The sequence below is a fragment of the Bufo gargarizans genome, chromosome 4 (genome assembly GCF_014858855.1).
Source record: "Bufo gargarizans isolate SCDJY-AF-19 chromosome 4, ASM1485885v1, whole genome shotgun sequence".
NCBI lineage: Eukaryota > Metazoa > Chordata > Amphibia > Anura > Bufonidae > Bufo > Bufo gargarizans.
In genome coordinates, this window is record NC_058083.1 from 401,162,065 (window position 1) to 401,306,243 (window position 144,179).

The following is a 144,179-nucleotide window of genomic DNA, read 5'->3' on the forward strand; positions in this document are numbered from 1 at the left end:
CGGTACTGACCAGCACCCCCACCGCCAGCCGGTACTGACCAGCACCCCCACCGCCAGCCGGTACTGACCAGCACCCCCACCGCCAGCCGGTACTGACCAGCACCCCCACCGCCAGCCGGTACTGACCAGCACCCCCACCGCCAGCCGGTACTGACCAGCACCCCCACCGCCAGCCGGTACTGACCAGCACCCCCACCGCCAGCCGGTACTGACCAGCACCCCCACCGCCAGCCGGTACTGACCAGCACCCCCACCGCCAGCCGGTACTGACCAGCACCCCCACCGCCAGCCGGTACTGACCAGCACCCCCACCGCCAGCCGGTACTGACCAGCACCCCCACCGCCAGCCGGTACTGACCAGCACCCCCACCGCCAGCCGGTACTGACCAGCACCCCCACCGCCAGCCGGTACTGACCAGCACCCCCACCGCCAGCCGGTACTGACCAGCACCCCCACCGCCAGCCGGTACTGACCAGCACCCCCACCGCCAGCCGGTACTGACCAGCACCGCTACCCTCAGTCGGTACTCACCAGCACCCCCATCCTCAGTCAGTACCCGCCACCACTCCTACCATCAGTCAGTACCTGCCACCACTCCTACCATCAGTCAGTATTCACTACGTGTAATGGCGACTATTAGTGTTGAGTGAACTTGTGTTTTCAAGTTCGGAGTACAAGGTTTGGGTTATCTAAGAATTCCTTTATAGATTCCACTACCACGGACCATATAAGTTATGGTCCATGGTAGCGGAATCCATAACGGAATTCTTAGATAACCCAAACCTTGTACTCCGAACTTAAAACCACAAGTTCGCTCAACACTAGCGACTATAGCTGGAGTAGTGTTCTGCAGTTTTTAAACTTATGGTCCAGGAGGACAGTGTAACATGGAGACTGTACTAATGTCTGTGTGTTTGGTGCAATTAACCTGCGGCTTTGATTCGGTCTCTGGTAAATGTTGTGGCGTCAATAAAAAGGCCTAATTAGGCGCAGATGAGATTAGATGACAAGTGAGCCACCATATGTGAGCAAGTATACGGTGACTGATGGAGAAGGGGATTGATTACATGCACACAAGTCCATGTTGCGTTTCGCCCACATGTTTTTTGAAGGATCCAACAAAAGCTTCTATTGTAGATTCTGTCAAAATATGGGACAGGATAGCACAGCATGCTGCGTTGCCGCAGATGAGGGGGACCAGAAGGATAATATGTTAATTCATAGACTTTATTATACAGAACTACTACGCATTTCAGAGACTGCAGCATCTCTTTCGTATAAGGTACCATATTTTTGCCCTATAAGACGCACTTTTACCCCCCCCCCCCCCAAAGTGGGTGGAAAATGTCAGTGTGTCTTATGGGGTGAATACTAATGAACGCTTCTATTATGGGAAAGCGCTCATTAGTACAGGAGGACTGGGAAGCAGTCAATGCAGCGCTCTCCGAGCTCTATAATCACAGATTGCTGGTCCTCGGGTGCTGGCTGTGCTGTGACTGCGCACTGCGTGAGGACGTTGGTGCGCTGTGACCTTATGCTGTGCGTGTCAGGTCTCAGCACAGCTTGCGGCAGGAAGAAGAGAGCTGTATGAGGTAAGTTGATATTTTTATTTTATTTGCTCTAAACATGGGGTTCTGATCTAAGGTCTGGGGGTCCTTCACATTACTGGTCTAATATGAGGTCTGAATGGGAGGGGTTTATGCATATTGGGGCTCTTACCTGAGGTCTGGTGGTCATTCAAATTGGAGGTTTGAATGGGGGGGGGTCTGATCTGAGGTCTGATTGGGGCTCTGACCTGAGGTCTAATGAAAAATATTTTTTTTCTTATTCTCCTCTAAAACCTAGTTGCGTCTTATAGGGCAAAAAATACGGTAGATAATCCTCAGTCAGTACTTGCTAACCCATACCCTCAGTCAGTACATAAAATACCCCATACTTCATAAGAGTATAGGTAATTACAGAATATCTGATGTTTCACTGAACCCATGAACCGTTTCAATAATCCGCTGCTATTAATCTGTACAGTTGCAAATTTAGCAGTAAGAGTTAAATCTGATGTGAGATCATTGATCTCCACACTATCTCAGTGAGCTCAATGTGCGTCTGCCTGGTATTGATACCATGGGGCACATTTACTAAAGTGTTTGTGCCTGTTTTTAGTCTAAAAAAGGCTGTTTTAGGCTACATGCACACGAACGTTAGGGCTCCGTGCCCGTGCTGTGGATCGCAAATTGCAGTCCGCAATGCACAGGCACAGACCGTGGGGCAGCCGCATGCGGATTGCTGACCCATTCACTTGAATGGGGTCTGTGATCCGCATCCGACGGTCCGCACCGCAAAAAATTAGTGCATGCGCTACTTTTTTGCAGTGCGGAGTAGGGCTGCAGCTAACGATTATTTGAATAATCGATTAGTTGCCGATTAATTTCTACGATTAATCGATTAATCGGGAAAAACGACAAAATTACAAAACAGAGAGGTTTATATGATCTTACTTGAAAAATTATGTTCAAAGGCCATATTAAAACAAATTGTGGACGACACTATTATGGGGGATCTGTGGACGACACTATTATGGGGGATCTGTGGACGACACTATTATGGGGGATCTGTGGACGACACTATTATGGGGGATCTGTGGACGACACTATTATGGGGGATCTGTGGACGACACTATTATGGGGGATCTGTGGACGACACTATTATGGGGGATCTGTGGACGACACTATTATGGGGGATCTGTGGACGACACTATTATGGGGGATCTGTGGACGACACTATTATGGGGGATCTGTGGACGACACTATTATGGGGGATCTGTGGACGACACTTATGGGGGATCTGTGGACGACACTTATGGGGGATCTGTGGACGGCGTAGTTATGGAGAGGGGGATCTGTGGACGGCGTAGTTATGGAGAGGGGGATATGTGCACTGTTATGGGCATAACAGTGCACAGATCCCCCTTCCCATAGCAGTGCCATACACAGACCCCCCCTCCTCCCCATAGCAGTGCTATACACAGACCCCCCCTTCCCATAGCAGTGCCATAGACAGATCCCCCCCTTCCCCCTACCCCCTACCAGCCCCGGCCCCGATGCTTGCATCTTTATTTTACCTTTTTACAATGACGCTCCCGCTCCTGTAACAGCCAGGCAGAGCGGACGGCGGCGTAACGTCACTCAATCACGTGACGCGCCCGCTCCGCCCACTTCATGAATGAAGGAGGCGGAGCAGGCGTGTCACGTGAGTGAGTGACGTTACGCCGCCGTCCGCTCTGCCTGGCTGTTAGAGGAGCGGGAGCGTCATTGTAAAAAGGTAAAATAAAGATGCAGCGACCGCCCGCCCGCCCGAATAGCAACGAATCGGCGATTATTCGATAACTGGATTCGTCGACAACGAATCCAGTTATCGAATATAATCGATTACATCGATTAATCGTTGCAGCCCTAGTGCGGAGGCACGGCCAGAAACACCACGGAAGCACTCCGTAGTGCTTCGGTGGGGTTCCGATCCGTGCCTTCGTTCTGCATCTCCGTGATTGCAGACCCAGTCAAGTTGTATGCGGGTCACAATACGGCCACGGGGGGCACATGGTCGTGTGCATGTAGCCTTAGGGCTCATGCGCACAAACGTTTTTTTGCGTTATGTATACGGAACCATTCATTTCAATGGGTCCTCAAAAGATGCGGACAGCACTCTGTGTGCTAAACGTGAAAAAATGTAGAAGCAGCACCTTACGTCTCAAGATAATGCGTTGATCAATGCAGCAGCCTAGCCGTAGGCCCTTGATCCATCAGGCCTTGGAATACGTGTATAAGAAAGGATGGCTCCGGCAGCATGTAGCAGTATCAAAAAACTTCTTTATTTGTACCTCCAGACACAAATGGCAACGTTTCGACTGTTCACCAGTCTTTGTCAAGCCTAATAACATCAGTGTTGGTAGGCATATAAATACCCCCCATAATAAAAAACACGCCCCACATTACATCAGCAAAGCTAATCATTGTAATGGAATAAATCTGTACAAATTGTTACTTACTGAAGCCGGCATGGCCTCCATCCTCAACATGTGCACCACAGCGTGTTGTTTTCTCCACTGCGCAGCCGCGGCTCACCGGCTACACATGCCGGAAGTGTCATCAGTCACCATGGCTACGGCCGGAACTGACGTCCCCAACCAATAGGCAGCCAGAAGGAAGCACTGTCGTCATCCTCAGCGCGACGCTCACGTGACACCCCACATGGTGCGCACAACCGTGCGTCAATCTCATGGGTCACATGGGTGGCGCAGCCATTGGAGATACAGTACAAGTACCGGAGCCATGGTAACCCCAGACGCCGTGTCCTGCGCAACCTGGCCTAAAGTAATGTGCATGATCCATATGATAACATGAACCCAATCAATGCACATAGGTGGCTGAATGAATATTGTCAGATCAAAATCACAATGATGATCGCCACATTCTCCCTAGCTGATGCACATATCCAACGGAGGTGGAGACCATATCCAGCTTCGCATATCACAATCGTTATGTGTAGTGCATTTTCCAAAATAACACCCATCAGACAATACAAGGCATTATATCATACAATTATAGCAATCTCTATGTTAGGGATGTTGTATCACTTATAAAAAATTAATTGTGAACAATTAATTAATGATGTCCCTATACTGAAGAGGACTATCAAACGACCCACATCAGTCGATGGATGTAACGTTAAACTCTAAATTTAACCCATAAGGTTGAAGGGATCTGAGGGTATGGATCCACTTAAGCTCCTTTTTCCTCAGAATCACCTTCCTGTCACCACCCCTTCTCAGATACCCAACGCTGTCAATTACTCGAAATCTTAGTTGATTAATAGCATGTTTACAATCAATAAAGTGCTTGGCAACCGGTTTGTCAATGGCTCCTGTTCTGATAGTGCTCTTATGCTTATTAATTCTTTCCCTCAGTTCCATTGTGGTTTCACCCACATATATAAGGCTACATGGACACTGTATCATGTAAACCACGTCTGTGGATTTGCATGTAAAGTGTCCCTTGATCTTAAACCGTTTGCCACTATAGGGATGAGTAAAACCATCACCTCTCATGATGCAACTGCAGTTGCAGCAGGAGAGGCAAGGGAAATTACCATTCCTAAGTGGTGCCAGTCTTTTCTGTTTGTCTAGATCCTTACCCCCTATGTCCGCTTTAACTAGTCTGTCACGTAAGTTACGGGTCCGTTTATATGCCATCATAGGGGGGACAGAAAACTCTTTGACTGTTGGCAATCCTTTCTGAAGGATCTGCCAATCCTGACGTAAGATGGCAGCAATATTGCGGCTGTCACCCCCAAAGATGGACACAAAAGGGATACGGGCAGTCTCTTGTTTCGGTGGTTTTCTCACCAATGTAGATCCACGATTCATGGATATAATCCTATGTTTGGTGCGGTTGATCAACTGGTTAGGGTAGCCTCTTTTTGCAAATTTCATGCACATCTCATCTATTCTGTAATCAAACTGGGTATCATCGGATACGATCCGACGTACCCTGAGGAGTTGGCTCCACGGAAGAGAATTCACCATGGTCTGAGGGTGATTACTATCATACATAAGTAGGGTGTTCCTATCTGTGGGTTTCTGGAATAGATCAGTGCGGATCCTTCCATTGTGCACCTGAACCCGGACGTCGAGGAACTGCAGCTCACGGGCAGATTGCATCATGGTGAACTGCAGGTCCCGGACCCCAGAGTTCAGGTGCACATGGAAATCCTCCAGTTCAGGTATAGTGCCTGTCCAGATCAGGAAAATGTCGTCGATGTAGCGCCACCAGCACAGAACCCTCTCAAAAAATGTGGAGCGATATACAAGCCGATCCTCGACCTCCGCCATGAAGATGTTAGCGTAGGTAGGGGCCATATTGGACCCCATCACCACACCACGCTTTTGTTGGTAGAAGGTGTCCCCAAAGAGAAAGTAATTTCTCCTCAGGACCACCTCCAGGAGGGCGAGGATCAACCGGCATGCCCCAGGAGAGAGCTCTGTGCTGGCAAGGGCCACACCGACGACACTTAAACCATAAGAGTGGTCGATGGATGTGTACAACGATACAACATCAAAACTTACAAGTAAAAATTTCTCAGGCAAAACTAGTGCGTTCAGCTTGGTCAGGAAATGGCCAGTATCCCTGATATAGGAGGGGGCCGTGGTCGCATGGATCCGCAATACCCTATCCAAAAAAATGGATATGGGATTGAAGATGGAGCCCCTGCCCGACACAATGGGTCGGCCAGGAGGATCCATTAAACTCTTATGGATCTTTGGTAGAACATATATTACAGGGGTAATCGGGTGGCTGACATGTAAAAAATTATATAGTTCATCATCGATGACTCCTTGACTAAGTGCCTCATCCAATAATACCCCTATAACACATGCTATATCAAACTTCGGATCCTTGTTCAATATCTCATAGACATCAACGTCCCCTACCTGTCGTATGATCTCATTAATATATTTACAGGTATCCATAACGACCACGGCACCCCCCTTGTCAGCTGGTTTGATGGTTAATTTTTTATTCCGTTCCAGCTCAGACAAAGCCCGTCTCTCAACATGGGACAGATTATGCCTGAACTGGTCAGTGCTGTCCTCCCTCAATTGGTCAATTCGTTTCCTGACAAAGCTGATATATGTTTCGACCACATGGTTATTTTGCGGCGGCGAGAAATGACTTTTGTTACGTAGGTCAAAATCTTTACACATAAGTGTATCAGTGGATACTATTGGTTGACACTTGGATGTATCAATGTCTCTCATTGAGAAAAAGGCTTTCAGCCTAAGACGTCTAAAGAACTTTTGTAGGTCCAGTTCGAGTTCGAACCAATCACGTGGGGTAGTAGGGCAAAATGTGGTGCACATGTTGAGGATGGAGGCCATGCCGGCTTCAGTAAGTAACAATTTGTACAGATTTATTCCATTACAATGATTAGCTTTGTTGATGTAATGTGGGGCGTGTTTTTTATTATGGGGGGTATTTATATGCCTACCAACACTGATGTTATTAGGCTTGACAAAGACTGGTGAACAGTCGAAACGTTGCCATTTGTGTCTGGAGGTACAAATAAAGAAGTTTTTTGATACTGCTACATGCTGCCGGAGCCATCCTTTCTTATACACGTATTCCAAGGCCTGATGGATCAAGGGCCTACGGCTAGGCTGCTGCATTGATCAACGCATTATCTTGAGACCGTAAGGTGCTGCTTCTACATTTTTTCACGTTTATCTATTGTTGATCCGGGAGGCGTGCACCAGGGGGTTGAAAATCGTGGAGTTATATACACCATGGAGGGTCCCCCAGGTCCAAATAAGAACATGGATACCTCGTCAAGACACATGTATGTTTATACTGATGAGGACATTCAGCGACTCATTAATGTCGATGGAGGTGATGTAACCTTTTTAAGTTCCCCCTCGGTTGATATCTTGAAACGTAAAGCTGAACAAGATCTGAAGAGATTAAATACCATGGAGTTACATCTAATAACTCTGAGAGAGTATTATAAACAGCAAAGAATACCAAGGGGCCTTAGATCTAATCTTCGCCCGAATTTATTTCCTACTAATGGCGACTTTTGCAAAGCTTTTGAAGCAATAAATAATCAATACTCTTTCGAGTTGATGCTACTTAATATAGATTTTCTACAGAAAGAAGTCGACAACCTGAAGCTAATTACAACCGGTTTGGAAACCCAGATTCGGGACCTGATGAGTGGCGAGGAGTTTACAACCTACAAAGAAAAGATGACTCAACATGTTATGCGACATAAATCCGAGGTTGAACACATTAAAAGGGATAAGTGGCACAGAGACTTGGATGATTACCAATCTGGCAAAGTATATAATTGGCAAACGTCTCAATCACAAAGATTCAACAGACGGAGACGTGGGAAACGCTTTGATCAAGGCAAGTTTGGCTTCAGCACTGGTGAGTCCGATTCTGCTGATGAGTCAGGTGCGTCCAATAATTTTTTAGGCCATGGCCGAAAAAGAGGCGAGGGCGATACAGACGGGGTGGTAGGAGACACCATCGATCCAGCAAGGGCCCTTCCCCCTATCCCCATGGAAGCCTCCTCCCATCCACAGGGGAGGATAACGAGACGCGGGCTACGGAAATGAACTTGGTTGTGAATATTTCATCCTTACATCTGGATGATATACAAACCAAGGTATTGAGCCGGGGCCTGACATTTTGCCCTACTACCCCACGTGATTGGTTCGAACTCGAACTGGACCTACAAAAGTTCTTTAGACGTCTTAGGCTGAAAGCCTTTTTCTCAATGAGAGACATTGATACATCCAAGTGTCAACCAATAGTATCCACTGATACACTTATGTGTAAAGATTTTGACCTACGTAACAAAAGTCATTTCTCGCCGCCGCAAAATAACCATGTGGTCGAAACATATATCAGCTTTGTCAGGAAACGAATTGACCAATTGAGGGAGGACAGCACTGACCAGTTCAGGCATAATCTGTCCCATGTTGAGAGACGGGCTTTGTCTGAGCTGGAACGGAATAAAAAATTAACCATCAAACCAGCTGACAAGGGGGGTGCCGTGGTCGTTATGGATACCTGTAAATATATTAATGAGATCATACGACAGGTAGGGGACGTTGATGTCTATGAGATATTGAACAAGGATCCGAAGTTTGATATAGCATGTGTTATAGGGGTATTATTGGATGAGGCACTTAGTCAAGGAGTCATCGATGATGAACTATATAATTTTTTACATGTCAGCCACCCGATTACCCCTGTAATATATGTTCTACCAAAGATCCATAAGAGTTTAATGGATCCTCCTGGCCGACCCATTGTGTCGGGCAGGGGCTCCATCTTCAATCCCATATCCATTTTTTTGGATAGGGTATTGCGGATCCATGCGACCACGGCCCCCTCCTATATCAGGGATACTGGCCATTTCCTGACCAAGCTGAACGCACTAGTTTTGCCTGAGAAATTTTTACTTGTAAGTTTTGATGTTGTATCGTTGTACACATCCATCGACCACTCTTATGGTTTAAGTGTCGTCGGTGTGGCCCTTGCCAGCACAGAGCTCTCTCCTGGGGCATGCCGGTTGATCCTCGCCCTCCTGGAGGTGGTCCTGAGGAGAAATTACTTTCTCTTTGGGGACACCTTCTACCAACAAAAGCGTGGTGTGGCGATGGGGTCCAATATGGCCCCTACCTACGCTAACATCTTCATGGCGGAGGTCGAGGATCGGCTTGTATATCGCTCCACATTTTTTGAGAGGGTTCTGTGCTGGTGGCGCTACATCGACGACATTTTCCTGATCTGGACAGGCACTATACCTGAACTGGAGGATTTCCATGTGCACCTGAACTCTGGGGTCCGGGACCTGCAGTTCACCATGATGCAATCTGCCCGTGAGCTGCAGTTCCTCGACGTCCGGGTTCAGGTGCACAATGGAAGGATCCGCACTGATCTATTCCAGAAACCCACAGATAGGAACACCCTACTTATGTATGATAGTAATCACCCTCAGACCATGGTGAATTCTCTTCCGTGGAGCCAACTCCTCAGGGTACGTCGGATCGTATCCGATGATACCCAGTTTGATTACAGAATAGATGAGATGTGCATGAAATTTGCAAAAAGAGGCTACCCTAACCAGTTGATCAACCGCACCAAACATAGGATTATATCCATGAATCGTGGATCTACATTGGTGAGAAAACCACCGAAACAAGAGACTGCCCGTATCCCTTTTGTGTCCATCTTTGGGGGTGACAGCCGCAATATTGCTGCCATCTTACGTCAGGATTGGCAGATCCTTCAGAAAGGATTGCCAACAGTCAAAGAGTTTTCTGTCCCCCCTATGATGGCATATAAACGGACCCGTAACTTACGTGACAGACTAGTTAAAGCGGACATAGGGGGTAAGGATCTAGACAAACAGAAAAGACTGGCACCACTTAGGAATGGTAATTTCCCTTGCCTCTCCTGCTGCAACTGCAGTTGCATCATGAGAGGTGATGGTTTTACTCATCCCTATAGTGGCAAACGGTTTAAGATCAAGGGACACTTTACATGCAAATCCACAGACGTGGTTTACATGATACAGTGTCCATGTAGCCTTATATATGTGGGTGAAACCACAATGGAACTGAGGGAAAGAATTAATAAGCATAAGAGCACTATCAGAACAGGAGCCATTGACAAACCGGTTGCCAAGCACTTTATTGATTGTAAACATGCTATTAATCAACTAAGATTTCGAGTAATTGACAGCGTTGGGTATCTGAGAAGGGGTGGTGACAGGAAGGTGATTCTGAGGAAAAAGGAGCTTAAGTGGATCCATACCCTCAGATCCCTTCAACCTTATGGGTTAAATTTAGAGTTTAACGTTACATCCATCGACTGATGTGGGTCGTTTGATAGTCCTCTTCAGTATAGGGACTAGGGCTGCAACGATTAATCGATGTAATCGATTATATTCGATAACTGGATTCGTTGTCGACGAATCCAGTTATCGAATAATCGCCGATTCGTTGCTATTCGGGCGGGCGGGCGGTCGCTGCATCTTTATTTTACCTTTTTACAATGACGCTCCCGCTCCTGTAACAGCCAGGCAGAGCGGACGGCGGCGTAACGTCACTCACTCACGTGACACGCCTGCTCCGCCTCCTTCATTCATGAAGTAGGCGGAGCGGGCGCGTCACGTGATTGAGTGACGTTACGCCGCCGTCCGCTCTGCCTGGCTGTTACAGGAGCGGGAGCGTCATTGTAAAAAGGTAAAATAAAGATGCAAGCATCGGGGCCGGGGCTGTTAGGGGGTAGGGGGTAGGGGGGATCTGTCTATGGCACTGCTATGGGAAGGGGGATCTGTCTATGGCACTGCTATGGGGAGGGGGGAGGATCTGTCTATGGCACTGCTATGGGGAGGGGGGTCTGTGTATAGCACTGCTATGGGGAGGAGGGGGGGTCTGTGTATGGCACTGCTATGGGAAGGGGGATCTGTGCACTGTTATGCCCATAACAGTGCACATATCCCCCTCTCCATAACTACGCCGTCCACAGATCCCCCTCTCCATAACTGCGCCACCCACAGATCCCCCTCTCCATAACTGCGCCACCCACAGATCCCCCTCTCCATAACTGCGCCACCCACAGATCCCCCTCTCCATAACTACGCCGTCCACAGATCCCCCTCTCCATAACTGCGCCACCCACAGATCCCCCATAATAGTGTGGTCCACAGATCCCCCATAATAGTGTGGTCCACAGATCCCCCATAATAGTGTGGTCCACAGATCCCCCATAATAGTGTGGTCCACAGATCCCCCATAATAGTGTCGCCCACAGATCCCCCATAATAGTGTCGCCCACAGATCCCCCATAATAGTGTCGCCCACAGATCCCCCATAATAGTGTCGCCCACAGATCCCCCATAATAGTGTCGCCCACAGATCCCCCATAATAGTGTCGCCCACAGATCCCCCATAATAGTGTCGCCCACAGATCCCCCATAATAGTGTCGCCCACAGATCCCCCATAATAGTGTCGCCCACAGATCCCCCATAATAGTGTCGCCCACAGATCCCCCATAATAGTGTCGCCCACAGATCCCCCATAATAGTGTCGCCCACAGATCCCCCATAATAGTGTCGCCCACAGATCCCCCATAATAGTGTCGCCCACAGATCCCCCATAAGTGTCGCCCACAGATCCCCCATAAGTGTCGCCCACAGATCCCCCATAAGTGTCGCCCACAGATCCCCCATAAGTGTCGCCCACAGATCCCCCATAAGTGTCGCCCACAGATCCCCCATAAGTGTCGCCCACAGATCCCCCATAAGTGTCGCCCACAGATCCCCCATAAGTGTCGCCCACAGATCCCCCATAAGTGTCGCCCACAGATCCCCCATAAGTGTCGCCCACAGATCCCCCATAAGTGTCGCCCACAGATCCCCCATAAGTGTCGCCCACAGATCCCCCATAAGTGTCGCCCACAGATCCCCCATAAGTGTCGCCCACAGATCCCCCATAAGTGTCGCCCACAGATCCCCCATAATAGTGTCGCCCACAGATCCCCCATAATAGTGTCGCCCACAATTTGTTTTAATATGGCCTTTGAACATAATTTTTCAAGTAAGATCATATAAACCTCTGTTTTGTAATTTTGTCGTTTTTCCCGATTAATCGATTAATCGAAGAAATTAATCGGCAACTAATCGATTATTCAAATAATCGTTAGCTGCAGCCCTAATAGGGACATCATTAATTAATTGTTCACAATTAATTTTTTATAAGTGATACAACATCCCTAACATAGAGATTGCTATAATTGTATGATATAATGCCTTGTATTGTCTGATGGGTGTTATTTTGGAAAATGCACTACACATAACGATTGTGATATGCGAAGCTGGATATGGTCTCCACCTCCGTTGGATATGTGCATCAGCTAGGGAGAATGTGGCGATCATCATTGTGATTTTGATCTGACAATATTCATTCAGCCACCTATGTGCATTGATTGGGTTCATGTTATCATATGGATCATGCACATTACTTTAGGCCAGGTTGCGCAGGACACGGCGTCTGGGGTTACCATGGCTCCGGTACTTGTACTGTATCTCCAATGGCTGCGCCACCCATGTGACCCATGAGATTGACGCACGGTTGTGCGCACCATGTGGGGTGTCACGTGAGCGTCGCGCTGAGGATGACGACAGTGCTTCCTTCTGGCTGCCTATTGGTTGGGGACGTCAGTTCCGGCCGTAGCCATGGTGACTGATGACACTTCCGGCATGTGTAGCCGGTGAGCCGCGGCTGCGCAGTGGAGAAAACAACACGCTGTGGTGCACATGTTGAGGATGGAGGCCATGCCGGCTTCAGTAAGTAACAATTTGTACAGATTTATTCCATTACAATGATTAGCTTTGTTGATGTAATGTGGGGCGTGTTTTTTATTATGGGGGGTATTTATATGCCTACCAACACTGATGTTATTAGGCTTGACAAAGACTGGTGAACAGTCGAAACGTTGCCATTTGTGTCTGGAGGTACAAATAAAGAAGTTTTTTGATACTGCTACATGCTGCCGGAGCCATCCTTTCTTATACAAGCACTCTGTGTGCTGTCCGCATCCGTTGCTCCGTTCCGTGGCCCCGCAAAAATTATGAGGCATGTCCTATTCTTGTCCATTTTGAGGACAAGAATAGGCATTTCTATAATGGGCCTCCTGTTCCGTTCCACAAATTGCGGAAGGCTCACGGGCGGTATCCATTTTTTGCAGATCCTCAATTTGCGGACTGCAAAAAACATCACGGTGGTGTGAACGAGCCCTAAGGGCTTGTTAACACGACCGTGCCTTGTTTTGCGGTCCGCAAATTGCTGATCTGCAAAACATGGATGCCGCCCGTGTGCCTTCCGCAATTTGCGGAACAGAACGGACGACCCTTTATAGAAATGCCTATTCTTGTCCGCAAAACGGACAATAATAGGACATGACATAATTTTTGCGGGGCCACGGAACGGAGCAACGGATGCGGACAGCACACAGAGTGCTGTCCGCATATTTTGCGGCCCCATTGAAGTGAATGGGTCCACACCCAAGCCTCAAAAGATGCGGCTCGGATGTGGAACCAAACCACAGTAGTGTGAATGAGCCCTAATAAAAATACGTCTAGTCTAATAATTTATTAATAGCTGTGCGACTTTTAATAAATACTCAGCAAAAGAAAGACAGACGAATGAGATACACCAGTCTAATTTTATGGCCCAAAACAGGCTAGCTTAATAAATGGGCCCCACTGTGTTTTAATGACTCAGGCTCCTGAAAAGCAGTTTTCTCACATTACTTTAGAAGTTTGGGGCTAGGTGACTTTTTATAATCTGATGGTCGGGATCTTACTGTAAAGTGTAGGTCCACTTTATAACACTTTTAGGGCTCATTCAGATGACCGTTTGAATGGGTCCGCTTCCCATTCATTTCAATGGGGCTGCAAAAGATGCGGACAGCACACTGTGTGCTATCCGCATCCGTAGTTCCGTTCAGCGGCCCAGCAAAAAATATATTTTATATTTCTGTTCTCATAGCAGTATAAGGACTTATTTTTTGTGGAATAATTTGTACTTTCTAATGGCAGCATTTAATATTGCATGTGAAGTAGCGGGGAATAAACAAGTTATTAACATGAACGTCTAGTTCAGGCTCATTACTTACAAGTAACGCCTTCCTCGATCTCCGTCCGGAGGAGACGTGCCTGCCCACCGTAAAGAAGCCTTGTTGTAAGACGGCTAAGTATAGGACAGGTTCTATAATTGCGGACAGCACACAGATGATATCAGTGTGATGTCCATTTTATTTATTTTTTTGTGGACCCATACAGGCCAAAAATACAGACATGTGCATGAGGCCTGAGGATGGGGCTAGACCTAGAAATTTTGTTGCAAGATCCTTGTGATCTCTAGAATAGCGCGACAATCCGTACTCGTAGGGATAAATGACATCTCCTGTGTATTGCAAAATGCTAATTATTTATGTGTGATCTTTTCTTTAATTATGACATGTTGGGGTTTGGTCACAATGTTAGAAAGTGTCCCATGGGGAAACATGGAAGTGTTGTGGTATTAATGTCCCTTCCGTGACACAGTGCCCTGCAGACGAGCGATCCGGGGTCTTAGCAAACGCCTCCTTTTCGGCTTGCACTACGCTGAGACTGTGCTGGAGTGATAAATTGCTCTAGCAAACTCTAGGTGTAGCCCTAGCTTTAGGCCTCATGCGCACAACCGTATTTTTGGTGGAATTTTGGAGGATTGCACACAGACCCATTCACTTCCATGGGGCCGCAAAAATGCGGACAACACAGGGATGTCATCTGCATGCTGTCCACTTCCATGTGGCCATGCCGCAAATGATAGAGCGTGTGCTTTTCGAGTCTGTTTTGCTGACCAGGATAGGCATTTCAACAATGTGGCCCACGGAAAGTGCGGGATACACACGGCCAGTGTCCGCAATTTGATGTGTGCATTTGAAACTACACCCATATTCAGTAGCCAAAGGGCTCATGCACATGAACGTATTTTCTTTCCGCTTCTGTTCCGTTTTTTTTTTTTTTTTGCGGACCGTATGCGGAACCATTCACTTCAATGGTGCTGTAGAAAATACTGAAGTTACTACGTCTGCATTCCGTTTCCGTTTGTCCGCATGGTTATTCCGCAAAAAAGTAGCGCACGTCGTATTAGGCCTCTTGCACACGACCGTATAGCTTTTTCAGTATTTTGTTGTCCGCAAAAAACGGATTTGTGTGCATTTAGTTTTTTGCGGAACGGAACAGCTGGCCCTTGATAAAACAGTACTATCCTTGTCCTTTATGCGGACAATAATAGGACATGTTCTATCTTTGAACGGAAATACGGAAACCATACGGAGTACCATCCGTTTTTTTTCCAAACCATTGAAATGAATTATTTCAATTAGTCTGTATACGGAACGCAAAAAATGGAACGTAAATAGAAAAAAAAAACGTTTGTGTGCAAGAGGCCTTATTGTCCGCAAATCACAATCCGAGGTCCCATTAAATTCAATGGGTCCGCAAAAAATATGGAACGCACACGGAACACATCCGTATTTTGCGGATCCATACTGTAGAAAGGCTATGCCCAGCCCATATTGCTCATGTGTTTGGTGATTAATAAGTTACTGTTTCTGTATACGATCCGCAAAAAAACAGATCAAATCCGGAAACCATACGGATATGTTTTGTGCAATAACTGAACGGAAGAGGACTTAAATCAGAGAAAAAAAACCCTCAGATATTGAACAATGGATCCGTTAAAAAACGGACCGCAAAACAACAACGGTCATGTGCATGAGCTCAAAGTCTGTAGCATTTTTCTGATAAAACTGAGGTATTGCAATTTAAGTGGTCATTGTTTTCCAGGGTTGTCAGGTTTTGGGTGGGTTCTTACCCTTGCTAGACATGGTGCCACTACTCACCATCAACCTCTTTATTGTCAACAGGTGAAATTTAACAGCAAGCTTTTCAAGGGTGTGCTAGCACTTGAATTGGCCGGCGTCATTGGGGCGTACCTGCTGTACTTCAGAATGGATTCAAGCCAAGGTCAAGTTCTTACAGCTCTGCACCATTTTACAGATGGATATCCCACACCTGCCTGTGCAGGTCCTATTTAATGGGGATTTCTAGTTTTGTGGCATATTCATGTGACAAAATTGCTTGAAGGTTGTGACATCTCCAGTGCCGTGGTATAATAATGACCTATCCTCAGGTCATTAATGTTTGAAGGGATCATGGCACACGTGCGTGCATGGCATCCTCGTCAATGCTTAACTGTACACCATAAGTGCCACGACCCCTTAAAACAACTGATTGATGGGGTCGCCGGTGGTTTGGAACCACGCTAATCTGATATTGATGACCTATTCTGATAAAGCATGGTCAAGGCTATAAAGGGTCATCTTCCCCAAGCCCTATTACGTGCTGTTCTACGTGAATAGTGCTGCTGCCCCTGACTCTGGATCACTGATATATAATGTTCATATCCCCCTGCTCTGAAATTCATTGAGAGGACGCGTGAGTATCCTGGACGCATTTCTGAGGTAATTCATCAAACTGGTGTAAAGTAGAACTGGCTTAGTTGCCCATAGCAACCAGATTCCTCCCTTCATTTTCCAAAGGAACTGTCAAAAATGAAAGGTGTCAACTAAGCCAGTTCTACTTTACACCAGTTTGATAAATGGCCCCATAAATGCATCCAGAATGAGTCTCTCAATATATTCCGGGTACACCAGTTTGATAAATGAGCCCAAAAATGCGTCCAGGATGAGTCTCAATATATTCCAGTGAACATGAGTGAGCATGGGCATATACAGTACAGACCAAAAGTTTGGACACACCTTCTCATTTACCTTCTTTATAAGGCAAGAAATCCCACTTATTAAACCTGACAGGGCACACCTGTGAAGTGAAAACCATTTCAGGTGACTACCTCTTGAAGCTCATCAAGAGAATGCCAAGAGTGTGCAAAGCAGTAATCAAAGCAAACGGTGGCTACTTTGAAGAACCTAGAATATGACATATTTTCAGTTGTTTCACACTTTTTTGTTATGTATACAATTCCACATGTGTTAATTCTAAGTTTTGATGCCTTCAGTGTTAATCTACAATTTTTATAGTCATGAAAATAAAGAAAACTCTTTTAATGAGAAGGTGTGTCCAAACTTTTGGTCTGTACTGTACATCAGTGATCTGGAGTTGGGGGCAACAGTACTATTCATGTAGTACTGCACTTATTAGGGCTTGGGGACTGGACAGGTACTCTTTAAACTAGTTACACTGCCTGGTAGGGTTAACCTCCTCCCGTCACACTAACGCCGAAAGGCGTCAATGCTGCGGCGCTCCCAGGTCACACTAACGCCGATTGGCGTCATCTCGCGTGAGCCGAGATTTCCTGTGAACGCGCGCTCACAGGAGCGCGCGTTCACAGGATTGCGCAGTTCACAAGTTCATCTGCAGCCTGCCGGCCGCGATCATTGGCTGGCAGGCTGTGGATTTTTGAATCGTCCAATGAAATGGTTATGTCAGACGCTATTTTGAAAATAGCGTCTGATATAACTCCTGCCTGGTCCTCTGGTGGTCCCTTTTGCTTGGATCGACCACCAGAGGACACAGGCAGCTCTGTAAGTAGCATCAAATCACCACACTACACATTAGATATTACCCTGTCATTTATTTAACCCCTTATTTAGCACCTGATCGCCCATATTAGACTCCCTGATCACCCTGATCACCCCCTTATCCACCCCCCTGTCATTGATCACCCCCCCGTTAGGGTCCCTTATCACCGCCAGGTAGTTAGCTACTTGCTAGGTAGTTTAGCGCCCAGCCCACCACACCGCAGTCACTGATTAGTCGCTGATTAGCGTCATCGCTGTCACTAATCAGCACTAGTACTATATAGTATCTGTAAGTGATCAATACTGATCGCAATCAGATCTATATAAGTACATTAGGGTCACCTTAGGTTCTACAAAAGACGAAGTGTTCGCCCGATCAGGCCTGATCTTGTGCGCACACTTGCGTTCAGTCCGCCCCACCGCAGTGACAGAATTTTTTTTTTTCTGATCACTGCAAAAACCGTAAAATCGCTGCGCCGCTATAAAAGATCACTTTTGAGCTTTTTGGATCTTTATTAGCGATCGCAGCTTTACTTCGCAAGCACTCCTTTTTACTAGGTAGGTTTGCTCTTTTTCCTGGGTAGTCTCAGAGGAATACCCCCTAAATTTAGTGAACCCAAAATGTCAAACAAGGGGTATTCCGCTGAAGAGGCCTACAGGATTCTGACCGTGATGGATGAAAGCGATGGGGACGCCTTATCCGCTGAATCCAGTGGTTCAGAATATGAACCTGTAGACAGCAGTGGCACTCTAACGGCTAGTGAGGATGACGAGGTAGAGGTCCCTGCTACGGCCAGACGTACCCGATCCCATGTAAGAGTTCTGCCTACCCTGCATGATGATCCTCATTTGCAGCAGAGTGGTGCTAGCGCTGATCTTGTTTATGGTGCGGCATACACCAGCAGCGCAGCACAGCCTGGACCTTCTACCAGCACTGCCGTAGTCCCTGGTGAAGTGGCGAGCACCAGAAGGGCAGTTCCAGCTGGTACGGTGGCACGTGCAATAACTCCCCCGTCGCAGCCACCGCGTTCACAGGCCCGTAGAACCCTTAGTCTCCCAGAGGTGCTGGCAAATCCTAATTGGCAATCCCCTGATTCCGCCGCACCCGTATTGCCCCCTTTCACCGCCCAGTCTGGAGTTCGCGTGGAGACGGCTCATTTAGGATCGGCCCTTCAGTTTTTTGAGCTGTTCTTCACCACGGATCTCTATGACCTAGTTGTGGCTGAAACCAACCGCTACGCCACACAGTTTATTACCGCCAATCCGGAAAGCTACTATGCCCAGCCTTTCCGGTGGAAACCAGTCACTGTTTCCGAGTTTAAATTTTTTTTGGGCCTTATCCTCAGCATGGGTCTAACAAAGGGCTTTATGCATTTCGCGGACAATAGCACCTGTCATCCAAGAGGCCACCCTGCTTATGACCGGCTCCACAAAATTCGGCCCCTCATAGACCATTTGTCATCCAGATTTGCAGATGCGTATACCCCTAATCAAAACATCTGCATAGACGAGTCCCTAGTACATTTTACCGGGCGCCTTGGCATAAAACAGTACATCCCCAGCAAGCGCGCCCGGTATGGGGTCAAACTGTATAAGCTCTGTGAAAGGGCCACAGGCTATACATATCGTTTTAGGGTCTATGAGGGAAAAGACTCAAAACTGGAGCCGGTCGGATGTCCTGACTACCTGGGGAGCAGTGGCAAGATTGTCTGGGACTTGGTGTCACCCTTATTCCACAAGGGGTACCACTTATACGTGGACAATTTTTACTCAAGCGTGGCCCTCTTTCGGCACTTACATATAGTCGGAATTCAATGCTGTGGTACCGCGCGACCTAGTCGCCGGGGCTTTCCCCAACGGCTCGTTAGTACCCGACCTGCACGGGGGGAGAGGGCTGCCTTGTGTGACCAAGAACTGCTCGCGGTGAAGTGGAGGGACAAGAGGGACGTTTACCTTCTGTCCACCATTCACGCAGACACGACTGTACAAATTGAAAGGGCAACTGGTGTCATTGTGAAACCCCTCTCTGTCCACGACTATAACCTTCACATGGGAGGGGTGGACTTCAATGACCAGATGTTGGCTCCCTATTTAGTTTCCCGCAGAACCAGACGCTGGTATAAGAAGGTGTCTGTTTATTTGATCCAATTGGCGATGTACAATAGTTTTGTTCTCTACAGTAAGGCTGGGAGAACAGGATCCTTCCTAAAATTCCAGGAAGAGATCATTTCGGAAATCCTGTATCCAGGAGGGTCCGTGCCCCAAGGCCCTGATGTAGTGAGCCGGCTACATGGCAGACACTTCCCATCTGTCTATCCTGGTACCCCAACTCAACGTTCCACAAGAAAAAGATGTCGTGTCTGTAGCAGGGGTGGAATAAGGCGTGACACCACCTTTTTTTGTCCTGACTGTCCTGACCAGCCTGCCCTATGCATAGGGGAGTGTTTCCGCAAGTTCCACACTCAGGTACACTATTAGCATAGGGATTGCGTACACAGGACAGGCACACAGGGGTCTTAGGGCCCTTTCACACAGAGCTGCCACAAACCTCTCCTTTCACCTGGGACAAAGTGCATAATGCACTTCGCCACATGTTTGGGCGATTTGCGCTTTGCACATTGTCCCATGGGGAAGGAGAGGTTTGTCCTATAAAGGTAAAAAAAAAGAAAAAATCACCGGTAAGCAAAAAAGTTATTGTTCTGTTTCAAAAGTTTAGAAAAGTTAATGTTCTCTAAAGTTAATGTTAATAAAAATTATTGCGTTGCGGCCTGGTTTTTTCTTTTTTGTTTTTTTGTTTTTTTACCTTCCAGGTGGACCAAGCGATCAAGCAGCTGCAGCACTGATGTGCATTCTGACAGAAGCATTGCGCTGCTGTCAGATTACACGCAAGTCGGTGTATGCGGCGCTGCAAGACGAGATTTCTACTCTGCAGTAACAGATACGTTTGCCGAAGCATACGAGCTGAGGAGGAGGCGGCGTTCCTATGCTTTGGCAAACACTTTGTATGTAAAAAAAAAATAAAAAATCCCGGCAATGATTTATTCATCCACATCGATTGATGTGAATGGAGAAATCTGGTTTGCCAGGGCATACGAGCTAAGTGGGTATGGATGTAGGGCGGAGCTCCTATGTCCTGGCAGACGCCTTTCCCCTCCATTTTTTTTTTTTGGCAGAGATTTTTTCATGCACATTGATCGATGCGAATGAAGAAATCTGTGCCGTTCATTTTTTTCTTTCAGCCCAGAGGCTGAACGGAAAAAAAAATCTCATTACCTGTATGCTCAATATAAGGAGAATAGCAGAAACTCCTAATGCTGGCCATACATGTAATGATTGCGGAGACCCTCAAATGCCAGGGCAGTACAAACACCCCACAACTGACCCCATTTTGGAAAGAAGACACCCCAAGGTATTCGCTGAGGAGCATATTGAGTCCATGAAAGATTTAAATTTTTGTCCCAAGTTAGCGGAAAGTGAGACTTTGTGAGAAAAAAAAAATCAATTTTTGCTAAATTATGCCCAAAAATTTTTTTTCTATGAACTCGCCAGGCCCCTCATTGAATACCTTGGGGTGTCTTCTTTCCAAAGTGGGGTCACATGTGGGGTATTTATACTGCCCTGGCTTTTTAGGGGCCCTAAAGAGCCAGAAGAAGTCTGGGATCCAAATGTCTAAAAATGCCCTCCTAAAAGGAATTTGGGCCGCTTTGCGCATCTAGGCTGCAAAAAAGTGTCACACATCTGGTATCGCCGTACTCAGGAGAAGTTGCGGAATGTGTTTTGGGGTGTTATTTTACATATACCCATGCTGGGTGAGAGAAATATCTTGGTCAAATGCCAACTTTGTATAAAACAAATGGGAAAAGTTGTCTTTTGCCAAGATATTTCTCTCACCCAGCATGGTTATATGTAAAATGGCACCCTAAAACACATTCCCCAACTTCTCCTGAGTACGGCGATACCAGATGTGTGACACTTTTTTGCAGCCAAGGTGGCCAAAGGGGCACATATTCCAAAGTGCACCTTTCGGATTTCGCAGGCCATTTTTTACACATTTTGATTGCAAAGTACTTCTCACACATTTGGGCCCCTAAATTGCCAGGACAGTATAACTACGCCACAAGTGACCCCATTTTGGAAAGAAGACACCCCAAAGTATTCCATGAGGGGCATGGCGAGTTCCTAGAATGTTTTATTTTTTGTCGCAAGTTAGTGGAATATGAGACTTTGAAAGAAAAGAAAAAAAATCATCATTTTCCGCTAACTTGTGACAAAAAATAAAAAATTCTAGGAACTCGCCGTGCCCTCACGGAATACCTTGGGGTGTCTTCTTTCCAAAATGGGGTCACTTGTGGCGTAGTTATACTGCCCTGGCAATTTAGGGGCCCAAATGTGTAAGAAGTACCTTCCAATCAAAATGTGTAAAAAATGACCGGTGAAATCCGAAAGGTGCTCTTTGGAATATGTGCCCCTTTGCCCACCTTGGCTGCAAAAAAGTGTCACACATCTGGTATCGCCGTACTCAGGAGAAGTTGGGGAATGTGTTTTGGGGTGTCATTTTACATATACCCATGCTGGGTGAGAGAAATATCTTGGCAAAAGACAACTTTTCCCATTTGTTTTATACAAAGTTGGCATTTGACCAAGATATTTCTCTCACCCAGCATGGGTATATGTAAAATAACACCCCAAAACACATTCCGCAACTTCTCCTGAGTACGGCGATACCAGATGTGTGACACTTTTTTGCAGCCAAGGTGGGCAAAGGGGCACATATTCCAAAGAGCACCTTTCGGATTTCACCGGTCATTTTTTACACATTTTGATTGGAAGGTACTTCTTACACATTTGGGCCCCTAAATTGCCAGGGCAGTATAACTACGCCACAAGTGACCCCATTTTGGAAATAAGACACCCCAAGGTATTCCGTGAGGGGCATGGCGAGTTCCTAGAATTTTTTATTTTTTGTCGCAAGTTAGTGGAATATGAGACATAGTAAGAAAAAAAAAAATTAAAACAAATTCATCTTTTTCTGCTAACTTGTGACAAAAAATAAAAAGTTCTATGAACTCACTATGCCCATCAGCGAATACCTTACGGTGTCTACTTTCCGAAATGGGGTCATTTGTGGGGTTTTTCTACTGTCTGGCCATTGTAGAACCTCAGGAATCATGACAGGTGCTCAGAAAGTCAGAGCTGCTTCAAAAAGCGGAAATTCACATTTTTGTACCATAGTTTGTAAACGCTATAACTTTGACCCAAACCATTTTTTTTTTTACCCAAACATTTTTTTTTTATTAAAGACATGTAGAACAATAAATTTAGTGAAAAATGTATATATGGATGTTTTTTTTTTGCAAAATTTTACAACTGAAAGTGAAAAATGTCATTTTTTTGCAAAAAAATCGTTAAATTTCGATTAATAACAAAAAAAGTAAAAATGTCAGCAGCAATGAAATACCACCAAATGAAAGCTCTATTAGTGAGAAGAAAAGGAGGTAAAATTAATTTGGGTGGTAAGTTGCATGACCGAGCAATAAACCGCTAAAGTTGTGGAGTGCCGATTTGTAAAAAAAGGGCCTGGTCACTAGGGGGGTATAAACCTGTGGTCCTTAAGTGGTTAATACTGCTGATTTGTAATGATCCCGTCTTTCCAAGAAAAAAGTTTTATCCTTTATGCAAATAAGGGCCTCAGTGCACCAAGGGGCGGGGCCACCCCTTCTGTTCTCCTTAGCCTTTCAATGCTGTCCATGGCCCTTGGTGCGCTAAATACCTCATTTGCATAAATACCATTTTTTTCTTGGGGATGCCATAACCGATTTTTACAATTGGGTGTCATTTTAATCAGCAGGGTCGACCCTTCAGGTGCTCTTTAAAAGTAGACTGTATATAGCCCAACTATGTATTGGCTACAGAAGAGCAGATGCACTCTGTAAGAATTCTCTGGTGCTGTGCCATCAATAATGCTATATATGAAGCCGCGAACTACCATCAATCACACTGGTGCCACCATTTTGACTGCTGTCCTTACTGTGGCATGCTGTATCTGCTTTATACCAGATATAATGGGACCTGTCAGCCAGAGTCCCATTGTTGACTCATTGTTACATAGAACATTATTATTTAGAACCGCTTGGGGACTGATTTTACTTTTGAGGGCCAATTTTCTTTTGTGAACCTTGGAGTAGTGTTGGTAGGTCGGACACTCCTAGATAGATTCATCACTAAATTAAGTCTTCTCCATTTGGCGTACAGGTTTTTGCCGTAGTTTGTTGGTGTCTCACTACCTAAGGCCTCTTGCGCACACCCGTGTTTTTTTTTTTTTTGTTTTTTTTTTTCGTTTACGTTCTGTTTTTGCGTACCGTATACGGAACCATTCATTTCAATGGATCCGCAAAAAAACAAAACAAACCAAAGGTACTCCGTACATCTTCCGTTTCAGTTTTTCCGTTCCGTTCAAAGATAGAACATGTCCTATTATTGTCCGCATAACGGACAAGGATAGTACTGTTCTATCAGGGGCCAGCTCCTTCCGTTCCGCAAAAAATGGAATGCACACGGACGTCATCGATATTTTTTTGCGGACTGCAAAATACTGAAAAAGCCATATGGTCATGTGAAAGAGGCCTAATGTACCTCATCAGCAGTCCAAAGGATTTTGTGTTCTGTGATTAAACTCTGCCGTGTTTTTATGGGTTTTTTCTTGAGATTACAGATTTGATGCCATCTCCTGCAGATGTAAGGTCTCATGCACACGAACTTTTTTTTCTTTCCGTGTCCGTTCCGTGTCTTTTTTTTTGCACACTATATTTTAATGGGTCAGTTTCTGTATGTTCGTATTTCCGTTCCACAAAAAATAGAACATGTCCTATTATTGTCCTCATTACAGACAAGTATAGTACTGTTCTATCAGGGACCAGCTGTTCCATTCCTCAAAATACGGAATGCACATGGACGTCATCTGTATTTTTTGCGGACTGCAAAATACATAGTCGTGTGCATGAGGCCTAACAGTAAGAATATAAGTTGATATAAGTGCTATATGACTGAACTAATGTCTTCATGTTCTCGTGGTAGGGACAAGTAGTAGGAGTCTTCGTACGTTTTCCTTCTAATTAATCTTGTGCTCGCTTTCCATCAGATTTCCGGCATACAATGAACAGGAGATTTCCCTCAGTTTTAGAAGGTAATAATGAATTATCATTTCTTCTGAAGTATTATCCAGTAAATATAAATCTATTTGGATATCTAATACTTGTACTTCGTCTTATAAGGAACTGTAGGTGACCCTGAGCTTAAAGGGGTTGGCCACTATATCAGTACTCTACACAGCATTGTTGGAGGCAGAGTAAAAAAAAAAATTCCAAATATACTTTGTTTAAAAAAAATCTGTCTGGTAATCTTTTTATTTACCCTTCTAATTTCAGGATGGCCGGCGGCAGCGCTGCTGATCCTACTCCCACCCCGATCTGTTTTAGGATGGCCGAGCGGTTAGCAGCAGAGTGTCAGCTATAATATACAACTCACACTCTACTTGAAACGGCTGACATTGGTGTTGGCACCGATGTCGGCCGTTTAACCCCTTCCATGCTGTGGTCCATAGGGACCACTGTATGTAAGGGGTTAAGAGATGGAGGGAGCTCCCTCCCTCTCCCATCTGGCTGCTGCTGCTGTGCTGTGGCAGTGGCAAGATGCTTGATAGGTTAACAGAGGGAGGGAGCTCCCCTATGGGGCGCTGCGCTGCTGTGGCAGTGTCCCGATGGTTACCACAGGCATCCGGTTTGCCTTGGTATAGCTGATCAGGCTCCTGCTAAAGGCAGGAGCCTGATCAGGCTTAGGCCTCTTGCACATGTCCGTGTGTGCCCTGTGGCCGTGCTGCGCCCCGCAATGCACAAAGACCAATGGTGGGGCAGCCGCAGTGGATCGCCTTGACCCATAAAGGGTAATATCGAATGATCCAAAAATCATATGTACCCGAAAAATGGTACCAATAAAAACATCAACGCTTCCAGCAAAAAATGACCCCATGCACAAGATGATTGGTAGAAAAAAATAAGAAAGTATAGTTTAGAAAATGGTGACACAGAAAAAACAAGATTTGTTTTGTTTGGCCAGGGATGTCATGTAACCACTCCTCGGAAGATGCTTGCTGTGATGCATGCTGGGATTCTTACTTTCACTTTGAAGCTGCTCGGCCCACACAGCCGATAGGAGAATGCTGTGCTGAACACATTGGAAAAATTATATGTACACAGTATATCTGTATATCTCTCATGATACAAATACCTTGTGGCTTTAGTTATTATCTGGGACCCTTTATTTTTATTTTTTATGCGTATGGTAGCCAACCCCTTTAATTTAGTTCATCAGTCAATGGGAAATAATAAACTTTGAGGGACGAATTTGGCTGCAGAAAATCTGCATTAGATACATGTGGATGTAAAATCCATGCATGTCAATTTCTGTACAGATTCCACATAGATCTTTTTTTAAAAGGAGCGGCGCCCAGACATACTACGAAGTGCAGGGGGACCCCTGGGCGGCGTTCTGCCCGCTTTGCTGCTGTAAAAGTGGGGGCTTTTTTTTTACCACAGTGCCAGGAAAACCTTCTGCACATATTTGTGGATGTACCCAAAGGTGCTGCACAGGATTAGATACATATGGTTGCTTTCTTTCAGAAAATGTGCCACATCCATGGGTGGTGCCTGGTATTACAGTTCAGCACCATTGAATTGTGGACAGATGTGTCTGTGTTTTTCTAGTTTAGGACAGCACCTTTAAAGGCAGTATTCCCATATAGGACACTTATGGCATTTCCACATGATCTCCCTCTGGGATCTATTCCTATCTCCAAAACAGGGTCCTGTCACACCTGGATGGGAACGGAGAGAAGACCGCGCATGCGCAGCTCTCTCAGTTAATTCACTGCATTAAGTCACGCTGTATGATAGATTTGGCGCTTCCTAGACATGACAATTTCACACTAGTATTTTGCACAAAAATGTTGGTGGATTTTAAAACTCTGTGCTCCTTTTTAACAAACTGTTCAAAACTGTCTAATGAGGCACCAAAATTGTCTAAAATAAATCTGATGTAAGGTCTATGCCAGGTTTTTAGTGCCAATGGGGTGAGAATTCTAGTGCATTTAGCTTAGTAAATCACATTAACCACATTGTAATATGATAGAACTGAAATCTGGCACTTGTAACAGATGTTATTAATGTTTATACTCTGGTTTGTTAACAGTTTACTATAAATCTAATGAATGGGCTGGCATACATGGAATCCGGGAGCGAGATGCACTTGCCTGGGAGACAAGGAAGAACTGGTAAATTTCATACCTATCTACCCTGTATATAGTCCCCGGTTTTGTCATTTGTGATAAAGAATAATTTTGGATGCTGCTCAGGAACTGAGGTAGGTAGCCACATGCTGATTATTCCCATTGAATGGAGTGAATCTGCTGCACATTAAAGTGCAAATTTGCAATAGAATTCAGACTGTAAGACTCCAATTTAAAATGCTGAATTTCTGTGTTGTATTTTTTAGCCTGAAAAACCCATTGTTTGAACATACCCTAAGCTATTATTATTTTACATTCTGTTATTGAGATGGTGGTTTTACAGTATAGATATTGTGGACCTGTCATGCTCTGTGCCCGCTGCCATTCTGCTATCTGGGCCAGGCACGAGTGCCGCATCAATCACATAGCTTCTGCCTGGGGCCAGCTGCCAGACTCCTGTGTTCCATGCTGCCTAGCTGCTAGGTCTCCTCGTGTGTGTGTGTGTGTATTAGTTTCTAATGAGCTAATCAACTCTCCTATATATGCTAGGCTGTTTGTTCCACCATTTGCCTGTGCAATCTCTTAGATCTTCCTCAGGTCTTTTCTAGCTTGCTAGAACCTGCACAATAACTAGAATCCATTTGTCTGCCTGTGTACCGACTTCTGTCTCTCTGCTGCTTGACCTGACCCATGCCTGTTCACCGTACTGACCCGGAGCCGCGTGCCCTGAATTTTGGACTGGTTTAGGCTAGTTTCACACTAGCATTCGGCTGTCCGCTCGTGAGCTCCGTTTGAAGGGGCTCACGAGCGGACCCGAACGCTTCCGTCCAGCCCTGATGCAGTCTGAATGGATGCGGATCCGCTCAGAATGCATCAGTCTGGCGGCGTTCAGCCTCCGCTCCGCTCAGCAGGCGGACACCTGAACGCTGCTTGCAGCGTTCGAGTGTCCGCCTGGCCGTGCGGATCCGTCCAGACTTACAATGTAAGTCAATGGGGACGGATCCGTTTGAAGATGCCACAATATGGCTCAATCTTCAAACGGATCCGTCCCCCATTGACTTTCAATGTAAAAGTCTGGACGGATCCGCACGGCCAGGCGGACACTCGAACGCTGCAAGCAGCGTTCAGGTGTCCGCCTGCTGAGCGGAGCGGAGGCTGAACGCCGCCAGACTGATGCATTCTGAGCGGATCCGCATCCATTCAGACTGCATCAGGGCTGGACGGAAGCGTTCGGGTCCGCTCGTGAGCCCCTTCAAACGGAGCTCACGAGCGGACAGCCGAATGCTAGTGTGAAACTAGCCTAAACCAGTCCAAAATTCAGGGCACGCGGCTCAGGCTAATTTCACACTTAGCTTTTTTTTGCCAATATAATGCAGACGGATCCGTTCTGAACGGAGCCACCGTCTGCATTAATATGATCGGATCGGATCCGTTCAGAACGGATCCGATCGAACGCTAGTGTGAAAGTAGCCTTACTGATTTGCACAAACTCTGCCTGTCTATGAGTATTGCCTGGTCCCTTGGTGCTTTGCTCTTGTGTCTCTGACTCCCGTGGGTTAGCAGCCAACCACTCCGATTGGTTGGCACAGTGGATCCACACAGCCATAATAGGACCATTTATTTGGATTAAAAATTCTGATATTTTTGGTTTATCTTACATGTAGCTAAGTGGTAGAAAAAATGTTCAATTTACATATATATGTATTTTTTCTTTTCTGCAGACATGCACCACCAAACCATCTAATATCTGCACGGACATCAAAATACATATCCTGCAGAGATTTATCTTCTTTGGCGTTTCACCTCATGGACTCTATCGTGAACCTGGAAGTTGTTGCTATTGTAAAGATATAATTGAGATTTCCAATTGTAATCATCAAGATCTGGAAGATAGTTATTGTATCAGGCCGAAGTGGCATTTTTGTAAATTACATTATTTTTAACATGCGTCTATGGATTTTTCTATTTAGCTGATGTTCTTCTGTACCCCTTGTATGGGAAATGGAAATGCAGCTCTCAATCATTAGCAGGTCTCAATGCAACCTTATCCACACAGGACAGTATTCAATTGAAAAAGTCCAAAACACTTCAGGGTACATTTATCAAACTGGTGTAAAGTAGAACTAGCTCAGTTGCCCATAGCAACCAATCAGATTCCACCTTTCATTTTGGACAGCTCCTTTGGAAAATGAAAGGAGGACTCTGGTTGCTATGGGCAACTAAGCCAGTTCTACTTTACACCAGTTTGATAAATGACCCCCTTCATTTCTGCTCATTGTCCCAACATGAATGCATAGATATCTGAATACATTTCTTTAAAGCCTCATGCACATAATCGTATCCATTTTGTGATCCGCAAAATACGAATACCGTCCATGCGCATGCCGCATTTTTCTACTAGAACTGGCTATTTATGTCCGCAAAACAGACAGAATAGGCCATGTCCTGTAATTTGCGGAACAGCCACATGGATTTGAACAGCCCACAGAAGACATCTTTTTTTTTGTGAACCCATAGAAATTAATAGGTCTGTGTGCGATCCGCAAAAAAAAAATGCGTATCGGACGTGGACCAAAATTACAGTAGTGTGCATGAGGCCTAAGTTATTGCCAGTGGCTGTAAATATAGGTCCTAACTTGCTGATTGATTAGGCCGAGTTGATACACACCATGGCTGTTGTATGCGCCGAATCTCTATTAGCGGGTGGTGCACATGCTCTTCTACATGTGACAGCTGCGCTTTATAAACCCAGACTTTAGATGTGTTTAGAAATTTATTTTGATGGGTTTTTTTTGTGATGCTCCCGCCCTCTTTATATTATTCCAATAGATTTTCGGTTAGGTAATGAGACAAGAATCAGCAATAGTCGCAAGCAGCATTTTCTCCATAAGAACCTTAGAGGTGTGACGAGTGACACGGTAGACAAAAACATCTCTATCTGTTGTCAGGACCAGTGTGGGTCCTAGCATCTATACCCTATTCTTTGTGGTTATAATACATCCTATTGACATATCCATAAAACATTTTCATGGCAAAAGCAATTTAAGAATTAAAGTACACAGATACCTTCGACCTCAGGCAGGTTCTGCACGATAGGTAAATCAAGACTTAGGCCTGTTTCACACGAGCGGATGCCGTGCGTGACATCCGCTCCGTGAATGAAGGCTAAGACCCGATGCGGACAGCAGAAGCACGGAGCAGTAACATGACTGATAATGCTCCGTGCCTCTCTGGGACCTCTTTACTACGAAATCACAGTGAGATAAAGTTGTCACTGTGATTTCGTAGTAAAGAGATCACAGAGTGGCACAGAACATTATCAATCATGTTACTGCTCCGTGCTTCTGCAGTCCGCATCGGGTCTTGACCTTCATTCACGGAGCGGATGTCACGCACGGCATCCGCTCGTATGAAACAGCCCTTAGGCCTCTTGCACACGAACGTTATGCATCCGTTACATTTGGGGCCGCGATTTAGGGTCCCCAATGCACAGGCAACTTGAATGGGTTCGTGATCCGTCCAAAAAAGTTCTATTTTTTGCGGTGCGGAAGCACTCTGTAGTACTTCCGATCACATCTCAGTGATTACGGACCCATTCACTTGAATTCATCCGTGATGCGGGGTGCACACGGCCAGTGCCCGTGCAAATCGGCCACACGATGTTCATGTGCAAGAGAACTTAACAAAATGCCGCTACTTTCAGTTAATCCAGGTTCACTGTTCAAGTGATACCAATGCACATACACGTCACCTATGTACAAGAGGTTGGTCTTCAAAATAACTGGTAGACTGGAGTGCTCATAGGGCTTGTTACATTGATGTGGGGGGGTCTAATTCCAGTGCACACATGAATAGGCTGCTTTAGTATGTGTGTTTGCCATTTACAGAGTTTGTAAGTAAGAGTCTTGTTCCAATAGGTAAATGGGGGCGCACAGGGTCATTATGCCCTCAGAAAACATAGAAATGCCAACACCTTTCTGGAGCGTGGATTAGTGGGAGCTCTGTTTGCATAGAAATATGGGCGTAACTGCTTGTGGTACTTGTGCCTCTTCACCTTATGACCTCTATTTTCTATTGATTGGCCATTTTTTTCATTTTTCCAATCTATGAGAAATGGATTTTCAAGTATCTGGATAGAGTCTTAAGGTTCTTTTAGACAGGATGATACAGCTGCAGATTGTTGGGAAGGAATCGTTCCTTTCCGACAATCGCCTGGTTGTCAGCGGAGGTGACCACTGTATTTACATGTAGCAATCTCCTCCACAATATCTGGAGGAGCTATAGCTAATGCCATCGCTCTTCCCCATGCTGACTCACTGTACGATCTGCTGCTGGCAAACAACGATTTGTGTGTCTGTATGATTGATCTATTACCCGTTGAACTAGCGTTTTGATCACTCATCGGGTAATCGGCCGTACTTTTACGCCACCAGATAGTCACTAACGAGCATTCCTTTGAACGCGCGTTAGCGATTATTTTGCAGATTCTCTGCCCGTCTAAAGGGCCCTTTAGACCAGTGCAGTTTATTTGCTTACATATCGTGTTTTACAAAGAGTTTTTACCATGAATTCTGAGATAAACTTAACAGAGTCTAAATGAATAATGCGTTTACTAAGAGCTTATTCACACCGTGTTTTGCGGTCCGTAAATTGCGGATTCGCAAAACACTGATGCCGCCCGTGTGCCTTCCGCATGTTGCGGTACAGAAGGGACGGCCCATTATAGAAATGCGTTTTCTTGTCCGCAAAACAGACAAGAATAGGACATGACTTAAAATTTTTGCGGGGCCACGGAACGCAGCAACGGATGCAGACAGCACATGGAGTCCGCATCTTTTACGGCCCCATTGAAAGGAATATGTTCGCACCCAAGCCGCTAAAAACGCTCCTCGGATGCGGAACCAAACCACGGTCATGTGAATGAGTTCTAACAGTGATAAAGACATAAACGGACAAATCACGTACATAGTAAAAACAATCATCTGTATTCACTGGGCAGGGTCTTGTTGCTCATCATGGTGGTTCACAGGCCTATAGTGAACACCCAGTCATGGTGGAATACAAGAGAGGGAGTCTCGGACATCCTTCCTTACAGATGCTTCATTGGTGCTTAAAACTTAGTTACATGCACTCAAGTTTATACAATTGTGTTCAAAATGATTCAACCCCCACTGAAATTGAGTGTTTTGGCCAGTTTGACATTGATTTTGATCATTTCAGTCATCTTGTTTACAATTAAATCAAAGAGGCACTTGTAAGTCAGACAAATATAACATAACATTGATAATGAAATAACCACAAATGTCTTTTCTGTGCTCACATCATTATCAGTTTTATTCAACCCCCAAGTGACATTCAATCTTAGTACAACATCCTTTTCCAGTTATAACAGCTTTTAAACGTGAAGCATAGCTTGACACAAGTGTCTTGCAGCGATCTACGGGTATCTTCGCCCATTCTTCATGGGCAAAGGCCTCCAGTTCAGTCACATTCTTAGGCTTGCGTGCTGCAACTGCTTTCTTTAAGTCCGACCAGAGGTTCTCAATTGGATTTAAGTCTGGTGACTGAGATGGCCACTTCAAAATGTTCCAGCCTTTAACCTGCAACCATGCTCTAGTGGACTTGGAGGTATGCTTGGGATCATTGTCCTGTTGAAAGGTCCAACGTCTCCCAAGCCTCAGGTTTGTGACGGACTGCATCACATTTTCATCCAATATCTCCTGGTACTGAACAGAATTCATGGTACCTTGCACACTCTGAAGCTTCCCTGTACCCGTAGAAGCAAAACAGCCCCAAAGCATGATTGACCCCCCGCCATGCTTCACAGTAGGCAAGGTGTTCTTTTCTTCATAGGCCTTGTTCTTCCTCCTCCAAATCATAGTGTTGATCCATGGTCCCAAACGCTTCTAATTTTGTTTCATCAATCCACAGAACACTATCCCAAAACTTTTGTGGTTTGTCCACATGACTTTTGGCATACTGCAGTTGACTCTTCTTATTCTTTGGAGACAGCAAGGGGGTGTGCCTGGGAGTTCCAGCATGGAGGCCTTCATTACGCAGTGTGCGCCTTATTGTCTGAGCTGAAACTTCAGTACCCACATCTGACATCTTTTTTCCGTTCCTCAGCAGTCACACGGGGACTTTACTACACTTTGCGCTTCAGGTAGCGCACAGCAGTCAAAGTCAGCATCTTCTTTCTGCCACGACCAGGTAGCGTTTCAACAGTGCCCTTTGCCTTGAATTTGCGAATGATGCTTCCTATGGTGTCTCTTGGTATGTTTAACATCTTTGCAATCTTCTTATAGCCATTGCCCTTCCTGTGAAGAGAAATCACCTCTTCTCTTGTCTTCCTGGACCATTCTCTTGACTTCACCATGTTTGTAAATACACCAGTAAATGTCTAGAAGGAGCTGAGTATCACAGTCCTTTTAAATCTGCCTAATAATTGGTGCTTATTATGCTTGATTGCTGATCCTTGACATCCACAGGTGTTTTCAATACCTGATCGAAAACACTTGAATGAACCTCTGTTCTTAAGAGTGGTAGTCTTTAAGGGGTTGAATAATTGTGTCAATGAAGAAATCACAAAAAAAACATTTAATACTGTATTACAAAAACAAATGATGTCATTTTAGTTGCATTTGGTTCTTTAAAAAGTACTTGTAAGATTTCATTCTGAACACAATTACAAATGTACACTAAATTCCCTAAAACCCTTTACAGCATTGGGGGTTGAAAATTTTTTAACACAACTGTACCTTTTAGCAACTCCTCAGTATGTCCAGTGTGCAAAACGCATGTCCCTGATATAATCACTCAGTAATGCAATCTACCATATACAGTACAGACCAAAAGTCTGTCCAACCAATTACCTTCAAAAGTCACATAGTGAAATGATGTCCACCTGTGTGCAATCTAAGTGTCACATGATCTGTCATTACATATACACCTTTTTTGAAAAGCCCCAGAGGCTGCAACACCTAAGCAAGAGGGGGGTGAATAGTTATGCACATTGACTTTTTCTGTTATTTTGTCCTATTTGTTGTTTGCTTAAAAAAAAAAAAAAAATCTTCAAAGTTGTCGGCATGTCCTGTAAATTAACAGATGCAAATCCTCAAACAATCCATGTTAATTCCAGGTTGTGAGGCACCAAAATAAGCAAAAACTCAAGGGGGGTGAATACTTTTGCAAGGCACAGTATAACCAGCTCAGAGTAAAATAAATGCTTACTGGATAAAAATCCATCGACTGGTGTACAGTCATTAAACAATATCCTTTATGTGCTTCAAACAGGAAGATTTACAAACCCAAGACAAGTAGGTAGGTAGACACTTCCTCAGCTTTGTCGGATAAGGCTACTTTCGCATCTGCGTTTCCCTTTCCGCTATTGAGATCCGCCATAGGGTCTCAATAGCAGGGGAAAATGCTTCAGTTTTGTCCCCATTCATTGTCAATGGGGACACAACTGAACTGAAGGGAACGGAGTGCACCAGAATGCATTGCGTTCCCATGACGCACACAAAAGCGCTACAAGCAGCGTTTTTTAGTGCGTCCTGGGATGCGGAGCAAAGTGGATCCGTCATGACTCCCAATGTAAGCCAATGGAGACGGATCCGTTTTCTAGGACAAAATAGAAAACAGATCTGTCATCCATTGACTTACAATGGTTTTAGAGACTGATCTGTCATGGCTATTTTAGAGATAATACAACTGGATCCATTCATAACAGATGCAGACGGTTGTATTGTCATGATGGAAGCGTTTTTGCTGATCCATGACGGATCTAGGAAAACCGCAGATGTGAAAGAAGCCTAAGGAAGCCACTGAGGTTCATATATTCCTGTGTTAAGTGCCATCTTCTTTCTTTAAATATGCACACGTGACACACACTTTTGCTTTATTTAGGATGGACTTTTATTAATTAATTTGCGATAAAAATGTATCATGATATTTATTACATCACACCTCATTCAAATTAGTAATGTAACTTTTTAGAAATATTATACAATAGATACAGTTTTACAACAAAATCCCAAGTCTGAGGACACGGCTCTCTGTACCTTTCATTATAACATAGTAATCTACCATTATACTAGAGGTTTTTGAGTTTTCTGTGGAGTTTAATTTATAGCATGATACACTTGGCTTGCCATACTGTATACAAATGGTAACACCATGACTGATCATAGCAGTATAGCTTATATGTTCTTTACTTCTGGAGTAAAGAAGGTAGTGAAGACACCACAGTTTCAGGTATATGCCAAGGAGATATAGTACTTGGTAGATGAAAATTAATCTGTACTACTAAGTATAGAACAAGTACTACAGAACATTTGGATCTACAAATTTGCAATTGCACTTTATAGATTTGTCAGCTTTAACCAAAGACCACTGAAGATCTACAGAAAGGGAATGCTTATATGGGGTTTCTGAAGGAGCACAGCTTGGACTCACCTCTGGGAACGTCATTAAGGCGCAGGGATCGTTGTTAGGATTAAGATCAGTAAAGTATGGTGCTACTGCCCAAAGCCTGGTATTTAGAATATTTGGACATTAGAGGTTGAACACAGAGCCATTCATAAATTAGGTTTAACTATTCCAATGCCTGAACAACATTCTCAGTGGTGACCTCAGGATGTGAACAGTCAGGAACACCATATAAGCACCCCCAACTGTACAGGTTCTGTTGTATACACAAGTATACAGCATTTCATGAGGGTATTTCTCCTATGGTCTGAGACTCACCTACATCCTAAAACACCAACAACCTTCCAAAGGTTGGAAGGATTTTACTATAGGAATTGTGCACGCAAGTATACTATAGTTCAGAGCAGGTGCTGTATACTCAGAGCCAAGGATGGTATCTCTTCTGTTTTCACAGGATGGGATCCAAACCCATAGGCCTCTTTCACACGACCGTTTATTTTTTATTTTCTTCCGTTTACGGGACTTTTTTGTGTTCCGTATACGGAACCATTCATTTCAATGGTTCGGCAAAAAAAACGGAATGTACTCCATATGCATTCCGTTGAAAGATAGAACATGTCCTATTATTGCCCACAAATCACGTTCCGTGTTTCCATTCAAGTCAATCGGTCTGCAAAAAACAGAACACATACGGAAATGCATCCGTATGTCTTCCGTATCCGTTTCGTTTTTGCGGAACCATCTATTGAAAATTTTATGCCCAGCCCAATTTTTTCTATGTAATTACTGTATACTGTATATGCCATACGGAAAAACTGAACAGAAACGGAAAAAAAAAAAAAACGGAACAGATCAGTGAAAAATGGACCGCAAAACACTGAAAAAGCCATACGGTTGTGTGAAAGAGGCCATACTTGGCTTTAAAACACAAGGTCCATGCACTGAACCATAACACGCTTGTGTGCACGAGCCCATAGACTTTTTTTGTCTAGCTTGCAAATGATGAAGTGTGATCAAATAAGCAGTACTTCCTTTTGTTCAATGCTGAATTCCTAAGAAGTCGCACTTCAATCCTCAATATCTGTAGGCACAGTTAAGCCCACTATCGGGACCATCTGAAAAGGAATCTGTGACCAGCGACCTCCCTATTCAATTATTTGCATAGACACATAGCTGCTGTTCACCGTATTAGGGCCCCTGCACACGACCTTATGCCCTCCGAGACATACGGTCCGTGAGCGGGCCATATGTCCTGGAGCGGCATTGATCGTGCGCACGGGAGCACACAACATCATAGATTACAATGATCATATGAGTGCGGGACAATAGTCCCGCAGATGACCCGACGTGCACATCGTCATTGTAATCTATAATGCTGTGCGCTCCCCTGCACACGATCAATGTCTCTCTGGGACATATGGCCCGCTCATGGACCGTATGTCTCGGAGGGCATACGGTAGTGTGCAAGGGCCCTCAAAGTGATTTTTTGCTTTTGGAGGCTCCATTACAGAGTTCTTATACCTTTTCTTAATGTGCAAATTAGGTGCAATAAGGGAGTCACCTGCTGTCATTACATCCTCCCTCACTGCTTTAATGGACAGGACGCCGCCATGGCAAAGCAGCGAGGGAACAGCTGGCCACAGTAAGGATTGGAATTTGGGTGCAATGAGAGCAATGGTGATGCCGTCATTGCACCAAACGCCTAATTTATATTATTAGGAAAAAATTATAAACCCGGGAACACAGCCTTGGATCAACAAAAGAAACACAATGTTTTAATCAGGTGAAGAACAACTATGGGGCAGATTTATCAGACTGGCATTTTATGCCAGTCTTTGAAATCTCCTGCACTGCTGGAGGATGTGACTAATTCATGGCAAGGCACAGGCCTAGTCATAAATTAGGTGCATCCTACAGCTGTCTGTGCACCAGAATGAAATGTACAGCAGCCCAGAGCTTCCATGGACTTCTGTCTTCATTGACGAAGATAAATAAGGTGGACCAGTTGGCCCCACCCAATCCCGTCTTTGTCACGCCCCCTCAGAAAGTCACAAGGGTGGGGCACAGATGCCAACTGCAACAATATTTGTCGCAAGGGGCATTTACAAAGTTACAAACACAAGGTTTTCATACCAAAATAGAGGTGCAGAGAGATGATAGATCGCCCCCTGTGTCTATGGAAACAGTTGGATAGGGAGGTCACTGGTGATAGATGATCTAGCAAATGGGTCTTTTCTCACAAAGTGGTCATCTCCACTGCATGTAGTGACTGCTATTCATGCAAACATTTCAGCTCAATATTTCAAGTACAATTAGCAAACAGACAAACCAGAATACAGAAGGTACAGATAATACAAATCCATAGTTTTCAAGAGCCGTGACAAAGGAACTATCCTTTGAAACTACTTTCCTGCATCAGCGCTCTTTCTCATACCCTCCTTGGCATGCAATACTATATAGTGGCAATTCATCAGAGAATACTATAAATTAAATACGATTAACATTGTCCTCCGTATATAAAATGTTGCCCATATAAAAACTTTTAATCATATTGGTTTCTAAGTTTGACAATGAAAAAGTGGAATTTTTGTTGGTTTTAATATGTGTTTGTGTAGGTTGGCTCACAATGGACATTTATCATCTATACACAAGACAGGTGACAAATACCTGTCATTAGGGGCCCCCCTACAATTATTAGAAAACTAGTCCGGAGCCCCCCGTTCCTCCTCACTGCATGATGGCAGTGAAGATGAGTTTGAGTGGAGTGGCAGTTGAACGTCCTTGATGCCGCTCAATGTCTATGAAGCTGAGCACCGTCTTGGATGTCTCTGTCAACCACACATGTTTTGAATGTGGCAGCAGTGCAATGTGTGAGCAACTCTCCACTGAAACTTCTCACTGCTGTCATGTAATGAGGAGAAACAGGGGGCTTGGAGTCCCGTTCTAGAGATTATGAGTGTCTAATTGGTAGGGGTACCAGTGATCAGACATTTGTCATTTAACCTGTGGATAGGCAATAAATATCCAACTCTTTTAAATGATACATGTCATAAAAGCCCAAAAGATCATGAGTTAAAGGGGTTGTCTCACTTCAGCAAACGGCATTTATAATGTAGACAAAGTTAATATAAGGCACTTACTAATGTATTGTGATTGTCCATATTGCCTCCTTTGCTGGCTTCACTCATTTTTACATCACATTATACACTGCTTGTTTCCATGGTTTACGACCACCCTGCAGTTCAGCAGTGGTGGTCGTGCTTAAACGCTATAGGAAAAAGCAACGGCCTATGTACGCTCCCGCTGTCCCAGCCACCAGTGAGGCCTACAATTTTTCCTATAGCGTGCAAGCACGGTCATCGCTGATGGATTGCAAAGTGGTCGTAACCATGGAAACAAGCAGCGTATAATATGATGGAAAAATGAATCCAGCCAGTAAAGGAAGCAATATGGACCATCACAGTACATTAGTAAGTGCCTGGTATTAACTTTCTCTACATGATAAATGCCATTTGCTGAAGTGAGAAAGTCTATGAACTCAAACTACCAACAATTCCCAGAATTAAAAAGTTTACATATACAATAAATCAGAATAAAAAGCAGCACAACTTTCCAAACACAAGCCATTAGTTATCTTTTCTGATCCTGTGTTACAGCCTCTGCTATAACTACTAGCCCTGAGAGATGAAAAAACTGTCAATCATCATCCACAGGTGGGGGCAGCGTGCTTCATCAGACTCATTTCTCTCTCAGCAGTAGCATGCACAGCAGAGTTTAGCAGGTCAGTTCTCTAAAAGTGCTTAAAGGGGTTGTCCAGTTTCTGAAAGCGGTGCGTTCTCTTCACTGTTCACCTGCTCACCATCAACATTGCAGCAGCAGCAAGCAGGGGTAATCACAGCTCCTCTGTCACGTTCACTTGAATGGGAAAGACCAGTTGTTGCTACACCCCAATCCCATTCAAGTGAGCAGGACAGAGGAGCTGTAATTACACTGCTTGCTGCTGCTGCAATGTTGATGGTGAGCAGGTAAACAGTGAAGAGAATGCACTGCGTTCTGTCCAAACAGCTGTGCTGGAAGTCAGACCCCCGCTGATCTAATACTGATGACGTATCATGAGGATAGGTCATCAATATCAGATTGTCACAGTGTGAAATTAGCCGGTCTGTCAGTACACTATGCTGCTTCAGTAAGGGCACCATGTGGGAGCTGACAAGCTCCCTTTAAGCAGACAGACTGTCTACAGGCTTGTCAGCAGTTGTCATTAACAACCAGCAGAACTGTGAAGGAGGTCTGGACTAGAATACAGGCAGCAGATAAGAATCTGTAAACAATAGTTCATCAAATTTATATAGAAAGTTACTATTTATTTATATCTAAATAAAAAATCTGATACAACAAAAGGCCAAATTAAAGGGGTTGTCTGGTTCCATGATATTGATGACCTATCCTTAGGGTAAGTCATCAATATTAGATCGGTCCTCTGACCCCCAGCAATCCCGCCAATCAGCCGTTTAAAGGGGCTACAAAGCTGAGTCCTCTAGAACCTCTGAGTCACTGTCTAGAACCTAGATTGTAGCGGCAGTGTAAATACAACCTCCCCCTGTAAATTACCCTGCACTGCCACGACAAGCTACATGGCGTGTAGATAAAAGAGGATGCACTGCTTGCACCTGTCCCTTCAAACAGCTGATTGGTGAAGGTGCTGGGTAGGGATGAGCAAATCTACTTCGGATGAAACATCCGAAGTCAATTCACATAAAACTTTGTTTCTATACTGTACAGAGCAAGCACTCCATACCGTATTAGAATGTATTGACTCCAATGAGCCAAAGTTATTACTTCGTGAAGTCTTGCGAGACTTTGCATAATAACTTCAGAAATACCACTTGGAACCGAACCAGAGTTCGGGAAATGTTTTTCTTACAGTATAAGTCAATTTCTGAAGTTATTATGCAAAATCTTGTGAGACTTTGCAAAGTAATAACTTCGGCTCATTGGAGCCAATACATTCTAATACTGTACGGAGCGCTCGCTCCGTAAAGTATTGAAACAAAGTTTTATGCAAATTGCCTTCGGATGTTTCATCCGAAGTCGATTTGCTCATCCCTAGTACTGGGAATTGGACACCCACTGATCTGATATTGATAACCTATACTGAGGACAGGTCATCAATGTCATGAAATTGGACAACCACTATAAAATGAAAATTTTATGTGGAAACATTGTAGATTTAGGTGACAGTTAATGATGGCATACACATTAGATGAACGTTGGCCAAATCCAATGATTTAGGTGGGACCAGACAACCATCTAAACTGTATGGGGGGTCCTTGACTCATCCCACTCAAATGTTGGGAGACAGAAAATCACTGTGCCAGGTATTTCTTTCTCCCGGGGAGATAAACCAGCAGTGGTTCCTGGCAGCGGCTTATTCCCATCTCCCAGTTTAGAACACACACACATGGAAGTATTTACACAGTTACAGCAGGGATGCTGAGGCCTGTGTCCTCCAAGCATTTCCTTGCATACATCGAGAACGGAGCCCCGCAAAGTGGTGGCTGGAGGACACGGGGATCCGTTCTTGATATAAGTGTGGGACCTGCACCTATAAGACAATGGGGCATACCCTAGTGATATGCCCCCATTGTCTGGGATGATACAACCCCTTTAATATACAATATATAATTACATGATCTTTCTTTTTTTTTGCACTGAACATCATAACGTAGCAGTATTAAACAAGAAACACTTCTTCCAAAATTCATTTATCATTTACGAGGTATTCCAATCTACCTAAATGATGACATTTCACTAGGATGTGATGTCACTTAAAGGAGTTATTCCAAGAGAAATATTTATCACCTATTTAGAGAATAGGTGGTAAATGTTGGATACATGGGAGTCCAAACACTTGTACCCCAAACGAACCAGAGAGAAGGGGGGTTCCAAAGTCCCCTTCTGTGAGGGGAGTAGTAGAGTGCATGACAATCAACCGCTACATTAATTCCTATGGCATCCAAGGATCGCGGTTAGTCCAATATATGTGAATAGGGTGGTGAACCAATATGCATGAATACAACTTCACTAAAAGAGGGGAATTGGAGATTGGTGGTGTCCCACCTCTCTGACCCTGATCTGATCATAGTTTTTTCCCTGCAAGGTGCTGCCCAGCCACCTAGGTGTGTAAGGTACTGCAAGTGATTGGGGCAAGTGTCCAGAAGAGTCTCTATGTGCATAAAAACATAGTGACTGGGTAGCAGAACTTATTCATGCTGTTGCCCCTTGGTTCTTGGTTGGTTGTATTCCCACAGGTTGAAGCTCTAAAGAGGGTTTACAGGAATTTACATTTATGACCTATCCTTATGCTCAGAAGAATATGGGCTCTTGCGTTTGCGTGGCCCCTTCACAGCTGTACCAGACAGTGGCAATTCAGCATCATGAAGCTGAGCTTAGGTTGAGCTGCAGCACTAACATACTGTGTCAGAAACAACAGTGAAAGGGCCACTGTTCCCCAAAAAGACCCTTATTCTGCTGTGATAATGGGAGTTAGACCTACACAGATCACATATTAATGGCCTACCTTAAATATAGGCCATCAATAAAAATGTATAGAAAACCCCTTTAAAGTGAACCTTCCATGTTTTTGTTTTTTTTATTCTAGATAAATACCTTCATATGTGGGGTACCCCCCGCTGATGCTGCCACCCTGCCTGTTTTTTTTTTATATTCCCGCTCAGTATTTGCATACTGAGTGGGAAAACCACAGGGGGGCACAGCGGAGCGTAGGAGCCATATTAAAAAAAACAAAAAAAAAAAAAACATATTCTTCTGGCAGCATCAGCGGGGGCTACCCAGCAACTAATGGTATTTATCTAGAATTAAAAAAACATGAAAGGTCTGCATTAACTACAAATGTCCAACAGTGACCAGGTTATTACATTAAGGTCTCATGCACACGACTGTATTTTGGGTCCGCATTTTATGTGGCGACCCATTCATTTCTATGGGGCCGCAAATAATGCAGATAACACAAAGATGTCATTTGTGTCCTGTCCGCAACTAATAAAACATGTCCTATTCTTGCCGGTTTTGAAGACAAGAATAGGCAGTTCTATTAGGTAAATGCAGTCAAGTGCATGGGGTCTAACTAGTGTGTATGAAGAAATTATACAGGGGAATCTTTTTTCGGGAGTTACAATATACTAAACTAAACAATATACTACTGTAAAGGGTCATATGATGCTCATTATTCTGAATGAAGATTGTGGTTATAGGTTCCCTAGTGCAGATCAACATTTCACTTTTTCCAGTAGAGTTGTATGGCAATAAAGATGCCTCATTATCGTGTTTTTGAATGGTAAATAGCCTTTTCTTCAAAGTACTCCTTCAGGAAAGAGGCTGTTGGTCTTTTCTTAGCTTCCTTTGATAACATCCTCTTGATTATTGCTTCCTTAAATTAGGGAGGGAAAAAACAAAAACAAATATTATGGTCTGGCCATAAATTAAGATATGTACATGGAAGAAAGGTATTCTGTACACACACACACAAAGTCAATTTTGAACTTTAGTGCACTTTGGAGAAGTGACAATAATATTATTAGATATGTCTAGATATGATAATTAAAGGCCCAAAGCCTGCGTCTGCACTACTGAGAGATTCTAATTTTCTGTTTCCTAATTTCTGTCAGGTGCAGTTGTCACTGAGGCCTTGTGTGGACATCCTACCACTGGAATGATAGCAAATATGTATACAATTTTTTTTAACATTTATGTGCTCAGAATCCTTTAAGGGGTTGTCAGGATTTTACTATTGATGACCTTTCCTCAGGATAGGTCTTCAATATCAAATGGGTGGATGTCTGACTCACAGCACCCCCGCCGATCAGCTGTTTAAAGAGAACGCAGCGCTCATATCAGCACTGCTTTCTCTGCTCTGTTTACCTGCTTGCTGCAGCAATTGCAGTGGTGAGCAGGTGTAGTAATTACAAGTATGTCGTCCCCATTCATTTCTTTGGGACGGCTCTGTAGTATTCGCTTGAACAGAGAGAGCTGTCCCATAGAAGTGAATGCGGATGCCATACTTGTAATTACGCTGCTCACCACTGCAATTGCTGTGTATCAGCACTGCCTTCTCTTTAAACAGCTGATTGGAGGGGTGCTGGGTGTCAGATATTGATAATCTATGCTGAGTATAGGTCATCCATAGTAAAAAGTGGACAAACCCTTTAAAAGGGGCTGTACAGACTTAGAAAAACATGGCTGTTTTCTTCCAAAAAGGGCTCATGCACACGACCGTGTGCTGCCCGTGGCCGTATTGAGACCCGCATACGGCGGGTCCACAATACACGGGGCACCGGCCATGTGCAGCCGCATCACGGATCACGGACCCATTCACTTGAATGGGTCCACAATCCGGGAGATGCGGTGTGGAAGCACGGATCGGAAGCACACAGTGCTTCAGTGGTGTTTCTGGCTGTGCCTCCACACCGCAAAAAAAGTAGTGCATGCACTACTTTTTTGCACTGCAGACCATTGAATGCGGATAGCGGACCCCATTCAAGTGATTTGCGGTCCGCAGCACAGGCACGGAGCCCTTATGTTCGTGGCATGAGCCCGAAGAGTGTCACACCTGTAGTATTGCAGCTCGGTCATATTTACTTTAATTGAGCTGACCTGTAATACCACACACAGCCTGGGGCAACGTTTCTGAAAGAAAGCAGCCATATGTTTTCTAATCCTGTAAAACCCCTTTAAAAGTCTCCATGCAATGGAGAGAAATCAGGAATTTCTCAGTAGTATACCCTCAACACTTTTCACATAAGGAGTTGCAGGAAAATACTAAAATCCATTTTTCTACACAAACACAACCACTCGTAACTAATATTGAAATTTGTGGCCTCCGTTCTAAGCAACATGTCATACAGAGAAGAATGGTGGTAGGATGATCATTACTTTGGGGTTGTTTTTCAGCAGATCGGACAGGGAGACTGGTCTTGGTTGAAGGCAAACTGAATGGAGCAAAGTAAAGAGATATTCTTAATAAAAACCTGAAGAGTGCTCTGGACCTCAGACTGGGCCAAAGGTTCACCATCCAACAACACAACGACCCTAAGCACACAGGCTAGACAACATAATAGTGGCTTAGCAACGAGTTTGTGAATGTCCTTGAGTGGCCCAGCCAGAGCCCTGACTTGAACCCAATCGAACATCTCTGGAGAGACCTGAAAATGGCTGCCCACCGACGGTTCCCATTTAGCCTGACAATGCTTGACAGGATCTGCAGAGAATGGCAGAAAATCTCCAAATTCAGGTGTGCAAACCTTGTGCATCATACTAAAAAAAAAACTGGAGGCTGTAATTGCTGCCAAAATGTGCTTCAAAGGGGTTTTCAGAGAATCTTTAACTGATGACCTATCCTCTGGAGAGGTCATCAGTATCTGATCGGTGGGGGTGCGACACCTGGGACACCACTGCTGATTAGCTGTTTGAGAAGGCACGGGGGCTCGCGGAAGTGCTGTGGCCTTCTCTCAGCTCACCAAGCACAGCGGCGTACATTGTAACCGAGGAACGTGAAGTTGGTGCCTTCTCAAACAGCTGATTGGCGGTGTCCCAGGTATTGGAGATACTGATGACCAATTCAGACGTTAGGTCATCAGTTAAAAAAAAAATAAAAAAAATCGCAGAAAATCCCTTTGACCAAGTCCTGAGTAAAGGGTCTGAATACTTATGTCAATGCAATATTTTACTTTTTCTCTTAAATTAGCAAAGATTTCTAACAATCTGTTTTCACTTTGTCATTATGGGGTATTGAGTGCAGAATGATGGGCTGTTTTGCATCACAGCACTTCCTCGGCCTTCAAGTGGATTTGTTCAGACTCTTTGCTGAGCACCACCAAACAGGAAGTCATCCTCTCACTGCACCCCTGACCTCTGTGTATGGGCCAATCAAAGTTGCGTCAACTATTCTATACCTTTATTATTGGATTTGCATATACCGTATTTTTTGCTTTATGAGACACTTTTTAGCAAGAAAAACATCTTGCTAAAAAATGTCAGTGCACTGTGCAGAACAATGACAGGAGATACATTTATTTGGATAGGAACATTTAATGAGGTGACCACATGCACCATTGCTGGTTATTACACTAGTCAGCCGATAACAGGGGCTGAAAACTATCCCCCCCCCCCCCAGCCACACTACATCCTAAAGTTACTGACCTTGACCTCTCCACTTCAGTAAAACACCAGTAAACCACATTCCCTTCAAAGAGGACCTAGAAAATATTTTTTCTAATTTTCTGTGGTCTAAACCTGGGGTGCATCTTATAGTCCGGTGCGTCTTATAAAGTGAAAAATACGTTTGTTTGTTTTTTACAAGCAAATTTAAAAAATACAACTATTTCACAATTATGATACAAAAGTGACAATAATATAGTGATCTTACTATACCTCAGAGGGAAACTGTTGGACAAATTTCGGTGGCAGTTCAGCATTTCTTAGTTTCTCCCATTCCTAAAACACACACAATTTTTTTTTATTATCACAACTTAAAGAGGACCTGCCTCCCCTGCTGACATGTCTGTTTTAGGAAAAAAAAAATGTATTCCACATAACATGACTATACTGGAGCATCTATTCTTATAACTGTATCCTATGCAATGCCTCTATTATTCTACTATAAGTTTATAAATAAACTAGACATTAAGCCCGTTACAATAATGGGCGCTAGAACAGTAGTGCATAAACATTAGTAGGAACAGTCTATATTAAATAGCAATGGAATTTGACCACATTGTATTTCTTGTTTTATTTTTGTCAAAAATATTTTGTCAAGAAATCAAAATAATAATAAAAATAAAATGGAAACGTATATATCGCAATACAGAAGTATAACTATTATTGCATTAGTGTAAAACTTTGTAACAATCTGCAATATACAATATCTGAAGCAGATATTCAGGAAAAAAAAATTTTTTTACGTCTTGAAATTTTTCTATAAAATTTCTTTATAGACAACATTTCTTGTAAATAGCTGAGATGGCTGACACTGACTGGTGGTGCTGAGACTGCGGGCACTGACTGGTGGTGCTGAGACTGCGGGCACTGACTGGTGGTGCTGAGACTGCAGGCACTGACTGGTGGTGCTGAGACTGCGGGCACTGACTGGTGGTGCCGAGACTGCGGGCACTGACTGGTGGTGCTGAGACTGCGGCTGTGTCCGAGACTGTTGACTGCAACTAATTGTTGAGACTGCTGGCACTGACTGGTGGCTGTGGCTGGTGGCACTGACTGATGGCTAAGACTGCTGGCACTGTGACTGATGGCTGACATTGACTGGTGGCTGAGACTGCTGGCACTGACTGGTGGTGCTGAGACTGCAGCTGAGACTGTTGACTGGGGCTAATTGCTGAGACTGCTGGCACTGTGACTGGTGGCACTGACTGATGGCTGAGACGGCTTGCACTGACTGGTGGCTGAGACTGCGGGCACTGTGACTGGTGTCTGAGACGGCTGGCACTGACTGGTGGTGCTGAGACTGCAGCTGTGGCTGAGACTGTTGACTGCGGCTAATTGCTGAGATGGCTGGCACTGACTGGTGGTGCTGAGACTGCTGGCACTGTGACTGGTGGCTGAGACAGCTGGCACTGACTGGTGGTTTAGAATGCAGGCACTGTGGCTGAGACGGCTGGCACTGACTGGTGGTGCAGAGACTGCGGCTGTGCCCGAGACTGTTGAGTGTGGCTAATTGCTGAGACTTCTGTCACTATGACTGGTGGCTGTGGCTGGTGGCACTGACTGATGGCTGAGACAGCTGGCACTGACTGGTGGCTGAGACGACTGTAACTGACTGGTGGCTGAGACTGCAGACACTGTGACTGGTGGCTGAGACAGCTGGCACTGACTGGTGGTGATGAGACTGCGGCTGTGCCTGAGACTGTTGACTGCGGCTAATTGCTGAGACGGCTGGCACTGACTGCTGGCACTGTAACTGGTGTCTGTGGCTGGTGGCACTGACTAATGGCTGAGATGGCTGGCACTGACTGATGGCTAAGACGACTGACACTGACTGGTGGTGCTGAGACTGCTGTCACTGTAACTGGTGGCTGGCACTGACTGGTGGTGCTGAGACCACTGGCAGCAACTGGTGGCTAATACTGCTGGCAGCAGCAGCTGTATCTGTGTCTGACAGGACTGTAATGGCGGTGCTTCTGTTTCATTTAATGGCGGCGCTCAAACTGACACAGCACACCATAATAACGGCGCGCTGCTGTGGGTGGTCCGAGCTGCGCGCCCTGTGTTTATTGGTAACCGAAATTGTGGGCGCTACGGGCGGCGTGTAGGACAGCGCTGTTGCTGTGGGCGGTCCAGTAAGCCTGAAATGCGGCGTGTTTTTATTAGCCGCTGGTGCGCTGATGTGGGTGGTTCGGGAGGCTGGCGCAATTGTGGGCGGTACTTGCGGCATGTGGGGCGGCTTTGATTTTACAGCACTGTTGCTGTGGGCGGTCCAGGAGGCCTGAGGTGCGGTGTGTTTGTATTGGCCGGCAGCACGCTGATGTGGGAGATCCGGGCGGCTGTGTGTGTATTAGCCGGCGCGGCGCACATGCGCATTTACATCGGCACGGACACATCGCAGGCACAGAGGACTTTTATTATAGAGGATGTACAACTGGGTGATACTAGTTGGGGTGCATCCCTGCACAGTCTGACACATGACTCCTGCCAATCAGCAGTTTCAAGGGGATGCAGCACTCCCTTGAGCGCTGCAGACTCCTCACTGCTTACCAGACACAGCACAGCTCTGCTCAGGCCTCGTGTTCATGCGACCAATGAACATGACGTAACAGGCGTAGAAAGAGTGCACTGCAGCCTCTTCAAACAGCTGAATGCTGAGGATAGGCCATCAATATCAAAATCTCAGACAACCCATTTAATAAGCATGGACATTAGGGATGAGCGAATCAACCTTTGGATCCGAAGTCGATTTGCTAAAAACTTTGTTTTAATGCTGTACGGAGACCCGCCGCTGTACAGCATTAAAATGTATGGGCTCCGGCGAGTTAAAATTAGTTAAGACCAAAGTCTCGCAAGACTTCTATGAATAACTTTGGCATCGGATGACTTCGGATCACTTCGGTGATAACTAATTTTCCTCGCTGGAGCCCATACATCTGAATGCTGTACGAAGTACAGTACTCAAACGAAGTTTTGAGAGAAATGACTTCAGATATTGGATCCGAAGGTTGATTGGTTCAACATTAATGGACATCATACACTGATTAGGCCAGAGTGAAAAGAAAGGGATACAGCTCCAAATTGTGTGATAATAAAGGATATAATGTGAATATAATGTTGTCTATATTCAGAACCTACTTTATATTTGTATTTAATGTCAAACTTCCAGAACAGTTCAACCAATATCAGTCCTAATGGGTAGATATCAACTTCATTTTCGTAAATGTCATTCTCCTGCAAATAAAACATTACATTTGTAGTTGGCAATGCTACAATGATACATATGAATCAGGTGCGATGTAGTAACACATATTAATGTCCTATCTGTTGTACAATACCACATTCTGTTTGGGGTCTAGAATTGCACAGTAGATGCTTTATTATATATGTGCTTACTGCACGGTTTATGTACAACACTGCTGAATATGTTGCTCCATTCATCTTTATGGGACTGCGGAGATAACCAAGCACTGTATTTGGAGTATCTTTGCCAGTCCCATAGAGTTGAATGGAGCAGCATTTCCCATCCACAACCAGCACTCCATTCACTCCGGGACCCCAATCTCATGATCAGTGGGGTCCCAGCAGTAGGACCCCTACCAATCAGATACTTGTCATTTAGAGTAATGGGGGCTGTGAAGCTGCTCAATGAAGAGAACTCTTCACAGTGAAGCACCACCTCCAGTGGACTTGCAGAAGCAGAATTTGGCTTAATCCAAGTTCATCACTACTACAAAAAAATATGATTAGTGCAACCAGAGGAGAATCTTTACTCCCATACACAGCAGTGTACCAGGGTACGGATTCTAAAGCGCTATAGGCACCTGAACTTAAAGCACCTATTTTGCCATGTAAAGTTAAAAGTACATTACAAAAATCATTTCTATCACATTTAGAACAGGTTTTAATAGAGTGGGTGTGAAGATTTAGGTACACTTTAAGTACCCCAAGTTTGCCAGCTATTGACTGGTGAAGATTAAGGTGCGCGCCGCACACTATGGCCCTTTAAGAGCCAGAAGGAGTGTACACACCCTACAGGATGAGGAGGTGAGGCCTTGCCGGCAAGCAGGTCACAGCCTTTGTGGAGGGACAGAGCAGACCCGGCAACTGGACCCACTGGGGCTGCCAAGCAGAACACACCTAAATATATGACAGTATGGGGGGCACTCAATATTGGGACCACATGGACCACCATACACATAACTATTTCATAAAAACCCTTTAATGAAATAAACACTAAAACTATAAAAAAAAAAAAAAAATTATATATATATATATATATATATATATATATATATATATATAAAAAAAAGGGCCAATATTGGGTTGCTAAAAAGAACTGATTGGCACTCAAAATATATGGAATCACTAGTGTAAATACAAATAAATGTTTTATGCCAATAAAATCCTCACAGATATTCTAGAGATACAATTATGATAAAAAAAATCCCCCCAAAATATTAAAAATATAAAAATGTTTCGGGGACCCATTGTTTCGGGGACCGATTCAGTATTTGGCCACGTTGCAATCTTTTTGGATAAGGTGCTTCGTGACTTTTCTACAGGAGGACAATCATATATCAGGGACACCTCTGACTTTCTGCTCAAGTTAAGAGAGATCAATTTGACAGAAACAGATTGTATCACTTTGGTGTCTTTCGACGTAGTATCCCTTTACACTTCAATCGAGCATCATAAGGGCATCACTGCAGTACGGAGCATGCTCGAGATGTCTTCATTGACACCTGAAGCTAGCTCATTCATTATTAGTCTCCTCACTATTGTCCTTGAATATAATTACTTTCTTTTTCAGGACACTTACTATGTCCAAAAACGAGGCGTGGCAATGGGGTCCAACGTGGCCCCCACGTATGCCAACATTTATATGCGCCGATTTGAGGAAGATGTCGTCTATGGCTCCCACCACGCCCAATACATCAAGGGGTGGTGGAGATACATAGACGACATCTTCCTCATTTGGACTGGAACTGTACAACAGCTGCATGATTTCCATCTGTATCTAAATAGCATAGATGATGAACTACAATTTACCGTTACCTATTCTGATGTCTCTGTCCAATTCTTGGACACTAATGTTATTGTAACAAATGGCTTTTTGAGTACGCAGCTTTATACAAAACCCACGGACAGAAACATGATATTACGGTACGAGAGTTGTCACCCACGCAGTATGGTGAAACATTTGCCATACTCGCAGTTTTTGAGGGCAAAAAGAATAGTTACGGACAGGACTTCTTTAGACAAGACCATTGAGGAGATGACTGTTAAATTCAAACAACGGGGATATCCTAGTAAACTACTGGAGATACAGAAGGACAGAGTATTAGCTCTTGATAGAGATTCCCTGTTGCAGACCAGTGGTAAAAATAGGAAGGTAGATCAGAGGGTCACATTTGTATCCACTTATTCTGAACATAGTAATGACATTAATAAAATATTGAAACGACATTGGTCGGTATTAAGTGGTTGCAAAAAAGCTGTGCCCGAATTTAAGGTACCGCCTTTATGTGCATACCGGAGATGTAAAAACATCAGAGACCAATTAGTGAGGGCAGATGTTGGACCCAAAAATGTCATCAGACAAACTACATTGGCACCATCAGGCACTGGTTGTTTCCCGTGCCTGCATTGTGTCAATTGTCGATTTATATGTAGATCCAGGGTCTTCACACATCCCAGTACAGGCATTATATACCCTATTAAATTCCATCTCTCTTGCGACTCCACTTTTGTGGTATATGTGCTCTCCTGCCCCTGCCAGACATTGTATGTAGGGGAAACCTCCACTGATTTAAAAACAAGACTCAACAACCATAGATTCACCATCAGGAAGGGTCGTACTGATCTTCCTGTGCCAAGACATTTTTCACTCAAAAAACACAATGAAAAGGACCTGCGATGTTGGATCATTGATCAGATACCAATGCCTCGCAGGGGTGGGGATCGTATCATATTGCTCAAAAAGAGAGAGTCATTTTGGATTCGGACTTTAAATAGTCTACAACCCAATGGCCTGAATATTGACTATAGGTATGGAGGAGGAATCTGAGGAGAGTAGGGTGCCCTTTGATGTGTTGCCTCTGATGTATTCAAATATTTTCTCCTGCAGAGGACATGTATACTGACAAAAAATGTTATATAAAAAATGTAAACTTTATATAAAATATAAAAAATAAAAAATAAGAACAAAAATATTATAGAAACGTGTAAAACAAGATTTTTATGTATTCTGGGTGTCACTTGTATCACTAATATTACATATCATTTCAGATACACTGGAATTCCGGGGGAAGACTTGAAGTAATAATGTTGCACCTGGGAGGTGGATGAGGAGCCTACCAAGTATTTGTTTGGATTTTCAAACCTTTTATTTTTCTTGTGTATTGGTGTCATTGTCCCGATAGCATATCAAAAGGATTAATCTTGAACATGCAAATGGAATGTTGATTGCCCAAATATCGATTTTCTTGTTCTGATTTATGATTGAGGAGAACCCTCTAGGTCACGAGCTGCAGCAAGTATGCGACCGATGGTGCTGATGGCATTAGCGTGCTGCCAGCATCATGGGCACACAAAGAGGTTGGTTTCCCATCTTGGAAAAGTGGGGACCTTCCTACTTGGCTGTGTTAAGTGGAATACATCCACTGTGATCGATTATGGAACTTAGTATGCACATAGTAATCAATGCAGTAAAGAATATAGATTGGCTGCATTCCCTTGAATACGATGGTGGCTATAGGCATCAAAGTTGGAACTGCACATGCGCTTCCTCACTCCAGTGACGCCACATATGACCTGGCAGAAGGCATCGCTATGTGCCTGTGACGTCACTTAGGAGCGACATCTCTAACAAACGTGGTGCCGCTCGGACGTGCTCTGACGTTTGATATGCGACCGGGACATGCGCACTTGCATCAGGGAGACGCGCTGAACAGCGCGATAGTATATGTGGGCTCTATCACTCTCTCAGGTATTTTCTCATTATCATACCCCATCACATATGTGCACAATTAATGTTTTATGAGTAATCATGGACGAACTATGAACAGCTGATAGTGTTTATGGATTTTAGATTATAACATAGGACTGTCAGCCCCATTATGCACTTTATACACTGTATGCACTTGTCACTTTAACAATGATCATTATGATGACTATTTTGTAATTGTATTTATATTTTTGTACATTGATGTTTATTAAGTATCAATTATATGGTTACACAATTGATTTAATTGACTCACTGATATATGCTGGCTTTACATTTTTTGTCATTGCTTGAGAAAGGCTCATGTAGAGCCGAAACGTTGCTTTTTTGCTGCCACCACATGGGTGATTAAACTTTATCTGCTTTACCGAAGATACCGTCTGGAGTGCTGTCCAATTTTTTCCATTATATATATATATATATATATATATAAAAAAAAAAGGGCCAATATTGGGTTGCTAAAAAGAACTGATTGGCACTCAAAATATATGGAATCACTAGTGTAAATACAAATAAATGTTTTATGCCAATAAAATCCTCACAGATATTCTAGAGATACAATTATGATAAAAAAATCCCCCCAAAATATTAAAAATATAAAAATGTAGAAGGAAGAAAAAAAATAACCATATATGGTGTAGTAGTTAGTGGTCACCACTAGATATCACTAAGGTACCATAGATAAATATTCCTTGGTGAGTTTGACTAAATGTCCTCAATAATCGATACGTTTAGTCAAACTCACCAAGGAACATGTATCTATGGTACCATAGTGACATTTAGTGGTGACCACTAACTACTACACCATATGGTGGGTTTTCTCTTCCTTCTCCATTTATATATTTTTCATATTTCTTAGGGATTTTTTAGCATAATTATATCTCTAGAATATCTGTGAGGATTTTGTTGGAATAAATCATTTATTTGTATTTACGCTAGTGATTCCATATATTTTGAGTGCCAATCAGTTCTTTTTACCAATTATTATTCTTCAGACAACGAGGGTGCATCTACTGAAGTGAGCACCGATACTGTGCCTAGTTATAGTAGAGCCACTGGATTGTAGTCATTTGTGCCAATATTGGGTTGCGCCTATCAACAGCGGTGTATGCCTATAAGTAGCGTTCATACATAAATAGATATGTTGTTAATCCACATGTGATATGATTTCACCCAGTTCCGCTCAATGACCTGTATGTTGCTCCATTTTTGTCCTTCTTACTTGGATTCCTCCTCCTTTGGTTTTCAACCTCTACTTGCAATCACCGATATTCAATTGATACTGTATCTGCAATCTCTAAAAGTAAATTGCTCTATTAGACCATGCACTCACCGGCTTGCTGGCAATGTACAGTCATCTAGCTGCATGCATCACATAAAGCCTCAGGCTGAGTGTTTATACTTTACCACTATAAGCCGTGTTCGCGCTCGGTCTTGTAACATCCTTGGGGTACTTTCTCCTCTTCAGCCTGCCAGGACTTACGCAGTGCCAAACGTGATCCAGCCGTCTCCTCGTGGCGTCCCACGTGACGGAGGCAGGAAGCAAAGCGTATCTTCTGGGTCCTAAAGTTTCTCCGCTCTGCTGCAATAGTAAATACAGCTGTTATTGCCAATGTCCTTAATCACCGGATTGCCACTCAATGCCCTTATATTCGAGCCACACAAGTGGGATACAGGTTCCTTTACCAAACGCGTTTCGGGGCTACAACATGCCCCTTCCTCAGTGGTTAGGCAGCAAATGAACCGGCATTCCTTTTTATAGGGTCAATACCCCCTCCCGCACAGGTCACTGGGATAGTTTGCAGTCCTCAAAATGTGGATCCTAAATCCAGGTACTGGCCTAAACATCTCACAACTTGTCATGTGTCCACGGCCATAATTCCATCTTTCCCATTATATAATGTGTATTGCTTTCTCTTTTTGTTGAGTATAATCAGTGCACATTACCCTAAACTACACTATGCATTAAATATACATAAAATTCATATAGAATACATATATAACTGTATAACTATTTTAAAGTGATTCCCATATTTCAAATCATATATGATATCGCTTGTATAGCATATCTACCTAGAAACCGCACATGCGTTATCTGTGCGTTTTCCATGCGTTAGTCCATATAGCGATATATTTTGCATTTCTACTTTCCACATGCCCTCCTGGTTTCCTCTCTGTCTGAATTGATGATCTGATCTATATTAAAATGGGTGATAGTCATCCTTAAAACTGTAATGTCGGTAGGGTGTACTGATGTCGGTGAAATCCATTGTTATTTGTTCTAATATAGCTGTAAGCTGTAAATGTAGAGATGAGGGGGAGTAGCCCACTGGGGAGGGGAGATCGGGGTGCTGATAAGCAGCCAGATACCCGACGTCCCGTCACCAGTGGACCACCACCCCAAACTACAGAAACCCAAATATTTCCATTTCTGCGTTCAGAACTCTTGGTATCAGGGTATCAAATTGAAAAATCCTTTTAGACTCCACTCTCGACATAGGCGCAACATGGTTGCCCCCCCCCTCCAGGTTTTTTTTTACCCTTTCAAATGTCACATATTTAAGACTAGAGAAGTCGTAGCCATGTCTCTCTTTGAAGTGTTTTGAAAGGGAGTTTAGTTCATATCCTCTCTTTATGTTCCCCATATGTTCGGCTATTCTATTTTTCAACAGCCTTTTTGTTTTCCCTATATACTGTTTTGAGCAAGGACACTGTAGCAAATATATCACATCTGTAGAATCACATGTTAACCCTTCTTTGATGTCTAAACTAAATGTATTTTGTAAGGACTGTACTTTCGTTGTTTTCTTTGGGAAAGAGCTAAGTTTACAGTTGGAACATCGGCCGCACCTATGGAATCCTTTGGATGTTAGCCAATTCTGTCTTATTCCTGGCCTCTTGTTTCTTACTGACAGGGCTACTTTAAGTCCCAAATTAGGGACCTTGGTATATGTGATTCGTGATGTATTGGTCAGTTGGGGTCCTATGACTTTATCGTTTAATAGGTGGTACCAATGTTTTTTAATGATTTTCTCTATCATTCTATATTGCGGATGATATGGCAGAATCATTCTGATAGTATCATCCTGCTCATTCTTCTGTTAAGGGATAAAGAAATCTGTCCTGTCCATGGCCTTAACTCTATTTAGTGCACTCTCCAGTATATGTTGTGGATAATCCTTATCCAAGAATTGTTGTTTTAAATCAACGCTTTTCAAACTGTTCGTTTTCGGTGCAATTCCGTTTTAACCTCCTAAACTGACTCGTAGGGATGTTTGTAAGCCACCTGGGTAGGTGGCAGCTAGAGAACCGGATGAAACCGTTTCTCATCACTGGCTTAAGGTGGGTACTGCAGATAAGTCTTTGTCCATCTACTTTAATATTTAGATCTAGGAACTGTATATATCTGTTTTGCTAATGGTTGACGTGAATCTCAGGTTCCTGTTGTTACTGTTAATGTCCTGCAGGAAGAGATCCAGCGATTTCGCCGTATCTTTCCAGACAAACACTATATTGTCAATATAACAACGCCACAGGACGTATCTGGCCCTGTGGCGTCGTTATATTGACGACATAGTGTTTGATACGGCAGAATCGCTGGATCTCTTCTTGCTGGATCTCTTCCAGCAGGACATTAACAGACAGTAACAACAGGAACCTGAGATTCACGTCAACCATTAGCAAAACAGATATACAGTTCCTAGATCTAAATATTAAAGTAGATGGACAAAGACTTATCTGCAGTACCCACCTTAAGCCAGTGATGAGAAGCGGTTTCATCCGGTTCTCTAGCTGCCACCTACCCAGGTGGCTTACAAACATCCCTACGAGTCAGTTTAGGAGGTTAATACGGAATTGCACTGAAAACGAACAGTTTGAAAAAGAAGCGTCGATTTAAAACAACAATTCTTGGATAAGGATTATCCACAACATATACTGGAGAGTGCACTAAATAGAGTTAAGGCCATGGACACGACAGATTTCTTTAACCCTAAAAAGGAGAATGAGCAGGATGATACTATCAGAATGATTCTGCCATATCGTCTGCAATATAGAATGATAGAGAAAATCATTAAAAAACATTGGTACCACCTATTAAACGATAAAGTCATAGGACCCCAACTGACCAATACACCACAAATCACATATACCAAGGTCCCTAATTTGGGACTTAAAGTAGCCCTGTCGGTAAGAAACAAGAGGCCAGGAATAAGACAGAATTGGCTAACATCCAAAGGATTCCATAGGTGCGGCCGATGTTCCAACTGTAAACTTAGCTCTTTCCCAAAGAAAACAACGAAAGTACAGTCCTTACAAAATACATTTAGATTAGACATCAAAGAAGGGTTAACATGTGATTCTACAGATGTGATATATTTGCTACAGTGTCCTTGCTCAAAACAGTATATAGGGAAAACGAAAAAAGGCCGTTGAAAAAAAGAATAGCCGAACATATGGGGAACATTAAGAGCGGATATAAACTACAATCCCTTTCAAAACACTACAAAAGATAGACATGGCTGCGACCCCTCCAGCCTTATATTCGCGGCATTTGAAAGGGTAAAAAAAAACCTGGAGGGGGGGCAACCATGTTGCGCCTATGTCGAGAGTGGAGTCTAAAAGGATTTTCAAATTTGATACCCTGATACTAAGAGATCTGAACGCAGAAATGGAAATATTTGGGTTTCTGTAGTTTAGGGTGGTGGTCCACTGGTGACGGGACAACGGGTATCTGGCTGCTTATCAGCACCCCGATCTCCCCTCCCCAGTGGGCTACTCCCCCTCATCTCTACATTTACAGCTTACAGCTATATTAGAACAAATAACAATGGATTTCACCGACATCAGTACACCCTACCGACATTACAGGTTTAAGGATGACTATCACCCATTTTAATATAGATCAGATCATCAATTCAGACAGAGAGGAAACCAGGAGGGCATGTGGAAAGTAGAAATGCAAAATATATCGCTATATGGACTAACGCATGGAAAACGCACAGATAACGCATGTGCGGTTTCTAGGTAGATATGCTATACAAGCGATATCATATATGATTTGAAATATGGGAATCACTTTAAAATAGTTATATATGTATTCTATATGAATTTTATGTATATTTAATGCATAGTGTAGTCTAGGGTAATGTGCACTGATTATACTCAACAAAAAGAGAAAGCAATACACATTATATAATGGGAAAGATGGAATTATGGCCGTGGACACATGACAAGTTGTGAGATGTTTAGGCCAGTACCTGGATTTAGGATCCACATTTTGAGGACTGCAAACTCTACCAGTGACCTTTGCGGGAGCGGGTATTGACCCTATAAAAAGGAATGCCGGTTCATTTGCTGCCTAACTACTAAGGAAGGGGCATGTTGTAGCCCCGAAACGCGTTTGGTAAAGGAACCGGTATCCCACTTGTGTGGCTCGAATAAAAGAACATTGAGTGGCAATCCGGTGATTAAGGACGTTGGCAATACCGGCTGTATTTACTATTGCAGCGAAGCGGAGAAACTTTAGGACCCAGAAGACACGCTCTGCTTCCTGCCTCCGTCACGTGGGACAACACGAGGAGACGGCTGGATCACATTGGACGCCGCGTAGGTCCTGGCAGACTGAAGAGGAGGAAGTACCCCGAGGACGGTACAAGACCGAGCACGAACGCGGCGTAGAGTGGTAAAGTATAAACACTCAACCTGAGGCTTTATGTGATGCATGCAGCTGGATGACATGTACATTGCCAGCAAGCCGGTGAGTGCATGGTCTAATAGAGCAATTGACTTTTAGAGATTGTAGATACAGTATCAATTGAATATCACTGATTGCAAGTAGAGGTTGAAAAACAAAGGGGGAGGAATCCAAGTAAGAAGGACAAAAATGGAGCAACATACAGGTCATTGAGCGGAACTGGGTGAAATCATATCACATGTGGATTAACATCATATCTATTTATGTATGAACGCTACTTATAGGCATACACCGCTGTTGATAGGCGCAACCCAATATTGTCGCTTGTAGTTTCTATTACTTCTATTATTTCATTAAAGGGTTTTTATGAAATATTTATGTGTATGGTGGTCCATGTGGTCCCAATATTGAGTGCCCCCCATACTTCCATATATTTAGGTGTGTTATTACAGGCTTTGGGTGAGCCAGAGGGGTGTGCACATATTCAGTCTCTGAATTGGTAGGTGAGCCGCTTATATTCCAAATTTTTTTTAGGTAAGCAGAGCAGCAGTAGCTGCGAGCTACCCCTGTATCAAAGGGGTTGTAGTGCAAACAGGCAGTGGTCCATACTTCTGATGCATCTTCTAATGAAATGTAATAAAGGAACATTTTTATGGACTGGTGAGTGCTGTGGTAATGCTTTTTCTGCTGCTATAATAATAATTAAAATAAATCTTATGAGTCACCTGTTCTGGTGCCATGTAGCTCTCAGTTCCCTGTCCAACAGTTCGTAAAAGGGGCTTTATTTTGTCTTTTCCACTTATTGGCGTCACCAGTCCAAAATCTGCTATTTTTACAGTCATATCTTCTGCAAACAATATATTTGCTGGCTGGATAAGGACAAACAGTCATTTACAAAGAATGAAATGCTAGAAACAACATTTACTTTTGTTTTAGGTATTTCAATACATTTAAAGGGTTAACCACTTTATGTATAATGTATGTTTAAAGTGTAACTGCATTTTGGAAAAACTTTGTCATATAAAATGTTTTAATCAGTGGCAGTCTGAGTGCTGACACCCTGACGATCACTAAAACAAGGAGTTAGGGGATTTGAGCTGCGCACTGTCTCTCCTCGCTACGGAGGATAGACTGAAGACAGGCTGATACTGACATCCTGGTCACGTCCATAAGATGCCGATGAAGGATCATATGCCAATGCACTCAGCCTCTTCCATTTAAATGGACTGTGCCGTCCCGATGCGCCAGTGCACGTCATGACTCTACGGCAGACGCAGTGTGTTTCAATGGAGGAAGCTAAATGTTATATATGGTCAAATGCCGACTCCATCAGCAGCTGATTAAAAACGGGACAGCAGGCTTGCCAAACAAAGGGGAAAGACTTCTGAACTTAGAAAGATGACGAGAAACTCCAAAAATAGCTATATTAGTAAGTGGGGTATATTTATGTTAAACATACATTGGTTTATTAAAAACTTTTTTTCTGTTTTCCCATTAAATTCTAATGCATTCAGTAAAGTGGAAACCATTATGTATTGGAAATTGGTATCTAAAAACTATAACATTTCAAGGAAGAAAAAAAAAAACAAGACAGCATACAACTATATGAACTGGAGAGTGAATTAAATAATGGTGGAGAATAATAAAAACACTGAACTGGTGCTAAAATCCCAAATTAACCTAGTCCAAAGCAAATGCCATAAATCTATGATAGGTAGGAGTCCCATTTTCTGGACTCTAAGAAATCAAGAGAATAGGCATCCTGTGACTCGTTCACTCTGACTTCATTGTAATCTATGAGGTACAGAAAGAGCCATTCTCCCAATAACAAAGGGTTCCAGAGGTGGAACCCCCCCCCCCCCCAAGACTTTTTGGCTATATCCTGTGGCTATGCCATAAATGTCCAGGATGGAAGTAATCCTTTAAGAGGGTGCATATTAGATATACGGGAACCTGTCAAGATTTGGTTTAAGTTCTTGGGAAACACGGGAGAGGGAGAGACTAGAGAGGGAGGGAGAGACGAAAGAGAAGAGAGAGAGAGAGAGAGAGAAAGTCTCTAGTAAACAAATGTGTGTTGCTCAACAACATATATGTGTTGTCTAAAGGGTACTCTATCTCACTATTAAAGAGCCCCAAGTATGCAGAGTACATGTACACACTATTGTAGGCCAGGTGATGCCCCTCTGGGTTTATGGGAACCATATTCAAATTAGCTTTCCTAAACCTATCTGATGCTACCAGACATGATAATTTGCATATTTCCCCATTAAATCATGTGGAGCCTTGTCTAGCATACAATAGTCGTCACGTATATCAGCTGGTCTGCATAATAATTAGAAATAGAACCCACCCAGAGGTACCTCCTAAGACCTTGCAACTTGAAAAATAGATTTTCTCTGATATAGGTGTTTTGTCCTGAAAGACCTAGTTGCAGATGTGAGGTTGGCTTAACTATATTCCTGGCTTTGCTACATATGCATATTAAAAAGTTAGGAAGGGGTCTCTGCTTATCCACTGTGTGAAAATAATGCAGTGCTTACATTGCTGTGGTGTTCTCTTTACTGTTTATCTGCTTGCTGTGCAGCAGTAAGTTGGTGTAATTATAGTTCCTGATGTCTCACGTCAATGGAATTGCTACTTCCTATTCACCTGAGGATGCATCATCAGTATAGCAAAAACACCTTTTGCAATTTTAATTCACCATTTTGGATCAACTATAGAGGAACCAGAGAGTCCTCCAATGTAAAATTTAACAGCAACAAGGAAATTACAACACCCCACAAAGCTTACAACTCTCTCAATGAAACATGCAAGCTAGTTATCTTTCAAGAAGGACAACAGAACCAGAATTTCACAAAAGAAACTTGTCTTACTTGGTTGACTGGCCTTGTGGAGTACTCTTTGGGGTGATTTTTATGTGAAGTGACACAATCCCTTTCAGATATGTGATTTGCATATACTCTTCCTAGAAACCAAGAGTAGTGTCACCTGCCATGCAATACTCATGCATATTTTTTGGACTTCCTAATGATAAAGGGAACCCCAACAAGTACCCCACAAGGCCAGTCAACCAAGTAAGGCAAATTTCTCTTTAAAGGGGTTTTCTCATCTTCCCTTTTCATACTTACCTTCCTTGAGCGCGACATTTACTTCCTGGATTCTTCTCCCGGCCGGGCAGCGCTTGCGCAGAAGACTTTAGATTTTCTCCCGGCCGGGCAATGTCCTGAACACGCACGCCGCCGCGCATGCGCCATGGTTGACTTATTCCTGGCCTGTATAGTACAGAGCCGGCGTGCGCGTTCGCGGTTCTGTACTATACTGGCCAGGAAGAAGTCAACATGGCGCATGCGCGGCGGCGTGTTCAGGACATTGCGCGGCCCGGCCGGCAGAGAATCTTCAGTCTTCTGCCCAAGCGCGGCCCTGCGGGATTCAACAGGAGAGGTGGCCGTAACCAGGGGAGACCAAAGACAACATCAGGTAAGAGGGGACTTATTTTCTAAAAAAGGGTGGGAATTGGGTAATAAAATGTATTTAGAAAAATATATGAGAATACCCCTTTAAGACATTCTGGTTCTCCTGTCTTTCTAGAATGAGAACTAGCTTACATGTTTCATTAAAAGAGGTGTAAGCTTTGTGGGGTGTTATTCTCTTATCTCTTTCAGTTGAAAGTTACTTTGGAGGCATTTCTTTGGTTCATCTGAAGTTGATCCACAATAGTTAATTGGAATTGCTCAAGGTGTGGTCTGTTTTTGCTATGTTGATGATGTATCCTCAGGTGAATAGGAAGGAGACGTTCCATTGAGGTGAATTGGAACAGCAGGAGCTATAAGTATGGCTACTTGCAACTGCACATAAACTGCAATAAACAGTGACAGTAAACAGTAAGGGGAACACAGCATCCATAAGTAATATTTTTTTTATATTATTTTCACACAGTGGATTGGCAGAGATGTTTTCCAGCCATTTCAACAGGCGTATGTAGCAAAGCTAGAAAAGTAGCTAATCCAGCCTCATATCTGAAACTACCTCTTTGTGGACAAAAGCACTTTATCAGAGCAAAGCAGATGAGATGAGAACAGCTTTTCTAGTTGCAAGGCCTTAAGGGGAACCTCTGGGTAGATAATATTTCTATTACGGAGACCAGTTGATATACACGATGAATACACTATGACTATTGTAGGCTAGACAGTGCTCCTCTTTATTTCTGGGGAAATATATGCAAACTATCATGGTCAACATCTGCTGGCATCAGATAGCTATTCAAACTAGTTTTCCTAAACCTTTCTCAGAAACCCAAAGGGGCATCGCCTGGCCTACAATCTTTCTCTCTCTTCACCCAAAATTTGTTTTTGTGTGGATCTAAACCGAAACACGAACTGAGAACCAATTTGCTCATTCTTATTACATATGATAGGAATACATGGTGCTTTAAACAGACTGAGTCATCTGCATATCCTATTCCCCATGTCATGAATTAGGCCCCGCTGCATGCTGCCAGTAATGGAAGCACTCTCAGTTATTTTCACTCCTATTGATATGAATAGAGAGAGCTGAACACACACGGCCACCTGTCCATTCCTAATGTATGCAATGGGCCAGTTTGTGAGATAGGAGCAGGTCCTAGAGGGGGGACATAAACGTCCAGATTGTACCCCCCTTTAAAAACAAGATTCGGAAGCAAACCTTGCGAACAATAACTTACTTTCAAATCTCTGTGGATTAGATTATTACTGTGAATGTATTCCACACCATCAATGATTTGCCTGAAAATATGAAGACTTTTGAGCTTATCAACTATTTCCCTCTTACTGATCCAATTTTCCAATGTGCCATTTGCACACAATTCCATCTGAATGAACAGGCTCTCGACTTTATGCCTATTGGTTAAAAATTAACATTTACAATATAGTTTTGGAATTTTACATAATATTACAACACAAATACAGTGCATATGACTTTTTCTTTTTCCACCATGTTGTTTTTAAAGGGGTTGTCTCACTTCATCAAATGGCATTCATCATGTAGACAAAATTAATATAAGGAAGTTACTATTATACTGTGATTGTCCATATTGCCTCCTTTGCTGGCTTGATTTATTTTCCCATCACATTATACACTGCTTGTTTCCAGGGGCCACGGCCACCGCTGAAGCGCAGATATGAGGTGGTCAGGATGGGAGCTGCTGCACATGTGTACCTGTGCGTGCTTCCATGGTGCTGGCCACAGAAGAGACCAGCGCTTTTTCCTATACAGTGCAAGCACGGTCACAGCTGCTGGATTTAAGGGTGGCTGTAACCCCTGAAAACGAGCAGTGTATAATGCTTTGGAAAAATGAATCAAGCCAGCAAAGAAGGCAATATGGACAATCACAATACATTAGTAAATGCCTTGCATTAACTTAGTCTATAAGATAAATGCAATTTGCTGAAGTGAGACAACCCCTTTAAGGACAGATTGTGTGCCGATTTATTTCTAAAAATATATTTATAGTAGTTAGAGTGCTGTTTTTCTGAGTGTCATCGTCTAAATCTATGTATATGCAGGGGATTTAAACGTTATCAGAATAACATCTCCAACTGCTATAAAGATGTTAAAAATTAATGTGTAATATACCAAAATGGACTACTTGTCAAGTAGAATTTAAGACCACAGACCATTTTGCTATAAAACATTCTAAAACAAATAGCATTTATAACAGTTTGAACATCTTCAGCACCAGTGATTTGAGATTCATTTATTTTTCCCCAATCATGCCACCTCCATGCTGCATTGTAGGGATGGTATTGAGCAGGTGATGAGTAGTACCTGGTTTCCTCCAGACATGATGTATAGAATTTAGGTCAAAAAGTTGAATCTTGGTTTCATCAGACCAGAGAATCTTGTTTTGCACAGTCCTTTAGGGGCTTTTTTCAAACTTTCATGTGTTTTTTACTTAGGAGAGGATTATTTCTGGCCACTTTGCCATAATGTGTGGAATGTGTGGAATGATGGTTGGCCTTCTGGAAGTTTCTCCCATCTGCAACACAGGATCTTTGGTGCTCAGCCTATATGACCACTGGATTTTTGGTCACCAGTCTTACAAACACCTTTCTCCTCCAATTACTTAGTTTGGGGAGGTGGTCAGCTCTAGGAAGAGTCCTGGTTGTTCCAAATGTCTTCCATTTAAGAATTATGTAGGCCACTGTGCTCTGTGCTTTTCACTTTCTCATTATGAAGTACTGAGTGTGGATTGAGGGGGGGGGGGGGAAACTTTTTTATTTTACCACAAGGCCACAACATAACATATTGTGAAAGAAGTGAGAGGGTTATAGGACTTGTATATTGAATTAATTGTATATTATGCATAATAGCCATCTTCTTTTAGAAGATCAACCCCTAGAAGACCTTTTTCAATGCAATTTTAGTTTCTTGTCTTAAAAGAGGGTTTATTGTCCAGGAAAAAGTTCACTAGCATATTCTTCCTTGGAAAACTTTATTCAGGCCTTCACATTAAACCCCACGTATTGATCCAGACAGGAGACTTTCTCAAATAAGAAACAAAAAAAGCCCCTCTGTGGGTTAATATATAAGGAGTACTATGTGAAGGCTCAAAAATATTATTTCAATTAAGAAGATACTGTGAACTTCCTTTTTTCTAGTTTTACACCTTTAAGCCTCTTTCACACGGGAGTCACAGGTGAGGGCCGGATAGGATGCGGGTGCGTTCAGGGAAAATTGTTGCGTTCTTAAGTTTTTTCCGCGCGAGTGCAATGGGTTTTGCATGCGCGTGATAAAAAACTGAATGTTTGGTACCCAGATCCGAACCAGGACTTCTTCACTGAAGTTCGGGTTTGGTGTTCTGCAGATTTTATTATTTTCCATTATAACATGGTTATAAAGAATGTCGGCTGAAAGAATGTCATGGAGGTCTGGGTCAAATGGAGGAGAAGAGGAAAGAGAGGGTCTACATGACAGTAGATGTCACTGTATGTAATAGGTATGTGGTGCTGTATTCTCCTATATGTAGTGCTGGCTCATTACGGTGACCCGTGTCTCATCTTCTCAAAGTCTTATTTTATATTCTAAATATATAGATTTTCAATTTGGCGACTAAAAATTGAATTTGGCTCCTAAATTTTTCAGCACACACACACACACACACACACAGACACAGACGTAGCAGAGTTAACACTAACTTGATGAGTTTTCACATTTAGTTCATGTGTTATGAGTAATGTTGAGCGAACTTGTGTTTCGGTGTACAAAGTTCGGTGTGCAAGGTTCAGGTTTTCTAAGAATTCCATTACGGATTCCGCTACCACGGACCATAACGGAATTCTATGACGGCATGCACCACGGATGCCTATAAAAGGCATTCCATATTGCATTCCATCATAATAGAAGTCTATGCTGGCCATGCTATGCCGTCATAGAATTCTGTTATGGTCCATGGTAGCGGAATCTATAACGGAATTCTTAGAAAACCCAAACCTTGTATGCTGAACTTGAAAATACAAGTTCACTCAACGCTAGTTATGACTGTGACTGTTAAAGGGGTTGTCATATTCCCTTTTTCCCCCACTCAGCCCCTCTGATATGAGCATCGGAGCATTTCATTCTCCAATGCTCTCCCTTGCCCTGCGCTGAATTGCACAGGGCAAGAGCTTTTTCTGAAGATCCGGTGACATCACTGAATCTCCAGAAAAATTCTCCAGATTCAGCGCAGGGCAAGGGAAATGCTCATGTCCCAGAGGCTGAGTGGGAAAGAAGGGGATAAGTCCAGGTGCAGCTCTGAACCCGGACAAAATAAAGCCATCTGATTGCTGCACTTTGATGCCGTATTAGTCTTCGTTTATATCTCTGGCGATCGGCATCTGGTAGAGAACATCCTGCCAGAGTTCACTAATCCACCACTGCTAGATTCTGCCCTTCACCAGTAGGACAGTTTTTGTCAGGCCGAAACCCTGCTGGTAGTCTGCCATAGTCTATGGCAGGAAAGCTCAACCTGCATCCCTCCAGCTGTTGCAAAATTACAACTCCCAGCATGCCCTAATAGCTTTAGGTTGTCCAGGCATGCTGGGAGTTGAAGTTTTGCAACAGCTGGAAGGTGCTGGTTGGGTATCCCTGGTGAATGGCAGAATCTAGCAATGCTGGATCAGGTGAGCTCTGGCAGCATGTTCTCTGCCTGCCGGATACAGTCACCTGAGATATGAATGAAGCCTTAGGCCGCGTTCACATAACTGTTCCGTTTTCCGTTCTTCTGATCCGTCAGAAGAAGAGATAAATAAACAAAACACATATCCTGTATTTAAAGCATCCGTTATGCTCAGTTACGCACATTTTGCATCCTCTTTAGCCATTTCCATCAGATATCAGTTTTCTGTTTGTAAAAAAAGTTCTACAAAGTATTTTTTTTCTTACCATCTAAAATAACGTATCTCAGATGGAAATGGCTAAAATGGATGCAAAATGTGCATAAATGAGCATAATGGATGCTTAAAATACAAGATCTGTTTTATTGCTTATTTTTTCTTCTTCTGAAGGATCAGAAGAACGGAAAACTAACAGTAATGTTAACGCGGGCTTGGACGGTAGTGCTATATAGTACATTATACTTACTAATGTCACCCCTTGTGTACATGTTGTTTCGTAAGCACCCCCCAGGTTATCCAAAACAGTAGTAATGTGTAATGTAGCACCAATGTACCTACAGTTCGTGGGTGAGGGAGGGGAGGGGCTGGAGTAGAAGGTTGGAGGGACCAGGAATGGGTAGTCAGCGGGGCTTGGAAAGGACCATGGGGGCCCAATTTAGATTCCTGCTATGGGGCCCAATGAATTCTATGTACACCCCTGGTTCTGCCATTTGTGGATAAGAATTGCTAATCACTCATTCACTTTGCTGGTACTGTACAGTGCTGCAGAGCTGCGGCAAGAAAATGCGAGACAACAAATCCACAGCCAAACAGTTACATTGCGGACTGAATGGGGCTTGAAGAAATCCATGCGCTTCCCGCCAAAACAGCCTGCATGCATATGAAGGGAACAAATTTTTATTTTCAGAAAATCTGCCACATGTGAAGGTCCCCTTGGTGTTAAATTAGTTAATGAAATTCGTCCCCCAAAATGAGATACTGGTTACGGTAGCTGTATGGTTATGTTATTTTGTTCACATCTATACTTAAGAAACTATTGCTGCATAACCAGACTTCAACATATGCAATCATTAACTAGTATATGGCCTTGCACATTTTGGATGCACCAAAAAAATAAATAAATCACTAAAACTACTGTTTTGGTCCGCATCCAAGCTGCAGTTTTTGCGGACCCGTTCACTTCAATGGGGCAGCAAAAAATGCGGACAGCACTCCTCGTGCTGTCCGCATCCGTTGCTCCGTTACGTGGCCCTGCAAAAAAAATAGAACATGTCCTATTCTTGTCCGTTTTGTGTGGATGCCGCGGTTTGCGGACTGCAAAAAACGGCACGGTCATGTGCATGTAGCCTAACTGGATCACTGCCGTTTTTTTTTTGTTTTTTTTTAAAACAGTGATTCATGGGTGGAAAACACCCTAAAAAACATCACACCATGCACATGCTACAAAAATAAATAGGATGCATGGCAACCGGTCATGACATGCAGCGGCAGGAGGAAACATGGTTGAAGATATATTAAAAACTGAACTGCTACACATTTTCCTATGCTATGGAAAATGAAATATGAAGTAATCTATGATGATTACTATTAATAATTATAATCTATGAGGCTATTTTTATAATATAAGCGGCTCACAAACATTAGAAATAACACTACTTATAATGGGTTATCTTAAATGGAACCTGTCTCCATGAAAATGCACTGTAAGCCAAAGGCAGCATGTTCTAGCGTAGTCTGATATATAGCTTTAAAGGAAAAGATTCAGTATAACTTGTATTTTATACATTTAAATTCCTGCTCATTCTGGGCTTTGAAGTCCAGGAGGCGGTCCTATCAGTGATTGACAGACTTCCCTCGGTGACTGTATATACAGAGATAGCTGTCAATCTCCTGCTCTGTAACATGCTGCCTGCAGCTCAGACACCATGTTCAATGTGACAGGTAAAAGTATGAAGCCCAAATATTGAGCAAGAAGAGGATTACCCGCCACTGCCGTTATCTGTAAAGATGTCTTCTCCAGTCCAGGAATGGTAGTACCGAACAATGTTCTTATGTCCTAAATTTGCTAACGTTTGGATCTCATTCTCATCTTTTCTATTAAAAACACGACAAAATATTGATATGAGAAAGATGAAACTGCACAACAATGTATCGACTGACAACACCCCACAAGTCTGAGGTGTATCAATATTCTTCCATTGTAATTATGCATTGGGGAATCTTTCATACTTCCTAATGCATCGATTACACCCATCAGTTAAAGGGGTATTCTAGTTATTAATGTTTACCACCTATCTAGCAGTTCAACTTCTGGGACTCCCATTGATCAATAAAACGGAGGGACCTCAGTTCCACAACATCAGCTCCACTGTGGTGAGGAGGAGCTGTATGTGTGGAAACAGCAGGGATCTGACATAATTTTTTGATTTTTTTATTATGCTCAATATGGCGTGGGGCGGCCCATCTGCAGCGGTCATGGCATTTCCCTGATGGATTATTTTGACAAACCCTGTCCACAGGCACTGTTAAAGCACACAGACATTATTAAGTGTGGGGACCTCTGCTCGTGGGCAAACTTTAGTAGCCAGAGCATAAAGCCACTGAAAAGAGTGCCTCTCGCTCAGGCAAACTCAATGCTGCCATGTACTGAATGGACATGACGTAATAGTTGGTTGACATAGACCAGGACAGTTGGAACCACCCCTTTAAGTAAACAAATATGAATGACTACTATAAATATTTTAGCACAGGTATTTTCAATTGTCATGATTTAACTAAATGAAAAACATTTCTCCAAATGAAAACAATAAATAAAATAAAGATTTACTTTGTAATATAATGTGATTTTTATAACTATTGGCAGTAATTTATTGAATTAGGGCTGAAACGATTACTCGATTAAATCGAGTAATTCGACACAAAAAGATCCTCGATGCAAATTTTTTGCATCGAAGATTCGTTTGCGTCATGTGACCACAGAGCGGGAGTGAAGCGCTTGCTATTACTCCTGCTCTGTGGTCTCCCGCTGCGCTTGGAATACTCACCTTTCCAGCAGGCGGCCTCCGGACACTCCACAGTACGTCCATGGTCCCGCGCTGCACTGACCTCCTGACGTACGTACACCGTGACCTGATGCACTGCGTGACGTCAGGAGCAGAGCAGCGCAGAACGATGGAGTGTCGGCAGCGCCCCTGCTGGAAAGGTAAGTTGGTGAAACCGAGGGGGTGGGGCGCAACTAAGGCCAGGCGCCTGGAGTGACCGGCGTCATAGAAACCAGTGACGCTGTGCAATCCGGGTGTCAGGAGGAGCATGGCAGCAGAGCTGATGGCACAATGGGGGCAGAGCTGGTGGCAGAGCTGATGGCACAAGGGGGGGCAGAGCTGATGGCACAAGGGGGGGCAGAGCTGATGGCACAAGGGGGGGCAGAGCTGATGGCACAAGGGGGGGCAGAGCTGATGGCACAAGGGGGGGCAGAGCTGATGGCACAAGGGGGGCAGAGCTGATGGCACAAGGGGGGCAGAGCTGATGGCACAAGGGGGGCAGAGCTAAGGGGGCAGAGCTGATGGCACTGGGGTGAGGGGGAGCTCATGGCACTGGGGTGAGGGGGAGCTCATGGCACTGGGGTGAGGGGGAGCTCATGGCACTGGGGTGAGGGGGAGCTCATGGCACTAGGGTGAGGGGGAGCTCATGGCACTGGGGTGAGGGGGAGCTCATGGCACTGGGGTGAGGGGGAGCTCATGGCACTGGGGTGAGGGGGAGCTCATGGCACTGGGGTGAGGGGGAGCTCATGGCACTGGGGTGAGGGGGAGCTCATGGCACTGGGGTGAGGGGGAGCTCATGGCACTGGGGTGAGGGGGAGCTCATGGCACTGGGGTGAGGGGGAGCTCATGGCACTGGGGTGAGGAGAGCTGATGGCACTGGGGGGAACTGATGCAATTGGGCTGATCGCACAGTGGGGAACAAAGGGTGTTGGGGACTGATGGCAGGGGGTCTGATGAGTTTTTATAAAGGAAAACAGTCTATTATTTTTTTCTTATTAGATTACTCGATTAATCGTAAAAAATAATCGATAGAATACTCGATTACTAAAATAATCGTTTACTGCAGCCCTATATTGAATATATATATACAAATTATTAAAACATAAAATGGGTAGTATTACATGGCATCAATGTATTATTGTTCATGATACTTACTCTGAGAGCCTCTTTACTTTTTTAACAACATAATATTTTTTATCAATCTTTTTTCTTGCTTTGTATACTGTCCCATATCCACCAGAATCAAGCCTTGTGATACTGTCAAAATCCTGTAGAAAGCTGGAAAAATAACTTCATGATGCCATAAAAATGAATTAGGTCAAAAAGATATCACAGGTATTGATGAGATCCGAATAAAAGGAAAAAAAGCAGAGATTGAAAGCCATGGACTGGTTTTAGTGGTAATGTGGCCACAAGCAGCATGTCACTGCTGAAGCCAGTCATGTGCCGTGCTCTGCCCACTGTGGGCAGAGGCGCAGAGATATGCAGTGCACATGCACTGGTTACAGCTGTCTGCTCGTGCTGCCCCATTTCTCTCACAAAGATTTTACACCAGTAACCGGCACATGCGCCTTGCATATCTCTAGACCCGGTGGTGATGCGTGAAAGTGTGGAATTTGGGCTAAAGGAAAAAAATGATATCACACAGGGCCGGCCGGAGAACACTGAGGAGTATATGCCAGTGCCAGAGCACAGTGTGTAGTGAGGACCTGCCCTGTAACTGCTCTAGGCAGCTCTACAAGTGGAGTAAACCAGTCCTGCTCACATTCTAAGACAGGGTGCTGGTGGCCATTTTAAATCATGCCCAGAGAACCCCTTTACAGAGCTTTTCTGTCCATTAAAAAAAAGTCGAATGGGCACCAAATCCAAAAAGTATGAACTTTATTTATCAGCCATTCCGTCTCATGTCTGCAGTGCAGTTTATTAGTTCTCCAGCTGACCTTCCATCGTGGCATGATGATATATTATGCTGAAAGCACACCACCTGATGTAGGTAATTGTTGGTTACAGCAGTGACATGATACAATGGGTCAGAATGAACAGTTTATCAGCAAGTCGTTGAAACCATTAGCTATATGAAACATAGAAACATAGAATGTGTCGGCAGATAAGAACCATTTGGCCCATCTAGTCTGCCCAATATATCTGAATCCTATGAAAAGTCCCTGGCCCTATCTTATATGAAGGATAGCCTTATGCCTATCCCATGCATGCTTAAACTCCTTCACTGTATTTGCAGCTACCACTTCTGTAGGAAGGCTATTCCATGCATCCACTACTCTCTCAGTAAAGTAATACTTCCTTATATTACTTTTAAACCTTTGCCCCTCTAATTTAAAACTGTGTCCTCTTGTGGTAGTTTTTCTTCTTTTAAATATGCTCTCCTCCTTTACCGAGTTGATTCCCTTTATGTATTTAAAAGTTTCTATCATATCCCCTCGGTCTCTTCTTTCTTCCAAGCTATACATATTAAGGTCTTTTAACCTTTCCTGGTAAGTTTTATCCTGTAATCCATGTACTAGTTTAGTAGCTCTTCTCTGAACTCTCTCTAGAGTATCTATATCCTTCTGGAGATATGGCCTCCAGTACTGCGCACAATACTCCAAGTGAGGTCTCACCAGTGATCTGTACAGCGGCATAAGCACTTCACTCTTTCTACTGCTTATACCTCTCCCTATACATCCAAGCATTCTGCTGGCATTTCGTGCTGCTTTATTACATTGTCTTCCCACCTTTAAGTCTTCTGAAATAATTACTCCTAAATCCCTTTCCTCAGATACTGAGGTCAGGACTGTGTCAAATATTCTATATTCTGCCCTTGGGTTTTTACGCCCCAGGTGCATTATCTTGCACTTATCCACATTAAATTTCAGTTGCCAGAGTTCTGACCATTCTTCTAGTTTTCCTAAATCCTTTTCCATTTGGCGTTTCCCTCCAGGAACATCAACCCTGTTACATATCTTTGTGTCATCAGCAAAAAGACAAACCTTACCATCGAGGCCTTTTGCAATATCACTTATGAAGATATTAAACAAAATTGGTCCCAGTACAGATCCCTGTGGAATCCCACTGGTAACATGACCTTGTTTTGAATGTTCTCCATTGACTACAACCCTCTGTTGTCTGTCACTCAGCCACTGCCTAATCCACTCAACAATATGGTAGTCCATGCTCAATGACTGCAGTTTATTGATAAGTCTTCTATGTGGGACAGTGTCAAAAGCCTTACTAAAATCTAGATATGCGATGTCTACTGCACCTCCACCGTCTATTATTTTAGTCACCCAGTCAAAAAAATCTATAAGATTTGTTTGACATGATCTCCCTGAAGTAAACCCATGCTGTTTTTCATCTTGCAATCCATGGGATTTTAGATGTTCCACAATCCTATCCTTTAATAGGGTTTCCATTAATTTGCCTACTATTGATGTCAGACTCACTGGTCTATAGTTGCTCGATTCCTCCCTACTACCTTTCTTGTGAATGGGCACGACATTTGCCAATTTCCAATCTTCCGGGATGACTCCTGTTACTAATGATTGGTTAAATAAATCTGTTAACGGTTTTGCCAGCTCACCACTAAGCTCTTTTAATAATTTTGGGTGTATCTCATCAGGCCCCTGTGACTTATTTGTCTTCACTTTAGACAGCAAACTTAGAACATCTTCCTCTGTAAAGACACATGCATCAAACGATTTAATAGTCATCCTTTCTAGTGGAGGTCCTTCTTTTTCTTTTGTAAAAACTGAACAGAAGTATTCATTAAGGCAGTCGGCTAGCCCTTTATTCTCTTCTACATACCTTCCGTCCTTTATTTTTAATTTAGTTATTCCTTGTTTTAAGTTCCTTTTTTCATTTATATATCTGAAGAATGTCTTATCCCCTTTTTTCATAGACTGAGCTAGTTTTTCTTCTGCCTGAGCTTTAGAAGTTCTTATAACTTGCTTGGCCTCTTTCTGCCTAATCTTGTAGATTTCCTTATCTTCATTGCTCTGGTTTTTTTTATAATTACAAAATGCTAGCTTTTTATTTTTAATGATTTGGGCCACTTCTGCTGAGTACCACAGTGGTCTCTTCCTTTTTTTGCTTTTACTGACAAGTCTAATGCAATTTTCTGTTGCCTTCAATAATGCACCTTTTAAGTAGTCCCATTTCTCCTGGACTCCATGTAATCCGTTCCAGTCTGATAAGGACTCATTTATGACTAATTTCATTTTTGAAAAGTCTGTTTTTCTAAAATCTAAAACTTTTGTTTTTGTGTGGTGGGACTCTTTCACAGTTCTTATATTAAACCACACTGACTGGTGATCACTAGATCCCAAGGTTTCGCCTACAATGACATCATATACCGAATCCCCATTTGTGAATATCAAATCCAAAATGGCCTCCCTCCGGGTTGGCTCCTCAACCATTTGTTGTAGGGATAACCCCAGTAGGGAATTTAGAATATCTGTACTCCTGGTAGAACTTGCTATTTTGGTTTTCCAGTTTATATCTGGAAGATTGAAATCTCCCATAATGATAACTTCTCCTTTTATTGTCATTTTAGCTATTTCTTCAACTAGTAGATCATCTAGTTCTTTAACTTGATCAGGTGGTCTATATATCACACCTACACGAGTTACTGCATGATTAGCAAACTGCAACGTAACCCAAACTGACTCTATGTTGGCCTCACCAACTTGTATTAGGTTAGATTTAATGCTATCTTTCACATACAGGGCCACTCCTCCTCCTTTCTTGCCTTCTCTGTCTTTTCTGTATAAAGAGTACCCTGGTATGGTTATGTCCCAGTCATTTCTTTCATTAAACCATGTCTCCGTAACAGCCACTAAATCTACATTCTCAGATGCCATTATTGACCCAAGTTCATTGATTTTTTTTACCTAAACTGCGAGCATTTGTAGAGAGGACTCGGAGCTTATAATTTCTTACCCTCTGTGCTTCTGACCTGTTCTGGCATTGTTTCGGGGGGCAATTGGACTCTTTTATTTTCACTCTTTTGCCCCCCCTTCCTAGTTTAAATACTCTTTCACAAATTCTTGGAGTTGTTCACTAAGTACATTTGTTCCTTTGAGAGAAAGATGCAAACCATCTTTTTTGTACAGTTCCTTTCTATTCCAAGTAGAGCTATTATGAGAAACAAAGCCAAATCCTTGCTCTTGACACCATTTACCAAGCCATATGTTGAACTCCTTTATGCGCCTCTGCCTATCATTCTGAACATTATGCACAGGCAGAACTTCAGAAAATGAAATGGTGGATGCAAAATCCTGTACGTCATTACCAAGTGTGATAAAAGATTTTTTCACCTCTGACACTTCATTGCAAGCCAGGTCATTTGTTCCTAGATGGACAAGAACATCCACGTCCCCTTCCTGCTTTGCTTGCTTAACAATATTAATAATACGTCTTCTATCTCTTCTAGCAGTAGCCCCAGGGAGACATCTCACAAAACCATTTTCTTTAAGCTCCACACTTCTTATGATTGAATCACCCTAAATCTATGGTGATAGATTTAGGCTCCATTCAGCCATCCGTAGTGTTTTACAGTCTGCAAATTGCGGACCGCAAAACACTGGCGCCACACATCGGCGGCACCCCAATAGAGAATGCCTATTCTTGTCTGCAGCTGCGGAACAAGAATAGGACATGTTCTATTTTTTTGCAGAGCCGCAGACCGGAAAGGTGTGCTGTCCGCATCTTTTCCGTCCCCATTGGAAATCAATGGGTCCGCACTCGTTCCGCAAAATTGCAGAACGAATGCAGACCCATTCTAAGAACGTGTGAATGGACACTAATGCAGAATTAAACAGATTTCTCCTTCAAATATCCACAGAAGTGACATGCCCTGTAAAACGACAGTTCAAGCGCTACAACCCGCCATCCTCTGATGAAGCCACCACGCAACAAAATTGGTCGGGAAGGTTGCACTCTGTTTTTTAGCCAGTCAGCCTACAAATCCAACTTTGGGGAGGAATTTCTAATTGATGTGCGAGTGAGGGCCAGAATCACCTAATCTAACAGGGAAAGTGTGTGCAAGTGGCAACACGATAAGAGTAGTAGTTGAGAGGTGTTTGTAAACTGCACCTAATACAATTGTGGACTCGAAGTCCAGCTATAGACCAGCTATTATAGGTCATTGATAAAGTTTGTGCAAGTTGTTACATGACACAGTTAAACTCACTGTGTGCTGTGTGTCCAGATAATCCGTGGCAGAAAAAAAGTGAGTGTGTGGTGTGCACCTAATCTACGAATAAAGGCGTACATGGGACATTTGATCCTATCACTAACAACTCTAGACACAGTCAAGTGTTTAGTTGAGACGTGATTAATAAACTGCACTTAATACAACTGTGGGCTTGAACGCTACATAACACAGAGCATTTAGAGCACAACAGTACGACTGTAGGTGGGTTCTTTAACGCCTAAAGGTGTATTTGAAACGTGTTTGCAGTTGCATTCAATGTCATTGTGGGCTTCAGCCACAGCAAAATAGTACTACTGTATTTGGGTCCTTAACCCTCAAAGGTTTAGCTGATATGTGTTTGCAATTTGCATCCAATATTATTGTGGGCTTGAAGTTCAAACAGCTTTGGGAAGTTGACTGCTGCATGCAAGAGTAAGTATGCCATTGTGATCAAATACAGGACTTAGTGGTGTGCACCCACAGTGAAGGACAGGGCCCGTGCATATATCACGAGGCCTGCAAAAAGTAGACGGGTTCTCCATATAACAAATAGATATATACACTATAAAAATCTACTGTTTTATTAAACATTACACTTTCCTGATAAATCACCTCAACTTTACAAGGGTATCAAAGAACTAATGTTTACAAACAATGTGTAACCGCCACTTTAACCCCTAGGATGCTAGAGGTTTTTTGTTTTTGCGTTTTCCTTTTTCTTCTCCGTTTTCCCGTACCCATAACTTTTTTATTTTTCCATTCACATAGCCATATGAGGGCTTGCTTTTTTTGCAGTATAAGGGTGGGTTCACACTAGCGTTAGGGATTCCGTTATGGCTTTCCGTTATAACGGAACATAACAGAATCCATAAGACGGAAGGGCGGACCCGTTTTGCTGCCAATAGACTTGCATTATGACGGAATGCAAAACGGACGCCTTTAAAAGGCATTCCGTTTGCTCTCCATCCTAATAGAAGTCTGGAGGAATCTAAACGGATCCATCTGGTTCCCGTTATGCAAGACGGAAAACAAAGTCAACAGCGGTCTCTGTGCGGAAAAATTGACCTGTGCCCTTCATTCTCTTTTTCAGTACAATAACAACAATACCACATATGTGTAAGCTTTTTGTGTTTTAATATTGAAAAAATAAAAACTTATTTATTGGTTTTGTTTTTTACATCGCCATATTCTGACCCCCATATCTTTTTTATACTTATGTCTACTTAGCTGTGTGGGGGATCATCATCTGTAGTTTTTATTGATACCATTTTGGAGAGTGTGTGACTTTTTGATCACATTTTATTTCATTTTTTTGGGCTAAGAGAAGCGATGAGAAATTGGTAAATCCGCCATTTTTATACTTTTTTCATTATGCTATTCGCTATATGGGATAAATATTTTTAATTTTAATATTATGTGCATTTTCAGATGCCGCGATGCCCAGATGTTTATATTTTTATTGTTTATGTATTTATTTTTTATTCTAAGGAAAGGGGACTGATTTAATTTTTATTTATTTTTTTACTTTTATTTTTTACTTTTTTATAGCTCCTCTTGGAGGTTATAACATACAGTACTCAGATTGATGACAACTTATACTGTATTTCCATTTAATATAAGTATAAGTTGATTTTGTAGATATCGTATGTTGGCCTGCCACCTGCTGTTCTAATATGCTGGCTGGATCTCTTCAGAGAGACTTAGCACATTAGAATGAATGACTGGCTTCCCCGATCGCCGCCCAGGGATGGCAGTCTTAACTTGGAAGCACACACATCCGGGTTTTTCGCTACTTAGATGCTGTGATCACACTTGACCGCGGCATCTAAAGGTTGAAATGACTGCGATCGTCATTATTGATGGTCGCTGACATTACCCGCAGGGTTCTGCTGTTTGAAACAACAGAGACCTGCTGGCTATAGCACCCGCTGCATGCACAAGTGAGCACCATGTTTAAAGACCCTCCCACCTAAGAGTTAATTGTTACAAAACAGCCTCTAAAGCAGCAATACTGCTTCTACTGTGATTTACCACACACCAGCTCCCCTATAATTCAGGCTCATACAAGCCTTTTGGAAACTGTAGGTCATCTGATGTTATTATTACTTTATGGGTATTTTGGATATATTTTACTATATGATAATAAAAACGAGATTTTTGTATTACTTACCAGTAAAATCTCTTTCTCGCTCTTTCCTTGGGGGACACAGAAGACCTTGGGTATAGCTCATCTCTATAGGAGGCGTGACACTAAGTGAAGACTGTTAAGCCCCTCCTCCACAGCTATACCCTCAGCCTGGAGAGAGAGGCTGCCAGTTGCGTGTCCAAGCAGTGAGAAAAGGCAAAGTCCAACAAGGAACCAACAAGCCAACAACCCGACGGGTAACAAAAAACTCGGAAACCGTACAGAGAAAAAACAATGAATGGGTGGGTGCTGTGTCCCCCAAGGAAAGAGCGAGAAAGAGATTTTACTGGTAAGTAATACAAAAATCTCGTTTTCTCGCCCAGTTTCCTTGGGGGACACAGAAGACCTTGGGACGTTCAAAAGCAGTCCAAAAGGGGGAGGGACCACAGCCCAAGGTGAAGCACCCGAAAGGCATCAATGAACCGCCGCCCGCAACCCCAGGCGGGGCAAGGCAGCATCTGCCAAAGTCAGAGTATGCACCCTGTAGAACACGGCAAGGCGCAAGGTAGACCCGTGGCCGCCTTGCCCAAATGCATGGCCGAAGCCCAATGCCTCCGGCCCAGGAGGCACCAACCGCTCTGGCGAAATGAACGGTGACACCAAAGACAGAAACCTGCCCTCGGTGCGGTAACCTCAGCAATAGCCAAACTGATCAAGCGGAGGAAAACCACCCTGGAGTCAGTCAACCCTATGCACAGACCTCCTGGAAACCCAAGAGGCCGAACGGCTACAAGAGTCGGAGATCCCCAAATAAAAGCGGCAAGGCCCAAACAGGTGAGGTGTTGAAGCGAAAGGCAAACACCACCTTCAGAAGGAAGGAAGAAACTGAACGTAGAACAGCCCTGCCCTGGAAAGGACAGAAGGCTTGGAACAAAAAAAGGACCATTCCGGCACCCGTCAGAGACACGACTGATACGGAACACAACCGAACAGGACAGAAGGGGTAGAGAGAACTTCTGTAACGGCTCCAAGGACAAGATTGGAGCACCGAGAGCTCAGTATAAAGTCCCCAGGGCGGTACCGAAGGACAGCACAGAGGAACCAAAGAGCCACTCCGAGGAAGAAGGTCTTGGCAGGCCCAGGGGGCCGAGAACGCTGGAAGAGGAAGACAGCGCCGACACTTGACACCTCAAGTAAAAGACCGAACCATGGGGAGAGAAATTCAGAGTGGGGAATGCACAGCTTCCCACAGAACCCCAGACAAAAAAACCTAAGCCCTACGACAGATCCTGGACGAAACACTGCCAGGAGTGGACAGTAGCGAACCCGCTAGAGTCGCCTGGCAAGCGGGCGAAAACCCAATGTGATCAGGCGCAGACCAGCAGCACAGGCAGAAGGGTCGACAAAAATAGCCCCATCGGCCCTCGAACAACGTTATCCCGTATCCACCCGAATGGGGAAGCAGAAGGACAGATGGAAAGAACCCAAACGATCCGCCAGATGCCAGGAGAAGACAGGCTAAAATCCATGCTGACGTAACCACGTCGGACCGTCCCGGTGTGGGAGATCAGGAGAATCTGGAATGAAAAGGTAGTCCCCCCAAGTTATCGAGAAGGTAAGTCTACAGCAGGACCATCGTCTTAGAATGGGCCACGCAATCTGCACTCAGCGGGAGAACAGAACGCGGTAGACTCGGTAAATAGGCACACAGCTAATACAGCCAGTGTGAACAAGGGAGACAGTACGAGGCCAAAAGGAACACCGGAACCACCCACATGAACAACCATGCTCTCCCCAGAAGGGAGGACAACGAAGAAACAGCCTCTGAAGTCAGGCGGGAAGCCACATTGGAGCGATCTGTACCGAGCGGGAGCCAAACAAGGCCGGCGAGATAAGGCAGTCGAGACAGAGGCCGGCATAACACCCTCCCACCGAAAGGAGGAGGAGTGGGCAACAGGGAAGCCATAGGACAGCTCAAGCAGAACCCACTATACTGTGAGACGCCCGGTCCACCGCCTCGCAGAAGGCGAATACCGTGAAGAACCCAAGGCGGAGGTCCTCCGGACCCGGGTAATCGAGCACCCAAGAGAAGTCGGGTGACCTTCCCGAGAAGAGCAGCCCGAACCTGGTAGCAGATCAGACAGAAGCGTAAAGGCGCCAAGAGGAAGGACTCATACCACACTGCATCCGAAGAGGAGGAAATTGCAGCAGGCAAGGGAACCGCAGTCCTGCCAGAGCCAACGAAGAATTCGAGAGGCGCTGCAGACAACAGCACTCTCGACCATGTGACCACCAGCGCAGGGAAGCAATGCCGCAGAAGGACGAATGGGCATGCATCTAGGACCCACGAACACTCCCTGGAATGAAAAGCCAACGAAATGAATGAGCACCACCCAGCTCGGTGCAGCAGAGAGCAATAGAACCTGTTCGGTCAGGAGGACAGAATGAACTCCTTAGGGACGAGTGCAAGGCTTGCGGCAAGCAACGCATCCAAGAAACAAAGATATGCCGCAGGAAGCAGGTGAGGCATACGTACGAGCAGCCCCGTAAGCAGCGGGAAGGCCAACCCACCTAGAAAAAAGGGGGGCCCGCCCCAGAGTGCCACAGCATGTACGGAATTGCAAGTGCAACCTGAAAGGGAGTTATGCACAAACCTAGCATAGCATGCGATGGAACGCAACCAGTCCACCCCGAAAGGGGGAAATGTACCAGGTCAACAGCAGTCGGTAAGAGTGCAAAGGCCCGTCCCAAAAGGAAGTGATGCCTAAGGCCGTACCTACTTCAGAGAAGCAGGACATACCCTATAAACCAGCCGGAACGCAGGAGGTCCACCTAGCGAAAGGGGAACAAGCACAGGGTATCCCAGCATTAAGTGAGTGTGCCACAATGCACCCAACACTGAACTCAGCGAGAGTGCAACTACTCTGCTAACGAAGGGGGACATGTACAAGTCCAGCACAGCCATATAAGGACAGCCGTGAATCTCATGAGCGTGTCAAATTCTGCCCTTGAAATGAGAGGTGGTCACGCACAAGGCCAGCACCGTATCCAATGGAAGTGCAAGCGTTCCACCCCTGTTAGAGGGCCATTCACATGGCCAGCAATGTATCCGGTGAGAGTGTAGCATGCCGCCCAGAAAAAAAGGGGGGTAAAGCACATGGCCAGCATCTCATCCAGGGAGAGTGCGAGCACACCGCCATGCATGGGAGTCATACACATGGCCAGCAACGTACTGGCGAGATACAAACACAGTCACTAAGAATGCGTGCATGTCGCCTGAGGAAGGAAGGCAAGCCCCTGGCTGGCAGCGAATCCAGCAAGAGTGGGTACACCGCCACGGAAGAGGGGTCATGCATATGGCCGACAGCGGATCCAGCGAGAGTGAAAGCACCCTGCCATGTATTGGGCACACGCACATGGTCAGTGACATACCTGCGAGGAAACAACCACAGACAGGGGGATGTATGTAAGCTGCCTGAGGGAAGGAGGCATACCCAAGGCCGGCAGGGAATCCAATAAAAGTGCAGCATACCGCCTAAGAAAAGGCCGGCAGCGAAACCAGTGAGAGTGCAGCATAATAACCCAGCACCTAAGAACAACATAGCACATCAGTGAGAGTGCAGCCTTCCGCCTATAGAAGGGGGTCGTGCACATAGCCAGTACCGTATCCGGTGAGAGTGCAGTATTCCGCCTAAAAAAGGGGGTCATGCACATGATCGGCAACAGATCCAGTGAGAGTGCTGCGTTCCGCCCAGGAAGGGGGGTCACGCACATGGCCGGCTCACGCACACGGCCGGCAGCGAATCCAGTGAGTGCTGCGTTCCGCCCACGGAAGGGGGTCACGCACATGGCCGGCAGCAAAACCAGAGAGTGCAGCGTTCCGCTTATGGAAGGGGGTCGTGCACATGGCCAGCACCGTATCCGGCGAAGATGCAGTATTCCGCCTAAGAAGGGGGTCATGCACATGGCCAGCCAGGGAGAGTGCAGTAGCCCGCCTAGGAGGGGGGGGGATGCACATGGCAGGCACCATAACTGGAGAGACGATGAATGCTGCCTACAGAAGGGCCGAACGCACTTGGCCAGCGCCGTACCTGGAAGAGGCAAGAAAACCGCCTAAAAGGGGAAAATGCCCTAGCAGCGACGCAGGCTGGGAGCGCAACACCATGCCGCCCGTGGAAAGAGGTCATGCCGACATGCAGCATTACTGATGAGGCTGCAGCGTCCTGCGCAGTCTAATAGAAATCATGATCTATTATTTAATTCATATATATTCTTCTTTCTTTTTTTTTTTTTTTTTTTCTTTTTTTTTTTTTTTTTTTTTTAAATTTATTTATTGAAACACAGCCTCTGAGGCTAAAGGGGAGCCACCATATAGGGGCACCTGAGAGGCAGGAGAAAAAAGGGGGGCCCACTAAACAGACCCATTTTTTGGGGGCCGGCCTGTACCCAAAGGGTTAACAGGAATCCGGCCTGGAGGGCGGCGTGCGATCCCCTGGGGGCGGAGGAACCTCCAGGCGGGAAAAATTCGCGCCCGGAGAAGTTCCCGCCCCCTCCACCAGAGACCGGAATATTGCGGCCTAGTAGGCCGCGAAGCCGGGGGCTAAATTGCGGCGCCCGGCCCGTTATACCGCCGGGACCTGAGGCGGAATGCTGCAGCGACCTGCCGCTTCAAACCGGCCGCGGGAGCCCACCCCGCGGGCCGGTCAGAAATGCGCCCAGCAGGCCGCGAAGCATGCGACCAAATTTGCGGAGCCCCGCCGACCGGCACCCGCTGGGGCATAGTCAAGCCCAATGCCGGCCGCGGGAGCCCACGCCGGCCGGAAGAGACAGGGACCCGGAATGGCGGTTTGCCGGCCGCGGGAGCCCACCCCGCCGCCGGACGAGACAGGGACCTGGAATGGCGTTTTCCGGCCGCGGGAGCCCACCCCGCCGCCGGACGAGACCGGGACCCGGAATGGCGTTTTCCGGCCGCGGGAGCCCACCCCGCCGCCGGACGAGACAGGGGCCGGAATGACGTTTGCCGGCCGCGGGAGCCCACCCCGCCGCCGGACGAGACAGGGGCCGGAATGGCGGCTTGCTGGCCGCGGAGCCTAATTTTCGCGGCGCCCGGCCGCACCGGAATATCAGTGCTGGCCGGAGGCGAGGCCTTACTCCACTGCAGCGTCCTGCACACTCCGGTAAGGCCCAATAGGCGAGATGGCCGTGAGGAGAAGGCAGGCGACGGCCGACAGCCACTAGCTGCATCGCCGTATCCTGGTCCTATGAAGGCCAGGAAAAAAAGGCAGGGAGCAGATTGCCGCACTGCGGCACCCCAGGGGCCAGCTTAGGTCCAGCAGGGGAAGGGTCCAGAGGCCCAGTATGGGGGGTCCAGAGGCCCAGTATGGGGGGGGGAGTCCAGAGGCCCAGTATGGGGGGGGGGTCCAGAGGCCCAGTATGGGGGGGGGCCCACCCCTCAGGCGCGCAGAAGACCATTGGGTGGGGGGTGGGGGACGTAGGGCTGGAGAAGCCACTCTCTTACCACAGCCGTCTTCACCCTCGGTCCACTCCAGCAGGGTCGCCCCTTCAGCTACTGGCACCGTAGTGGCAGGACGCTGGAAGAGGGACTTGGCGTGCGGGCGACCCTTGCGCTGGCGGGATGTAGGGGAGCTGGGCTGCCCTGATCCACCTTGCCTTCTGTGGGGGAGGCAGCAGTGCGGATGACCGGCACTGGCGCAGCTCAACCCCGGGAGAAACAGAGAGGTCTAGTGCGTCTCTGTTGTCCCTGATGTTCTGGAACAAAAAGAAAAGAAAAAAGTAAAAATCAAAAATTTAAACAAGGAGAAAAGAGCCCTGCAGAGCAGGGAGTGTCTTGCCTCCTTGGACACTAAGCAAAAACTGGCAGCCTCTCTCTCCAGGCTGAGGGTATAGCTGTGGAGGAGGGGCTTAACAGTCTTCACTTAGTGTCACGCCTCCTATGGAGATGAGCTATACCCAAGGTCTTCTGTGTCCCCCAAGGAAACTGGGCGAGAAAGTTACGTTTTAACGAATCTATTGAGGGGATCCCTAGTGGGATTATTTGGACCCTTTATTTTGGTTCTGAATTACACATCTCTAGGACCTCACTCAGGGATTAAAATATGTCTATAATACCCTGTAAAAGCTATAATCGTAGCCAAACTGACTGACAACCAGGTTCAAAACCTCTGAAAACTATTTCTAACACGTTGAAAGAAAAGGCATCTCTGGCACTGATGTGATTTTTAAATTATAGCAAGAAATACCAAGAAGGCAGACAAGTAGATATTGTATAATCTCTATATGACAGAAAAATAGAGGAAAAGAGCCTGTTTGAATATTAACCTACATGAAAGTGAAATGGTAATAGAAATTTTTTAAGACAGATTTAAAAGCTTTTGTCAGAGCATATAATGATCTTGATGTTACTTACGTTTTGTTTTCAGTGGTCACACCATGTGTTGGCTGGCAGTTTCTGAAGTTAGCTGCTAACTCAATGCGTCTAAAAGAAAATTATATTGCTGACTAAAAATATTTGGTTTAGTATCTATTGCATTATACAAAGATGGCATAAGCTTACCTGTGTGGTCTGCTTGGTACAGATGGAGTCCCAGTGGCTGAAGAGTGAAATGTAACCTAAAAAACATAAGAACATTTATAGATTATTCATTTATTTCCATTTATAGTATTTCAAGAACCAAAGTCATCAGCTACTGGTGAACATTAGCTGTTCTCTTATGTTCTCCAGAAAATAACTTACAACCTATCATATGTACAAGAATATAACTACTATACTACCGCCTCCTATGTACAAGAATATAACTACTATACTACCGCCTCCTATGTACAAGAATATAACTACTATACTACTGCCTCCTATGTACAAGAATATAACTACTATACTACTGCCTCCTATGTACAAGAATATAACTACTATACTACTGCCTCCTATGTACAAGAATATAACTACTATACTACTGCCTCCCATGTACAAGAATATAACTACTATACTACTGCCTCCTATGTAAAAGAATATAACCACTATACTACTGCCTCCTATGTACAAGAATATAACCACTATACTACTGCCTCCTATGTACACGAATATAACTACTATACTACTGCCTCCTATGTACAAGAATATAACTACTATACTACTGCCTCCTATGTAAAAGAATATAACCACTATACTACTGCCTCCTATGTACAAGAATATAACCACTATACTACTGCCTCCTATGTAAAAGAATATAACCACTATACTACTGCCTACGATGTGCAAGAATATAGCTACTATGATACTGCTCCTATGTACAAGAATATAACTACTATAATACTGCCTCATATGTAGAAGAAAATAACTACTATAGTACTGCCTCCTATGTACAAGAACATACCTACTATAATACTGCCTCATATGTAGAAGAATATAACCGTTATAATACTTTCTCCAACAACCCATGTTTTACTGAGTAACAGCACTCAATCTCAATTTTTTCACCCAGCTTCATACTGCTTGATCAGTTGGACAAGGGTGAATGCTTTTTATTGGTTGTATGTAAACATCACAGTACCTGGGAATCACTTTCTGACTGTAAAGGTTCACTTTCCGTCCTCTGCACATCTGAAGAAGAACTATCTTGGGCACTACAAGGTAATAAATGTAGATATTATATACAGCAACCAGCACAAGGTTTGCTGAACAGGCATTGGTTAAGTCATCCCACAATGTAAAGGTAAGCATTCAATTACATTGTTAGAGTAATTTATAAAGTTACCGGACACATAATAATTTGGAAACATTTTTTTACTGGCATAGAGGCAGACAATGCCAGAGAATGCTTCAGCATCTGACCAGCCTTGTTTTCCCGGCTGAGTCTCCTGCTGTCAGTATTAAACTGCCATTAAAAGGGAAACATTACCTTTTTATATTCCTCAATAGATTTAGAAAACCGCAAAAAAAAAAAAAAAAAAAAAAAAAATAAATCGGGTCACTGCAGGTCTCTACTTCCTGGTCCTATATCGACACACAGGAAATGCCTATTCAGCAAATCACTGGCTGAGGCAGGTCTCTCCTTCAGCCACTGATGCCAATGAGTGTGCATTTCCTGTGTGTCAACACTGGACCACGAAGTAGAAACTAGCGGGAACTCAGCCACAACTGAGCACCATGGTATTGATGAGGAGAGCATTGCTTTTTTTTTTTTTTATCCACCCTGAACCCTTTGCCAACCTTTCAATGACCAGCTATTTTTTTTATATTATTTTAGCAGCCGTATTTTTTTCATTCTGTTAGAGGGTGTATATAAATTACTGTATCATTTATACAATTCTTTTAGCAGCCTGAAAATAGAAAAAAATGCATATTTTATTTTTGTTTTATTTTTATACTCCTTACATTTTAAACTGAAGAAACAATACAATTAAATCTTCAGGGCATTACTGTGCTGTAGACAGCCAATACAAATATTAGGAAACATTTTCTATGAATTGCAGCTTTAAAAAAAATGTGTTTTATTACATTATTTTGATTTTGCTTGCCAGAAAAAAATCACTAGGTGAACATACCCTTACAGCAGACAGTGTACAGCCTTGGGTTCCTTCCTAGTTCCCCAAGACTGACTGCACGGGGGTCTCATTTTATGGTGATGCTGTGGTCACTCTGGACAGCAGCAATTAAAGGGTTACATGACTAAGATCAGAGGTTCCACCAATCCCAGGCGTTAGAGAAGCAACTCAGCTGTCATTAGATAGCCAGGTTCCCCCACTTCGGAGCAGTATAGGACGTACAGTTATTGTACAGTGCCAGAATCTTTAGAATCGGGCCCCTTAGCAGCCAACTGTACAAAGGCATACTGTTAATGCTACAATCTGATTTGCGATCCAACTTTTATGATAAACTATTTTGACAGGATATTAATAAATAATTTAAAACATTACATCTGATTATGATATTGGGAGACCAGACATTTCCATTTAACTTATGGCATACAGTGTTAGGCTAGTTTCACTCAAGCGGCAGCCTTCTCCGGCAGGCTGTATCGGCGGGTGAACAGCCTACCAGATCCGTGCTGCTGCTACTGCACGCGTGCCGCCGGAGGTCTGCTCCTGCCACCATTAACTATAATGGGGCCGGAGTTCCGGCGGCGGCAGCACGGCAAACATGCTGAGAGGCGGCCAGAACAAAACTACGACATGTAGTCGACATGAAGTCAGTCATTCCCAACAACACTCCTAGTTACATACAGCGTTACAGCTGGTGATTAATACATTGGGGCTGGCATCAAGACAGTTAGCACCATACAGGTTGGGTCTGATTTAAAGAGGTGGGTAATGGTGGCATGCTGGCTTTCACCTTGGATATATTTGGTATAGTGAATGTATATGTTTTTCGAACTTATACCTTTGGATTCTGTAATTGTAAGGAGCTCAGGATAAATCTTAATATATGATCTATTTGATGGACACCCTGGACAAAGGAAGAGGTCAGGGTAGTCATGGGATGCCTGTCGACACAGGAAACTGGGTTTGTGCATTTTTTCTTTTACAGGTTTAGTTCACTACAGTTGTACTTCTGGCTCTGCTCTGGGGGACGGGGGAACATTGGGGGTATGTAAATTTTTTTTAGAAACTACACCCCTCAAGCTATTCAAAACTAATTTTACAAACTGTGTTAACCCCTTAGGTGCCCCACGAGAATTAAAGGAAAATGGGAACAACATTTTAAAATTTCACTTTTTTTTAGCAGATTTTAAATTTTCATCAATTTTTTCTGCAACACATCTAGGGTTAACAGCCAAACAAAGCTCAAAATCTAATTACTCTAAATTTGGAGTTTACAGAAACACCCCATGTGTGCTCAAAACTGATGTATAGGCGCACAGCATGCTTCAGAGTGGAAGGAGCACCATATGGCTTTTGGAGAGCGGATTTAGCTGGAATGGTAATTGGGAGCTATGACGCATGTGAGTACACTGTGAGGTGGCGCTACAATGGAAACCCCCAAAAATTCACCCCATTCTGGAAACTACCCCCCCCCCCCCTCAAGGAATATTTCATGATGTGTAGTGAGCACTTTGACCCATCGGGCGATTCACAGAATTAGGAAACGCTTGGCTGTGAAGAAGAAAAATTACAATTCACAAGTGGTACCAGGACAAAATGTAACCCATATTTTGTTCCCCATTTCCCCCCGAATATGCCATATGTGCTCAAAAAATGATGTATGGGTGCATGGCAGGGTTCAAAAGGGAAGTAGCGCCATAGGGCTTTTGAAGGACAGATTTTGCAGGATTGGATTTTGGGAGCTGTGTCGCATATAAAAACACCCTGAGGTACCCCTTTATTGGAAAAACCAAAAAAAGTGACCCGATTCTGGAAACTACACCCCTCAAAAAATATTTCAAGATGTGTAGTGAGAACTTTCAACTCCTCAAGAGAACTCCCCAAAGGTGATTCATGGAATTGGCTGTGAAATTGAAAAATAAAATAAAAAATTACAGAAGAATTGACTTTAGGCCAAAATTTTCCACTTTCACAAGGGGGAACTGGAGAAAATGTAATCCCTAATTTATTGCCCATCTCTCCTGATTTCAGCAATACCCCATATGAGCTTGTATACTGCTATATGGGTGTACCACAGGGGTCAGAAGGAAAGGAGCACCAAATGGCTTTTGGAAGGCAGATTTCACCGGAATAATTCACAGGCGCCATCTTGCAATTGAATACACCCTGAGGTACCCCTAGAGTGGAATGGGGTACCAAAAAGTCGCCCCATTCCGGAAACTACACCCCTCAAGGAATATTTCAAGGTGTGCAGTGAGCACTTTGACCCATCGGGTGTTTCACAGATTTAGGAAACCCTTGGCTGTGAAAATTAAAAATATTTCTTTTTCTGGAAAAAGTTGATTTACACCCACATTTTTCACTTTCACAGGGGGTAACAGGACAGAATGCACCTCATATTTTTTTTCCCATTTCCCCCCGAATATGCCAACACCCCATATGTGCTTGAAAAAAGATGTATGGGCGCATGGCAGGGCTCTAGAGTCAAACAGCTAAATATGAATTTAGCTGACCTGAATTGGCAGACATGTATTTTAAGTGCCATGTCACATTAAATAAATTCCTGAGGTCCCCAGAAAAAAAAAACAAAAAAAAAAACTGAGGTTTTCAGAAAGAGCACCCCCGTATGAACATTTTAAGTGGTAGAATGGGTACTTTTAAGTAAAACTGGTGTCTCACAGAGGCAAGGTGCAAAATATGTTTTTGCAGGCCTGAATAAACAGACATTTTAGCTGCTATGTTGCATTAAATACATTTCCTGAAGTCCACAGAAATGAAAAACCCCAATTTGGAAAGAGCACCCCCGTACGAACATTTTAAGTGGTGGAAAGGGTACTTTTAAGCAAACAGGTGTCTCACAGAAGGCAGAAATACTAGAGAAAGGATTTCAAAGCACACATTTGTAAAAATGAAAAAATGACTAGCAGACCCCAGGTTTTCACTTTCACAAGGGGTTAAAGGAGAAAATGCACCGCAGTATATGTTCCCCATTTTCTCCCCTTTTTGCAAACACCCCATATGTGCTTGTAGCATGCTGTAAGGGCGCACAGCAGGGCTCTAGATGCAAGGTTTAAAATATGCATTTTGCTGGCCTGAATAAAAAAACATGGATTTTAGGGGCCATGTCGCATTAAAAAAATTCCTGAGGTCCCCAGAAATTACAAAACCCCAAGAAGTGACCCCATTTTGGAAATTGTACCCCTGTACGAACATTTTAAGTGGTGGAAAGGGCACTTTTGACCTAATAGTTGTCTCACAGAAAAGAATATGTAGTGGTCGTTGGAAAGTGGGTATGCAAGCGAGGTGGACTAAATCAGAGATATTGAAATATTACAGGGAGCATAAAAGATAAAATTAATAATTCATGGCTGAGTGGTAGGTTCGGAAACAATCCTTTATGCAGAGGCCAGGTTCATCAGGGCAGGTGTAGCACTGATAAATCCTGTCCTTTCGTATTCCCCTTTCGTAACAAACCCGGCATCTTTTTGGGGTCTTTCCCCTCTTTGCTGTTTGTGGGACTTCACCAGGGAAATGTTGTCCTGGTACGACATGGGAACCATGACCTCCTGAAGTACTCGGGCCCTCCCCTTCCTGACATTGGAAAACTAGGGCCTTGATGACCACCTCTTGGAACGTAAGGAAAGTTCCTGTTTGGCCCGCAGTTCGATGTAAAATGTACGCATTGTACATTGCCATCTGTACAATGTATACGGCAAGCATTTTGTACCATACCTTAGTTTTACGCATGGCACTGTAGGGCTTGAGAACTTGATCAGACAAATCAACTCCTCCCATGTGCCTGTTGTAATCACGGATGCAGTCTGGCTTGTTGACAGTGGTAGTGGTACCTCGCAATCGGGCAGGAGAACTTGTGTTTGAGTGAATAGTGGTCAATACATCCCTCTTGTCCTTGTACTTAACAGCCAGCATGTTCTCATGGAGGAGAGTCTTACTTTCGCCTTTTCGGAATAGTTGCCCTACTAGGGATCTAGGGGGGCCTCTCTGATTATTGCACTCTGTGCCACAAGCCACAGTACCTCTGGCTTTTAGGGACATGAATAGGGGTATGCTGGTATAAAAGTAATCCACATAGAGGTGGTAACCCTTATCCAGCAGTGGGTGCAGTAAATCCCACACGATCTTCTCAGTAACTCCTAGGACGGGGAGGGGGGGCAATCTGGGGGTTGTATGCGGGAATATTTTCCTTCCTAAATCCAGAACCTGTAGGTGTACCCGGAGGTACTCTCGCACAGCTTGTACATTTTAATTCCGTACCGTGCCTGCTTGCTGGGCAGGTACTGGTGGAATTTAACCCTTCCTTTAACCGCCTAACGCAGATCTGTGGTCCGGAGGCGGCATCTCGCGAGAGCCGTGATTTCCTGTGAACGCGCGCACACAGGCGCGTGCGTTCACAGGATCGGAAGGTAAGAGACAGGATCTCCAGCCTGCCAGCGGCGATTGTTCGTTGGCAGGCTGGAGATGCGATTTTTTTAACCCCTAACAGGTATATTAGACGCCGTTTTGATAACAGCATCTAATATACCTGCTACCTGGTCCTCTGGTGGTCCCTTTTGCTTGGATCGACCACCAGAGGACACAGGTAGCTCAGTAAAGTACCACAAAACACCACTACACTACACTACACCCCCCCCCCTGTCACTTATTAACCCCTTATGAACCCCTGATCACCCATGATCACCCCATATAGACTCCCTGATCACCCCCCTGTCATTGATCACCCCCCCCCCCTGTAAGGCTCCATTCAGACGTCCGTATGATTTTTACGGATCCACAGATACATGGATCGGATCCGCAAAACACATACGGACGTCTGAATGGAGCCTTACAGGGGGGTGATCAATGACAGGGGGGTGATCATCCATATAGATTCCCTGATCACCCCCCTGTCATTGATCACCCCCCTGTAAGGCTCCATTCAGACGTCCGTATGATTTTTACAGATCCACGGATACATGGATCGGATCCGCAAAACACATACGGACTTCTGAATGGAGCCTTACAGGGGGGTAATCAATGACAGGGGGGTGATCACCCATATAGATTCCTTGATCACCCTCCTGTCATTGATCACCCCCCTGTAAGGCTCCATTCAGACGTCCGTATGTGTTTTGCGGATCCGATCCATGTATCCGTGGATCCGTAAAAATCATACAGACGTCTGAATGGAGCCTTACAGAAAATAAACAAAAAATAAAAAATTCTAGGAACTCGCCATGCCCCTCACGGAATACCTTGGAGTGTCTTCTTTCCAAAATGGTGTCACCTGTGGGGTAGTTATACTGCCCTGGCAATTTAGGGGCCCTAATGTGTGCGAAGTAGTTTGAAATCAAAATCTGTAAAAAATGGCCAGTGAAATCCTAAAGGTGCTCTTTGGAATGTGGGCCCCTTTGCCCACCTAGGCTGCAAAAAAGTGTCACACATCTGGTATCGCCATACTCAGGAGAAGTTAGGCAATGTGTTTTGGGGTGTCATTTTACATATACCCATGCTGGGTGAGATAAATATCTTGGTCAAATGCCAACTTTGTATAAAAAAAATGGGAAAAGTTGTCTTTTGCCAAGATATTTCTCTCACCCAGCATGGGTATATGTAAAATGACACCCCAAAACACATTCCCCAACTTCTCCTGAGTACGGCGATACCAGATGTGTGAGACTTTTTTGCAGCCTAGGTGGGCAAAGGGTCACACATTCCAAAGAGCACCTTTCGGATTTCACCGGTCATTTTTTACAGATTTTGATTTCAAACTACTTCTCACGCATTTGGGCCCCTAAAATGCCAGGGCAGTATAACTACCCCACAAGTGACCCCATTTTGGAAAGAAGACACCCCAAGGTATTATGTGATGGGCATAGTGAGTTCATGCAAGTTTTTATTTTTTGTCACAAGTTAGTGGAATATGAGACTTTGTAAGAAAAAAATAAATAAAAATCATTATTTTCCACTAATTTGTGACAAAAAATAAAAAGTTCTATGAACTCACTATGCCCATCAGTGAATACCTTAGGGTGTCTACTTTCTGAAATGGGGTCATTTGTGGGGTGTTTGTACTGTCTGGGCATTGTAGAACCTCAGGAAACATGACAGGTGCTCAGAAAGTCAGAGCTGCTTCAAAAAGCGGAAATTCACATTTTTGTACCATAGTTTGTAAACGCTATAACTTTTACCCAAACCATTTTTTTTTTACCCAAACATTATTTTTAATCAAAGACATGTAGAACAATAAATTTAGCGAAAAATTTATATATGGATGTCGTTTTTTTTGCAAAATTTTACAACTGAAAGTGAAAAATGTCATTTTTTTTGCAAAAAAATTGTTAAATTTCGATTAACAACAAAAAAAGTAAAAAATGTCAGCAGCAATGAAATACCACCAAATGAAAGCTCTATTAGTGAGAAGAAAAGGAGGTAAAATTAATTTGGGTGGTAAGTTGCATGACCGAGCAATAAACGGTGAAAGTAGTGTAGTGCAGAAGTGTAAAAAGTGGCCTGGTCATTAAGGGTGTTTCAGCTAGGGGGGTTGAAGTGGTTAAAATGTACAAGTAACTTGTCTATGCTAATTTCTTTTTCTGGGGTGAACACCTCTGTAAATTTGGAGTTGAGGTGCTCCAGGAGGGGTCGTATTTTGAATAGACGGTCAAATTGTAGGTCATTTTGGAGGGGGAGCATTATCATTATAATGTAGGAATTTCAAAATGGATTCAAACCTTGAGCGGGCCATATTGTACATTGGAGTGTTGTACAAGACATCCAAACTCCAATATTGTCTCATTTAGTTTTATTTTACTAGGCCCATATGCAGCAAGAGCCTCCAAAACGTCATAATGTCAGCTGCATTTACTGGGGTCCAACCTAGGGGTCTAGCATATGAGGATGTCGGGTTTTGGCAATAAACTGCTGGGCGTATAAATTTGTTTGGGTCACCATAAAATTTATAAAATCATCATAGAAAAAGATTTAGCAAAAATCTTTTTTAGGCTGCCCATTAGTGCAGCCATCTTATTCCGGTCACCTCGCGATGACCGGAGTTAACCATGACGTACTATTACCGTACGTCAAGAGCCGGGAAGGGGTTAACAATAATAGCATTTTTGAAACCAAAAAAAATTATATTTTAGTGTCTCCATAGTCTGAGAGCCATATATTTTAAATTTTTTGACCGATTGTCTTAGGTAGGGTCTCATTTTTTGCGGGATGAGGTGACGGTTTAATTGGTACTATTTTGGGGGAATACGCCAAATGGCTTTTTTGGCACTGTTTTTATTATATATTTTTTTTTTTTTACAGTGTTTATCGGACGGGGTGGATCATGTGATATATTAATAGAGCCAGTCGTTACGGACGTGTTGATACCCAATATGTGTGTTTTTTCTATTTTTTATTATAAAATCTGGGAAAGGGGCTTTTTTTGCTTTTTTTAACACTTTTTTTTTAAACTTTATTTCTGTCCCACTCTGGGACTTCAACTTTTGGGGATCTGATCCCCTCTGCAATGCATTACAATACAGCTGTATTGTAATGCATTGCCTGTTAGTGTATTACACTGAGTAATGCACTAACAGGTTGCGTAGGAGACCCAGCCTGGATCTCCTCGGCCCCCGTAGAAGGCAGGTCCCCATGCCGTGCAAGGCATTGGGCAGCCTCTGCATGGCATCGGCTGCCTTGCCACCCATCGGGTCCCTGCCACAGCAGGGCTCCCTCATCCGCCGCAAATCCCTTCTATGCTGTTGTTGTAGTGTCCCACTAGGTAGGAGTGGGCACTACACAAGGGTCAATTGGGTAACGTGTTACTTCTGCTCACAAGGGACAGTTATATTATATTAATCCGTGCATTGTAATGTATTTCCTGTGTGTTTTTACATTGGTATGTTTCCCCTGTTAATGCTCAGCAGGACTAGTTGGGTGTAATTAGACATCCCAGACACTAGAGGGAGATAGGGAGCCCCTAGTATAAATGTCCAGGCCCAGACAGGGAGGGGTTAGGTCATAGTCAGGAGTCTGTGGAGACAGAAGTGAGAAGTGACATGCAGCTAGATAGTTCTGGTTTCTAGTTGCACCAGGAGGCTAAAAGGAGTACAGCCCGCATGGAGACCAGTAATCCAGCTAACACAGATGAGACACCCCAGTAGTAGGAGTGGACCTCCTGGGAGAAACCTGCAGCCACCTTCCAACCCAGCAGAGAAGTTCAGCTGAGAAGAAGAGGTACTGTAATATATAAAGCAAGTGCCAATACTGGAGGAAGATTTTATATACCAAGGATTCAAGCCAGCAATTAGGCATCCGGGCCTTGGGATCCAGCCAGTTAGAATAGCTGAGGGGATAGAGCAGCATTGTACTGCAAAGTATTTACTGTTTACCCTCCAAGTATCTTGCAAGATTTAAACCTGCCGTATTGTAAAGTGAACCTTCTGTGCATTTATACTGTAAAGGACTGCATTATCAACTACTGCAATTGTCTGTATAAAGTTGGACTGTTTTCCAAAGTAAAGCAACGTTTGGTTTACCATCTGTGTACTCTATTAATCCTCCTGCAAACCGGTGTGCCACCGTTACAGGCACTGGTGTCACGATTCTTAAAGGGACCTTACCTCAGGCACTCAAAATACTTGCAACATCCAGGGCACCTCACACACCATCAGGCCAGGTCCCTACATCCAGAGTGTGCCCCAGAGGAACTTGTGTCTACCTCTCCTTCACTGTCGCATGCCTGCCCAGGGTTCTCCTCAGAAAAGTGAGTAACCCTCGATTGCCCATAACAGTGACCTCACTATCGCTATACCCTGCAGGTCTGGCGTGCTGCACTGTCAGCGCTGACCGCGGCATAGAAGGGGTTAATCCTCCAGCATTGGCTTCTACAGCGATGCCCGTGGATATAGCAGGGGCCCGGCCATCAGGGACTGCTGGGCCCCTGAAGTGATCGGGCGTGCACCGCTTAGGTGCCCGCCCGATCACCATGACGTAATAGTAGGTCAAAATGTGGCAAGTCACTTGTCGCCATGACATACTATTACGTCATGTGTCGGGAAGGGGTTAAAAACTAAAAGAAAATGTTTAAGTCCAGTGAACCAGTTAAAACATTCATCAGAATTACCTTTCTACTGATTCAGTACTATCTTCTTTCGCTTCTTCTACATCGTCTAGTCCTGGGACCTGTCGTAGCTGGAATTATGAAAAAGTTTTGATACTAGATCATTTTGAGGTGGGGGGATTTGTTTTACATATGCCTATGTATAACAACAGTTGTATGAATATGGCGTGCAATACTTACCATACTATGTCTGAATGAATGCATCAACACCATATCCCAACTGCTTAGGAAATCTTCTAATGATAGCTTTTTAAGGTTAGCATTCCTTACACTTCTTGTTACTTAGGCTACTTTCACACTGGCGTTTTGAATTCCGTTTGTGAGATCCGTTTCAGGGATCTCACAAACGGCTCAAAACGGATCAGTTCAGCCCCAATGCATTCTGAATGGATAAGGATCCGTTCAGAATGCATCAGTTTGTCTCCGTTCCGCCTCCATTCCGCTCTGGATAGGGACACCAAAACGGTGTCTGCCTGGCAATGCAGAGCCAAACGGATCCGTCCTGACTTACAATGTAAGTCAATAGGAGCGGATCCGTTTTCACTGACACAATATGGTCCAATTAAAAAGGGATCCGTCCCCCATTGACTTTCAATGTAAATCAGGATGGATCTGTTTTGACTTAGTTCTTCATAATGCAAACGGATACGTTCTGAACAGATACAATCGTTTGTATTATAGGTGCTGATCTGTCTGTGCAGATTCCAGACGGATCCAGACCCAACGCAGGTGTGAAAGTAGCCTTATAGTTATTTTCACTGCTCCAAGTCAAAACAGCAGATATCTTATAAAACTTCCTATTCTTATAGAGCCCTAATCTTAAGCTCCTTCTGTGCCCTTTGCAATACAGGTTTACTGTGCATTGACATTTGATTTTTTGGGTGTCTATACATGTTGAAATATTGAATCAGATATTAGGCCAAAACAGCGCAGGTCCCGAATCAGAGATAGCAGGTACCAGCCACACACTTTCACTAATGGAACTAGCACTTTTGTTACCAGCAGATCTGATGGTGGAATTGTTCACCCTGCTCTGATAATTAACTGGCTGTACTGCAGCAGACAACTGTACTGCCACAGCTCCTACTTGGGAGGGCACATAAAGAAATATTAGTTCCTCCCCCATTTGGGTAACGAGCACTTGGATCTGTTAGATATTGTTTAAGGATCCAATTATCCTCTCCCCAGCCTGATTATTAATAGAGTGGTTTAGCCCCATTTTTTTTAATATTCTTTATTTTAATAAAGTTGTATTTTAACGTTTTCCCATTCAGGCAAAAGTTCAATTCAATTCTCAAAAGTGAACACTTGTAGGTCATCTCCTGGCTCCATTAAAACTACAGAGGTATAGGATACTAAAAGGCATTCCCATGTTATAATATCATTGCACATCTCTAGGATATGTTCTAATATTCTAATCGGTGGGTCTCTGACCTCTGGGACCCCCTTCAATCCTTAAATGAATGTGACATATATACCTTCAGCAGTTCTCCTCTCTCCCATTTACCCGCCAGATACTGCAACACAGTTCCATTCAAGCGAACGTTCTGAGGATCTGTGGGCCTGTCCTAGAAGACTCTTATAATATAGTGGAGATACTCCTTTAACCTGAGATGCTTAATGGGGTTGGCGTACAAACATTTAACACCTATCCACAGAATGGGTTATAAATGTGTGGACACTGGGGGTCTGTGGAAGCAGGGTCCCCACTGATCATGAAAACAGAGGTCCTGTGTTCCCCATTTTAATGGGACAGAAGGAGATAGCAGGATACAGCACACAGCTATCTTCATCAGTCTTACAGCATGTACAACCATTACTCCTTTCCATTCAAGACACAGGATCAGCGGTCAAACCTCCAAAGATCATACGTTTGTCACCTATCATGTGGATAGGTAATAAATTGTGTTCACAGGCCAACCCCTTTAACTTGGAAATTATGGTCAACTTGTATGTTTAGCCTCATGATATAACACTGATTTTTTTTGTTTGTAAAGATCAAATGTAATAAAATTGCTTGAATTATTTCTGCTTTAGTTACTATAGTTTTAAATAGAGTCTGTCAGCAGTTTTGAGCTTGCAAATCTACTAAAAGCACTAGCTAGTGGCTCAGAAGAACAGGACAAAAATACCTTTTGTGGAGCTTTTATTATTAGGAGTAGGATGAACATGATCTTTTATTCTGGCAAGCATTAGTCCTGTGTCCAAGGGATAGGGCTACACTAAAGTGCACTCAGCACTGAGCTGCTCCACATCTCTTCCCCTCTGTTCTGAGTGACGGCTGAAGAGGTCTTCTGGTTGGATGCTACAGGTGTCACTCAGAGCAGAGGAGAGGGCCTGTGATTGTCCATATTGCTTCCTTTTCTGGCTTGATTCATTTTTCGTGCACATTATACACTGCTCGTTTCCAGAAGTTACGACCACCCTGCAATTGAGCAGCGGTGTGTTTTGGGGTGTCATTTTACATATACCCATGCTGGGTAAGATAAATATCTTGGTCAAATGCCAACTTTGTATAAAAAAATAAACAAATGGGAAAAGTTGTCTTTTGCCGAGATATTTCTCTCACCCAGCATGGGTATATGTAAAATGACACCCCAAAACACGTTGCCCTACTTCTCCTGAGTACAGCGATACCACATGTGTGACACATTTTTACAGCCTAGGTGGGCAAATGGGCCCACATTCCAAAGAGCACCTTTCGGATTTCACAGGCCATTTTTTACAGATTTTAATTTCAAACTACTTTGCACGCATTTGGGCCCCTAAAATGCCAGGGCAGTATAACTACCCCACAAGTGACCCCATTTTGGAAAGAAGACTCCCCAAGGTATTTCGTGAGGGGCATGGCGAGTTCCTAGAATTTTTTATTTTTTGTTACAAGTTAGCGGAAAATGATGATTTTTTTTGGATTATTTTTTTCTTACAAAGTCTCATATTCCACTAACTTGTGACAAAAAATAAAAACTTCCATGAACTCACTCTGCCCATCACGAAATACCTTGGGGTGTCTTCTTTCCAAAATGGGGTCACTTGTGGGGTAGTTATACTGCCCTGGCATTTTAGGGGCCCAAATGCGTGCAAAGTAGTTTGAAATTAAAATCTGTAAAAAATGGCCTGTGAAATCCGAAAGGTGCTCTTTGGAATGTGGGCCCATTTGCCCACCTAGGCTGTAAAAATGTGTCACACATGTGGTATCGCTGTACTCAGGAGAAGTAGGGCAACGTGTTTTGGGGTGTCATTTTACATATACCCATGCTGGGTGAGAGAAATATCTTGGCAAAAGACAACTTTTCCCATTTTTTTATACAAAGTTAGCATTTGACCGAGATATTTATCTCACCCAGCATGGGTATATGTAAAATGACACCCCAAAACACATTGCCCAACTTCTCCTGAGTACGGTGATACCAGATGTGTGACACTTTTTTGCAGCCTAGATGCGCAAAGGGGCCCAAATTCCTTTTAGGAGGGCATTTTTAGACATTTGGATCCCAGACTTCTTCTCACGCTTTTGGGCCCCTAAAATGCCAGGGCAGTATAAATACCCCACATGTGACCCCATTTTGGAAAGAAGACACCCCAAGGTATTCAATAAAGGGCATGGCGAGTTCATAGAAATATGAATGAATGGAGCCTTACAGGGGGGTGATCAATGACAGGGGGGTGATCAGGGAGTCTATATGGGGTGATCAGAGGTTCATAAGGGGTTAATAAGTGACGGGGGGGGTGTAGTGTAGTGTAGTGGTGTTTGGTGCTGTGTCCTCTGGTGGTCGATCCAAGCAAAAGGGACCACCAGAGGACCAGGTAGCAGGTATATTAGACGCTGTTATTAAAACAGCCGCCTCCGGACCGCGATCCTGCGTTAGGCGATCCGGAGGCGGTTAAGGACTGTCTCCTCCGCACTTGCAGGAACAGATTCTGGCAGAAAATAACTTCATATTCATGCTACTCCTGATGATAAAACATTAACAGATAGTATGTTTGTACTGATCTCTATTGCCCACATCTAGTGCTGTGAGCAGTTTTGCTGAAGACTACCCTTAATTCTTTGTGTATTATAGATGCAGTTTTTGCTGTTTTGGAATGATCAACATTTTGTGCTGTGTATGCACACATTAAATATCACAGAATATACATATACCTTTTCAGTCATCAATATACATAAAGTATATTTAGCCATTCTTAAACACCTATAATGTCCCCCAAATTACCCGGGCCCCTCATACAGGTTATATTTACCCTGCTAGCCAGTACCCACATAGCTCGGGTGACGCTAGGGAGGTAGTTCCCGTCGTGGCATGCTATTGACTGTTACCCTGTCACCGGATGTTTTGATCCGCAAAACTGGGAGATGCAGCGGCTGTGCGGGGATCAGGAGCGACGCGGCTGACAGGGAGCGGGGTAAGTATAACCTGTGTAAGGTGCCCGGGCATTTTGGGGGGCATTATAGGGGTTGGATAAATCTTTAACTGTAATAAACTTGGTATCAATACACCTGTTTACTTCTGTCCCTATGATAATCACCTAATTTTAAAGAATGTTTATATTGGAGGAGGTTATTTTGGGCATTCAGTAAACCTGTACTTGTTAATAATTTGCTATAGTAGAAGATACCTGAAGATCCCCAGGATATTCCTGCTTCAGCACTTTTAATGCCAGATATGCAGCATTCTTCTTTGCCTCTTTCTTGCTTTTTCCTGTAGCTTCAGGAAACTTCCTTTGACTAATTACAACACTGCAGACAAATCTACAAAACAAGAATGAGTTTAGGAAAAAGTAGCCCAACAAGCAAGAGCATTTGATGTAACAGGGTCAAAATATATAGGGGGAGATTTATCAAAACAGGTGTAAATGAAAACTGGCTTAGTTGTCCATAGCAGCCAATCAGATTCCACTTTTCACTTTTCAAAGGCCGTTTGGAAAATGAAAGGCTTAATCTGATTTCTTGCCATGAGCAGCCAGTTTTCCTTTGCACCACTTTTAATAAATGTCCCTACTGTTCTACAAGGATATTGCAGTTAGACAACCCCGCCATTCTGGTCTAAAAGCAGCAGTGACATTTAGTCAAATGACCCCAAAAATGGTCATCTTTGACACATCTGAACACATACTCTATCAATTCAGTAGGAAAAAAGTGGTGTAAAATCTGGGGGCATGAAAGTTTCCTATTACCTCTTCACAGCGGTCATCCAGTAACAGCTGCAGGCAGGAGCAGTCTCTACTGCATCTTCTTAATCAGTACATAAATGGCGCTCTGTGAGAGCTGCATTGGAAAGTGTTTCTAGAATGTAGTGAGTTATGCCAAATGTTTTATATATATACACACACACACACACACATACACATACATACATACATACATACACACACACACACACAGTATACACACACACACACACACACATCATTTGTACAGATTATAATTGTATTTATATATCCAGGGGTGCAACACCAACGAGGCCAGGTGAGGCGATCGCCTCAGGCAGCACCTGGTAGGGGCAACAGAGGAGCAGCCGAAGGGACATGTGCTGAAGGGAAGGGGTTAGATTTAGAAATTGACATTGGGGAGGGGGGTGGTATTTCAATTTTCGTTACAGGCAGCAGAAAGGCTAGGTGCACCTCTGTATAGATCTATACCCATCAGGTATGACAGTGCTTGGGACACGAGTGGGTGGAGCATGACCAAGTCCACCAGGAGAAGCGATGCAGGCATAACCTAATCAGATCCATATTATCTAGTTAAACACTAAGGGGGTCATTTATCAAACTGGTGTAAAGTAGAGGTTCTCCTTAAGGATTTGTTTCTTGACTCTATCCCTACATCTCTCTGATTTATATCTAGTCAATGCACAGGTTCACTTGTTCAGAATTTAGGGGGTCATTTATCAAACTGGTTTAAAGTAGAACTGGCTTAGTTGCCCAAAGCAACCAGATTCAACCTTTAATTTTGGACAGCATCTTTGGAAAATGAAAGGAGGAATCTAATTGGTTGCTTTGGGCAACTAAGCCAGTTCTACTTTAAACCAGTTTGATAAATGACCCCCTAAATTCTGAACAAGTGAACCTGTGCATTGACTAGATATAAATCAGAGAGATGTAGGGATAGAGTCAAGAAACAAATCCTTAAGGAGAACCTTTCACCACAAAATGCAGCATATGTTATAGAGCAGGAGATGAGTAGACTGATGTATAGTTTTGTGGGAAAAGGTTCAGTAATACTTGTGATTTATACATTGATGTGTCTTTTTGAGCTCTTATTGGCGACTGGCTGTAAAATTACACTTTCTGCTGAATTATTTCCCATAAAACTACACATCAATCTGCTCCGCTCCTCCTGTTCTATAACATGCTGCCTTGCATCTTGTGGTGACAGATCCTTTTTAAAAATAATATGTCACTTACTCTGGTATATGAGAAGGTCCCCTGCGATCATTCTCAAAACTATAATTCAACAATTCATTTCTCTGGCAAAATTCATTGAACAATCCAACATAATTTTGGTCAACCTGTAAAAAATAATGCAATTATTTTTAAATAATTCTACAGTGAAGATGTTTATAAAATATATGCATGTATTGTCTCTGTATGCATAAAAATCATGCTTACCATACAGATGCTCAGGAAAAAAAATAATTTGGGTCCAATTTAAATCTGGACAATGGTTTTCATTTTTGAAACTTAAAAAATGTATTGAATATCATGTCCTATGTACAGGTAGCATATGGAACAGGAGGAGCTGCGCTCATTAATATATAGTACTGAAAAAAAAAAAAAACAGTATAAGGCCTCATGCACACGACAGTATTTTTTCACGGTCCACAAAACGGGGTTCCATTGTTCCGTGATCTGTGTCCGTTTTTTCTTCTGTGTGTCTTCCGTGATTTTTGGAGGATCCACAGACATGAAGGAAAGTTAAAATAAAAGTCGTTTTGGTGTCCGCCTGGCCGTGCAGAGCCAAACGGATCCGTCCTGACTTAAAATGCAAGCCAATGGGGACGGATCTGTTTGACGTTGACACAATAAGGTGCAATTGCAAACGGATACGTCCCCCATTGACTTTTAATGTAAAGTCAGGAGTCCCTATCGGAGTTTTCTCCGCACTGGCCACCAATGAATTTAATACAGGGAAGGGAGGGAGGGGGGGGGCCGCACTGACCACCAGTGAATTAAAAACCGGGGAGGGAGGGGGGTCTGCCCCCTGCTGTCTGGCAGCACCTGATCTCTTACAGGGGGCTATGATATGCACAATTAACCCCTCAGGTGCGGCACCTGAGGGGTTAATTGTGCGGATCACAGCCCCCTAAAGAGATCGGGTGCTGCCAGGCAGCAGTCATGTACACAGTTCTTAGTATATTCTAACTTGAAGCGTCCCCATCACTATGGGAACGGAACGCCTTTGTGTTAGAATATACTGTCGGATCTGAGTTTTTATGAAGTGAAAACTCAGCTCTGAAAAAGCTGTATGCAGACGGATCTGCGGATCAGTCTGTGCTAAAGTAGCCTACGGACACGGATCACGGACGCGGATGGCAATCTTCGTGTGCCTCCATGTTTTTTCACGGACCCATAGACTTGAATGGGTCCGTGAACCGTTGTCCGTCAAAAACAGGAAACACGGATCACGGACGCGGATGACAAACGGTGCATTTTCCGAGTATTGAAAGTCAATGGGTCCGCAGAAAATCACGGAAAACGGAACAACGGACACGGATGTGGTCGTGTGCATGAGGCCTAACTTGTAACTTATTGATTTAAATCCCTGCTACTTCTCTACTTAGTACAGAAAGATGGCAGACGTAGAAGCCATTCTTAGACCCCTGGCCGATATAGCAACCCACTAGCTCCCTACAGCTGTTTTGCAGAGTGGGGTGATAGGGTGTCAGAGGGTGGCCCCTTTCTCTGAACCATTTAGGTGACATAATCACTATTTATTGTTCCAAGAGGATCAACAGGATCAGAGTTGTCTCCGATCCTGGCCATTGTAGCAATGACCCACTTAAGCCAATGATTGGTTGAGTGGGCACTTCCTGTGTACCGAGAGGAATCAGGAAACAGAGACAGGCGGGCGACCATAAAAGTGTCAGAATTGGAGCGCCAAGGAATGGGTAAGGTTAGTATGGACTTATTTTATTATTTTAAACCATAGTTAGCTTGTAAAATAAATGATACAGCAAAAAACTTGATTGTTTAAAAAAAAAAAAAAATCACACCAAAAGTATTTCAGCAGCATTCTTGTTTTTTTTTGCTTAGAAAATAGATTTTTGTATATATGCCCAGCTGCCACGAGGAGACCGACACTAGAAAAGTGTTAGCTCCACCCATATCGGCTATACCCTCTGCTCAGACACTAAGCTAACCAGTTGGTCCAAAAGCAGTAGGAGCATCAAAATACAAGACGAACAGTGAAGCCAACATGTCCTAAACCAGAAAGGGGACCATTATCAAAGGGTCCTGGGAAATCCGGAATGAAGAAAAAAACAACAAGGGTGGGATCTGTGTCCCCCAATACATCTAACGAGAAAAGGATTTTACAGTAAGTACAAAAATCCAATTTTCTCGTGAATGGCATTGGGGGACACAGCACCATGGGACATCCCAAAGCAGTCCCAGAGGGTGGGAAAAAAACAGCCATGCGAAGAACCTAGCATACAGCTGCTTGCAGAACCTTGCGACCCAAACTGGCATCAGCAGAGGCCAAGGAATGAATATGGCAAAATCTGGAGAAGGTGTGAACTGAGGTAAATGCCGGACCGCCCATGATGCCCCGACCTCCCTAGTGGAGTGAGCGGTCAACCGGAAGGGGGGCTCATGACCCTTCGCCACATAGGCTTCCTTGACGGCCGACCTAATACAACGGGAGATGGTAGCTTTGGAGGCTTGTAAACCCTTATGTGAGCCCTCAGGGACAACAAAGAGAGAGTCAGATCGACGGAAGGACTCTGTTAGCTGGACATACAGCCGAAGCATCCAAACCACATCCAGAAGGTGGAGAGACCGCTCTCTGGGATGAGAGGGTTTGGGACAGAAAGAAGGTAGAACAATCTCCTCATTAATGTGGAAGGAAGAAACTACCTTGGGAAGAAAGGAGGGAACTGTGCACAGGACAACCTTGTCCTGGTGAAAAACTAAAATGGGGAACCGACACGGGAGCGCCGCCAGCTCGGAGACTCTGCGAATGGAAGTGATCGCAACCAAAAACGCAACTTGAAAGGGAGACCTCTTCAAGGGCTCGAAGGGAGAGGACTGAAGGGCATCTAGGACCAAAATCAAATCCCAGGGTTCCATCGGAGAACGGAAGGGAGGGACCTCCTGAAGGAAAGTCTTAACCTGAAAACGAGAAGCCAAGGACCTTTGGAAAAGGAAAGACAAGGCCGAGACCTGACCTTTGAGGGAGAAAGGCAAGAATCCTAGGGAAGGAAAAAAGGAGAGGGTGAACCTTGCCAGATTCACACGAAGCAAAGTAAGCCTTCCAGGTATGATGGTAAATCCTGGCCGAATGGGGTTTACGTGCATGAAGCATAGTCTGGATGACCGACTCGGAGAGACAGCGGAACCTTAGGACCGCGGCATAAAAAGCCACGCCGTTAAATGAAGCAAAATGTAAACTCGGGTGGAATAGCGGACCTTGCGAAAGGAGGTTGGGACGCAGAGGTAACCACCACGGGGCGTCGGCGAGCAGGAAGATGAGATCCGCGTACCACGCCCTGCGGGGCCAGTCCGGAGCCACCAATATCGTCGGAACCCGATTCATTTTGAGACGTTTGAGTACCCGAGGAAGAAGTGGAAGGGGAGGGAAGAGATATAGGAGACTGAATTGGGACCACGGGAGAACCAAGGCGTCTGCCGCCAGAGCCTGAGGATCCCGAGACCTGGCGACGTAAAGCGGAAGTTTGTGGTTCAGATGGGAGACAAAAAGATCCACGTCTAGGATTCCCCAATGCTGACAGAGTTGTTGAAACACCTCTGGATGGAGAGACCACTCGCCTGGGTTGAGACGCTGGCAACTGAGGAGGTCGGCCGCCCAATTGTCGACTCCGGGGATATAGACCGCGGAGAGAGCGGGAACGTGTCCCTCCGCCCACCGCAGAATGCGAGAGGCTTCCTTCAGGACCGCCACGCTTCTCGTGCCCCACTGGTGGTTTAAAAAAGCCACCGCAGTGGAGTTGTCCATCTGAATCCGGACAGGATGACCGCGGAGGAGGTGAGTCCAACAGGACAGAGCTAGGTAAATGGCCCTGAGTTCCAGGATATTGATCTGTATGGAGCTCCCCTGCATCGACCACTGACCCTAAGCCGAGTGAGACCCGAAGATTAACCCCCCAACCTGTCAGGCTGGCATCTGTGGAGAACAGCTGCCAACGTAGGGGAAGGAAGTATCTGCCGAGGGAGATGGTTAGTGGATTCAGCCACCAGCACAAGTCTCAGGGGACCTGAGGGGACAGACGGATCAGGCGATGAGGCCTGACGAGGACTTGTTACACCTGACAAGAATTGAGCATAAGGAATTGCCTCGAAGGCAGCATCCATCCGGCCCTGAACACGCATGCACACCCTCATGGGCAGAGGAGACGGCTCGCAAAGTCAAGAATCCCCTGACTGGAGAGCCACTACCTTGTCCTGACGGAGAAACACTCGGCCAAGGCAAGTGTTGAGGACCATGCCAAGGAATTCCATCCTCTGACTGCGAACCAGGGAGGACTTTGTGTGATTGACCAGCCAGCCAAACTGGGACAGCACGAACAAGGTGATGTGGAGACTAGACAGGTTGTCCTCCCGGGACGGAGCCTTCACCAGGAGATCGTCCAGGTAGGGTTTTACGGCAACTACCCTGGCACGGAGAAGTGCGACCAGCAGAGCCAACACCTTGGTAAAAACCCTCAGGGCAGACGCCAGGCTGAAGGGCAACGCCACAAACTGAAAATGCAGAGAACCTACTGCGAAGCGAAGGAGCTATGGGGACATGCAGATAGACGTCTCGGATGTCGATGGACGACAGAAACTCGCCCACCTCAAGGGAAGCAATCACCGAACTGAGGGACTCCATACGAAAGTGGCGGACTCGGGCGAAATAATTGAGCGCCTTCAGATCCAAAATGGGGCGAAGAGCACCGTCCTTCTTGGGAACCGTGAAGAGGTTCGAGTAAAACCCCTGAAAACTTTCCGAGGTCGGAACAGGAACAATCACCCCGTGCGCGTGAAGGGAATGACCGGCCTGAAAAAAAGCGGCCGTCCGGTCGGGGGACCTGGGCAGTGATGACTGGAAGAACCGACCTGCGGGAAGGGTGGAGAATTATTTTTTGTACCTGGAGAAAACTACCTCCAGAACCCAGGCATCGTCCACGGTTGCGCTCCATTGATCCTGAAAAGAGAGCAAACCCGTCATGCAGATAACGGCTTTGCAGACTGGGGATTGGAAGGCTTAGGGTGGGCGTGCCAGGAGGTCTTGGCCTTGAAGGAAGGACGAGTAGTCTTTTTGTCGTGATGGGAGGAGGAGTCCCGAAAGGATCAAAAACGCTGAGACCACGATGAAGTCATAGGACGACGGCGGCGGGAACGGTTCTGGGGGAGGAGGAAACTTTTTCCACCCATGGCCTCAGAAATAAGCTCCTCCAAACATTTCCCAAAAAGCCCACCATCCAGGAATGGGAGAGATATGAGCGCCTTTTTGGAGGCGGCATCCGCAGCCCAGGCCTGAAGCTAAACCGTGCAGCGGATGGCCACAGAGTTAGAACCGCCCTACCAGAGTGGTGTGCCAATTCCAGGAAAGCATCACAAAGGAATCTGGAGGCCTGGAGAAGATGAAAAGCAAGGAGATGGAGCTCCCCCTGAGCAGAATCCGTGGGTAAGGACCTAACAAGCTGTTTGGCCCAGACCATACAGGCCTTAGCCACCCAAGAAGGCAAACACTTTACCCTGGGGAGTCACAGGCCATGCTAGAAGCAGGGGGAAAACAAGGGGAAAAGGGGAACCTCTCAGGTCCCCCCCCCCATATGAGGTCCTCCCACCCCCTGGGAAAAGAGGGGAATTAATCCTAGACCCATGGGACAGGGACGCAGGGAGAATACCCACCTTCGGCAAACTCACACATATGTGGGATTACAGGCATGCCACTGCGGATGCAGTAATGGAGGACTGGGTGACCGGCGAGGTACTGAGAGTACGCGCCCGCAGGGGGTGCAACTAAAGTGGATATCCACAATGGAGCCCCACCCTGCAGCAGGCCGAGACCTGCAGGAGAATAAAAAATAATAAAAAACAAAAAGCAGCAAGACCTGCAAAAAAACACAGCAGGTCATGTCTGCCTCCTACGGACACTAGACTAAAGCTGGTTACCTTAGTGTCTGAGCAGAGGGTATAGCCCATCTGGGTGGAGCCAACACTTTTCTTTTCTAGTGTCAGCTGGGCATATACCCATTGTGCTGTGTCCCCCAATGCCATTTACGAGAAAAAAATAATAATACATTCAGAAAAGCATATTGAATGGTTAAAATCTAAAACATAAACAACTTCCATTTTTTGTATCAATGATTTTTTAAATACATGTTTCCCATGTCCACCTCAATCTGATAATGATGAGCTATCCTACGAATTGATCAATAATATCTAGAACCTGGGCATCCCCTTTAAATTATGTGTAATTAAAAATACGGTTTCATACCACAATGTTACTGGCTGCTCCATTAACCAGTGATGGACTTGCTACAGGTCTGTAAAAACAAATAGTATTAAAATGTAGCAAAATAATATTTTCATTAAGAAGGTAAGCAGAATAAAGTATATTAAGAAAGGTAAACTATATCTTAATAATACCTAAAATATGACACACAATTCATCAACAGCTTGTCCCAATACACATTTTGCTTACAAAATCTTTCATTGAAGTTTAAAGGGAACCAGCCATCAACGTTATGCTGACCTCACTGAGGGCAGCATAAATTAGTGACAGAAATGCTGATGTCAGCGGTGTGTCACTCATGAGCTAAAAGTAAGTGGTTGCTGAGAACCAGCATCATAATCATTGAAGCTCAGGCCTTGAAAAGAGTCAAATCTACTTGAGAAGAGTCATGGTTATTCATAATCTCCTTCTCTCCCCGCCCATCTGCTGATGATTGGCAGGTCTATCCTATAGAGAAAGGGAGAAAACTAGGTAGAAGACTGTCAATCACCAGCAGGTGGTCAGGAAGAGCAGGAATTCATGAATAACCATGACTCTTCTCAGGTGGCCGGGACTCTTTTCCAGACCCAGTCTGCAATGATTGTGATGTTGGTTCTCGGCAACCACTTATTTTTAACTTATAAATGACAGACCTCTGAAATCAACTCACCTGTCTGTATTCTATGCTGCCGTTAGTATGGGCAGCATAAAGTTGATGACAGGTTCCCTTTAAGAGTATTGCTTGTTGAAAATCCTGTGTCATAAAGTAACAGCAAAGAGGATGAGATTTTCGAATCTCATTCACATGCATCATAAAAAATCTGCAGCATAAAATGACCTGTGATGTGGATTTTAAATTCACAGTATGTCAATTTATTCTGTGGATTTCCAGCACAGCCACCACTGATAGATTGTAGGGTGGTCATAACCATGGAAAAGTGCAGTGTATAATGTGATGGAAAAATTAATCAAGCCAGCAATGGAAGCAATGTCGACAACTACAATACATTAGTAAGTGCCTTGTATTCACTTTCTCTACATGATAAATGCACAAAACATAAGAACAATAAAAATGGTGATGCCCCTCACACAATTCTCAGTTTTAATTTTATTTTTCCCATTTCTTACATAGTACCAAAATATTCTGCAGATCTGTTGCACAGATTACAGTCACTCATATCAGGCTTGGGAAGTAACATTTGAAAACACCATGTATTATGGAAGCATTTATAGGACTACAATTATTAACCAGTATCTGAATTACCCTACTACAGGACCGCCTGGCGAAGCAGAGTTTCCTACTGCCTGAGCCTGCAAAACAAACAGAAGAAATTGCAGATTTTAGATGACATGGACAAGTAATGTACACTGTTAAAACAAGACTTCCTATTTTGATATTCTACGGATTATGTGGTAGAGAGATTGATTGACGGTGTGTTCTCATTCACTTTGGGGGGCCCATTCTGGACACGGAACCCGCACATTTCAAATGTTGGTGGCGTATCCTATTGATATACCTCCAATGCCTGAAACAAGACAACCTGTTTAAAGTATTTTGAGTTACTCCATTCACACATCCGTGGTGTGCTGAGGACCCACAAATTGCGGATCCGCAACACACCCACCCGGCACCCCTATAGAAATGCCTATTCTTGTCCGCAGCTGCAGACAAGGATAGGACATGTTCTATCTTTTGCGGAGCCGAAGGTCGGGGCTGCGCTCTGCAAATGTGGATGTCGACAGCACACTGTGTGCTGTTCACATCCATTCCATCCCCATAGAAAATAATGGGTCCGCACACGTTCCGCAAAATTGCAGAACGGATGCGGACCCATTTGCGGATGTGTGAATGGAGCCTTTACAGAGGGCGCCCCCTCTCCTTTAAATACCTTCATCTATAAACCAGAGTCGAAGGTATCTTTAAACAGTGTCTCAGAGAGTTTGTGCATTACAATTTCTAAAGACCACTCACTGCATCATGCTTAGTTTGCCCTGAAGTGGAACTGCAAGGGAGTTGAACACTTGCTATCAGATTTCCCTACAGTTTACAACTGATGGCTGGGGATCTCAGCAACCTCAATCGGGTAGTTGTCAAGAATGTCCAAAGCAGAAACCCCTTTAAAGTAAATTAAACATTAGGGCAGATTTACTAACGTCAGTGTGCCAAAATTCTGATTAAAAAAAGTAGCACAAATGCCATACCCTACATTTATTACCGGTTTTACTTTTCCCACCTTCCTTATTTGAAAATGAGCCCCGCTTTGTCAAGTCATAAAATCTACAAAATTTATTAATTGCATGTGCCAGTTTTTATGGCAAATAAAGGTATAAAGTAAATTAGGCTTCAAGCAGCTCTGTTTACTTGAATCAACCCTATATAGCCGGGTAGGGTCGATGACGCTGACCAAAGCGGCTTCATCCCAAAGAGTAAAGATGCTGTGCGCACGCGCCATTCTGTACACGAGTTCAGTCTAGAGCTGTCAATCTAAATCGCCAGGGGGCGTCGCTGGAGCAGTGCTCGAACCGCATAACCCCACCTCCTGGTGCTTGAATACTTCATTTGCATAAATTTAAAAGTGAATTTTTGTTTGCAATGATACAACCAACAAACATAAGAAAGCTATTGTTTTAATCAGTGTCATGAACCCAACCAGGCTATATGCGGGTGACAAAGCCACTTTGAAGAGGTTGTCCTTCCCAGGTGGGACATGTGAAGAAAGCTATACGTACCTTCTCCACACAGCTCTGTTCAGGTGCCTCCTGGGCTGACTTCACTGGAATTACAATCCTACATCTAAATTTTCTGCACAGATTAAAACACGTGTACTGCTGCAGCCAATGACTGGCCTCAGTGGTGATGTGTCCCTAAGCAGCACGTGAATCAGCAATGAAAAGCCACTTGGGTTTACATCACAAGTGAGGCCAGCCGTTGGTCGCAGTGGTGCACATTACCCCTTCTGTGCAGGAAATTTGCCGCAGGGAGCAGGAAAGTATAGCTTTCTTTACAGGCCCTGTGGCGGAAAGGGGAGGGGCATAAAAAAAAAAAATCCTGGACAACCTCTTTAAAGAAAATTGTCAAAATGTATACTCAAATCAGGAAGTTGGGAGATAAGAGTGTACATATTGCCCCACTCCTTGAATCTACTATAAGAACCCACCGTCTCACGATTTTCCTGATCTTGGTTTTGCAGAGCAAGCAAAGCCATTTTGCATGCAAGGTTCTCAGCCGCCCTCTTTGTTTTATCTTGTCCTTCTCCAAGTTTTTCTTCATTTATAAACACATAGGAAGTAAACCTAAAAAAAAGGGAATATATCATTGGTTTCAGCATGACAGAAATATACAATAGCAGTAAAGCAGGGGACATAAACCTGAAGCCACATTCAGAGGACCTGCAAAGGGTGAAATCTGCGGCAAATATACAACAAATTCCACATAAGAGATGCCTGCATGCTAACTGTCTACCGTGTAGAACAGGGATCAGCAAATTTGCCACTCCAGCTGTTCTGAAACTACAACTCCCAGAGTCTTCCTTTCACTGCTATAGGAGTTACAAGAACAGCCAAATAAGTCTGCATGCTGGGAGTTGTAGTTTCATAACAGCTGGAGTGCTGAAGGCTGCTGATGATTCCTGGTGTAGAATTACGCCACCCAAACCCCCCTACAGCTCCAATAAATTACTCAAACGGGTATTCAGAAAACATTATACAGCTCAGATTCCTCTGTACCTTGGATCATGAGATGGTCCTGTCCTGCATTCCTCAAAGCGAAAAGTCAGCCCAGACAAATCACAGTGGCGTATTAGCAACCCTTTATAGTTCTTATCTGCCATAATGTACCTGAAGAGAAAAACATTCATCACGTGTCACATGTTGTGTTTAAAAGTATCATACGCAGGTGGACAAAGGACACTAGATCCACTAGATCGACAGTAAGATCCACTGAGGGTATACGCACACAGTGTACAAATTACAGTCAGGGCTTATGCACATGATCATATTTCTCATCCATTTGCTATCTGCATTTTTTTGCAGCTAGCACACTCCCCCATTCATTTCTATGTGGTCATGCACACATCCATATTTTTAGCGGATCCATGTGGCCGTTCCGCAATGATAGAACCGGTCCTATTCTTGTCCTACGATTAGTAGGAGTGAGAAAAATGCGGAGTGCGCATGGAAGGTATCCACTTTTTGCAGACTGAAATATGGACACAGCCATGTGCATGAAGCCTTAGGGCAGGGATGCCCAACCTGCGGCCCTCCAGCTGTTGCAAAACTACAACTCCCAGCATGCCCGGGCAGCCGATACCGATCAGCTTACAGCAAGGCATGATGGGAGTTGTAGTTTTACAACAGCTGGAGGGCCGCAGGTTGAGCATTCCTGCCTTAAGGTAATGGCACGTTCTTTTTTACACTAGGTTCACTCTGGTGTTATTTTGGCAGCCTGTTCTGGCATAAATGCTGGCTGTTGGCCACACAAAAACTTGTCTGTCCGAAAGCCGGCAGTTGTGCCGGAAACTACCTGGATCCCCTTCGGATCCCATAATTGATAGTGGGGAACCAGGGGTGCCTGGCTACGTCCGTAGCCATGTTCTCTGCTGGAACGCCTAACGGCCCAGACTGGCAGGAACGCTAATCCAGGCTGTTTAACCCCTTACATGCTGCAGGCAATAGCGCCTGTGGCATGAATGCGGTTGCAGAGGGAGGTAACTTCCTCTGTCTCCTATCAACACCCTACAAATAAGATCGCGGGGTGCTGATGTCAGTGCAGGCAGGCCACGGCCTAGTGAACACCCGAGGCCTGCCTCCAGCGTTTCCCAGCAAGCTTCGCGTCTCTGGCTCAGCCTTCTAGCAAATATCAGTATAGTGCTGATATATAGGGGTTGCCCGCTTTTTTTATATTGATGACTAGGCATGAGCGAACCGAGCTTCAGATTATCATTCCGAAGTCAACTCGTTCAAACACTTTGTTTTAAGGCTTTCAGAAACCTGCCTCCGTACAGCATTAAAATGTATTGGTTTCACCCGAAGTTACACGAGACTTTGATGAATTCATTCAGTATTCATTTCTGCTTCTTTAAAGGGAACCTGTCACCGGGATCTTGTGTATAGAGCTGAGGACGATTGGATACATATGGAAATGAACCTGAGATGAGACCTGTGCCTGACTCAGGTTAATTTGCATATGTATCAAATCGGTTTTTTTTACACAATAAAAGCACACAGAGCTATGGGGATTGGGTATTGCGGATGTGCTAGCGGCCATCTAGCAACCCATAGCCTCAGCTCCATACACAAAATCCCGGTGACAGGTTCCCTTTAAAAACATTTAAAATTAGGAATCCGAAGTCGGTTTGGTACTGGCTGGTTCCTCAGTACCATAACAGACTTCGGATTCCTAATTTTAAATGTTTTTAAATTCATTCAGTGAAGTCTCACACAACTTCAGGTAAAGCAAAGTTTAGCTCCACGGAGCCAATACATTTTAAGGCCTATTGCACACGACCGTATGGCTTTTTCAGTGTTTTGCGGTCCGTTTTTCATGGATCCGTTGTTCCGTTTTTTGTTTCCGTTTCTGTTCTGTTTTTCCGTATGGCATATACAGTATACAGTAATTACATAGATAAAATTGGGCTGGCCATAACATTTTCAATAGATGGTTCAGAAAAAACGGAATGGAAACGGAAGACATACGGATGCATTTCCATATGTGTTCTGTTTTTTTTGCAGATCCATTGACTTGAATGGAGCCACGGACCATGATTTGCGGGCAATAATAGGACATGTTCTATGTTAAAACGGAACGGAAAAACGGAAATACGGAAACAGAATGCATACGGAGTACATTCCGTTTTTTTTGCAGAACCATTGAAATGAATGGTTCCGTATACGGACCGTATACGGAGCGCTAAAAACGGCCAGTAAACGGGGAACAAAAACGTCCGTGTGCAGGAGGCCTAATGCTGTATAGAGACAGATTTATGATCTGAAGCCCGATTCGCTCAACACTATTGATGACCTATCCTCAGGATAGGTAATCAATATCAGAACGGCAGGGGCTGACCATCGGTACATCTGCCAATCAGCTGTTTGTCAAGACCCCAGTACCCACTCTGCCTCTACTCGGTGTTGCAACCGCAGTGGTGAGCAGGTGTAATTACAACTAGGGATGAGGGAATCGACTTGATTTGCATAAAACTTTGTTCCAATACTGTACGGAGCAGGAGTATTGACCATTTACATATCAATATAAGTTCTTTTTTTAGGTAAACGGCTGCCCCAAAAGCTATTATAGCAGGATAGTTTGGCAGAGCAGACACTAGCGGATCGCTAGTGTCTGACACCTAATTATGTGAAATCAAAGTGGTAGAAACCCTTTAAATTTATTTGCTTTGTCCCTGCTTCAAGTGGCAATCTGTGTTGCGTTTTTTTTTTTAAATGGCGTCCTGTCATAGTATTTTTTGCCAGTATATTTCATACCAGAGGCAGTGACATTACAAGGGGGTAAATACATTCCTATATAAAAACACAAGGCGGGGGAGGGGAACAGGCGCACACCATAAACAATATTTAGTGGCACCGTTTTATGTTGTGTTCGGCAGTTTGGTTGGACAGGAGCAGAGCGGGAGCGCGCCAGGGGGCGGCCCATGAACAAGGAATTCTGTAGATGGGCCTAATTTATGAGTCGTCGTAAAGTAGCGGTGGGAAACTAAAGCCCCTTTCACACGAGCGAGTTTTCCACGTGGGTGCGATGTGTGAACGCATAGTACCCGCACTGAATCCTGACCCATTCCTTTCAATGTGTCTGTGCACATGAGTGTTGTTTTTCACGCATCAGTTCTGCGTTGCGTGGGAATAGTAGCATGTTCTATATTTTTCGTTTTTCACGCAGCCCTGGCCCTAAATACCGTATTTGTTTGTATTATATCTGCATTAAAAAATATTTTTTTTTAAAAATCGGTGACTAATACAGATTACCATTTGCATGTCGTGGATACTCTCGTGGCCCTATTGAATAGCGCTAAACCACATATGGACTCCCAGGATACAAAAACCAGGCACGGGGTGGACATGCACTTCCACTGGCCAGAAAAACCTGCATCCGAAGACCCACAGCGCTGGACAGTTACGTTACAGTATTTTCTATACATGAACATACCGCTATATATACAGCATAGACCTTTTACATCCCTCACAACTCTCCTGGGGAACTACAACTCTCAGCATTACCTAGCAAGCTACAGCTACAAGATGCACATTAGAAATAAACCAGGAAGGTGTCATGTGGTAAAACTCTGGGGTCTCTCCTGCAGATTAGTATGGCCCGGAGATACTGGGAGTTGTAGTTTCCCCATAGCCGCAGAGCATGTTCTATGGACACGTCACCTGTAGTCCTCGGCGCTACTATCCTGTCTCAGGCTCCGCTGTCAGGTCGCAGGGGTCTCTGCGGTCACACTCCCTCCAGGTCGCAGGGGGTCTCTGCGGTCACACTCCCTCCAGGTCGCAGGGGGGTCTGTGCGGTCACACTCCCTCCAGGTCGCAGGGGGGTCTGTGCGGTCACACTCCCACCAGGTCGCAGGGGGGTCTGTGCGGTCACACTCCCTCCAGGTCGCAGGGGGTCTGCGGGTTCACACTCCCGCAATGTCAGAAGTATCTATCCAGGAACGGCTGCTCTCGGCTCCCGGAGCGGCACAGGAATGGAGGGAGATGGGTGCAGGGCTGGGACTGACTTGAGGTTTCAGTTTCGTTTCTCCTCAGTAATGATCGTGAAACCGAAACTGTGCAAAGGCCTGTGACTGAGCGAAATAAAAAGACCCTGTGCGCACAACGTTTTTTTTGTTACGTTTTTTTGTTCCTTATACGGACGGTCGGACCCATTCATTTCAATGGATCCGCAAAAAAAAAAAAAAGGAAGTTAGGCCGAGTTCACACGAACGTGTGTGACCCGTGCAATGCACAAGCGCCGGTCGTGGGTCAGCCGCATCAGATCGCAGACCCATTCACTTTAATGGGTCCGCGACCCGCCCGTTCCGCAAAAAGATAGGACCTGTTCTAACGGAAGTACGGGACGCAACCCCACGGAAGCACTCCGTAGTGCTTCTGAGGGGTCCCGTTTCGTGCGGCCATTCCGCAATTCCAGATTTGCGGACCCATTGAAGTGAATGGGTCCGCATCCATGATGCGGAATGCACACGGGACTGCGGCCATGTATTGCGGGCCGCAATACGGCCACGGATCACACACGTTCGCGTGAACTAGGCCTTAGACCTCATGCACACGGCAGTTGGGCGGGTCGGCAATCCACTGGCAGTGTGCACCCCGCATCACAGATGCGGACCCATTCATTTGAATGGGTCCGCAATTCCGGAGATGCGGAACGGAGTCACGGAACAATGGAAGCACTACGGAGTGCTTCCGTGGTGTTTCTTTCCGTGGTTCCGCACCGCAAAGAAATATGACATGCCACGGACTCATTCAAGCTGAATGGGTCCGGCCCGCTGCACAGATGTTGCCCATGCATTGGGGTCCACAATGCACGAAACGGCCGTGTGCATGAGGCCTTACTCCGTACGCTGTTTCCGTTGTTCCGTTCAAAGATAGAACATGTCCTATATTGTCCGCATAAGGCTACATGCCCTCCGTGTGCTGTCCGCATCCGTTCCGTGGTCCACAAAAAAATATAATCTGTCCTATTCTTGTCTGTTTTGCGGACAAGAATAGGCAGTTATATTAATGGCTGCCCGTGCCGTTCCGCAAATTGCGGAACGCACACGGATGCCATCCGTGTTTTGCGGATACGCAATTTGCGGACCGCAAAACACAACGGTCGTTTGCATGTAGCCTTAAACTGTACGGCCTCCAATGAGGCGGTCAGTTATTCCCAAAGTAATAACTTCCGTATTTGATTTTTAAACTGGAAACCCACTTTTAAAGTTGGATCTGAACTAGGCTTCCATTCTAGGATCCGAAGCTCGCTTCAATCATTCCTACTTGTAAGTTTTTTTTTTTTGGGCGTTTTAGTACTGAAAAAAAATAAAAAATATTTTCATCACCATATTTTGTCCCCTATAACTTTTTTGTAGTTATGTGCACGGAGCTGTTTGGGGGGTCATGTTTTGCGGGGCGATCTAAATATTGTTATATTTTAATAATACAGGCGTTTTTGGACATGGCAATACCTATTATGTTTTTTTATGACTTTATTAAAATTTTGGGGAAAGGGGGTTGATTTGAGTTTTTTTTATATATATAGATATATATATATACCGATAGAGTGCTGCCACCTGCAGGTTTGTACTGATATATACCAGTGATGGGTATCAGAGCCTGCTTGAGGCATCAACGGCAGTGGCCTGAGGAAGCGCAAGCTTGCGTAAAATGGCCGGCGCCGCTACTTTGTGTATGTAAGGCTACTTTCACACTTGCGTTCGGAGCGGATCCGTCTGGTGTCTGCACAGACGGATCCGCTCCTATAATGCAAACAATGGTATCCGTTCAGAACGGATCCGTCTGCATTATATTTCAGAAAAAAGTCTAAGTCCAATTTGTAGTCAGACGGATCCGTCCAGACTTTACATTGAAAGTCAATGGGGGACGGATCCGTTTGAAATTGCACCATATTGTGTCAACGTCAAACGGATCCGTCCCCATTGACTTACATTGTAAGTCTGGACGGATCCATTTGGCTCCGCGCGGCCAGGCGGACACGAAAACGCTGCAAGCAGCGTTCGGGTGTCCGCCTGCTGAGCGGAACGGAGGCCAAACAGAGCCATACTGATGCATTCTGAGCGGATCCGCATCCACTCAGAATGCATTGGGGCTGTACGGATCCGTTCGGGGCCACTTATGAGAGCCTTCAAACGGAACTCACAAGTGGAACCCCGAACGCAAGTGTGAAAGTAGCCTAACACGGATTCCGCCCCTGCCAGCCCTGTGCATTAAACCCTGTATGAAATAAAGGATCGATTTTACTACATCACATTGGTGAGTGCTGCCCCTTCTATTTTTACTGTTTTGGAGTCTATGCTTTCTGTTGGGCTTTAGCACCGCCGCTTTGTGTTGAAGACGTTGATGTGCGGTGGACATCGTTTTGCTTGTGGTGTACTGCGCTTGGAGTCCAGCAGCTGTGTCGCCTTTCTTCTCTTCTGTTTTTGATATTATGTTCATCAACGGCATACTACTTCTCCGATCTCAGCCGGGGAACATTGTTGCAGGCGCAGGAGCTCTCAGCTTCCATGTCTTCACTGTTCAGATGCCATGGTCATATTATATTTGACCATGGCATAAGAGGGGTTAAATGTCTGCGATTGGCCAAAAGATGCGGACAGTACACTGTGTGCTGGTTGCATCCGTTGTTCCGTGGCCCCCATTATGCTATTCTTGTCTGCAATCACGGACAACAATAGGCATTTCTATAATGGGCCGACCGTTCTGTTCCGCAAATTGCGTAACGCACACGGGCGGCATCCGTGTTTGGCGGACTGCAAAACACTGTGCGGTTGTGTGAATGCGCCCTTACAGTGAGGCTCAAGAGCCTTCTACAATCTCTAGGGACCGCATTCCCCTAGTAAAGCCAGTGTTCCACGTACGGTGCTGTTCGTGTTCTCCACAGACAGCACATGTACCCATGCATTTTGGGCCTCATGCACACGACTGTTGTGTGTTTTGCGATCCGCAAATCGCAGATCCGCAAAACACAGATGGCGTCCGTGTGCGTTCTGCAATTTGCGGAACAGCACGGATAGCCATTGATATAACTACCTATTCTTGTCCGCCAAACGGACAAAAATAGGACAGGTTATATATTTTTTTGCGGACCACAGAACGGAGCAATGGATGCGGACAGCACATGGAGTGCTGTCCGCATCTTTTACGGCCCCATTGAAGTGAATGGGTCCGCATCTGAGCCGCCAAAACTGCGGCTCGAATGCGGACCAAAACAAAGGCCGTGAGGCCTTAATGTATGTATTCACACATCAGTTTTTTACCACAGTCCGTGTTCTTACTACGTAAGCATGCTCTATTCTGTCCATGTTCATGGATACATCACGCCCATTATAGTCTATGGGTCCGTGAAAACCATGAATGCCATCTGTGTTTCACTGATCATTAGGAGGAGATGATTTGAGAGTTATTTTTCATCTGTGCAGTGTCAAGTGAAACACGGATGACACACGGACAGCAAAAAACAGACACGCGGACTAAACACGGATCCTTCATGAAGGCATCACCGACCACCTTTTCACGGATTTGAGCACAGACATGTGAATGAGGCTTAAGGCTGCTTTCAGACAGTCAGTGATTGATCAGTGGTGTCCATCAGTGGCTGTGAGCCAAAACAGAGATAAGGTATAAGGCCCCCTGCACATGAACGTGTGTGTGATCCGTGCCCGTGCTGTGGGCCGCAATGCATGATCGCCAGCCGTACGTCAACCGCATCGGATCGCGGACCCATTCACTTGAATGGGTCCGTGATCCGCCAGTTCCGCAAAAAGATAGGACATGCTCTATATTTTTGCGGAACGGAAGTACGGGACGCAACCCCACGGAAGCACTCCGTAGTGCTTCCGAGGGGTCCCGTTCCGTGCGGCCGTTCCGCAATTCCGGATTTGCGGACCCATTAAAGTGACCGGGATGCACACTGAACTGTGGCCGCGTATTGCGGCCCGCAATACGGCCACGGATCACACACATTCGTGTGCAGGGGGCCTAACCCTGCTTTCACACCTGAGCGTTTCTCAAACGCGCGTTTTACGCGCGTTTTTTGTTGCGCGTTTTTATGCGCGTTTTTTGTAATAGTAAACGCGCGTTTGACGCGCGTTTGTGTCATTGACTGCAGTGTCCTATGGCCACAAACGCGCGTCAAAACGCACCAAAGAAGCTCAAGTACTTGATTATGCGTCGGGCGTTTTACAGCGCGATCGTACGCGCTGTAAAACGCCCAGGTGAGAACCATTCCCATAGGGAATCATTGGTTTTCATGTGTTGAGCGTTTTACAGCGCGTTAGAACGCGCTGTAAAACGCTCAGGTGTGAACTTAGGGTTAGGGAAAGATTTGCACTTGTTCTGTGGTTTTGATCCGCACCTGGTTTTGGCTCAGAATTGCTGGACTAACTCTGGGGGATATTTATCAAAACTGGTGCAAAAGAAAACTGGCTTTGTTTCCCATAGCAACCAATCAGATTCCACATTTCATTTTTCAGGGCTCCAGTTTTCTTTTGCACCAGTTTTGATAAATCTTCCACTCTGACTATGTGAAAGCCGCCTAAATGGGGCTAATATGTCAGCCCCAGTTACAGAAAAAATGAACAATAGGAAAAAAATGTAATGTTAAAATGCCACCCCAAAGGTCTTCTGTGATCTTATGGTCGCACAAAGTGTAACATTACAATATAAAAGACAAAATAAACAATAAATAATAAAAACTAGCCCAGGGCCGATCCTAGGGTCACAGGCGCCTGGGTGCAGAAATATTTCTGGCGCCCCCACATGGGCGTGGTTATCTTACTAACTCCTCCCCTTTACAATGTTTCTATGGCAACAACTTCAGCCCCACGAATCGGCGGCTCGGCTTAAAAAAAAAAAAAAGTCAAAAAAAAAAAAGTCAAAAAAAAAAAGTCCCGGCGGCTCGCTCGGCCAGGGCCGGACTGGGGATAAAAACCAGCCCTGGAAAAAGTTGCACACCAGCCCCACAGCATTGCGTCATTATTTACTTGTTTATAATAGGAGAAAGCATTCATTTTAAAACACGTGTGTAAACACGAATATGAACTTTGCCCCACGATAGCTCTTTTGTAGAACCCCCATAAAAACAGTTACTTGACTTGGCCCTTGGGGATCTCGGACGCCACTTCAACACTTTGGCCGGGGGCTCGGCGGAGCTGATGTTGTGCTTTAACCTAATGAGAAAGATTTCATAATAAGGATTTGGAGAAGGGGCAGAGGGATAGCAGAGCAGGGAGAGGCTGGTGCTGCTACTAGGGGGTCATACCATGGGGGAGTAATAAAGCCCACCATAATGCCCCCCCAGTAGTAATAATTCTCCTTATAATATTCAAAACATTTGTAATGCCCCCAGTTGAGCTAATGTTCCCATAATGTGCCAATATAAAATACCCCTTCTCAGTGCCCCCGTAGATGACCCCCATAGTGCCCCCCCCTTCCCCATAGTACCCACCATAATGTGTCCCAGTATAAAATGCCCCTATACAGAGCCCCCATATAAAATATCTTCTTTTTTAGCCTCAGTAGATGCCCCTATAGTGCCCCCCAATAATCTGCAGTAAGATGTGCCCCCATAGATGCCCCCAATCATGTGCCAGTAATAAGAGCCCCCCCACCATCATGTGCCAGTAGCCAGAGCCCCCCCATATCATGTCAGTAGCCAGAGCCCCCCCATATCATGTGTCAGTAGCCAGAGCCCCCCATATCATGTGCCAGTAGCCAGAGTGCCCCCAATCATGTGCCAGAAATAAGAGCCCCCCCACCATCATGTGCCAGTAGCCAGAGCCCCCCATATCATATGCCAGTAGCCAGAGCCCCCCCATATCATGTGCCAGTAGCCCCCCTTATCATGTGCCAGCCCAGTAGTCCCCCCTTATCATGTGCCAGCCCAGTAGTCCCCCCTTATCATGTGCCAGCCCAGTAGCCCCCCTTATCATGTGCCAGCCCAGCCCAGTAGTCCCCCCTTATGTGCCAGCCCAGTAGCCCCCCTTATGTGCCAGCCCAGTAGCCCCCCTTATCATGTGCCAGCCCAGTATTGTACCTATATAAAAAAATAAAAAAAATAATACACTTATACTTACCTCCAGCAATGCGATGCGATGCAGGCCGCCTCTTCCGTCTGTGTCCCTCGCTATACGGCTCAGGCGACGCGATGACGTCATCGCGCCGCCTGCACCGGCCTGAGCTCTGATAGGCTGCCAGCACTAAGCCGGCAGCCTATCAGAGGAACAGGAGGGGACACACCTCTCCCTCCTCTGCCGCAGCACAGGCATCTGTATTGCCGGCCTGAGGACGGCAATACAGATGACTATGGAGATGAGCGCTTCCGCAATGGAGGCGCTCATCTCCTGCTCTGCCCTGCCGCCGGCCGCCCCCACTTGTCACCAGGGCCGCGGCCTTGCGGCACTCAGGCTTGCCGGCCCACCGGGAAATTTCCCGCTATCCCGGCAGGCCAGTCCGGCCCTGCGCTCGGCGCCTTTCGGGTGACAGCGCTGGGGTGCGGGGCACCCACTGCACCCCGTGTAGGATCGGCCCTGAACTAGCCCACACTGCAGCTTCTAGCACTGCTCCCGGTAAACAGGGGCATCACTAGGTATATAGATTTGGGGCCCGGACTACAAGCATATTGCCCCAAGCCTCAGATCCTTTATTTTTCACTGCTCTGCAGCTTCTTTTCATGGTTATATTGAGCCACCAGTGCGGGGCTGCAGTGCGGCTCCAAAAGACATCAGCCTTAACGCCCAGCGCCGTACATGCAACCAGACGTGACTTGTACATGTACATGTACGGTGCAAGGTCCGCGAGGCTCTTGGGAAGGATCGGGGGGAATTGCGGAACCATGCCTGCTCTTACCAGAAGGCAGCCATGCTGGGTAAGGGCAGTATGGTGCTGCACCGCCCCCCCTGCAGCCCTGATCGCTGATATTGGCCGTATTCCTTACACATGCGTATCGCAGCTCCGACTGAGATATGGAGTTGCAGGGGCGGGCGGGGGGTGTTATGTTGAGGTGACCGGTGCTGAACAAGTCAGCACCTGTCTCTTACTAGGTCGGGCAGGGGACACCAGTGTTTTGGGTCCCCTGGCAGCTCTGCTATTAGCTGGAACAACGCTCCAGCCAATGACACCGCTATAGCTGCACAGGAAGAGGCAGAACTTCCCTGCATGCAGCCATTCTAGCTGGTGACTGCATGCAGAGAGGGTCTGTGCCTTTCTGTGCTGCTTGTGGCTTGCTGGAACTTGTGGTGTACACCACTGCTCCTTTAACCCCTTTCTTGCTAAAAAGAAGAAAGAAGAACATCTGGAATAGCTGCACAGATAATTTTTTTTCATTTGCAGCTGTTCCAGATCCCTAAACCACCCTCTGTCCATGTCCCTTCCCACCCCCCATTTGGTCCGTGCACTTTTATTTGGTCTTTTTATTTTATTTTTTTACTATTTTCCAGCTCTGCACCACTTTTTCTGCGTGCAAACTGTGACCGCCAAGTGCTGTTCAGTGCCTACCTGCCTGATCAGCACCTGGGGATCATTTGTGCAGATTTTTTGGCAAATTTTCCATTTTTTGGGGTTAAAAAAGAAGAAAAAAGTAGTTAGGGCTTTATATAAATTTATATAGAGTTCTATATTTCTATATATATAGATATAAGTAAAATTTTGAATAGTGAATTTTTATATATATATACAGGTCCTTCTCAAATAATTAGCATATTGTGATAAAATTCATTATTTTCTGTAATGTACTGATAAACATTAGACTTTCATATATTTTAGATTCATTACACACCAACTGAAGTAGTTCAAGCCTTTTATTGTTTTAATATTGATGATTTTGGCATACAGCTCATGAAAACCCAAATTTCCTATCTCAAAAAATTAGCATATTTCATCCGACCAATAAAAGAAAAGTGTTTTTAATACAAAAAAAGTCAACCTTCAAATAATTATGTTCAGTTCTGCACTCAATACTTGGTTGGGAATCCTTTTGCAGAAATGACTGCTTCAATGCGGCGTGGCATGGAGGCAATCAGCCTGTGGCACTGCTGAGGTGTTATGGAGGTCCAGGATGCTTCGATAGCGGCCTTAAGCTCATCCAGAGTGTTGGGTCTTGCGTCTCTCAACTTTCTCTTCCCAATATCCCACAGATTCTCTATGGGGTTCAGGTCAGGAGAGTTGGCAGGCCAATAGAGCACAGTGATACCATGGTCAGTAAACCATTTACCAGTGGTTTTGGCACTGTGAGCAGGTGCCAGGTCGTGCTGAAAAATGAAATCTTCATCTCCATAAAGCTTTTCAGCAGATGGAAGCATGAAGTGCTCCAAAATCTCCTGATAGCTAGTTGCATTGACCCTGCCCTTGATAAAACACAGTGGACCAACACCAGCAGCTGACATGGCACCCCAGACCATCACTGTCTGTGGGTACTTGACACTGGACTTCAGGCATTTTGGCATTTCCCTCTCCCCAGTCTTCCTCCAGACTCTGGTACCTTGATTTCCGAATGACATGCAAAATTTGCTTTCATCCGAAAAAAGTACTTTGGACCACTGAGCAACAGTCCAGTGCTGCTTCTCTGTAGCCCAGGTCAGGCGCTTCTGCCGCTGTTTCTGGTTCAAAAGTGGCTTGACCTGGGGAATGCGGCACCTGTAGCCCATTTCCTGCACACGCCTGTCGATGTTTCTACTCCAGACTCAGTCCACTGCTTCCGCAGGTCCCCCAAGGTCTGGAATCGGTCCTTCTCCACAATCTTCCTCAGGGTCCGTTCACCTCTTCTCGTTGTGCAGCGTTTTCTGCCACACTTTTTCCTTCCCACAGACTTCCCACTGAGGTGCCTTGATACAGCACTCTGGGAACAGCCTATTCGTTCAGAAATTTCTTTCTGTGTCTTACCCTCTTGTTTGAGGGTGTCAATGATGGCCTTCTGGACAGCAGTCAGGTCGGCAGTCTTACCCATGATTGCGGTTTTGAGTAATGAACCAGGCTGGGAGTTTTTAAAAGCCTCAGGAATCTTTTGCAGGTGTTTAGAGTTAATTAGTTGATTCAGATGATTAGGTTAATAGCTCGTTTAGAGAACCTTTTCATGATATGCTAATTTTTTGAGATAGGAATTTTGGGTTTTCATGAGCTGTATGCCAAAATCATCAATATTAAAACAATAAAAGGCTTGAACTACTTCAGTTGGTGTGTAATGAATCTAAAATATATGAAAGTCTAATGTTTATCAGTACATTACAGAAAATAATGAACTTTATCACAATATGCTAATTTCTTGAGAAGGACCTGTATATATATATATATACAGTATATTCAGTTAGTGTGACTGTAGGTTTTTGCACTAACGCACCATCTGCGTGCGTGCATTTTTCAGAGCACTGTAGTGAATTTTGATACTACAGTTTTTGCAAACACTCACGATCTGTGTGCATGAGGCATGAGGTTTTTAAAATTTTTGGGGTGTGAAAAAAGACCTGCAGTTAGTGGTAGTTACAGGGCCGTCTTTGCCACAGGGCAAAAGGGGCAGCTGCCCCGGGCCCAGTTGCTCCTGGGGGCCCAAGGGAGCTCCGTTTCCTGACTCCCATTCACTAGTCCAGGGGCGTTGCTAGGTTAAAACATTCGGGGCCTGGGATGTTTTGTCCCATGCCCCGAATGTCCTGCCTGCTAGATACAACTGTATTGCCGTACACAGAACGGCAATACAATTGAATCTTACACTGGGAAGAGCTGAAGGACCTGCGGTGACATCACAGGTCATGTGATCAGCAAAACAGGCTGTGATAGGATGACCTGGATGATGTCACAATCATGTGACCAGTGCAGGATTGGACTGGAATGAAGAGGAGAAGGAGCCTAATGGTGATGTCTGTACATGAGAAAAGGTAAGTGAAGGGAGAGGCAGATGCTGGGAGTTGTAGTTATTTAACTGGGATGTATGTTAGGGCTGAAGGGAGGGATGTTATTGACATGGAACTGTATGCTTGAGGTGGCTGGGTGAGGGAGTGATGTTATTTACATGGGACTGTATGTTGAAAGTGGATTGTGGGGGGGAATGATGTTTATGTACATGGGACTTAATGTTTAGGCTACGTTCACACTGGCGTTTCTGGGTCCGCTTGTGAGATCCGTTTCAAGGCTCTCACAAGCAGCCCCAAATGCATCAGTTTAACCCCAATGCATTCTGAATGGATGCGGATCCATTCATAATGCATTTGTTCGGCTCCGTACGGTCCCCCGTTCCGTTTTGGAGGCGGACCCCAAAATGCTGGAAGCAGCGCTTTTGTGTCCGCATGGCCTTGTGGAGCCAAACGGATCAGTCCTGACTTACAATGTAAGTCAATGGGGACGGATCCCATTGCATTGACATAAAATGGTGCAATTGTAAACAGATCCGTCCCCCATTGACTTTTAATGTAAGTCAGGACAGATCCGTATTGGGACTTAGAAATTCAAATCTAATACAAATCGGTCCTGAACGGATGCATTCGTTTGTATTATCGGTGCGGATCCGTCCTGTACAAGTGCAGGACAGATCTGCAGGAACGCAAGTGTGAAAGTAGCCGTAGGGCGTGATGTTTACATGGGATTGTGCGTTGGAGGCAGCTGGGGAGGAGGTGATGTTATTTACATGGGACTGTATGGTGGAGGGAGGATTATAACTGCAGGGGGCACTGCAGATCCAGGGGACATTATAGGCAGGTCCTATTACTACTGGGGGATGCTACCTCTGCACCCCCTATAGCTACACCCCTGGGGGGGGGGGGGGGCACAGCAAGCAGCAGGATAACACTGTGGGGACTCCAGTTGGGGGATAATGATAGAATGTGAGGAAGCTAAGATGTCTGTGTGTCACACTCTGCAGAGACGAGGCGGCTGAGAGAAGTTGTCCAGACCGAGTGGAGAAGATGATGACAGAGAGGAGACGTCACCTGGAGGCACTGGATGTGACAGGTAAGTGCTGCTGTATAGCAAGTACAGCAAAGTGCAGGTGGGGGGGGGGGGGGGATCCAGGGGGCCCAAGTAAATTCTTGCCCAGGGTCCAATCAATATTAAAGACGGCCCTGGGTAGTTATATATATATATATAAATTTCAGTTAGGGCTCCGTGCCCATGCTGTGGACTGCATATGGCGGTTCCACAATACACGGGTCACCAGCCATGTGCATTCCGCATCACGGATGCGGACCCATTTACTTGAATGGTGGGTTTCGCAAATCCGGAGATGTGGTGCGAAAGCACTGATCCGAACCCCACAGAAGCACTACGGAGTGCTGTGGTGTTTCTGGCCGTGCCTCTGCACCGCCAAAAAGTAGGTGCGGACTGTCGGATGCAGATCGCACACCCCATTCAAGCAAATGGGTCCGCGATCCGCATTCGGCTGCCTCGCGGTCGGTGCCCATGCATTGGGGACCGCAATTTGCAGTCCACAGCACGGGCACAGAGCCCTTACGTTTGTGGGTATGAGCCCTAAGTGTAAGTTTAGGTGTGCGCGTGCATTTTGCAACCACTGAGCACCGATCAGTAGTGTCCATTACTGATCGCGTCTGCCCAGTTTGCACTGCAAGTTTTTTATTGTTGCAGAAAATAAAAAATTTTGTGCAGAGAATTCTTTTTTTCTTTTAAAACTTTTCTTCTAAATTGAATTTCACATTTATTACAAGCCCCTTCATGTGTGAAAACAATACATACACACCCCTCACACTAAATAAAGGTTTACACATTTTACACCTCACACCCCAATAAAATAAAAATGGCCCGTTCATCCCAACAAGTGTACTCAGCTGAAGAGGCATACGCCATGCTTGCCTCCCATACTGAGTCTGCCAGTGAGGGAGAAGAGGATGCCACTTTCCTCTACTCCTCTACCCCCTCATCATCATCATCATTCGCTGATGAGGGACCCTTTAGAAGGCTTCCCAGGGTAGCAGAGGAGGCAGCCCCCCAGAGTGGGCCAACATGGACCCCACCCCCTGACGATTATCAGCTCCAAATTCCTGAGTTTGTAGGCAACTCAGGAATTCAAATAGATTGTGCGGGCTTCACTGAGCTAGATTTTTTCTAAATCTTCTCTGAAGATTTAGCAAATTTAATGGTGGCCCAATCCAATTTATACACCCAACAATTTATTGATCAGAAGTTCTGAACCCTACTTCGCCATATGCTAGACCCCAAGGTTGTACCCCAAGTGCAGCAGAGATGATTACATTTTGGGGACTCGTTCTGCATATGGGCGTTGTAAAAAAAACAACCATTAGGCAATATTGGAGTTTGGACATTTTCTACCAGATTCCAATTTACAGTCAGACCATGAGCCGGAATCGATTTGATTCAATTCGTAAATTCTTACACTACAACGACAATGCACAGTGCCCACCCCAAAACGACCCGACATTTGACCGTCTGTTCAAAGTTAGGCCTGTCATTGACCACTTCAGCACAAAGTTTGGTGAGGTGTACAACCCCGTTTAAAATGTATGTGTAGATGAGTCCCTATTACTGTTCCAAGGGAGGATTAGATTCTGCCAGTAGCTGCCTAGCAAACGGGCAAGGTATAGCATAAAGTTATACAAACTGTGTGAGAGTAGCTCCGAGTACACCCACAAGTTCCGCGTTTGTGAAGGGAAAGATTCCCGGATAGAACCCCCCAGAATGCCACGCCATCTTATGAGTTAGTGGGAAGATTGTGTGGGATTTACTGCACCCACTGCTGGATAAAGGTTACCACCTCTATGTGGATAACTATTATACCAGCATACCCCTATTCAGGTCCCTAACTGCCATAGGTACTGTGGCTTGTGGCACAGTGCACAAAAATCAGAGAGGCCTCCCTAGATCCCTGGTAGGGCAACCACCGAGAATGGGTGAAAGTAGGGCTCTCCTCCATGATAAAATGCTGGTGGTTAAGTACAAGGACAAGAGGGACGTCCTTGTACTGACCAACAGTCACACTAACGCCAGCTCCCCTGCTCCTGTACGAGGTACCACTACTACTGTCCCCAAACCAGTTTGTATCCTGGACTAGAACAGGCACATGGGAGGGGTGGATATTTCAGATCAACTTCTGAAGCCCTATAGTGCCACACGAAAAGCGAAAGTGTGGTACATGCTTTGTACAGAAGGAAATGTGCAATGTGTACATGCTATTTCATTCTACAGGCCACAGACAAACTTTCCTTCAGTTCCAAGAGGTGGTTATCAAGGCCCTAATTTTTCAAACCCAGACAGGGGAGGATCCCAGTACTTCAGGAAGTTACGGTGCCCGTGTTGTACCAGGGCAACATTTTCCAGGTTAAGTCCCCCACACAGCAAGGATGGGAAGGACCCAAAAAAGATGCAGGATGTGTTCCAAAAGGGGGATAAGGAAAGACACCATTTACCACTGCGAAACCTGCCCTGAAAAACCTGGCCTGTGCATGCAGGAGTGTTTCAGAATATACCACTTATCCATGGAGTATTAATGTAATTTCATCCTTTATGCTCCCTGTAATGTTTCCACTTTATATCTCTGATTTAGTCTACCTCGCTTGCATATCCACTAGATATTCTTTTCTGTGGGACAACTGTTAGGTCAAAAGTGCCCTTTCCACCCCTTAACATTTTCGTATGGGGGTGTTCTTTCCGAAATGGGGTCACTTCTTGGAGTTTTTCATTTCTGAGGACCTCAGAAAGACATGGCAGCTAAAATGTCTGTTTATTCAGGCCTGCAAAATCCATATTTTGCACTTTGCCTCTAGAGCCCTGCTGTGTGCCCATACAGCAGGCTACACGTACATATGGGGTGTTTGCTAAATGGGAAGAAAATTGGGGTCCTCTTATTTATTTATTTTTGACAAATGTGTGCTTTGAAATGCTTTTATAGAGGTTTCGCAATGGGGTCACTTTTTGGGGTTTCCACTCTAGGGCCACCTCAGGGTTTCTTCACATGCGATATAGCTCCCAATTACCATTCCAGCTAAATCTTCTCTCCTAACGCCAAATGGTGCTTCTTCCACTCTGAAACCTGTTGTGCACCCATACATCATTTTTTGAGCACATATGGGATGTTGTCGTATTCAGGGGGAAATGGGGAACAAAATGTGGGGTGCATTTTGTCCTGTTACCCCTTGTGAAAGTGACAAATGTGGGTGTAAAGTAACTTTTTCTGGACAAAATTGTAATTTTTCATTTTCACAGCCAAGCATTTCCTAATTCTGTGAAACGCCTGATGGGTCAAAGTGCTCACTACACACCTTGAAATATTCCTTGAGGGGTGTAGTTTCCGGAATGGGGTCACTTTATGGGGGTTTCCACTCTAGGGCTACCTCAGGGTGTCTTCATATGCGACATAGCTCCCAATTACCATTTCAGCTAAATCCGCTCTCCAAAAGCCATATGGTGCTCCTTCCACTCTGAAGCGTGCTGTGCACTCATACATAAGTTTTTGAGCACACATGGGGTGTTTCTGTAAACTCCAGATTCAAGGTATTTTCCGGAATGCAGTTGCAAGAAAAAGTATGTGAACCATTTGGAATGATATGGATTTCTGCACAAATTGGTCATGAAATGTGATCTGATTTTCATCTAAGTCACAATAATAGACAATCACAGTCTGCTTAAACTAATAACACAAAAATAATTAAATGTTACTATGTTTTTATTTAACACACCATGTGAACATTCACAGTGCAGGTGGAGAAAGTATGTGAACCCTTGGATTTAATAACTGGTTGAACCTCCTTTGGCAGCAACTTCAACCAAACGTTTCCTGTAGTTGCAAATCAGACGTGCACAACGGCCAGGAATAATTCTTGACCATTCCGCTTTACAGAACTGTTTCAGTTCAGCAATATTCTTCGGATGTCTGTGAATCGCTTTCTTGAGGTTATGTCACAGCATCTCAATCGGGTTGAGGTCAGGACTCTGACAGGGCCACTCCAGAAGGCGTATTTTTTTCTGTTTAAGCCATTCTGTTGTTGATTTACTTCTATGCTTTGGGTCGTTGTCCTGTTGCAACACCAATCTTCTGTTGAGCTTCAGCTGGTGGACAGATGACCTTAAGTTCTCCTGCAAAATTTCTTGATAAACTTGGGAATTAATTTTTCCTTCGATGATAGCAATCTGTCCAGGCCCTGACGCAGCAAAGCAGCCCCAAACCATGATGCCCCCACCACCATACTTCACAGTTGGGATGAGGTTTTGATATTGGTGTGCTGTGCCTCTTTTTCTCCACACATAATGTTGTGTGTTTCTTCCAAACAACTCAACTTTGGTTTCATCTGTCCACAAAATATTTTGCCAGTCCTGTTGTGGAACATCCAGGTGCTCTTTTGCAAACTGTAAACGTTCAGCAATGTTTTTTTTCGACAGCAGTGGCTTCCTCTGTGATATCCTCCCATGAAATCCATTCTTGTTTAGTGTTTTACGTATCGTAGATTCGCTAACAGGGATGTTAGCATATGCCATAAACTTTTGTAAGTCTTTAGCTGACACTCTAGGATTCTTCTTCACCTCATTGAGCAGTCTGCGCTGTGCTCTTGCAGTCATCTTTACAGGACAGCCACACATAGGGAGAGTAGCAGCAGAACTTTCTCCATTTATAGACAATTTGTCTTACCGTGGACTGATGAACAGCAAGGCTTTTGGAGATAGTTTTATAACCCTTTCCAGCTTTATGCAAGTCAACAATTCTTAATCGTAGGTCTTCTGAGAGCTCTTTTGTGCGAGGCATCATTCACATCAGGCAATGCTTCCTGTGAAAAGCAAACCCACAACTGGTGTGTATTTTTCTATAGGGCAGGGCAGCTGTAACCAACACCTCCAATCTCATCTCATTGATTGTACTCCAGTTGGCTGACACCTCACTCAAATTAGCTCTTGGAGATGTCATTAGTCTAGGGGTTCACATACTTTTTCCACCTGCACTGTGTCATGGTCTTACCTTCTTGCTGTTCTCCTTCGTTTGACATGTGCTGGCGGCCATCTTGGTTTCTGGGTTTCTTGTAGCCTCCCACCCTGCGGCTTCTCCTTCCCACTGGGAGGAGCTGGATGCCTAGCTCATATATATAGGAGGTCTGTGGCTTCAGTTCCTTGCTTGGTCCTCCTGTGTGCACATGCTTCTAAGACTGCTGCTGCTTCTGGTTCCTGATCCTGGCTTCGTCTGACTACCCTGATGGTTCCTGATCCAGGCTTCGTCTGACTACCCTGCTGGTTCCTGATCCAGGCTTCGTCTGACTACCCTTCTGGTTCCTGATCTCTGGCTTCGCAAGACCCTGCTTCGGTTTAGCCATCCGTTTGGACTTTTGCCTTACAGCTTGATTTTCAATAAAGCCTTCTTATTTCCACTTATCTCTTGTTGTACGTCTGGTTCATGGTTCCATGACATTAGGACCAAGCCATGAATTCTGACGGTACAGGACCATCCTCGCTACCTACGCTGGTTGCCAGACTTGATCAGCAGGATCACCTGGTGGGTCGGTTCGCTGTGGCGTTGCAAACCCTGCTTGAACGCACGGCTCATTTAGCTTCCGTTGCCGATGGGTCGGTTGTCGCTCCTGGGCCCGCTCCTACTGCCGCTCCGGTTGTTGCGCCAGAGTCTACCCCGACACCTGTTGCTGCGCCTGCGGTGTTTCGGGGTATGACCGGTTCTGCCCCCCTTCCACAGCGCTTTGGGGGAGAGCCAACTCAGTGCCGAGGTTTCCTTAACCAGGTGGGCATTTATTTCGAGTTGCTGCCACATGCCTTTCCTACGGAGAGATCAAAGGTGGGCTTCTTGATCTCGCTGCTCTCGGACAAGGCCTTGGCCTGGGCCAGCCCTTTATGGGAGAACAACAATCTGGTGGTTGCCGAGTTTTCCGGTTTTGTTGCTTCTCTTCGGAAGGTATTCGATGTGCCGGCTCGTGCTGCCTCTGCTGCGAAGCTCCTTATGTCCATCAGACAGGGTTCACGATCCGTAGCTGAATACGCCATTGAGTTTCGTACCCTGGCAGCAGAGGTGGGCTGGAATAATGAGGCTCTGGTCGCTGCTTTCTCTCATGGTCTCTCGGATGCCTTGAAGGATGAGGTTGCAGCTAAGGACCTACCAGTGGAGCTCGAGTCTCTTATTTCTTTCCTGATTTTGATTGACACCAGACTCAGGGAGAGACCTTCCTTTAAGGAGAGCCTGCGGAGGTCTTCTAACAGATTGGCGCCTACGTTTGCTGTCCCACCCGTGCCTCCCTCTCCTCCCACGCCTCCTGGGGATGACATGTCTAGGGGTGAACCCATGCAGCTGGGGTTTGCTCGCCTGTCCGAGGGGGAGAGGGTACTCCGGAGACGCGAGGGCCGATGCATGTACTGTGGTCTCGGTGGGCATTTTCGGTTGGCATGCCCGAACCGTCCGGGAAACGCTCGCACCTGAGATCCTGTCGGGGGCAGATCTTGGGTGGAGTCTCCTCGTCCCCGGTTTCCCGTGTTGACAAACCACTGATTACTGTTGTCCTCTCCTGGGTCGGGGGCTCGGTGACGACCCAGGCGTTGGTGGACTCTGGTGCTGGTGGTTTGTTCATTGATAGTGTGTTCGCTGCCACCAATTCCATTCCTCTGCAGCCTCGAGGTTCCCCACTGGCTCTTGAGGCGATAGACGGCAGACCCCTTCTGCCGCCACACGTGACTCAGGAGACCCTTCCAGTGGGGATGGCCATTGGTGCCGTTCACAGAGAGTCGGTCTGTCTCCAGGTTATTTCGTCTCCACACTACTCGGTGGTCTTGGGGTACCCCTGGCTCCAGAAGCATAATCCGACTTTCGATTGGAGATCGGCCGAGATCCTCTCGTGGTCACCGCAGTGTGGGGCTAGTTGCATCCATGGGCCTGTCAAGTTGCTGTGTACTTCCTCTGACTCTCTGTTGCCTCCTGAATACGAGGAGTACCGGGATGTATTCGATAAGGTGCGTGCGGTTGCCCTACCTCCGCACCGCCCATACGATTGTGCCATAGAGTTACAATCTGGTGCCGTTCCTCCTCGTGGCAAAGTCTATCCACTGTCGGTAGCGGAGAATGAGGCCATGGAGGAGTACGTGAGGGAGGCGCTTTCACGCGGACACATTCGCAAATCCTCGTCCCCGGCAGGGGCTGGATTTTTCTTTGTGAAAAAGAAGGGCGGTGAGTTGAGGCCTTGCATCGATTTCCGAGCTGTTCGATCGCCTCAAAGGGGCCACGGTCTTTACCAAACTCGACCTGAGGGCGGCATATAACCTGGTAAGGATCAAGGCGGGCGATGAGTGGAAGACCGCGTTTAACACCAGGACCGGTCATTATGAATCCTTGGTTATGCCCTTTGGGTTGTGCAATGCGCCCGCAGTCTTCCAGGAATTCATCAACGATGTTTTCCGTGACCTGTTGCAGCAGTGTGTGGTGGTCTATTTGGATGACATCTTGGTATATTCTGAATCCATGGAGGCCCACATTCTGGATGTCAGACGAGTGTTGCAACGGTTACGAGAGAACAAGCTGTTCGGTAAGCTTGAGAAATGCGAATTTCACCGATCCCAGGTAACCTTCTTAGGTTACATCATTTCCGCTGAGGGGTTCTCCATGGATCCTGAGAAGGTTTCGGCTGTCTTACAGTGGCCCCAGCCCAGTGGTCTTCGTGCCCTGCAGCGCTTTTTGGGCTTCGCCAATTATTATCGGAAGTTCATCAGGGACTTTTCCATGCTAGCCAAGCCTCTCACGGATCTGACCAGGAAGGGCAGTAATCCCCAGGTCTGGCCGCTCGAGGCCATCCGAGCTTTTGAGGCTCTAAAGTCCGCCTTTGTGTCGGCTCCGATTCTGTCGCATCCCAACCCTGGGTTGCCTTTTGTCCTCGAGGTGGACGCGTCTGAGATGGGAGTAGGCGCCCTTCTGTCTCAGCGTAGAACACCAGAGGGTCCTCTGCTTCCTTGTGGGTTTTACTCCCGGAAACTGTCTTCCGCGGAGTGCAACTATCAGATTGGTGACAGGGAGTTATTGGCCATCGTGCAGGCCCTTAAAGAATGGAGGCACTTGCTCGAGGGCTCGGTGGTTCCGGTTCTCATCCTGACGGACCACAAGAATCTGACCTACCTCTCTGAGGCCAAGAGATTGACACCACGTCAGGCCAGATGGGCTCTGTTCTTGTCACGTTTTAATTACGTGGTCTCCTACCTACCCGGTTCCAAGAACATCAGAGCGGATGCCTTATCACGGCAGTACTCCGAGCTGTCCGGGGAGGAGTCGATTCCGACTTCGGTCATACCTCCGAATCAGATCCTGGCCGCCATTCGCACCAGCCTGACCTCTCCCCTGGGTGAGCAGATTTTGGCGGCTCAATCTGGTGCTCCCTCTGGGAGACCCAACGGCAGATGTTTTGTGCCTGAGGAGTTGCGCACTCGGTTGTTGCGAACCTACCATAACTCCAAGGCCGCGGGGCATCCTGAAAAGAATCAGCTGTCCTGGGCTGTTTCACGTCTGTTCTGGTGGCCTTCTCTACGTTCCGACATCGCCGCATATGTAGCGGCATGCTCCGTTTGTGCCCAGAGTAAGTCCCCTCGGCACCTTCCGTTGGGCCTTTTGCAACCCATAGCCACCGGGGAGCGTCCATGGTCACACCTGGGGATGGATTTCATTGTGGACCTCCCTGCATCCCGAGGCCATACGGTCATTCTCATGATTGTGGATCGGTTTTCCAAAATGTGCCACTGTGTTCCTCTCAAGAAGTTACCCTCTGCACAAGAGTTGGCCTCGATTTTTGCCAGGGAGGTCTTCCGGTTGCACGGTTTGCCCAAGGAGATTGTGTCGGATCGGGGGAGTCAGTTTGTGTCCAGGTTCTGGCGCGCCTTTTGCTCCCAGTTGGGGATTCATCTCTCTTTCTCCTCGGCCTACCACCCTCAGTCCAATGGGGCCGCAGAACGATCCAATCAGGCCTTGGAGCAATTCCTTCGTTGCTATGTCTCCGATCACCAAGACAATTGGGTTGACCTCCTGCCTTGGGCTGAGTTTGCCAGGAACACGGCGGTGAACTCTTCGTCTGGGACGTCTCCCTTCATGGCCAATTATGGGTTCCAACCTGCCGTGTTACCGGAGGTATTCTCTCCCCAGGATATTCCGGCTGTGGAGGATCACCTTTCCGTCCTACGTGCTTCTTGGGTACAGATCCAGAGGTCCCTTGAGGTCTCTGCGCAGCGCCAGAGACTCCAGGCTGATCGCAGACGAGCGCCCGCTCCTCCCTACCAGGTCGGAGACCGCGTATGGTTGTCCACCCGCAACCTCAACCTTCGAGTGCCCACTCCCAAGCTGGCGCCTCGCTTTGTTGGTCCCTTCCGAGTGCTTTGCAGGGTAAACCCGGTAGCCTATGCCCTTGCGCTTCCTCCTGGCATGCGGATCTCCAACGTGTTTCATGTCTCCCTGTTGAAGCCACTGGTGTGTAATCGTTTCACTTCCTCGGTTCCTCGGCCTCGTCCGGTCCAAGTGGGCAATCGTGAGGAGTATGAGGTGAGCAATATCCTGGACTCACGCCTGGTCCGCGGTCGGGTGCAGTTTTTGGTCCATTGGCGTGGTTATGGTCCAGAGGAGCGTTCCTGGGTTCCCTCCGCAGAAGTCCATGCTCCTGCCTTGCTCCGAGCCTTCCACGCACGCTTCCCTCAGAAACCGTTCTTTACTCCGCGGAGGAGGGGCCCTTGAGGGGGAGGTACTGTCATGGTCTTACCTTCTTGCTGTTCTCCTTCGTTTGACATGTGCTGGCGGCCATCTTGGTTTCTGGGTTTCTTGTAGCCTCCCACCCTGCGGCTTCTCCTTCCCACTGGGAGGAGCTGGATGCCTAGCTCATATATATAGGAGGTCTGTGGCTTCAGTTCCTTGCTTGGTCCTCCTGTGTGCACATGCTTCTAAGACTGCTGCTGCTTCTTGTTCCTGATCCTGGCTTCGTCTGACTACCCTGCTGGTTCCTGATCCAGGCTTCGTCTGACTACCCTGCTGGTTCCTGATCCAGGCTTCGTCTGACTACCTTTCTGGTTCCTGATCTCTGGCTTCGCAAGACCCTGCTTCGGTTTAGCCATCTGTTTGGACTTTTGCCTTACAGCTTGATTTTCAATAAAGCCTTCTTATTTCCACTTATCTCTTGTTGTACGTCTGGTTCATGGTTCCATGACACACTGTGAATGTTTACTTGGTGTGTTCAATAAAAACATGGCAACATTTAATTCTTTGTGTGTTATTAGTTTAAGCAGACTGTGATTGTCTATTGTTGTGACTTAGATGAAGATCAGATCACATTTTATGACCAATTTGTGCAGAAATCCATATCATTACAAAGGGTTCACATACTTTTTCTTGCAACTGTATAAGGCGACTGGGTGTATAAGACGACCCCCAACTATTCCAGTTAAAATATAGGGTTTGGGCTGTACTCGCTGTATAAGACTACCCATCTTCCAACGCACACCAAATAAAAATTAAAAAACATCAGATTTGATTTCAATATGGTCATTTTAACTTAAATGCTTTTGACATGCAGGTACTTAGCAGGAAAACTGTCACTTCTAAACATAAGGCTGTTTGTCATCAAACATGTAAACATAAAACAGTGCAAATGGATTAAACTTTTCCTAATTCACTCTAAAGCTGACAGGAAGGATAAGACAATAAACCCATGGGAGCTGCCATGCTGTTTGTTTTCTAAGCTGTTAACCAAACTGGAACTGATGATGATAGGAGGAAGATAACAAACAATAGAGAGAGAGAGCAAGTGCCGAGCAAGTCCCTAGCGAGTCAGCAACGCCCATCATAACGGCAAGCTATTTTTATAGGTTTTGCTGGTGTGACAGTTTCCCTTTAAAGGGTTTCTGTCATCAGAAAAATCATTATGTATCTGGCTGACATTAGCGATGTGATAATGTTAGCAGAACATAACTGTATGATTTTTAAGACCCTGCCTGCCGCCGTTCCCTCAAAATAAAGACTTTTATAATATGCTAATGAGCCTCTAGGAGCTACTGGGGCATTGCTGCAACACCTAGAGTCTCTGTCTTTTCACCCTTTGGCACGCCCATGTCCAGTTGATTGACGTCCTAATTCTCAGTGCCCCGTAAATCCCTGCCTGTCCCATTTAGTATTCGGCACAGGCGCAGTGAGTGAAGGACGCTCTCCTGCTGCTGGCTTCACTCACTGCTCCAGCGCTGAATACTAAATGGGACGGCGCAGATGCGGGATTTTTTGGGTAAAGAGGAGAACTAGGACATCAATCAACTGGACATGGGAGTGCCAAAGGGTGAGAAGACTGAGCCTCTAGGTGCTTCAGCAATGCCCAAGTAGCACCTAGAGGCTCATTAGCATATTATAAAAGTCTTTATTTTGAGGGAACGGCGGCAGGCAGGGAGTTAAAAATCATACAGTTATGTTCTGCTGACATTATCACATCGCTAATGTCAGGCAGATATATGTTGATTTTTCTGATGACAGAAACCCTTTAAAAGCCTTCAAAATCCTACTGTTTGTCATCTGATATCATAAGTACATCAATGACATCTTGTGATACATTTGTAAGGCAGTCATCCTTTGGATCTAATTCCGTATCAGATGGTGTTTTTTCACCACAGATAAGATGCACACCAAACTTCATTAGAGATCCTCCGTTCCAACATTAGAATTGGCTGAAGTGCAGATGCTCCTGCTTTCCCTCAGAATCGCCAATCCAACCCAGTATACAGGTCCTTCTCCAAAAATTAGCATATTGTGATAAAGTTCATTATTTTCTGTAATGTACTGATAAACATTAGACTTTCATATATTTTAGATTCATTACATACCAACTGAAGTAGTTCAAGCCTTTTCTGGTTTTAATATTGATGATTTTGGCATACAGCTCATGAAAACCCAAATTTCCTATCTAAAAAAATTAGCATATTTCATCCGACCAATAAAAGAAAAGTGTTTTTAATACAAAAAAAGTCAACCTTCAAATAATTATGTTCAGTTATGCACTCAATACTTGGTCGGGAATCCTTTTGCAGAAATGACTGCTTCAATGCGGCGTGGCATGGAGGCAATCAGCCTGTGGCACTGCTGAGGTGTTATGGAGGCCCAGGATGCTTCGATAGTGGCCTTAAGCTCATCCAGAGTGTTGGGTCTTGTGTCTCTCAACTTTCTCTTCCCAATATCCCACAGATTCTCTATGGGGTTCAGGTCAGGAGAGTTGGCAGGCCAATTGAGCACAGTAATACCATGGGCAGTAAACCATTTACCAGTGGTTTTGGCACTGTGAGCAGGTGCCAGGTCGTGCTGAAAAATGAAATCTTCATCTCCATAAAGCTTTTCAGCAGATGGAAGCATGAAGTGCTCCAAAATCTCCTGATAGCTAGCTACATTGACTCTGCCCTTGATAAAACACAGTGGACCAACACCAGCAGCTGACATGGCACCCCAGACCATCACTGACTGTGGGTACTTGACACTGGACTTCAGGCATTTTGGCATTTCCCTCTCCCCAGTCTTCCTCCAGACTCTGGCACCTTGATTTCCGAATGACATGCAACAGTCCAGTGCTACTTCTCTGCTGCACCGGACTGCTGCTTCTAGCCCAGGTCCGGCGCTTCTGCCGCTGTTTCTGGTTCAAAAGTGGCTTGACCTGGGGAATGCGGCACCTGTAGCCCATTTCCTGCACACGCCTGTACACGGTGGCTCTGGATGTTTCTACTCCAGACTCAGTCCACTGCTTCCGCAGGTCCCCCATGGTCTGGAATCGGTCCTTCTCCACAATCTTCCTCAGGGTCCGGTCACCTCTTCTCGTTGTGCAGCGTTTTCTGCCACACTTTTTCCTTCCCACAGACTTCCCACTGGGGTGCCTTGATACAGCACTCTGGGAACAGCCTATTCGTTCAGAAATTTCTTTCTGTGTCTTACCCTCTTGCTTGAGGGTGTCAATGATGGCCTTCGGGACAGCAGTCAGGTCGACAGTCTTACCCATGATTGCGGTTTTGAGTAATGAACCAGGCTGGGAGTTTTTAAAAGCCTCAGGAATCTTTTGCAGGTGTTTAGAGTTAATTAGTTGATTCAGATGATTAGGTTAATAGCTCGTTTAGAGAACCTTTTCATGATATGTTAATTTTTTTAGATAGGAATTTGGGGTTTTCATGAGCTGTATGCCAAAATCATCAATATTACTTGCATATTGCCTGCACAGCCCTCCCTGTCTCCAAGACGATCCGAGTGGTAGTACTCAATGTGATACTGCCGGCATGAGAAAACTGAAAGCAGGGAGAGGGGGCTGCTTCAGGAGCGGCTGGCTGGGATGCAGCGCACGGTGGCTCATGCCTGTCCCTGAAGCTGGAGAAGGACAGCTTCTCCAGTCAGGCTCGGAAGAAAGTTTCAGCACGCCGTATACCGGCTTATAAGACGACACCCGGCGTATAAGATGACCCCCGACTTATGAGATTTTTATGTGTTAAAAAGTCATCTTATATGCAGGAAAATACGGGTAATAGATATTGAGTTTTGTTTGGCTGTTAACCCTTGATGTGTTGCAGAAAAATATTTCATTCCCATTTTCATTTAATTCTCGTGGGGCACCTAAAGGGTTAACAAAGTTTGTAAAATCAGTTTTGAAAAGCTTTTATGTGTGGTTTCTAATGTGTAAGCCCCAAAAAGTGCCTTTATAGCTGAACTGGTCCTGAAAAAATTGGGGTTTGTAAATGTTCTTAAAAATTTTACAGTTTGCTTTCAAACATGAAATAGACATATGGGAATTTTTTGAGGTATTACTATCTATTATAAAAGTAGAAAAATAGAAATTTTGGTAAATTTGGTATTTTTTTTATAAATAAAAATGAAATTTTTAGATTTTATTTTACCACTGTCATAAAGTACAATATGTGCTGAGAAAACAGTCTCAGAATGGCCTGGATAAGTAAAAGCATTTTAAAGTTATTACCACATAAAGTGACACATGTCAGATTTGCTGAAAATGGCCTGGGCAGAAAGGTGAAAAATGGCTTGGTCCTTAAGGGGTTAAACCTGTAAGGAGCCCCTTCATTGTGCCTCCAGCTGAAGAACAGTGAGACCGGCCAGCAGCCCTGCATTGGTGTCTCAGTATAAGGGTCCATTCACACGGGTCCGCATCCGTTCTGCAATTTTGCGGAACAGGTGCGGACCCATTCATTTTCATTGGGGCAAAAGATGCGGACAGCACACAGTGTGCTTGCTGCATCTGCACTTCCGTCCTGCAGCCCCGCAAAACAATAGAACATGTCCTATTCTTGTCCGCAGCCACAGACAAGAAAAGGCATTTCTATCATAGTGTCAGCCATGTGCGGCTTGCAAAATGCGGAAAGAACATGGCCGATGTCCGTGTTTTGCGGATACGCAATTTGCGGACCACAAAACAGTTGCGGACGTGTGAATGGACCCAAAGAGCAGGAAGCTGATATAGAAATAGAGGAACTCATTGCTAACACATATCGTAAAGAGCAAATAGCTGGCATAGAAAACATGGATACAATGGATTTGGAGTTGCAAGAAGGTATATTTTTCTACGTACAGTAATTGTTTAAAATAAAAGTTTAAAAAATTATTTTTAAATAATATTATTTATTAACTGGGACAAGGTTGTTTCTAATAAAATGATTATTCTAATTATAGTTTACCAACTGTAAATGTTGAAAGTTTTTGGAAGAATTACATCTTTTACATTAATAATAATTAAAAAAAATAATAATAATCCTAGACATTGTCTAAAACTTTAACAGCAAAATAATAGATTACAAAGATAAAACAAAAAACTGTATATATATTTTCTTTTTTTTTTAGAAGCCAAATTAACGGATAACTTGGAAGAAGATTCGGAAATTTGTGTTGCTGCTGAATATTCTCCTCAAAATGCAGAGAACACCAAATTTGATAATATACAGGAAGAGCACAATCCAGAACCATTACATGATGAAAACAACACAAGAAATGTACTAAATTGTTATATGAATGCAACCCAAAAGTTTTATAATGATCTCATTCAAACCCAAAGAGACATAGCAATGTCTAACATAATGGAACAACATAGCACTTCACCAAAAAGTACAAGAACCGGTGGTTCAAGCCCATCTACATCAATTGTATATGATGTTACTGAACTTACAGATGAACCTCTGAACCTCAATGTTTCTCAACAGTCATTGTCCCAAGAACATAATGCCACACATTTTTCAAATTTGGAAATCAATGTTCCTCCACCTTATCAAAAAAAAAAATCCATTAAACATTAAAACTTTCCAAAAGAAGTTTCTGATAATGGAAAGTTTCTCTTGGAGGCGAAAAATGAATTATCCAAAACCAAAAAGTCTCATGGCAAAAAAAGAAAATAGAAACAATAGAAACATAAAAATCAAATAGTCAAATTGATAATTTTTTGGGTTTCCATTCCCAAATTGACAAACGCATTATGGATCAATGACACTACCAAACCTCATGGTGGCTAGAAATTTGCTCCTGGCACATTGCCTATAGTTGGGGAATGTTCATAGTTATGGTTTCAGACAAGCAAACATGGCGAGCGGTGTCTGGACCAAAAATGCAGTATCCGTTAGTTCAAATCAAGTTGCATTTTGTCATGTTTGCTGGGGTGATGATATAAAAGTGAACCACAGGCATTTTTGTGTTTGGGATAGGGTTGTATTTAAGATAGAAAATATGACAAGCAGTAGAAAGGATCCAGCAGGCTTGTCTTAAAGGGCTTCTGTCACCCCACTAAACCTTTTTTTTGCTTACTTATAATCCCTACCAGGGGCGTAGCTATAGGCTCATGGGCCCTGGTGCAAAAGTTCATTTTGGGCCCCCCCTACCCTTAATACTATTTCCTAACATCACCAAACCCCTGCACGCCCACCATGCCCAATGGCAGAACTAAAATCTCAATGAGAAAATACATTTTAATCCAATAAGACAGGCATGCTCAACCTGCGGCCCTCCAGCTGTTGCAAAGCTACAACTCCCAGCATGCCTGAACAGCCTACAGCAGGGCATTGTGGGAGTTGTAGTTTTACAACAGCTGGAGGACCGCAGGTTGAGCATGCCTGCAATAAGACATAAGTGCATAATAATAATAATAAGGATGCCATCTAATAGCATATGGGTTAAAGGGGTTGTCTCATCATAGACAATGGGGGCATATCGCTAGGACAGAGATCAGCAACCTTCGGCACTCCAGCTGTGGTGAAACTACAACTCCCAGCATGCACACCTCCTTGGCTGTTCTTAGAACTCCCAGAGAATTGAATGGAGCATGCTGGGAGTCGTAGTTTTACCACAGCTGGAGTGCCGGAGGTTGCTGATCCCTGTGCTAGGATATGCCCCCATTGTCTTGTAGGTGCGGGTCCCACCACTGGGACCTGCACCTATATAGAGAACGGAGATCCAAAAGTGAAGGAGGGCGCATTGCGCATGCGTAGCTTCCCTGCATTCATTTTCTATGGGGCTGGCGAAAATAGCCGAGCGCTGGCTTTGTACACAGATTAGTAGCAACTAGGTCTTGGGCCCCTGGCCCTGTCTGCCTACCAGCCTGTAGCAGGAGTGGCCCGCCCTTCATTGGCACATCAGTGAGGACAGGAGGGCTGCGCTGAATACCGGTAAGCTGGCTGCTGCTATTTCCCAGGCCCCATTCCTACCCGGCGGCATCCCTCAGTCTTATAATTTGTAGAGGCTGAGCTCTCTGCTCTGGACCTCACGCCTCACCTCACTCACTGCCTGCAGCTTCATCATCCATGTCTCGCGTCCGGCCCCGTACAACAACCAGCACTGTCTGCCGACGGGACGGCACGCACACATGCTCTGCCTCTGCCCGCCCTCTCACCGCAGTGCTGAAGCCAGCGCTTTCATTGTTTACGTCTGGGACGGTGGGATTCCATCTCTCCTGGGGGGCCCCCCCTGACTTAGGGGCCCGGTCGCAATTGCGACCGCTGCGACCCCTATAGCTACGCCACTGATCCCTACACTGCGATTTATGGCTACATGATCTAATTAATCATTTTGGTCCTGTAGATTTTGTTAAAAACATGCTTTTAAAATATGCAAATTACCTTGCTACCAGCAAGTAGGGCGGCTACTTGCTGGTAGCAGCCATCCATCCATCCTAAAGACGCCCCCTCCGCATTGTGATTGACAGGGCCAGGGAACGGAATCGTTCTCTGCTGGCCCTGCTTGTTTGCATTCAAAATCTGGCGCTTGCGCCGCGGCCGTACCGGTCTTCAATCGGCGCAGGCGCACTGAGAGGCGGCCGCTCGCTCGGCCGCTCCATCCTCAATGCGCCTGCGCTGTGTGTAGATGTGACATCATCGGCGCA

At 45.0% G+C, this 144,179-nt stretch overlaps 2 protein-coding genes across 6 annotated transcripts in view; one reads left to right on the forward strand and one right to left on the reverse strand.

Moving 5' to 3' along the window:
• The window catches only part of CEBPZOS (CEBPZ opposite strand), a 29,631-nt gene extending 672 nt beyond the window's left edge, over positions 1–28,959 (forward strand). The window contains exons 2-5 of one of the 2 annotated variants that reach the window (XM_044290002.1): positions 16,049–16,208; positions 24,861–24,905; positions 26,966–27,047; positions 28,724–28,959. In XM_044290002.1, coding sequence (XP_044145937.1) covers positions 16,049–16,208; positions 24,861–24,905; positions 26,966–27,047; position 28,724 — 288 coding nt within the window. In that variant the 3' untranslated portion in view covers positions 28,725–28,959. The remainder of the gene's footprint in view (positions 1–16,048; positions 16,209–24,860; positions 24,906–26,965; positions 27,048–28,723) is intronic. The other variant, XM_044290003.1, reaches the window with a different exon arrangement.
• Positions 28,960–40,507: 11,548 nt separating this feature from the next.
• On the reverse strand, positions 40,508–115,893 carry LOC122934511 (interferon-induced, double-stranded RNA-activated protein kinase-like). 4 transcript variants are annotated; one of them, XM_044290027.1, is made up of 18 exons: positions 115,564–115,893; positions 111,904–112,014; positions 111,336–111,471; positions 109,442–109,488; positions 108,181–108,229; positions 101,925–102,028; positions 100,137–100,269; positions 95,523–95,590; positions 85,420–85,492; positions 84,426–84,481; positions 84,279–84,347; positions 70,692–70,826; positions 68,479–68,589; positions 63,066–63,240; positions 59,089–59,232; positions 48,801–48,896; positions 45,879–45,941; positions 40,508–42,879 (listed from the first exon to the last, which is right to left on the reverse strand). In XM_044290027.1, exons 2-18 carry the CDS (start codon positions 112,005–112,007, stop codon positions 42,769–42,771), a joined length of 1,674 nt encoding a protein of 557 aa, XP_044145962.1. In that variant the 5' UTR covers positions 112,008–112,014; positions 115,564–115,893; the 3' UTR covers positions 40,508–42,768. The 4 variants fall into 4 exon arrangements, with proteins under 4 accessions (XP_044145962.1, XP_044145963.1, XP_044145961.1 ...); XM_044290028.1 differs by lacking the exon at positions 40,508–42,879 and adding an exon at positions 43,861–44,437; XM_044290026.1 differs by lacking the exon at positions 40,508–42,879 and adding an exon at positions 45,625–45,768 and having other exon boundaries at positions 70,692–70,814.
• Positions 115,894–144,179: the final 28,286 nt, after the last annotated feature.

Coding starts and splice junctions, on each gene's coding strand:
- LOC122934511 (XM_044290025.1), bottom strand. CDS start 112,007: ATGGCAGATAAGAACTATAAAGGGTTGCTAATACGCCACTGTGATTTG. Junction 63,241..68,478: donor ACAGATAACGGCAGTGGCGG/GTAATCCTCTTC, acceptor TTTAACCAATAG/GCATAAAGTCGAGAGCCTGT. Junction 45,942..48,800: donor ACATTAAATACAAATATAAA/GTAGGTTCTGAA, acceptor TGTGTGTTTTAG/GAATGGGAGAAACTAAGAAA.